The sequence below is a fragment of the Nomascus leucogenys genome, chromosome 2 (assembly GCF_006542625.1).
Source record: "Nomascus leucogenys isolate Asia chromosome 2, Asia_NLE_v1, whole genome shotgun sequence".
Lineage (NCBI taxonomy): Eukaryota > Metazoa > Chordata > Mammalia > Primates > Hylobatidae > Nomascus > Nomascus leucogenys.
Window position 1 is genome coordinate 134,478,978 of NC_044382.1, and position 144,179 is coordinate 134,623,156.

Here is a 144,179-nt window from a genome sequence, read left to right on the forward strand (position 1 = left end):
CTATCGCAAGGACAAAAAACCAAACACCGCATGTTCTCACTCATAGGTGGGAATTGAACAATGAGAACTCATGGATACAGGAAGGGGAACATCACACTCCGGGGACTGTTGTGGGGTGGGGGGAGGGGGGATGGACAGCATTAGGAGATATACCTAATGCTAAATGAGGAGTTAATGGGTGCAGCAAAACAACGTGGCACATGGATACATATGTAACAAACCTGCACATTGTGCACCTGTACCCTAAAACCTAAAGTATAATAAATAAAAAAAAAAAAGATATGGCAAGACAAAGGAAAAAAATGCTTGGGCTAGGGGTAGTGAATTGTGGAAAAGTGACTAGAAAATATGTAAAGAAACTAATGGAAGATATAAGTTATTTTGGTAAGATTTGTTTTTATGGATTCATCTCAGTATCAACTCTCCATCACCAATGATAAGAATGTTCTACTCTTCTTCCTGGTACAGGGAGGGTACTTTTCTTATGGGAAATTTATGCTCTGCTTTTAGGTAGAAAAGGGGAGGGCAGAGAGCCTTTCCTGCATACGCTGTTTCTCAACTGCCTTCATCTGAAAATAATGAATACGCCAAAGCAGCATATTTTGAGATGGTACATTCTAATCCTTTACACTGCCCTGACTGACCCTTGCCTGGACACTCAGCTCCTTGCATCACTCCTTCCATTCTCATCTCAGGTGAAACGTCACCTCCTCAACAAGGGCTTTGCTGACCTCCTTAAGTTAGGACATTCTCCCACACCTCCCTCACCCCATTATTCTATATTCTAAAAGCCTTTTCTCTTTTTAATATTTTGTTTTAAATATCTCAATTTGTGGTCAATATATTTGCTGATTTACTTGTTTATTGACTTTCCTCTTTTCTAGACTGAGGGCAAAAAATGATACCTTCTTATTCTCCAAATTTCTTGTCTTTTGCCTACCTATATTTTCTAGGTTTTTTTCAAATGCCCTGTTTCATAATAAGAAAATAAGATAAGATGGTTGTTAATGTTAACAACATGCTGAGGCTGGGCACAGTGGCTCACGCCTCTAATCCTAGCCCTTTGGGTGGCCAAGACAGGAGGCTCACTTGAGCCCAGGAGTCTGAGATCAGCCTGGGCAACATAGTGAGATCTCATCTCCACAAAAAATAAAAACACATTAGCTGGGTGTGTTGGCACAGGCCTGTAGTTGTCTCAGCTACTCTGGAGGCTGAGGCAGGAGAATCACTTGAGCCTGAGAGGTGGAGGCTGCAGTGAGCCATGATCACGTAACTGCACTCCAGCCTGGGTTTCAGGTTCAGCCAGATCCAGGTTCTCATTATGACCCTTCCAGCTCCCAGCTGTGTGCATGTGGGCAAACAGTCTAAACTCTCCAAGTGTTAGTGTTCTTATATATAAATTATTTTTAAAATATCAATTTTCAACTATTGCTCTATATTTAACATTTTGTTACTGGTAATATTCTTGCTTGCTATTTTAAGAAGTTAACTCTTTAAAAAATCATGAAAATTGAAAACTCATCTATACCTTGAACCAAATAAAACTGCCAATATTTGATTATTTTTAAACTTTCTTTAAAATGACAATTTGATATGGTACAACATAATTTATGGTTTTTTTGACTTGGAGTTTCAGTGGGAAGCATAAAAATTTGGACTCTGCAAATAGCTGATGGATAGCTAAACCTCCATTGACCAAGTCATTCCTAAACCAATGAGTAAGAAGATAAAAAGGGGAAATGCCCCACATTTGTAAGTGAATAGATATGAAATAAATTAACAAAGAATATAAGCTTAGTTAATTCTAAACACCTCTAAACTGGCATGGTTTTCTAAGGTCATCCTAGCTAGATCTAGATTTTTATTTTCATTTTATTTATTTTTATTTATGTTGATTGACTGATTGAGACAGGGTATCTATCTGTCGCTCAGGGTGGAGTACAGTTGACGTGACTATGGCTCACTGCAGCCTAGGCCATCTGAGCTCAAGCGATCCTCTTGCCTCCACCTCCCAAGTAGCTGGGACTACAGGCACACACCACCATGTCCAGCTAATTTTTTTTTTTCATTTTTCATAGAAACGGGATCTCACTATGTTACCCAGGCTGGTCTTGAACTCCTGGGCTCAAGCTATCCTCCCTCCTCGGCCTCCCAAAATGCTGTGATTACAGGCATGTACCATTGTATCCAGCCTTGGATTTAGATTTTTTTATCCCAATCTCTCCCTGGTCTTCACAGACACACATGTTAAACCAACATACCTGTTATGACTAGATTTGGCTGCAAGTGATTTAAAAAAAATGAACAAAATGGAAGGTTAAGAGCCTACAGGTAGGCAATTCAGAGCTGGTCTGGTGGTGCCTAGAAGTCCTCAGGGACCCTGTCTACTTTTTCACCTGGCCATACCTCCAGTCAGGAGGCAGAAGAGGCTGACTTTATTCCAAGCAGCTATGTGCCCACCCTAGAACAGAGGGGATGGAGGTGGGGTAGGAAATAGCTGTCTCTACCATCACCAAATTCTACCAAACACGTAAAAAGAAGCCAATACCTCCACGAATTCATCCATCTATTTGCTTATTCACAAATGTTAACTGATTTCACACTATATGCCAGGCATCTTGCTCAATGAACACAGGAAAGCAAGAAAGCGTGAACAAACTAGACAAGGTCCTGCCCTCACAGAGCGTCCACTGAGTGAGTGAAACAGACATGAAAAAATCAGGGTGCACTGCATCTGTTGGGGACAAAAAGAGGGAGAAGTTAATTTGACTTTGGGGTAAGGATGGTCATAAAAAGCTTTCTGTAACCTTCCTTACTGTTATTAAACGATACAGACAAGAAAAAAGAAATACATGTTATAACAAACCAGAAATAACCCTGAAGTGAATTTTCTGTAGTGACTATTTAACCATAAGCCACAGTACAGCTTGCGCTATGCTGCTTAATATGGTAAACAAAGTTCGGCCAAGGATCCTTTGCCGGAGGGAATAGCTTGTCCAGTTAGACAGCTCCTTTTGTTTCTGAAAGCTACTAAAAACTCAAGCCCTTCAAGTCATTTTAGCAACTCTGAGGGAACAATTATGCTTTTGTGCACAGACTTTAAAGAAAGCGTTTTACAGAGAAAAATCTTGTTGGTGGACAGAGAGGATGGCACATTGCCCAGGTTTTTTATAAAGATGCAGGACTGAGCGGATGTGACGACTCTAGCCATTTAGTCACAGAGGCACATAGGTTCTAAAACGTCAACAGTAGGTCAGGCTTCTTGTGTAGATTAGAAGTTCTGGGAGGCCACAGTGGAGAGAGCCCTGGGAAGGCTAAACTAGCCACAGCTGGGGTGGTTCTGTGCTTCCGGTGAGCAAGAATAAAATGAAATCCCTTGACGTGGAAAGAAGGCAATGTGTTCACCAGAAAAGTCATAGTTAAATGTAGAGATCAAAAAATAAAAGGAAGGGAATGAGGCCAGGGGTGCTGAGATTACCTGCATTCACAGAAAATACTACATGACTTGTGATTTACCTGGCAGCTGGGGTGGATGGCAGAGAAAGTCAAGGGCAAGCAAACCCCTTCTCTTGGTCTGCTCCTTGCACAGGGCAAACATGAGAATAAAAACTCATTGAGTTACTGCTGCAGATTCTATCGTCTAGAAGCTATAGAAAATTGTCTGATGCTTTTTATTTACCTTTTTTTTTTCTTTGAGACGGAGTCTCACTCTGTCTCCCAGGCTGGAGTGCAGTGTGTGATCTCAGCTCACTGCCATGTCCCAGGTTCAAGCGATTCTCGGGCCTCAGCCCTCCTGAGTAGCAGGGACTACAAATGTGCACCACCACACCAGCTAATTTTTGTTTTAGTATTTTTAGTAGAGACGGGGTTTCACTATGTTGGCCAGCTGGTCTAGAACTCCTAACCTCAGGTGATCCACCCACCTCGGCCTCTCAAAGTGCTGGGATTATAGGCGTGAGCCACTGTGCCCGGCCTCTTTTTTTTTTATTTTTTTATTTTTTTTCATTTCAGGTGGTTAAAATCACCTGATCTCTCTCTTTGGGGCACCTGAAATCTGGATTTAAAACACCAGGGAAACATTACAATGTTTTTGCATAATTTTTTAGCTTGGAACAAATTGTTTCTTCAAGGAAGGAAAAAAAATCTTCAATGAATCGTTAATTCCTTTTTTCTCCTTTTATTTTCTTTTTTGACATTTGGCCAAAGATGAACTTTATTCCTTTCTTATTTTTATCTATTTATTCACTTATTTTCAGAGATAGCATCTCACTCTGTCACCCAGGCTGGAGTGCAGTGGTACAATCATAGCTCACTGCAACCTCGAATTCCTGAGCTCAAGTTATCCTCCTGCCTCAGCCTCCCAAGTAGCTGGGACTACAGGCACGCACCACCATGTCTGGCTAATTTGTTTACTTTTTGTAGATTCAGGGTCTTGCTATGTTGCCCAAGCTAGTCTCCAACTCCTGACCTCAAGCGATCCTCCCACATCAGCCTCCCAAAGTGTTGGGATTACAAGCATGAGCCACTGTGCCCAGCTGTTATTTTTTCTTTTTTAAATTAAAGCTTTTAATACTGAGGGATGTAGTATAAAACTAGCATCTGATTCTTTAAGCTTCTCCAGTACAAAATAGGAGCAAGTTGATGTTCCTTTATACCATCCCCAGGAAAGATAAGTTATTGTGTCCTCTAGGCCCCAAGAAAGGGCACAGGGGACAGAACATGTAAATCTTCTCTCCCCGACCCTGTTTGAGATTGTGAGCACAACTCACCTTCCCAGCTCACAGCTGAATGTTTTCATGTTAGAAGCATGTTCAGTGACCCCCTAAATAGGGTCAAATATCTCATTTCATTCAGGAGATTTTCACAGGTGAAAGTCAAAGAATTTAAATATTCAGTGAACGATTTGAGTTCACCAGCTCAAAACAGAAGTTAAAACTCAACTAGAAGATATTTCCTTCTTCTACACTTCTATACAGTTGTTCAACTCACTGCAATCCAAGACCAATCCATTCTAGCCAAGGTTCTTGGGACTGTAGGCTGGCAGAATATGCCACCTCAAAATATGACACTTTGACATAAGGATTATTTTGAGCTGAAGGCAATTGAGAAGAAACAGATACAAGAAAAGCTCTCTGCACTCCCCATCTTAGACATAAATTTACGAATATTTTCTTCCTCCCCTCTCCATCAGGAAGAAAAAAAGTTAATCACTGGAGACAACTTTAGATCCTTAGCTGCCTAGAGATGGCACCAGAGGAACCCGTGAAGCAAACTTTACTAACAGGCCTTTATCTGCAATTGGTTTCCCATATATTTGTCTTCCCACAATTTGCTGCCCCTAGAGACTCAGGTCCTTTTCCTTTGTCCTGTCACTTCTCTAAAAAATGTATTGGGGCCAGGTGCGGTGGCTCACGTCCTTAATCCCAGCACTTTTGGTGGCCGAGGCAGGCAGATCACCTGAGGTCAGGAGTTCAAGACCAGCCTGGCCAACATGATGAAACCCCGTCTCTACCAACAATACAAAACTTAGCCGGATGAGGTGACACGCACCTGTAATCCCAGCTACTTGGAAGGCTGAAGCAGGAGAATGGCTTGAACCTGGGAGGCAGAGGTTGTGGTGAGCCGAGATTGTGCCATTGCCCTCCAGCCTGGACAACAAGAGTGAAACTCTGTCTCAAAAAAAAGAAAAAAAAACTATTGGTCCTTTGCTAAAATGCTATAAGCCCATGTTCCAACCAAACCTTTCAGTTTATTCATCTCTGAGTGTTCCCACATGTAATTGCAATGCACATGCTAATAAAATTCTGATTGTTTTCTTTTGTTAATCTGTCTATGTCAATCCAATATATAGGGGCTCAGCCAGAGAAGCTAGAAAGGTAATCAGAAAAAGAATTTGGTCCCTTTCATAAGTTTCTTGAAGAGACTCTGCTGTCATTAGAGGCAGCTCTAGAGATCCTACCATACCTCCAGTGACCCAGCCTATAGACTCAAGACACAGCCCCATCTCCTTTCTCTGCTCATCCAGGCAAGTGTCTTCTTGCTCAATCCCCGGACCTGCCAAACAGGGGCTTAGCCCCCAGACTATGTGGTTTCCTCTAGACCCTGTTTACTGAAGAAATTCTCTTTGAATCAGGGTGACCCATCAGTCCAGACCTCTGAGCCTCACTTAATTAAATGACTGCCCCAAGGATGGTCCAGGCCTAGACCAGCTCCACACAGAAAGCAGGGAGATCTAAGTGCTTCCATCAATAACACTGAGAGGTGAAGCCAGCTGGACTTCCTGGGTGGAGTGGGGACTTGGAGAACTTTTTTGTCTAGCTAGAGGATTGTAAATACACCAATCAGTGCTCTGTGTCTAGCTAAAGGATTGTAAATGGGCCAATCAGCACTCTGTAAAATGGACCAATCAGCACTCTGTAAAATGGGCCAATCAGCAGGATGTGGGCGGGGCCAAATAAGGGAATAAAACCCAGCCACCCGAGCCAGCAGCAGCAACCCACTCGGATGTGGCTTTCCCAGTGTTTCCTGGCTAAAAGTTGGGAATCAAATGCATGTCTCTTGACAGGCCTGGTGCCATAGATTAAGAATCTGCTGAGCCAGAGCATAGCAAATGGAGAAGAGGCCATGCTGAGCTAGAAGAGGCTTGAAATGTAACTTAGCCCAGAGAGGGAAATTTATAAAGTTGGGAAAGATGGTCTGAGCTGTCACCCACCTGGGGCTAATTGGAGTGCACAGCCTCCAACTAAAGAAACTTAAATTTGATTTTTTTGAAACTTGTCTCCTGGCCTGGTGCAGTGGCTAATGCCTATAATCCTGAAACGGGAGAGTTCCCTGACCCCCCTCAGAGACGTGTGACCGAGTGTGGCTCATCTGTTTGGCCACTGTGCACTCAAACCCCTTAGAGGAGGGGGAGCATGCAGGAGCTGGGGCAAGCGCTTTTGGGCTCTGACGCCACAGTAGCATCTAGGGGTGGGTGCCTGTAACTCCTGAAGCCCCAATGGACATATTACAGTACTTCTTTAGCTCTGCTGTCGCAGATGGCTTAAGTGTTAACTAGCTCAGTGCCCTCTTGGTACCCGGGTCCTTGTCCTGCATCCAGGAAGAATCAGGTCACATGGACAAATTGAAGGATGGTAAATGAGGGGGATTTTATTGCCAGATGGAGGTGGCTCTCAGCAGGATGGATGGGGACCTGGCGAGGGGATGGAGTGGGAAGATGATCTTCCCCTGGAGTTAGGCAGACCCACAGCCAATCTCCTGTCCGACCATCCCCAGGCAAACTCCTCTCAACATTCAGATGCTCCTTCCCTTCTCTCCTTCTCTGCTGCACTGCTCTTATGTTTCTCTGCTCTTCTGCTCAGGGTTTATATGGGTACAGGATAGGCGGCATGGTGGGCCTAAAGGCAACATTTGGGCACAAAAACAGGAATGCTTGTTCCCATTTAGGGCCGTGGGATTCCAAGCTTGAGGGTGGGGCCTTTGCCAGGGAACCATCCTCTTCTACTGCAGTATCTCCCTGCCTCCTATTTGTATCACTCCCAGCACGTTGGGAGGCTGAGGTGGGTGGATTGCTTGAGCTCAGGATTTTGAGACCAGCCTAGGAAACATGGCAAAACCCTATCTCTACAAGAAATAAAAAAATTCACCAGGTATGGTGACATGCGTCTGTGGTACCACCTACTTGAGAGGTTGAGGTGGGAGGATTGCTTGAGCCCAGGCAGTTAAGGCTGCAGTGAGCCATGACCACACCACTGCACTCCAGCCTGGGCAACAGTGGGAGACCCTGTCTCAAAAATAAATAAATAAATAAAAAAGAAAGGAAGTTGACTCCCAAACAAAATAAGCACTTAGGCCAATTTTGGCCATGGGGCACCAGTCTTTGATTTAGATTTGGTCCAATTCATTATTGGAAGAGCTGGGGCACAAGAGATCAAATTACTTCTCTAAGATCATTTGGCCGCTTAGAAACAGAGCTGTGCCTGGAAGGCAGGTGCTCTACCTCCGGGACCTGTGCCCACCCCGCCTATTCCACTCTTCCAGCTTAAGTCCAGATATCTCTCCTTCCTGCCCCAGAACAAGCACGCATGGGGCAGTCAAGTACTATTTTGATTCTGACTCAAAATTCTGCATTTAAGGAAAGATCAGTTCTTCTTTCTCTACCTCTTCCCTTCCCAAACAATTCAGTCCTGAAGCCATTAGATGGGTGAGAAGAGTGCCTCGATGGAGAGGAGCTGTACATGGGTGTCAGAGCCTGAACTAGGTGATGAGGGCACTCACGTAAGGACAAGTCCAGCACCATCAGAACCGGAGAGAGGTGAGGAGGGCGTCCTCTTGGGATGGGAGATAAGTGATACACAGGGAGTGATCTACAAAAAAATGCATCAAGGGTAGTGAGGCAGGTTTCTCATCAGACAAGAGTTGCAGATACTGAAAGGAAAAAACTAAAAAGGAACGCTGTGGTGTTGGATAGGATTCGGAAGTTTTATGTAAACTCACACTTGTCCATATAAACAGATTTATAAATAAATGTAGATGTACATGTCTGCCAGCTGCAAGGGCCTGGGAGCAGTGACATCCCCACATCAATAGGCATCCCTACACTAGACTCTGGCTGATAAACATGACGCTTTACCAAAAAAGACCTGGGCTCCTTGAAGAAACAGCTGATTCTAGGGCTGGGGCAGGAAAAGTACAAACTGAGCCTGGAACATCTTGTGCCAAAAAGAAAGGAAGTGCTCAGAGAAGGACAGGAACATGTTGAAAGGACAGTGAAGCCAGCTTGAAGGGAGTCCTGCTGGCCAAATCAGGGATATAAAAATTTATTTTGAGCATCAAAGTAATGTAATAAATGGATTATAACTCATTGGATAAAATAGAAAAATTTAAGTACATACAAATATAAATAAGGGAATCAATGGAAAGTTGGATGGAGAGCAGGACATGTACATAGTTTCAAAGTATCTCCCCTCACAAAGACCTATTAATTTACAAAGGGTAAAAGAGATGTTTCACAGGGGAGATCGCTGGCAGACACCACCTTAATCAAGAAATCAAAGTTAATATCATTGGTATGGGCAAACGGAAATAACATCACACACTGCCTGATAGGATGCAGGTGAGAATACGGTGTTTTTCTGTGAGTGTACGGCTTAAGATGCACAACCTGAATTTAATTATGAGGAAACGTCAAGTTGAGGGATGATCTATGAAATAAGTGGCGTGTAATTTCAAAAGCATGAAAGTCAAGAGAAGACTAAAAGAGACTAAAGAGATATGACAACATACAAGGGGCAAAAGTTGAACAGGATCTGAGGATTAGATATTAGTAACACGTTGGTATGATTCGGCTCTGTGTCTCCACCCGAATCTTACGTATTGTGATCCCGAGTGTTGGAGGTGCAGCCTGGTGGAAGGTGATTGGGTCATATGGGTGGTTTCTAATGGTTTAGCACCATCCCCATAGTGCCGTCTCGTGATAGAGTTCTCAAGAGATCTGGTTGTTTAAAAGTGTGTAGTGCGTCGGGGCCCGGTGGCTCACTCCTGTAATCCCAGCACTTTGGGAGGCCGAGGCAGGCGGATCACGAGGTCAGGAGATCGAGACCATCCTGGCTAACAGGGTGAAACCCCATCTCTACTAAAAATAGAAAAAAATTAGCCAGGCATGGTGGCACGCGCCTGTAGTCCCAGCTACTCGGGAGGCTGAGGCAGGACAATGGTGTGAACCCGGGAGGCGAGGCAGAGCTTGCAGTGAGCGGAGATCGTGCCACTGGACTCCATCCTGGGCGACAGAGCAAGACTCCGTTTAAAAAAAAACAAAAAAAGTGTGTAGCACTTCCCCCCTCACTCCCTTCCTCCTGCTCCGACCATGTGAAGACCATGCCTGCTTCCCTTCGCCTTCCGCCATGTGTTAGGTTTCCTGAGGCCTCCCCAGCCACACCTCGTGTACAGCCTGTGGAACTGTGAGTCAGTTAAACCTCTTTTCTCATAAATTGCCCAGTCTCAGGTAGTTCTTTATAGCACTGTGAGAACAGACTAATACACACATCAATCCTAATTTCCTGATTTTGATGGTTGTATTGTAGTTATGCAGGAAAATGTCCTTGTCTGTGGGAAATATACACTAAAGCATTTGGGAGTAACAGGGCATCAGATCAACAACATTCTCAAATAATTTAGGGGGAAAAGTTCTATGTACTTGCAACTTTTCTTTAAGTTTGTGATTATGTCACATTAAAAGACACTGCAAAAAAAAAAAGTCGACAATTAAGAGAGTCAAACAGGGAAGGCGAGGAAATAAGAACTCTGCTATTTCAGGGACACTATTCACATTCATAAGAATACTAACTCTGAGGCCAGGCTACTTGGATTCAAATCTCAGCCCCATCATTTATCAGCTGTGTGACCTGGGGAAAGTTACTCAACCTCTCTGTGCCTCACTTTCCAAATCAATAAAGTGAAGATCATAATAATATCTATTTCCTAGGGTTATGAGAATTCCATGGGTTTATATTTGCTAAGTGCTTTGAAAAGTGCCTGGAACACAGTAAGCATCATTTAAGTGTAAATAAAACGAATGACCCATGGAGTTCTTCAAAATGGAATAGCATCACACATATGCTCACTGCAGGGAAAGAAGAATGGATGGAAAATTTTTTTAAAAAATGTTCTGTTTCGTTTTGTTTTGTTTTGTTAGGACAGGGTCTCACTATGTTGCCTAGGCTGGTCTCAAATTTCTGGGCTCAAGCAACCCTCCCTCCTCGACCTCCCCAAATGTTGGGATTACAGGGATAAGCCATTACATCCAGCCACATTTTTAACTTAAAAGATACAAACCTGCAATTATAGGCAGTAGGAGAGGCAAGTTACCAATGGTGCTGGAAAGTAAAGCAGCTCATAAATGTGGGGCATTGTCTGTTGACTGCAAAAACTTTTCCATGGTGACCTCCTGGATACAAAGTCAACACAACTCACTTCACTGCTAAACAGACGTTTGCTTTGACCAACAGTGACACCTACAGGTCAACACTGTAAAGACAAATTGATTATATCTGAATGGGGGCCAGATTTCTATAACCCTGGAATTGCCAGGCTGTAAGGATTCTCAACAAGCAAATAGCAAATAGTGAGTAGTTGTTGGATCTATGTTTCTATTTTCAAACCTAATCTACCTTGGGAAGTAAATGGTCTCTGCAATAATTTATGCGTAAGATGGGGAATCTCATTCACCATAACAACTGAACTGGGCGCGGTGGCTCACACCTGTAATCCCAGCACTTTGGGAGGTCAAGGCAGGTGGATCACTTGTGGCCAGAAGTTCGAAACCAGCCTGGCCAACATGGCAAAACACTGTCTCTACTAAAAATACAAGAATTAGCCAGGCATGGTGGTGCGCACCTGTAATCCCAGCTACTCGAGAAGCTGAGGCATGAGAATCACTTGAACCCAGGAGGCAGAGGTTGCAGTCTGCTGAGACAGCACCACTGCACTCCAGCCTGGGCAACACAGACTTAAAAAAAAAAATCCAAAATCATAAAATATATAGGAATAAACTTAAAAGTTGTTAAGACATTGCATGAAATAAACGACAGAATTTTGCTAGGAACCATAAAAATTTGATCAAAATACGTATCACTGATGTTTTTAAGATCTGAGTATTACATATTAGTTCTTCCTAACTTATAAATTTGAGTCCAATAAAAATCCCAAAGAAATTTCTTTTTTAAAAACCTGGAAAATGTTTCTAAATTTTATTTAGGAAAATAATTAAAATATTAAAAGCTGAAAACGAATGTGGAAAACATCTTAATAACAGTACCCAACATTTATTGAGCCCTTACCATGAACCTACCAGGCACTGTTAACTTTTATAATTTTACTCTTTAATCCTAATAATTGCATGGGACAGATATTATTAGCATCCTCATACAGTGGAAATAGATTGTTTAAGCTTAGCAGCATCTGTGTTTCTTACCTAGGATAACAACTCTAATTTCTTTTAGGGGAACTACCTGTCCTTCATTTCAGCATTAGGACTATTAATCCAGGTGTTTTGCTCTCCCCTTGCCAAGGGGCAGGTAAATTACCTTAAAGGTAAATGATCTATGCTAGGTGAATTGCTTGGTCCTTTCCTGCAGTTTTGAGAAACAAAAAGCCTAAAAACAGTTGAAGTTCACTCATTCTAGCAGTGGCGTTTCTACGAGACAGTTGATTTTTACCTGCTACCTAGCTAGGTCCCTAGAGGTAAAGGAGACAAACTCAGGAAATAGCAACAGAATTCCATCTCCACTTGCAGACTAAAGGATAAAAAAAAAAGGAGTCATGTTAGCAGAATCTACAGAGCCACAGCAGAGCGGCCATCTAACAGGAGATGTAGACACAGAGAAAGGAATAAACTTTCCGGCGACATGTCTCTAGAGGATCTCCTTCATGCCTCTCCAGAAGAGAAAACATGAGAAGCTCCTGGTGACGAACCAATTCCTTCTTCACGGATGTGAAATGACCAGGATGCTATAAAGTCACCATGCTCTTTCGCCATGCCCAAAGTTGTGTGTGTTGGCTGTTCCACTCTCCTATCAGCCTACAGAAGGACAAGCAAAGCTTACAGAAGAATGTTCCTTAGGAGGAAGCAGCAACCGTGAATCAGGATGAATGAGAAATCATCCCAATAAACACGCTTTGTGTACATTTTCCTTAAAAAATAAAATACTCTTGACATTTTTTTTTCTGCTCTGATTTTCTACCACTGGCCAAACACAATCAGAAGCCAGAGGATAAAGCAAGCCCAGATGAAGCGCACCGTAGAGATCAGCCCCTAAGGACACACTGCAGGAGAATGTTAAGAGAGTGGATCTGGAGAGGCAAATTGGATCTGGGCTTTCCAAAACAGACCATGTTTGCTAAAGACATAATTGGTTTCCGCAGCTTGCCACAAAGAAACCAAACTGATACAACCCACGTTACAGACAAGAAAATGAAGTTCAAAGAGATCAGGTTACTTTTTGCAGGTCACATAGATAATATATGTAGAACTCTAAAACAATTTAAATAGAAGAAATTTAAAAGATCACAGAATTAAATGTGATTTTCCCTGTAGTAACTGCCCTTTTTATTGCTTAATTTGCTTTGTATGTTTCTCTTATTGTAAAATACAACATAAAACTCACCATTTTAACCCATTTTAAAGTGAGCAATTGAGTAGCATTTAGTATATCTGTAGAGTTGTGCAATGACCACCACTATCTAACAGAATCCTATAGAGCCACGGCAGAGGGGACACCTGACAGGAGATGTAGTCATAGAAAAAGGAGTAAGCTTGCCCTTCAGTCTGCATGTGGAAATGGCATTCTATTTATCTATATACACACACACATATACCAATTACTGAATCAGGATACACAGCTAAAAACAGATCCTGTTATACGTAAGAATGCAGTATACTATAAAAGAGGTATCAGTGTGAAAAGGACAACCCAATTGTCTAATTGGAGTTGAGGAATTATTTTTATTTTTAAAAGGGAAATAACGTAGACAAATCACAACATGTAACCCAAATCCAGATGGATTAAAGACAAAAATGTCAATAAAATATTTGTGGACCTTTCCAATAGAAGAAAAAATAACAGCAAACTCTAACTGCCTATAACATTTTAAATCTAGAATCCTATATTCAATCAATATGGAGATAAAGTTCTTCCCCTTGGATAGGAGAGCTTTGGTTTGGTTTTCAATTTCCTCCAAAACAATCATTGGCGGGAAGCTTCTGCAGGATAGGCTCCAGCAAAAGAAGAGCATAAAGCAATAAAGAGAAAAACAGGATGCAGTGAACAAGAGGCTGTAACATAGAAGAGCAGCAAAGGGGAGTTCAAGGATGACACCTTTGCAGCTGCCCTAGAGAGCAGCCACATGGGAGCAGGGGGACAAAAGGCCCTTGGGGAGTCAATACCAGGAAAAAAAAAGCAAGCAAAACAAAAACTGAAACTGACACCAAGTAACTGGAAAACATTAATGATAGGCATGTGACACAGATCATCCAACTGTTTGGAAATTAGTAAGAGATTCTATTTATATGAAATATCCAGAATAGGCAAGTCCATAGAGACAGAAAGCAGATCAATGGTGGCTGGGGCCTGGGGGAGGGTGGGAGTGGGGAATGACTGCTTAATAGGTACAAGATTTTGGGGGAGATGGCAATGTTTTGGATGGAACTAGACAGTGGTGATGGTTGCACAACTAGAAATATGTAGGTAAGTAAGAGAAAATTAGAAAAGTCAAAAGTAGAAAAGGTGGTTGTTGTCGAATGGAATCAGGAGTTGGGTAGAGTGAGAATGTGAGCTGCTAGTTTTTATTATAAGCATTCTAGGCCCATTTGAATTTTTTTTTTTAAACAGGGTCTTACTCTGTTGCCCAGGCTGAAGTATAATGGCATGATAACAGCTTACTGCAGCCTTGACCTCCTGGGCTCCAGCAATCCTCCCACCTCAGCCTTGCGAATAGTTGGGACTACAGGTGATCACCACTGCACTGGGCTAACTTTTGTATTTTTTGTAGAGACAGGGTTTCACCATGTTGCCCAGCCTGGCCTCGAACTCCTGGGCTCAAGTGATCTGCCCGTCTCAGCCTCCCAAAGTGCTGGGATTACAGGCATGAGCCACTGTACCTAGCCCCTTTTGAATTTTTAGCTGTATGCAAGTATTACTTTGATCTTTAAAAATACACCTCACAATAAAGAAAAATCAAAAAGATATAGTTGTAACCTAACTTTCAAAACTTAAATTGGAAAAACTATAAAAGATCAATATATTTTATTATATGAAAAACCTAAAACTCTGGTACATCAACATGTACTGTTTATGGGACTGAAGATTAATGGCAGCCACTTGTATCTAATCTCTTCACACCTCCTCTTTTAAAACTGTAAGACCAACAAATAGCACAAATAAAATGAAACGTGAGTGGTTATGGGGAAGGGGAGGTAAGTGCTAATAGGGTAGAAATTGCAGAAATGGTCACCATTGCATATGTCTCCAGAGACCTAAATAAGGGAATCAGGGTAAGCAAGTGAATCAAGCCAGGTGTAAAAAATAAATAAATAAATAAATAAATAAATAAAAATAAAAATAAAAACTGTGTTGGAGACCATAGGAATTTCATAAAAATACTGAAACCGAAAACACTTAACATTCCAAATCAGCTTTCCAATCTGCAACCTTTGTTAGAATGACGGCAACAGGAAAATGGTCTGAAAGTGCCAGGGAACAGAAGAGGAAGGACACTGGGCCCTCTTGGTCCCTTCGGCATTTTCAGGAGACAGAATGCCACAGAGAATTTTCCACAGAGCTGGGCATGGTGGCGCACTCCTGTAATCCCAACAACTCAAGAGGCTGAGGCGGCAGGATTGCTTGAGGCCACAAGTTCAAGACGAGCATGAGCAATGTAGTACGACCCAATCTTTACAAAAAAAAAATAAATAATTAGGTGGGCACAGTGGCATGCACCTGTAGTCCCAGCTACTGGGGAGCATGAGGTGGAAGGACAGATTGAGCCCAGAAGTTGGAGGCTGCAGTGAGCCACTATTGCACCACTGCACTCCAGTGTAGGTAAAACTGAGACACCAAAAAAAAAGAAGTGTTCTGTGGTTGCAGAGCAGGAGAGAGAGGAGGCTTAACAGATTCCCAACCTGAAAGAGAAAGTGGGAAGCAGAATACAAAATAGCACTCAATTTCCTTTGAGAAAACTGCCTCCCCTCCATTGTGAGAAGTCTTCATCTGAAGGGTCTGCCTCCCCACAGCTGCAGCCAGGAGCTAGGTCTTCACCCACTTCCCAGGGAGTCACAAGAGCCTGGCTGCTAGGCTCAGTGAATGGATGCTCTCTCCAAGTACAGCAAGATCCTAAGCAAGTTAGGCTTTAGTGCCGTGGCAGAAGCAAGCATGCTAAACACAATTCCCCACATCCACAATGGAGGCTTGGCATTGTCAGCAATAGCGGTTGGAACACAGGATTTAGGAGTTATGAAATGCTCAATATAACCAGTAATGAGCAGCACAAGACCTCTCGCACCTTCAAATATAAGACCAGTAATAACACTTACAAATGTACATTTTAACTTGGGTAGTTAAAAATACTAACAAGTGATTTATATCTGCTAAATCAGCAAAAAAGAACAAAGAGGAACAAATTGAAGGCATATGTTTTAATGAACATTATAACCAAAAAAATTGAGTCCTTGTGCTAGAAACATGTAGAAGAAAAATTATAAATTTGTTTCAAAGAAAGCTTTCAGAATCAGTTTTACCTAAAATCTATAGCTAAGCACTCCCCCCTACCCTCACCCATGATTTCTTCCTGCCAACCTTCTCTCAATAGCTATATCAGTATTTGGCTTGATTCATGTTCAATATTGACAACAGCATGTCTAGTTAAATACTGCTCGCAGCTGGCCATGGGACATATTATGAATACCTTTGCTTCCCAGATACATTTATAATTGTTTAGTTTTTCATTTGCTTACTTCTCTGGGCCATAATTCAACCCCAAATTATTTGCCATTTGTCCAAATCTCTCCACATCCTGATGGATCAGGTTGTCTACAAATGTCATCTTGTTCAAAGGCCTCTGCTCCAGTCCAACCTGGCAGGAGTAGAGGGGTGCCATGCAGAAGGGGAGCAGAGAGTGCCAGGAAGGCAGGAGAACAGGGGCCTCTGGGCTGAACCAGCCCAAAGGCTCCTGCGCAGCTTCCCAATGAGAAAAGGTGAGACTGTCAGCAAAGAGAAAGTGAACTTTGCCCAGCTCTGTGACCACATGCTGCCACATACACTGAGGATTGAGAACAGATCTAAGGGCAACTGCAGACGCCTAAAGCTAAAGAAAATGGTCTAAGGTTGTATAAAAAAAATCCAGATGCACTTTTTATTTTTTTTTTTGGAGACAGGATCTCACTGTTGCCCAGGCAGTGGCACAATCTAGGCTCACTGCAACCTCTGCCTCCTGGGTTCACACAATTCTCCTGCCTCAGCCTCCCTAATAGCTGGGATTACAGGCGCCTGCCACCACACTGGGCTAATTTTTGTATTTTTTGGTAAAGACAGGGTTTCACCATATCGACCAGGCTGGTCTCAAACTCCTAGCCTCTACTGATCCACCCGCCTCGGCCTCTCAAAGTGCTGGGATTATAGGTGTAAGCCACCTCACCCAGCCTCCAGATGCACTTTCTATACAATTCTGCACAGGCAATTTTGGCCTCAGAGTCCTCCAGCAGGTGGCCGACACCAGCACAGGAACAAAATCCGTCTACCCCACAAATCTCTTCCAAGTTGACAAAGCCTTCATAAGCAAGAGCCACGACTGTGATGAATGCCTGTTGTCATTTTAAGCACTGCAAGTTATTCCACATGAATACTGAACTATGGTCCAAGCATATAGGGGAATGCATCTCCCTTTCAAACACACGCCATCCAACACACGCCATAGGTGGGTAATGTCAAGCAATATTCACCCTCCACCGCCGAATCCTTCGCTTGGTCAGGAGACACCCCGTATCTACTGCAAAGACTTCTCTTTTCTCCTCGGTTCTGTATTTTCCCAAATTCCTACCCTGGTATGTACTATTTTTTTTCTAATTACAAAATAACCATTAACTTTTAAAAAGCCATGTACAACTAGTTGACATAATAAAAATCCATCTAACCCATCTTCTAGTAAATATGGCTATGTTGTAACAATTTTATTTTGATTTTTAAAAAAGGAGTCTCTTGATTTAATCAGGGCTTTGGGGTCATAGGGGGATTAGTCACTGTCACAGTCATAATAATGCATTTATTCAGGGAAAACTTTAATTTTGTCTTCTTCAAAAACAGCTGCCGGAACACCTCAAATTAAGGGATGTTCATCTAAAACACCTTTACTGAAACTTGATTCCTTGGGCCAGAGGAAGGTCTTTACTGTAGTTGATAGTACTAGTGGGAAAAAATGAACAGAATTAATGATAGTACATACATAACAGAAGATTTTCATGCCCACTTTTAAAATGTAGCCGATCTATATTAACAAGGTGAGATCTCCAAGTTATAACTTTTTAAGACAAACCTTTAAGATAAAAGACAATGTTAGTATGGATCCCGTTTTATTTAAAAGAAAAAAGACAGAAACATAAAAATCTGGAAAGACATATCATACATGGGTTTTTTTTTGGTTGGTTTTTGTTTGTTTTGTTTTGTTTTGTTTTGTTCTGTTTTGAGACAGGGTCTCACTCTGTTGCCCAGACTGGAGTGCAATGGCACGATCTCGACTCACTGCAACCTCCGCCTCCCAGGCTCAAGCGATTCTCCTGCCTCAGCCTCCCGATTAGCTGCGATTATAAGCACCCGCCACCACGCCCAGCTAATTTTTGTATTTTTAGTAGAGACAGGGTTTCACCATGTTGGCCAGGCTGGTCTTGAACTCCTGACCTCAAATGATCCACCTGCCTCGGCCTCCCGAACTGCTTGGATTACAGGCATGAGCCACTGCAGGCATGAATCACCTGAAGTCAGGAGTTCAAGACCAGCCTGGCCACCATGGGGAAACCTGGTCTCTACTAAAAATGCAAAAATTAGCTGGGCGTGGTGGTGCACGCCTGTAATCACAGCTACCTTGGGGGCTGAGGCAGGAGAATCGCTGGAATCTGGGAGGCGGAGGCTGAGGCTGCAGTGAGCTGAGATCAGGCCACTGCACTCCAGCCTGGGTGACAGAGCAAGACTCCATCTCAAAAAAAAAAAAAAAAGTGTGCCCTCAAAAGTGCAATAAACAGCCCAGCATGGTGGTTCATACCTATAATCCCAGGACTTTGAGAGGCCGAGGCAGGCAGCTCACCTGAGGTCAGGAGTTCAACAACAGTCTGGCCAACACAGTGAAACCCCATCTCTACTAAAAATACAAAAATTAGCCGGGTGCCGTGGCTCACGCCTGTAATCTCAACACTTTGGGAGGCCGAGACGGGTGGATCACCTGAGGTCGGGAGCTCGGGACCAGCCTGACCAACATGGAGAAACCCCAACTCTATTAAAAATACAGAAACCACGCATGAGACCATTTCATTGTTGGGTGCTGGGCACTAGATGAAGCTAGACAAGAAGGCTAGAAAAATAGTACCAAACAGATACTCAGAGGAGACAGCTGTGGAATGCTGGAAAAATCAAATCAAATGACACTGCACAAAGACAGCACAGAGAGTAGGAGAGTGTAAAAGCCCATTCCCAAAGGCTTTAAGCCCAAACCTATCTTCCCAAAACCTTTTCTTACCAAGTAGACCTCCTCATGTACTGTTTCCAGGCATCACTGCCAGACTCCCTGCCACCACCAGTGTGCTTTTCTCCTCCTAGAGAAATAAAAAATAATATCATATCTTTTGAGCAGTTTCCATGTGGGCTCATAGTTGGTATTAACGAAAAGAAGATACCAAAAGCATACCAGAACAACCTGATTATTTACTTTACATTTAGCCCACAATATCTCCCCTGCAAACAAATAAATCAAAGACAGAGACTAAGAGACCAAAACAAACAGAAAAAAGGAATTAAGAGGGAAAATAAAATATGAGGAATTAAGAGGAAATGGAAACAGAAAGAAACTGTAAAAAAAAAAAAAAAAAAAATCCCATTAGCTGGGCGTGGTGGCACATGCCTGTAATCCCACTGTGCCCAGCCCATACATGTTATTCATAGTTTTTCTTTTGAGCAGGGCACAAGAATATGGGAGCTGTAACTGTCTTCTTTATCTCTCTCAATAACTTGTATTAAATTATCACAGAAAACACAGATACTCCCATTTGATAGAAATACATTAAGAAAATATAATAATTTTGAAATAAAAGCTTCTCTATTAACTAGTCACCTGGTCTTTCTCATGAGAGGGAAAGAATCTCCATTAAATGGGTTCCAGAAAAATCACAGCTGAATGTTTGCCTTTCTAGCTCTCAAATGCACAAGCAAAGTAAAAAGAGATATAACTGACTTCAAAGAATGGGAAGCCAGTAAAAAGCCTGCACATGTTTGAAATAAAACAAGCCACAGCTAACAGCACCTCTGAAATTCCTGGCAGGAACAGAATCGCAGAGGCTCTAAGGAACCAAGGCTAAGCACCTGCCTGAGGTTCCAGAGCTAGGGACGGCAGTAAATGGGACTGGGATGGTGTCTCTTGCTTCCTCACCCAGTGCTCCTTCTACAAGATGACACCCCATGAGTCTTCCCCAACAAACTCTTTTATTGCACTTGAATAAAAGCTATTTCTACCCAAGGTGGGCAGGGAGGGAGTAGGGGGAGAGCGAATAAAAGTAGAAGAAACAAGTCCTAGTCAAAATCTCCCAAGAGACTCCCTATCCAGCTACGCACATGCTGAGTGAATGAACTAATCCACTTTCAAGGACCATGTTCACTATTCTGAGAACTGGCACCCCACTGCCCTCCGCTTGCTAGCCAGGCCTGCAGGGCCCTCCCTGCCTCTGTTTTCTACTGCTTCTTCAGTCTGCAAGGGTACTGAGTGCATCCAAGAAGAAAATGAAAAGAACAGCTTCTTCTCTTTCTCCTACTAGTTGATTCCCATGTGTCCTGCTCCTGGACAGAAGCCTCTATCATAATAGAGGGTCAATACGTAATGTCTAAAGCTTTCAAGGAGACAGCAGTGAAAGCACACTAGTTAGAAAAACTGACATCAATTCAAAGGTAAATTTGCTTTTTTCTTTTAGTAAAAAGAATCTCGGCCAGGTACAGTGGCTCACACCTGTATTCCCAGCACTTTGGGAGGCCGAGGCAGGTGGATCACAAGGTCAGCAGTTCAAGACCAGCCTGGCCAACATGGTGAAACCCCGTCTCTACTAAAAAAAATACAAAAATTAGCCGGGCATGGTGGCGTGTGCCTGTAATCCCAGCTACTCAGGAGGCTGAGGCGGGAGAATTGCTTGAACTGGGGAGGTGGAGGTTACGGTGAGCCGAGATTGCACCACTGCACTCCAGCATGGGCAACAGAGCAAGACTCCATCTCACAAAAAAAAAAAAAAAAAAAAAGGATCTCAATGTAGCCTCTGGGAAAGGAGGAGGAGAAGAAAAGCATGAGCAAAACTACTTTTTCCATTATAAGACTTTTTTAAAACTTTTATTTATTTAGAGACAGGGTCACACTCACTCTGTCACCCAGTCTGAAGTGCAGTGGTGGGATCATGGCTTACTGCAGCCTCAAACTCTTGGGCTTAGGCAAGCCTTGCACCTCAGACTCACGAGTAGCTTGGAATACAGGTATGTGCCACCACACCTGGCTAGTTTTATTTTTTTGTAGAGACAGGGTCCTACTAACGTTGCCCAGGTTCATCTCAAACTCCTGGGCTTAAGCAATTACAGGCATAAGCCACCACGCCCAGCCCAAAACTTTTTTTTGGGAAGACAGAGTCTCGCTCTGTCACCCAGGTTTGAGTGCAGTGGAACAATCTTGGCTCACTGCAACCTCCGTCTCCCAGACTCAAGAGATCCTCCCACCTCAGCCTCCCAAGTAGCTGGGACTACAGGCACACACCACCATTCCTAGCTAATTTTTGTATTTTTTGTAGAGACGAGTTTTTGCCATGTTGCCCAGGCTGGTCTTGAACTCCTGAGCTCAAACGATCGGCCCACCTCTGCCTCCCAAAGTGCCGGGATTCCAGGCATAAGCCACTGTGCCTGGCCACCAAAACTTTAAAAATTAACTATAAAAGCTTAAATGAAGAATAGTCAATTGACTGGGTGCAGTGGCTCATGCCTGTAATCCCAACACTCTAGGAAGCCAAGGCAGGTGGATGGCTTGAGCCCAGGAATTTGAGACCAGCCTGGGCAACATAGTGAAGGCCTGTTTCTAAAAAAAAAAAAAAAAAAAAATTTAATTAGCTGAGTTGTGGAGGCACATGCCTGTAATCTCAGCTATTCATGAGGCTGAGGCAAAAGGAATGCTTGAGCCTAGGAGGTGGTGGCTGCAGTGAGCTGTGATCGCACCACTGCACTCCAGCCTGGGCAACAGAGCAAGCCCCCCAACTCAAAAAAAAAAAAAGGAATAATCAATTGGAGAAAGCAGGCATGGGTTGGAAACAGGGATTAAATTAGTACAAAAGGAGAAGATAGACACTCATGCATTCAGGCAACTGCACAGTGGAGTGCAGGGGTAAGGGGTGAACTGAAAACAGCAAAGTCCATGCATCAAATAGTAATTGTAGTATTTGGTCTAAAAATATAAAAGAATGCTACTAATGATATAAACTTTTACAAGTATTAATGCATGTTTGTTTTGCTTCTATATTTTAAAAAAACAACAAGCAATCTGTTTTATTTTACTTCGGATCATTTTTAATAAATAATACTTAATACACAATGGTTAGGCAGAGCTTTTTAGGAAAAACTACTACCAAGTTTCAGCATTAATAATGCATGGCTTACTAAGAGGAAACAGGAGCAGGGCCCAGTGAAAAGAAACAACTTTGTATTCCATCTAGTGAAAAAGAGTATGTTTAACATTTATATGCCTACTTTGCAAATAAAAACCAGAATATTTCATGTAAAATTTTCTGGCTTTGAAGCAGGGATTCTTAATCTTTTTTGGGTCTGGAAACTTCTCCCCAGAAAACAAATGCCACCATTTCAGGGGTTCACACATTGCAGGTTAAGGGCCTCTGCTCTAACCTGATGCTGCCTCTGAGGAGATGACGCATGACTCTATGCGATAACTTTGAATACAGAATGTAAGTTTTTTCCGGCATGTTAGATCACATAAGGTTATTTCAAAATATAAGGAGTGTTTCAGTCTCATGGTCAATCTTTTCTAAAAGCTACTACTGGTTTTTCTTTGCTGCCCAACATGGAAAAGGAGAAATGATTCTCTACATACCAAAGGCACCTCCAATCTCAGCCCCACTCGTTGGAATGTTGACATTTACAATGCCACAGTCTGATCCCTTAGGTCTGTGTAAAAAGGGAAGCATGGTGAGAGCGATGAACAGGAAATTAAAAACAAACAAAAATAAATAAAAAATCTAAACCAAAGCTCAAAGGCTTTCAATACTGAAAAATTGATTTTCGACTACAACGGTTTTTTTAAGTCCACTCACCACATAAATCAGACTTATATAAATTTTCAAAATAGACAAAGTTGTACCCAAGCCAGCGAAAGATTCTGCCCAGATCTTTGGTAAAGATGCTACTTGAAAGTCCCTGTTTTACTTCATTATTCCATGCAAAGACCTCTTCTTCATTCTAAAAGGAGAGACATTGGAAGCTGTTAGATGTTATAATGTTCAGGTTAAAGTTCACTAACATTAAACTCAGTTCCTGAGGTGTACCAGTATAATTTCAGTGTACAAAAGGAAACCAAAGAGTCAAGTTTACTCACTCTGTTTCTCTTATAATTCAGATCACTGATAATAAGCAAAACTTTTTGGGATTTTTCCCCTAATTATGAGAAACAAATATTAACACATTCTTCCTTTCATTCAAGCTACTACATATAATAGCTAATATCTATTGAGCTCTTATGTGTGTAACACACTGATCTAAGCACTTAACACGCATTTAGTTATTTAATCCTCATCCTATATCACAGGTTTCCTACTACCTCCCAATTTACACATTGGGCAACTGAGGCCTAGAGAAGCTAATCTGCTCAAGAGCTCACACAGCCTCATAATGTACACAAACACATTACAAAACACAAAATTATATTCTCTAGTCCCCCTAAGTGAAACAATGATAGGTAAAATTTAAAGCAAATAATAAAGAAATGCAACGATGTAACTGCAACAAGATGCAATTCTCACTATTCTTTTACTCTTAATAATGGTACATTCAAATATTGATTCAATCTCTGCAGTCTCAAAATTAATCCTAAATATTTACTGGCAAGGCTAAGGCCTGTCTCAACCTAGGGAATGAGATCTTCTAATTCATTCACCTGTGTCAGTTTTTTGGGTTTTGTTTATTTGTTTGTTTTAGAGACAGGATCTCATCCCACCTCAGCCTCCCAAGTAGTCAGGACTACAGGTACATATCAAACCTGGCTAATTTTTTAATTTTTTGTAGAGACAACGTCTCACTGTGTTGGCCAGGCTGGTCTTGAGCACCTGGCCTGAAGTGATCCTTCTAAAGCACTGAGATTACAAGCATGAGCCATTGTGCCCAGCTTCTTCACCTATTAAAACCTCCACAGTTTGAGATCAACATATAAGATCAGGGAAAACAAAACAAAACTCCGCAGCCTGTCCTCTGATGGAGTTTGTAACTATAGGTCTTTTTTTTTTTTGAGACAGAGTCTCGCTCTGTTGCCCAGGCTGGAGTGCAATGGTGCGATCTCGGCTCGCTGCAACTTCAGCCTCCCGGGTTCAAGTGATTCTCCTGCCTCAGCCTCTCAGGTAGCTGGCATTACAGATTACAGGTGCCTGCCACCACGCCTGGCTAATTTTTTTTTTTTAATAGAGATGGGGTTTCACCATGTTGGCCAGGCTGGTCTCGAACTCCTGACCTCAGGTGATCTGCCTGCCTCACCCTCCCAAAGTGCTTGGATTACAGGCGTGAGCCACCATGCCCGGCCAACTATAGGTCTTTAGATTACCCCCACATCTTCTCATTTTGTCTGCTCACATGTTCACAGCACTCAAGCTATCAAACTATCCAGTACCACGGTTCAGGAGAAGGTGACTCTAGGGCCTGCACAGCCCAGGATTAAGAAGTCACAGGAAATGATGACCACACACTCCATAAACTCCAACACTAGTCCACTACCCAGTCTGGTTTCCCTGGCAGCTAGCTTGGCGTGCTACAGAGTTTTTAAGTGTTTATCTCATATTTTATCCTGAACCTTCATATATCTACTATTCAGATTACTTTCTAAAACCCTCTTAAAGGCTCATCAAGTGAAATTTAATCCACCATCATTTTCCTCTTATCATTTATTTCAACGTTAGACTAGCGAACAGAATGCATTTTTACCTTGAATTTAAAGACATAGAGAATCGGAGCAAAAGTCTCTGTGTGTGCAATGGACGCATCATGGGCAAGACCTGTCACAATTGTCGGTTCTACGTAATTTCCAGGGCGATCCATAACCTAATGCAGAGAAATGAAATAAAAAGAATGAAAGCACTTTGTTTTCTAGGACTTGGGGTCAGAGGATGCAATCTTTGCCTACACTTATAAAAAAAAATTAGCATCATTTATAGGTGAATTATTTCTCCAAAATAATTTCCAATCATGAAAGAAAATTTTCTTTTCCTGATACCGGTTCTAACTTAGTTGGTCAGAGAAAAATGGAAATAAAGAGTCAGGCAGGGATGGAGAGCCATGCCATGTGACATAACCAAGTTATGTTGAACAAACACTGTTGCAAGAGGTTATTTTCACTCACCCTGTAGTGCAATGACTTGATCTCAGCTCACTGCAATCTCCATCTCCCGGGTTCAAGCCATCCTCCCACCTCAGCCTCCCAAGTAACTGGGACTACAGGCACGCACCACCATGCCCAGCTAAATTGATTTTGTATTTTTAGTAGGGACCAGGTTTCACCATTTTGGCCAGGCTGGTCTTGAACTCCTTACCTCAAGTGATCCACCTGCCTCAGCCTCCCAGAGTGCTGGGATTACAGGTGTGAGTCAACATGCCCGGCCACAAACAAATCTTTCTATGTGGAGGTTTTTTTGTTTTTGATTTTTTTTTTTTTTTTATTATTTGGTTTTTTGTTTTTGATTTGGTCTTGCTTTGTTGCCCAAGCTGCAGTGCAGTGATGTCATCATGACTCATTGCAACCTCAAACTTGTGAGCTCAAGCAATCCTCCCACCTCAGCCTCCCAAGTAGCTAGCACTACATGCGCATGCCACCATATTCAGCTAAATTTTTTTTTAGAGACAGGGTCTCACTATGTTGTCCAGGTGGGTCTTGAATTCCTGGCCTCAAGCAATCCTCCCACCACAGCCTCCCAAAGTGCTAAGATTGCAGGTGTGAGCCACTGCACCTGGCAATATATGTTAATTTCTTTTTTAATGCTTACGATATGTATTTTTTATTCCTTGCCTTAACTGACTTGTAAAAATAACCAATAAATAGATTCTAATTGCTCTGAATACAAAGTTTCCTACTGTACTTGAAAAGGAATTCTCCTTTCCATACAAATATTAAGGACCCAATTCAAAAGCAACCACGACTCAGTTTCTTCTATGTCCTTCCAGAAATGTCCCATGCATTTTCTGTCTTTTTTTTAAATATGGAATGCTTTTTAAAATATGGATATGAATTTGCATATCATCCTTGTGCATAGGCCATGCTAATCTTCTCTGTGTCGTTCCAATTTTAGTATATGTGCTGCCAAAGCAAGCACTGTTGTCATTCTTTAAAACATGTATTTCTCGCCAGGCACGGTGGCTCACGCCTGTAATCCCAGCACTTTGGGAGTCCAAGGCGGGTGGATCACGAAGTCAGGAGTTCCAGACCAGCCTGGCCAACATGGTGAAAACTGCTTCTCTACTAAAAATACAAAAATTGGCTGGGCATGGTAACGGGCACCTGTAATCCCAGCCACTCAAGAGGCTGAGACAGGAGAATCGCTTGAACCTGGGAGGCAGAGGTTGCAGTGAGCTGAGATCATGCCACCGCACTCCAGCCTGGGCAACAGAGCAAGACTCAGGAGCCTGAGGTGGGAAGATTGCTTTAGCCCAGGAGGAAGAGGCTGCAGTGAGCTGAGATCATGCACCACTGCACTCCAGCCTAGGTGGCAGAGCAAGACCCTGTCACAAAAACAAACAGCCAAGCGTGGTGCCCGATGCCTGTAATCCCAGCACCTTGGGAGGCCAAGGTGGGTGGATCACTTGAGGCCAGGAGTTAGAGACCAGCCTGGCTAACATGGGAAACCCCATCTCTACCAAAAAATACAAAAATTAGCTGGGTGCGGTGACATGCGCCTGTAATCCCAGCTACTCGGGAGGCTGAAGCAGGAGAATGACTTGAACCCAGGAGGTAGAGGTTGCAGTGAGCCAAGATCGCGCCACTGCACTCCATCCTGGGCACAGAGTAAGACTCTGTCTCAAAAACAGACAAACAAATAAAAACATGTATTTCTTTGTTTTATAACAATATATATAAATAAAGATGGGAGAAGAAGGATGTCAAATGGGGTGGCTTTCCCAATATGCCCAGAGCCCTGCTTGTGTCTCAGGGAAAAGAAGTTTAAAAAGCTGTCACGACTGATCTCAGAGCATCCCTTACCTTGCCCCCAAAGACCACTGTGCCACCTTCTTTCTTTGCTTCTTCCACTGCTCCAAGAAACATGCTCACTGCCTGCTTGGTGTGGAGTGGCCCATAGAGAACATTAGCTGGAGAGAGAAAAGGAACGCTGGCTCATCATTTTGCCCTTTATGGCATCATTTTATTATTAGAACAGCTTTCTCAATGAACAGACCAATCCCTTCCTATATGCTCTCAGTTGAGAACATAAGTCAGCATCCTTTTTCCATAAAGAACCAGATGGTAAATATTTTATGCTTTGGAGGATATACGTGATCTCCATCCCAATGCTCAACTCCATAATTGTAGTGCAAAAGCAGCCACACATGACATGCAAATGAGTGGGTATGTGCCGAAAAACTTTTTTTTACAGAAAAGGCAGGGCCAAGTCTGTTTGCCAACTTCTAGTTTAAAGGAATGGCTATCAATTACTCAAAGCACTGCACTCAAAATATAGGGTCAGTTTACTCCTTACAGTGTGACCATTCTCTAAGGAAACATCACAGTCTCAGTAGTTGGGGAGTAACTCAAGGGGGAGAGAATGATGCTGTCCTATGTTATGGCTGCTGGGGACTAGAGCACTGACAGTGACCCAGCGACAAAGGAAGAAGGAAGATGTAGGTAGGCCTCTATGAGGAGAAGGCAAGTTAGCAGAGCCATCCCCACTCTGGGTGAAGAATGTTTCCAGCAGACAGCACAGCAGGATAGAGCCTGGCATGCCTGGAACACTGAAAGGACATTGGAGAAGGTGGAGCTCTGGGAGCAAGAGGGAAAACAGACACAGAAAGGCTGGTGAGAAGGCAAGCATGGCAGGAGGCAGACAGCAGACCAGGAAGGATTGGGAGCTTGTGAAAAAGAAGAAATCAAGAGGACTCTAGGTTTTAATCTAAAAGCAGGCCTGGCACAATGGCTCACACCTATAATCCTCGCACTCTGGGAGGCCGAGGCAGGCAGATTGCTTGAGGTCAGGAGTTCGAGACCAGCCTGGCCAAAATGGCAAAACCCTGTCTCTACTAAAAATACGAAAATCAGTCAGGCATGGTGGAATGCACCTGTAATCCCAGCTATTCGGGAGGCTGAGGCAGGAGAATTGCTTGAACCCAGGAGGCGGAGGTTGCAGTGAGCCGAGATCAAGCCACTGCACTCCAGCCTGGGCAACAGAGCGAAACTGTGTCTCAAAAAAAAAGAAGAAAGGAAAAAAAAATTGAAAAGCAATGAGAAGTTACTGCGGAGTGTTTTAAGCAGGAGAGTGAATTATCTGATTGCATTTTAAAAATCAATCTGTAGCAATGGATGCAGAAAGGTCAGGGGATTCTTGCAGCCTTCCATAAGAGGGATGGTGTTGGCTCGGACAAGGGTAATGGTAATGAGAGAGAAGCGCACTAAATCTCATTCCATCTAAACAACCTCTCCCAGTCTCACCCACTAGCACACATCAAGCACCCAGGGTCGAAACCTAGGAGCAGACACAATACCCCAGAGCCTAATAACCTGCTTCATGTGTCTTCAGGCCTCTCAGGAAAGGGAAAGAAACTCCAAAACTCAGATCAGAAAACACTTGCTAACAGCTCTCAAAAAGGGATAGCTTTGAAAACGGAAGGAGATACTCACGGTCCCATGGGTTCCCAACTCGGACCTGTGCATAGGCCTTTTTAAGTCTGTTTACAACCTCATCGTGGATGCTTTCATGTACAAACTAAACGAAAAAAGACATATTCAAGGGCATAGTACGATAAATGTACACGTTTTTAAACAATGAATAATTTCCTTGTTACTGAAATATTGTAATCTCTAAAAATATAAGCAAATCAAAGCATGTTTTTTAATTATATAATTTCTCATTTTAATATTAACTATATGAAATTAAAAATTTCCTTTTAGGTAGATATTAGAATAAAATCATAAGCCATTTTTTTTTTTTTTAAGACAGAGTCTCACTCTGTCACCCAGGCTGTAGTGCAGTGGCGTGATCTCAGCTCACTGCAACCTCCGCCTCCCGGGTTCAAGCAATTCTTATACCTCAACCTCCCAAGTAGCTGGAATTACAGGCACCCACCACCACACCTGGCTAATTTTTTGTATTTTTAGTAGAGACGGGCTTTTGCCATGGTGGCCAGGCTGGTCTTGAACTCCTGACCTCAGGTGATCCACCCACTTCAGTCTCCCAAAGCGCTGGGATTACAGGCGTGAGCCGCCGCACCCGGTCTGTAAGCCATGTCTTCATCACATTTCCAAGGATGTACTTGGCTAAGCTTCATAAATGCATTAAAGAAGGCCTCAAGTACATCTGTCCCATACTGTAACCCTAAGTCCCAGTGAACACAGAGCATAGTCATAACTGATCTCTGCTGGGTAGCTACAAACACTTAACCCCTGGTCACATAGGTCTCCAGAGGAGGCCTTAATTAGGTGAGGACAACCCTTGCATTCTCTGGGTAGTTGTGAGGTCCACGCTATGCTCCAAGTGGCAGAGCTGAACTTGCTAAACCATCTATGCTCTGGGTTAGTCTCCATGTGATGAATGAATTGACATTATTAGATAACTAGTCATGAAGCAGTCCATAGTATTGGAATTTTATATATATACTGCTAACTCTAAGGAAATCTATTTGGATAATGACTAATATTATCTATTAATATTTAAAATTAAAATTGGCTAAATAGAGAAATATTTGGCTTTCATGTCATTTCATATTTTACCATGTAATAAAGGGTATAGTCATTTGGAGTACATGGTTTTTTTTCTTAGCTTTAATGTAATCTTTAATGCAATTTAATGTTTATGGTGAAAAAATTTAATAAACTTTATTGTTACAAATATAGTATCAGATTATTTGAGAATGTCAGCTATGTAAAAATATTTACTTTCATTTGTGCAAAACACCTGAAAAAAGAAATACGAAAAAGTATGAGAGGCCGGGCATGGTGGCTCACACCTGTAATCCCAGCACTTTGGGAGGCCAAGGCAGGCAGATCAACTGGGGTCAGGAGTTTGAGACCACCCTGGCCAACATGGCAAAACCCCATCTCTACTACAAATACAAAAAAGCCAGGCACAGTGGTGGGTGCCTGTAGTCCCAGCTACTCAGGAGGCTGAGGTGGGAGAATCACTTGAACCTGGGAGGTGGAAGTTGCAGTGAGCCGAGATCGCACCATTGCACTCCAGCCTGGCCAACAGAGAGAGACTCCATCTCAAAAAAAATAAATAAAAAAAAAAGAAAAGAAAAGTGTGAGTAAGGTAAAGATAATTTTCATATATCTTATGGCCGGGCGCAGTGGCTCACGTCTGTAATCCCAGCACTTTGGGAGGCCGAGGTGGGCAGATCACGAGGTCAGGAGATCGAGACCATCCTGGCTAACACGGTGAAACCCCGTCTCTACTAAAAATACAAAAAAAATTAGCCGGGCATGGTGGGGGGCGCCTGTAGTCCCAGCTACTCGGGAGGCTGAGGCAGGAGAATGGCTTGAACCCGGGAGGCAGAGTTTGCAGTGAGCCGAGATTGCGCCACTGCACTCCAGCCTGGGCGACAGAGTGAGACTACATCTCAAAAAAAAAAAAAAAAAAAGAAATTTTCATATATCTTTTAGCTTATTCTAATTAATTTAGATTATGTCAGTCTCATTAAGAATTTGTTCACGCTCATCGTGAATGAGAGCAAAAACCCAAAGCCAATTCCTTAATAATTCAACTGAAGGCTTTTTTCATTACAAAAGGAAAACTTAACAATAATAAAAAAGGCTCAAGTCCAACAGAGCTTAAAAAGAATTTTTTTTAAATGGCAAATGCAGCCAAATTTTGTACCTAACTAACACTTCCTCAGGGCTGGGCATGATGGCTCCCACCTGTAATCCCAGCACTTTGGGAGGCCGAAGTGGGTGGATCACCTGAGGTCAGGAATTCAAGACCAGCTTGGCCAACATGGTAAAACCTCGTCTCTACTAAAAATACAAAAATCAGCCAAGCAGGGAGGCACGTACCTGTAAGTCCCAGCTACTCGGGAGGCTGAGGCAGGAGAATCGCCTGAAACCAGGAGGTGAAGGGTGCAGTGAGCAAGATCGCACCACTACACTCCAACCTGGGCAACAGAGCGAAACTCCAACTCAAAAAAAAAAACACTTGCTCAGTTATAGTATAGTCTTTTAGTACCATAAAGTCATGAAAATCAAAGTTGTAACACATACTAAACTGAAGTCCAGCTCAATCTTAGAGATTAAACTTCCCAAATCCCACACTGAAGCTAAACCACATCTCCTTATGTATACTTAATATTAATCTGTCCTCTCGATATATATATGTATGCAGGCTATATATGTATATACAGAGGTCACACACTTACAGAGCCATTTGCTTTTCAGTGAATCATGTCATTTCAAGTCAAATCTAATTGTAGACCTGAGGCTAAAAATTAAAATGTTTATTGATTGGTTGAGATAGGGTCTTGCCCTGTCGCCCAGGCTGGAGTACAATGGTGCAATCATGGCTCATTGCAGCCTCATTGAGCCCATTCCTGGGCTCAATTAATCCTCCTGCCTCAGCCTCCCAAGTAGCTGGGACTACAAGCATGAGCCATCATGCCTTGCTAATTTTTTTTAACTTTTTATAAAGACAGGGAATCACTTTGTTGCCCAGGCTGGTCTCGAACTACTGGGCTCAAGCAATACTCCTGCCTCAGCCTCCCAAAGTGTTAGAATTGTATGTTTACGCCACCATGCCCAGCCTAAAATGTTTAAAATGTTTTACTACTTCAAATGTTTTTATAAAAGAGCAAGACTCTATTTTTAGCTATAGTTTAATAATTCTTTTTATTTTTATCTTGTTTTATTCTCTAAATGACACTGGACTTCGTCCATATTGTTCTAGGAGTAGGACTGAAAACCGGTCTCATCTCCTAGTCCAACTCCAATCAATTGGTAGTCGAACCCCTATTAGCTTGGGGTGGGAAAAAGGCAAAGTCCCTGATTGATTAACAACATCTGCCATGAGCACAGAGAACTGGACCACATATTTGCCAGCCATATCTAGAGAGCACGTTGTTCTAGCAGTATTGCTGACACCTCCCTAACAGCAGAACTCATTAAAAAGTAATGTTTTAAGAGCAAGACAATCTCACGGGCCTATGCAGATATACTCACCAGTCGCCTCGCAGTGGTACACCTCTGGCCAGCTGTTCCCACAGCAGCGAAGAGAGCTGATGGAACAACTAAGCTGAGGTCGGCATCTTCAAAGGCTTAGGAAAGCACAAAAACACTTCCATCAGTGAACCAAAACAGGTAGACAAGGTATTTGTTAGCTGGTATAAAACAATGTTGTTTTGGCCGGGCGTGGTGGCTCACGCTTGTAATCCCAGCATTTTGGGAGGCCGAGGCGGGCGGATCACAAGGTCAGGAGATCGAGACCACGGTGAAACCCTGTCTCTACTAAAAAATACAAAAAATTAGCCGGGCGTGGTGGCGGGTGCCTGTAGTCCCAGCTACTCGGAGAGGCTGAGGCAGGAGAATGGCGTGAACCAGGGAGGCGGAGCTTGCAGTGAGCCGAGATTGTGCCACTGCACTCCAGCCTGGGCGACAGAGCGAGACTCCGTCTCAAAAAAAAAAAAAAAAGTTGTTTTTTGGTTTTGGGTTTTTTTTTTGTTTTTTTTTTTGAGACAGAGTTTTGCTCTTGTCGCCCAGGCTGGAGTGCAATGGCGCAATCTCGGCTCACTGCAACCTTTGCCTCCTGGGTTCAAGAGATTCTGCCTCAGCCTCCCGAGTAGTTGGGATTACAAGCATGTGCCACCACACTTGGCTAATTTTTGTATTTTTAGTAGCAACAGGGTTTCACCATGTTGGTCAGGCCAGTTTCAAACTCCTGACCTCAAGTGATACACCCACCTTAGCCTCCCAAAGTGCTGGGATTACAGGCATAAGCCACCGTGCCCAGCAAACATTTTTATGAAGTGCAGTAAAAGAACATCAAAACTATTGTTGTAAAGTAAGCATATTAATGTTACAAAGACATATATACACATAAGGGGGAAAGGCACACTCTTCTTCCAAGGAAGATTATGAGCTCTACGATATTTACCCAGATATAGAAGGGTAAATTGAGGCTCTCACTCCTCTGGCCTCTTCATCTTTTATTTCTCAGGGGGTTTTTTGTTTGTTCTTTTTTTTTGAGACAGAGTCTTACTCTGTCACCCAGGCTGGAGTGTAGTGGCACTACAGCCTTGACCTCCTGGGCTCAAGCAATCCTCCCACCTCAGCCTCCCAGTGGCTAGGACTATAGGTGCATACCACCACACCCATGTAATTTTTGTATTTTTTGTAGAGATGGGGTTTCGCCATGTTGCCCAGGCTGGTCTCAAATTCCTGGATCAAGTAATCTACCCGCCTTGGCCTTCCAAAGTGCTGGGATTACAGATGTGAGCCACTGCACCCAGCCTATTTTAACTTTTCAAGCCTCAGTTTCCTCATCTGTAAAATGGGGCAATAATGCCAGGGGTAATAATGGATGGTAGTAAGTAGCTAAGGAAAAGCTGTGCTCTGAGGTCTGGCTACCAGGATACAAATACTAGAATTTGTCACTTGCTATCCTGTCACTTCAGGTACATAATCATTATAAGTCTCAGAAGATAACCTTTAAATTAGATTAATAGCAGTATTTACTTTATAGGATTGTTGTGGGGATTAAATGAAATAATGCATATAAAACTGCTGAACACAGTACCTGGCAGACACTAGTGCTCACTAAATGCGAACTATATTTTTTACTGAAGTCTCTCTTTAAAAGTTCATCCAGAGGCCAGGTGCGATGGCTCATGCCTGTAATCCCAGCACTTTGGGAGGCCAAGGCAGGCGGATCACTTGTGGTCAGGAGTTCAAGACCAGCCTGCCAACGTGGTGAAACCCCATCTGTACTAAAAGTACAAAAATTAGCTGGGCATGATGGCATGTGCCTGTAATTCCAGCTACTATGGAGGCTGAGGCAGGAGAACAGCTTGAACCTGGGAGGTGGAGGTTGCAGTGAGCTGAGATCGCACCATTGCACTCCAGCCTGGGAGACAGAGTGAGACTCTGTCTCAAAAAAAAAAAAAAAAGTTCATCCAGAACAAACACTTCACCATATACTTCTTATATCTTACACATACTTCTTATCTGTATCAACTACAAATATCTAAGCATTTTTGTGACAAACTCAAACAGTTAAAAAAGAGCATTAAGTAATCTCTAAGCTTATAGGTAAGTGATTTTTTTTAATGCCTTAAGGACATGTTCCTTCCCAATATAAAAGCACTCAATATTCCACTAAAGGCAAAATAATGTTTTTGAAATCTAAAGAAAGGATCAAGTCACATAAGAGTTACTTAGGTTATTCTAGAGAAATGTGGCCTGTTTTCAGCAAACAGAAGAAGAAAAAAACAAGAAATAATGCCACACTACAATGGCAATGGAAGTCTCATTCACAGGTTCCAGATGATCCCAGGTAACATGTTCTAAACATGAATACCTTTCCTTCCTAGTTACCTCTGCCTTCGAAACAAGCTTGTGTCCCGTCTCCCAAGTAAAATTCCGAAACAGAGAAACCGGGTCTCAGGCATACGCAACATGCAAGAAATGAGATCCCAAACAAGTTCCATATATTCAGAATGGCGATTGTGGAAACTGAACAGAAAACAAACAAAAACAAAGAGGCAGCCTTACCAATAATGGCATTGTTTCCTCCAAGTTCCAACAAACTTTTCCCTTTACAAAAAATTATATATAAAAATTAATGCCTAGTTCCACATTTACTGCACACTGCTACATAGCCGAATCCCAATTAAATTATAAAGCCTGTCCAATTATTTTTTATATAGCCTATCCCAATTACACCCTATCCCAATTATTTTTCAACTTATTTTCTAATTTATAAAGTAGCATTACTACTGTATCAATATCAAATGTCCTGATTTTAGTAACTACTTGGTTATACAAGAGAATGTTCACATTCTTAGGAAACACACCAAAATATTTAGTAATAAAGGGGACACATCTTTGACTTACTCCAAACAGTTCAACAATAATATGCACCCACAGAGTGTGTGTGTGTGTGTGTGTGTGTGTGTGTGTGTGCATGCACACGTGCATAGATTTTGTTGGAGAGAGAGAAAATGATAAATCAAACGGGGCAAAATGTAAGCAATCAGTGACTCTGATTAAAGGGTTTACAGGAATTCCTTATGTTGGTCGTATAATTTTGGTTTGAAATTATACATGAAAGTCTACAGCCAAACCAAACCAACCTGAACGTGCCCAGTCTTGTCTGACATTATTCAAGAAAAATAAAGTAAAATGGGACAGCCACTGTAGTAAACAGTATGGCAATTGCCCCAAAAAATTAAACAACAGAGCCTGGACAACATGGCAAGACCCTGTCTCTACAAAAATTAAAACAAACTAGCTGGGCATGGTAGTGTCGGCCTGTAGTCCCAGCTACTCGTGAAGCCCAGGAATTTGAGACAATAGTGAGCCGTGATCGCACCACTGCACTTCCAGCCTGGCCAACAGAATGAGACTGTCTCAAGTAAGTAAGTAAATAAATAAATAAATAAATAAATAAATAAATAAATAAGAGAATTACCACATGACCGAGCAATTCCACTTCTGAGTATATAACCAAACATACTAAGGCAGGGACTCTGTAGATATTTGTATACCAATATTCATAGCAGCATAATTCACAATAGCCAAAAGGTGGCAGCAACCCAAATGTGCATCATCTGATGAATTAATAAATGTAGTATATCAATACAGTGAAATATTATGCAGCCTTTATTTTTATTTTTTTTTTTTTGAGACAGGGTCTGACTCTGTTGCCCAGGCTAGGGTGTACTAGCATGATCATGGCTTACTGCAGCCTCAACCTCCTGGGCTCAAGCAATTCCCCCACCTCAGCCTCCCAAGTAGCTGGGACAACAGGCATGCACCACCATGCCCAGCTCATTTTTGTACTTTTTTTTTGGCAGAGACAAGGGTCTTGGCATGTTGCCCAGGCTGGTCTCAGACTCCTGGGCTCAAGAGATCCTCCCGCCTTGGCCTCCCAAAGTGCTAGGATTACAGGGATGAGCCACCACACCTGGCTTATTATAGAGCCTTAAAAAGGAAATCCTACTACATGCTACACGATGGTTGTACGTTGGGCCGGGCGCGGTGGCTCATGCCTGTAATCCCAGCACTTTAGGAGGCCAAGGTGGGCAGATCAAAAGGTCAAGAGATCAAGACCATCCTGGCCAACATGGTGAAACCCCGTCTCTACTAAAAATACAAAAATTGGCTGGGCGTGGTGGCGGATGCCTGTAATCCCAGTTACTCAGGAGACTGAGGCAGGAGAACTGCTTGAACCCATGAGGCAGAGGTTACAGTGAGCTGAGATCGCACCACTGCACTCCAGTCTGGCAACAGAGCGAGACTCCATGGTTGTACCTTGTAGACATTACGTTAAGTGAAATAAGGTAGTCACTAAAGGACAAATACTTATAACCCCACTCAAATGAAAGTAGTCCAAATCAATGAAACAGAAAGAAGTAGAAAGGTGGCTACCAAGGGCTGGGTGTAGTGCAAAGGAGGGATTAGTGTTTATAGGGTATGGAGTTTCAGTTTTACAAAATGAAAAAGTTCTAAAGATAGGCTGTATGATCATGTGAATGTACTTGACACTACTCAACTGTGTACCATCTTAACCATTTATAAGTAAATTTTATGTTGTGTGGACTTTCCCCCACAATTAAAAAGAAAGAAAGAAAGAAACCTATGGTCCATAAGGCCACCACAAAAATCTCTCCTTACAACTTGATAGTGTCTTCCAATCTTTCCTCTGTGCATTTATATCTAGTTGAGATTATATTATTTCATTTTACTTTATTTTTTGATGTCTTACACCTTTCCCCTAAGTTATTAAAAGTCAAGAAAAGAAAAATCACTCCATAGCATTCCATCATGATTACATACCAAATTTTATTTAGCTGTTTCTCCAGTGTTGAATATATTTGTTGATTATCTACTTAGGTTAGGACTCTTGATAGACATTGCCAACCTATATTCTAGAAAAGTTATATAGCAGGCCATGAATGCCATTCTTTTTTTTCAGTCAGAGTCTTGCTCTGTTGCCCAGGCTGGAGTACAGTGGCATGATCTCGGCTCACTGCAAACCTCCGCCTCCTGGGTTCGAGTGATTCTCCTGTCTCAGCTTCCCAAGTAGCTGGGACTACGGGCATGCGCCATCACGCCCAGCTCATTTTTGTATTTTTAATGGAGACAGGGTTTCGCCATATTGGCCAGGCTGGTCTTGAATTCTTGACCTCTGGTGATAAGCCCGCCTCAGCCTCCCAAAGTGCTGGGATTACAGGCTTGAGCCATCACAACCGACCCACCATTTTTTTTTTTCTTTTTTCAAGAGTCACTCAGGCTGGAATACAGTGGTGCTATCATAGCTCACTGCAGCCTCAATTTCTGGGTTCAAGCAAACCTCCACCCTCAGCGTCCCAAGTAGCTCAGAAAACAGGCACGTGTCGCAACACCTGGCTTGTTTTGTTTTAAGAGACAAGTTTTCACAATGTTGCCCAGGCTCTGGTCTCATTCCTAGCTTCCAGCGATCCACCCACCTTGACCTCCCAAAGTGTTGGGATTACAGATATGAGCCACTACACCTGGCCTATAAATGCCATTCTTACCTTACTCCTCTCAGCATAAAGATCTGAGAAATCTGTTTGCCTCAATTTTAGACATATGTTTATTTATTTATTTTTGAGACAGAGTCTCACTCTGTAGCCAGGCTGGAGTGCAGTAGTGCAATCTCAGCTCACTGCAACCTCTGCCTCTGGGTTCAAGCAATTCTCTTGCCTCAGCCTCCCAAGTAGCTGGGCATGCCGCCACACCCAGCTAATTTTTTTGTATTTTAGTAGGGATGGGAATTTCACCATGTAACCCAGGCTGGTCTTGAACTCTTGAGCACAGGCAATTCACCCACCTCAGCCTCCCAAAGTGCTAGGATTACAGGCATGAGCCACTGTGCCCAGCCTTAGACATATATTTATTACTGATCTTTTGATCATCAATTTCCTTAAGTGCACTTTAAAATCAGCTTCCATGTGAATAACTTTTATTCATTTGTGATATCAGGAGCATATGTGACAACAGCAGAGTATCTTCTCATTTCCATTGCTCTGAAACAGGTAAGCATCAAGTGAATATTAATTATGAAGACATGGCTGTTATTACCAAAAGCCACCAAATGCTATACCAACTCTAATCTCTGCTGCAATCACTGAATGAATGACAGCTTGCTGGCTATAGCATAGCACTATGCTAGGTGTTAAGAAGAGAAGGAAGGAAATGGAAGCTTTTACGCCTGACATTAGCTTCTCCTGCCTGGCTGCAAGTGATGTTTGGCAGAATAGGAGGGATCTATACTTTCTACATCTTTCCAGTTCTCCATCAGGCGCTCTCTGACTATACTCCTAACCACCAACTCCTCCAAGAAAAGCACCTATAACTTAAGACAGGTAGATACATTTTAAAAATTATAATTCTACTACTATTACTACTACTACTACTTAGCCAAAAACAACCAACTACCATGTTGAGTAAGGAAAAGGGGAGAAAGCTGAGAAGATGAAATCTGCTAGTGGGACTAATGATGTTGAGAATCTTTTCATGTGCTAATTGGCCATTTAAGATGTCTATTCTAGGCCTGGTGCGGTGGCTTATGATTGTAATCCCAGCACTTTGGGAGGCCAAGGCGGGCGGATCACGAGGTCTGGAGTTTGAGACCAGCCTGGCCATTATGGTGAAACCCTATCTCTACTAAAAATACAAAAATTAGTAGGGCGTGGTGGCGCATGCCTGTAATCCCAGCTACTTGGGAGGCTGAGGCAGAAGAATCGCTTGAACCTGGGAGGCAGAGGTTGCAGTGAGCCGGGATCTCCCCACTGCACTCCAGCCTGGGCAACTGAGCATGAGATTCCATCTCAAAAAAAAAAAAAAAAATGTCTATTCAAATCCAATGCCCATTTTTAATTGGGTTGTCTTTTATATTCTTACATTTTAAGAGTTCTTTATATATTCTACATACAAGTTCCTTATCAAACGACTTCCAAACATTTTTTGCCATTCTGTAGGTTGTTCTTTTCACTTTTTCCTTTGTCCTTTGAAGCACAAAATGCTTTAATTTTGACAAAAACTAATTTGTCTTTTAATTGTTGTTGCTTTGTGCTTTAGTTGTCATTTCTAAGAAACCATCGCCTAATCCAAGGTCATGAAAACTTATTCCTATGTTTTCTTCTGAGAGTTTTATAGCTCTTTGATACATTTTGAGTTTGTCTTTGCGTAGTAGATGTAGTAGGGGCCTGACTTCACACTCATGTGTATAGATAGCTAGTTGTGTCAGTACCATTTGTTAAAAAGACCATCCTTTCCCCATTGAAATGTCCTGTCACCCTTGACACAACTGACCATAAATGCAAGGGTTTATTTCTGGACTTCCAATTCTATTCCATTGATTTTTATGTCTATCCTTATGCTGGTGCCACATAGTCTTGATTATCATAGTTTTGCCGTAAACTTTTTGACTGAGAAGTGAGAGTCCTTCAATTATCTTCTTTTTCAAGATTGTTTTGGCCTTTTAGGGTCCTTTGCGTTGTCATGTGAATTTTAGGATTAACTTGTCAATTGTTACAAAACAGAAAACTGGGATTTTTACAGGAATTGCACTGAATCTGTAGATCATGTGGACCATATTGAAACCTTAACAATGTTAAATCTTCCAAAAAATGAAAAGGGGATATCTACTCATTTATTTAGGTCATCTTTAATTTATTTTGATGATGATTTGTAGTGCTCCATGCAACAGACTTACACTTCTTTTGTTAAATGTTTTCCTAAGTATTTTATTCTTTTTGACGCTACTACAAATTAAATTGTTTTCTGGATTTCATTTTTGGATTGTTCATTGTTAATGTATAGAAATATAATTGATTTTTGTATCTCAATCTTGAGTCCTGCAACCTTGCTGACTTTTTTCATTAGCTGTTTTTTAATAAATTCCTTTTTAAAAGCAATGCCTACATAGTTAAACAGTTAACAGATTAGTCAAATGTTGTCTTATGCTGGGATTAAAGTCTAAAATTCAGCCTAACAGCCAAAAATTGATAGCCAATATTATCCTCAAAAACCTTGGAAGTCATCCATAAAGCACAGTACAGTATACAAAGCTATGTCTATACAACCCTTTTCAATCATGTATCCAGAATCCATATCCATGATCCATATGCATATGGATACATATGGATCCGTATCCATGACCCATATACATGAGAGAAGAGCAGATTTAAGCCGTCTATTCCACACTCACTGTAAGTTCTGTACTCAGTGTTCCTGTTCAGATGATGACATTTTTCTCACCACTATACTATAATGAGAAATGATGACATTTTTCTTCTTTAATTTGCCAGATAGGACTAGTACAATTTGATAAGTGTAAAAAGTAAAGTAGAGGTTCCTCTTCAAAGACTTTCCTCCCCATCTAATTAAAAATAAATAACAACTACTCTTAAAAGCAAAATTTATTCAAAGACTCGTGCTCCTAAATATTTGCCCTGGCATGCTTATACTGGTCCAAGCACACATTAGGTCATAGCCTGTTCCTCTTCCTTATTTAAAAATGTTTTTACCTTTCTTAGCATTCCACAAGTTACTTTCTCCTTCCTTTGTTTTCCTCTACCTTTGGGTCTTTTAAAAAGTTCTAAGTTGCTAGCCAATCAGGACAAATACAAAATGTGAGGTCCCATTCCAGCCAATGGAAACTGGACACAGCAGTAGAGTGGACGCGTCAGGTTATAAATGACCCTGTCTCCTTTGTTCAGTGTACTCTCTGGCAAAACTGCTGGCGACAGCACCCTTTCTACAGGAAGTAAAAATGGCCTTACTAAATAAATTTATGTTCAAGTACTATTTCTTTACAGCACCAAAAAACAAACATTTCAAACATAAATATTCTACGTGATTCAATTATATCCATTTAGAGAGAAAATGACTTCCTTTCATAATTTTTTTTTTAGACGGAGTCTCACTCTGTCACCCAGGCTGGAGTGCAGTGACGCGATCTCGGCTCACTGCAAGCTCCGCCTCCCGGGTTCACGCCATTCTCCTGCCTCAGCCTCCCGAGTAGCTGGGATTACAGGCATGTGCCACCACGCCCAGCTAATTTTTTGTATTTTTGGTAGAGACGGGGTTTCACCATCTTGCCCAGGCTGGTCTTGAGCTCCTGACCTCCTGATCCACCCGCTTTGGCCTCCCAAAGTGCTGGGATTTCAGGCGTGAGCCACCGTGCCTGGCTTGAATTTTTTTTTTTTTTTTTTTTTTTTTTGAGACGGAGTCTTGCCCTGCCGCCCAAGCTGGAGCGCAGTGGCGCAATCTCGACTCACTGCAAGCTCCGCTTCCTGGGTTCACGCCATTCTCCTGCCTCAGCCTCCAGAGTAGCTGGGACTACAGGCGCCCGCCACCACACCCGGCTAATTTTTTGTATTTTTAGTACAGATGGGATTTCACCCTGTTAGCCAGGATGGTCTGCATCTCCTGACCTTGTGCTCCGCCTGCCTCGGCCTCCCAAAGTGCTGGGATTTTCATAAATTTTGGTATTTAAATTTAGGACTTCCCTAATATTTAACTGCTAATAACTGTACCCTTTTCTTTTACTTAGACATTCAAATAAACATGACCACTGCCTCCATGGAAAAGGTTGGGGGGAAAACAAAAACTCAACTTTTAGATTTCACCTCCATATTTGAGAGAATTAAAATCCTCATTAGAAAGCCAACACTTACCAAACCTCTCCTGCACCATCAGGGCCACCTGTTTTCCCACCTGAGTGCTCCCGGTGAAGGACAGCAGGTTCACTCGTTCATCTTTGGCCATTGCTGTGCTGCAAGGGAACAGACACGGTCGGTCACCCAAGCAGAGAAACCCAGCAATGACAACATCTAATGGTACCCAGCACTGAAGTGCCCTTGAAAAAGCAGTCCCTCAAAGCTACAAGAAAGTCTGTCCCAGGGGAGCAAGGGAAGGCCTTCATGAGACCGAAAAAAGTTTTTCACAAGTAGAACTATTAGGCAGAAGAGGCTAACCTGCTGTGAGCATTTGAATAGAAATCACCTAGAGGAAGTTGTTAGGGAAGAAAGTCTTTCCTGTACTGAGTGAGTGACTGGACAATATGATCTTAGCATTTCCTTGCTGAGCATTCCAGTTTTACAGACTTTTAATTGCTGTGTAATTCCTTTAAGGATTAAAACATGGGCAGGACCAGCCTAGGCAACATGATGAAACCCCATCTCTATAAAAAATACTAAAATTAGCCAGGTATGGAGGCATGTGCCTGTAGTCCCAGCTACTTGGGAGGCTGAGGCGGGAGGATCGCTTGAACCTGGGAGGCGGAGGTTACAGTGAGCTGAGATCAATCCACGGCACTCCAGCCTAGGTGACAGAGTGAGACCCTGTCTCAAAAAGATAAAAATAAAAGAATTCAAACTTAAAACCCTGTAGGGAAATATCCGAAAGCAGGGGTCCCCAAGCCCCAGGATGCTGACCAGTACCAGTCTGTGGCCTATTAGGAGCCAGGCTGCACAGCAGGAGGTAGGCAGCAGGGGACCCAGCGAGCATTACTGCCTGAGTGCCACCTCCTGTCAGATCAGCAGCAGCATTAGATTTTCATAGGAGTGTGAACCCTATTGTGAGCTGTGCATGCAAGGGATCTAGACTGCATGCTCCTTATGATAATCTAAACTAATGCCTTATGATCTGAGGTGGAACAATTTCAGCCTAAAACCATCCCCCTGCCGTGGTCGATGGAAAAACTGTCTTCCACTAAACCAGGTCTAGTCCCTGGTGCCAGAAAGGTTGGGGACCGCTATCCTAAAGTATTCCTCATGGAAGCCAACTTACAAAGGCTATGCTAGGATTTCCAGTTGCTTCTAAGGAATGCAAATCAGACACTACTGATTTGAACCTCTTTGCTCCTAGTTCAGCTACAAAGGGTCCAGTGTGAGCCAAGCAGGGCAGCCACAGCATCGGTCTAACGTAGGGCTGGACGGCTTGGCTCAATTGCCTAGGTCAGTCTTCCGAGGTTCAACCCAGCAAGTATGAGCACTAATACTCAAAGTGGCTGCTGCTTAACATGCTCCTGTATATACTACCATAATTATCTGAGCTATTGCAAGGCCAGCACAAGGACTAAATACCTAGAATGCAAGAATACAGTCAAAGGCCAACTCATGTTTTAAATGACACTTAGATAATATTTCACTCTGCATTGTACATGTGGGAGTTGTATTTTCTAAAATTTTCTTATTAATATGAAAAACAAAGTAACTTATTGCTCCTTTTTGAGATTGCCCAGTAAGTACAATAGTATGTTAAAAGTGTTGGAAGGCGAGGAAACTAACGCTTTAGCCACACCAGTATGGGTTGTAAGACTTGACTCCTGGAAAACTCACCTAATCAAAGTCTAAGCTGGTAAGAACCTCAGCTTTCATTCCAGTTCAGCACAATTATAGTCCATGTCATCTTAATATTATGCCAAGTAAAAGCAGCAAGACACAAAAGGCCACATATTACATTATTACATTTATACAAAATGTCTCAAATAGGCAAATCCATAGAGACAGAAAATTCTTTAGTGGCTGTCAGGGCATGAGGGATGGAGGGATGGGAAGAGACTGCCAATGGGTATGGGATTATTTTCTGGGCTGATCAAAATGTTCTGCAATAAGATAGTGGTGATAGTTGTACAATACTCTGAATATTTTAAAAACCACTATATTGTACACTTTAAAAGAGCATTTTTATGGTACACGAATTGTGAATTATTTGGCAATTAAAAAAGAAAAAAACAATTTTACTAAAAAGAGGCTTTGTTCCCAGGGTTCCCTTTTTCAGTCAGCTGAGAAACTCAGACAATAGGCTAGGTTCTTGGCAGGCAGTGAGACCCCAGACTACAATTTCATAGCTTTCTTTGTAAGTAAACACCTTGATAAACCAAGTGTCAGGAAGTCATAGGCTGCCCCCGATTACAGCAGTTTGTTATTTCGGGATATAAACACCTTACAAATAGTACCTATGGGCAATTAAAAAGACAATTCTTATTCATCCTCCAATAGAGGTTAGGCATTAATAAAATAAGAACCCAACAAAGTCCATAATAATATGATTTCAAAAACCATTCTCAACTCCTTAGTTATAAGTGAGTTCATTATTCTAGTAACGATGATTCTAGTTGGTCAACCTGGGGTCCTTCAACAGAGGATGCTCTCAGCCTAGTAACCTACCCAATATCTGCTCCACCACAAGTCAAGGAACAAATTGCACCAGGCAGCTTGTTGTCCTCCAGAACCTTGGCTATTATCCTAGAAAGGAAAAAGCAACTACTGAGGCAATAATTTAATTTCTTAAGTCATTTTTTTAAAAACAAGGAATAAATTCCAACCACTTGACTCTCCTTTTTTCCACTTTCTCTCCCATCTCTCAAATATACTACTCTCTTGCTTTTTCAGCCCACTTTTCAATTTCTAAGTAACTGTTCCTAAATGGACTTCTAACATTAAGAACCCTCTTATACCAGACTCTGTCCTCAAACATTCAGACCTAGATTTCTCCTCGCATATTGAAAATGCCGTTTTCAAAAAACTATTAGCAGAATTTTTTTTTTGGTCCTAAAAGAATCTTGAGGCCAGGTGTGGTGGCTCATGCCTGTAATCCCAGCACTTTGGGAGGCCGACGCAGGTGGATCACTTGAGGTCAGGAGTTCAAGACCAGCCTGGCCAACATGGTGAAACCCCATCTCTACTAAAAATATTAGCCAAGAGTGATGGTGGGAGCCTGTAATCCCACCTACTCAGGAGGCTGAGGCAGGAGAATCGCTTGAACCTGGAAGACAGAGGTTGCAGTGAGCTGAGATCGTGCCACTCACTCCAGCCTGGGAGACAGGGAGACTCTATCTCAAAAAAAAAAGAATCTTGAGAAGAAGAAAAAAACATAGAACATAAACAGAAGACACAAAGCATTGTTCAGGTAGCTCAAACTGTCATTGTTTTCAAGTATTTTCTCCCAAACTATGAGGACACATCTGGTTCAAGACAGCAAACTGATCACTGGGCCTTTTATTTATTTATTTATTTATTTATTTATTTATTTATTTATTTATTTTTTGGTCTTACACAAATCTATTAAAATGATGATTAAAAAGGAATAAGACCTAGAACGATGAAGGAAATTAGAGGTAGTCACCACCAGCAAATAAGAGATTTAAACACATCTCTGCAAAGCAGAGTTAGAGAAGTTGTAAAGCACAAATTGGGGAAGGGGAAGGGATCCCCAAAACCTAAAGTAAATGCCACAGACACAAAAGAAGGAGCTGGGGCCACCCTGCAGAACCCTGAAAGAGCTTGGGGCTAGTTCCCACTAAATCATGTTGGTCAGAAAATATCAGTGCCCTGCAAGCTAAAGAATTGTGGACAAGCAGAGTTTTTTCTCTTGTTAAAATGAGAAATACATTTAAATACTACTTAAATCTGATTTTGAGTTATAAAAAAAATGGCTAAAATAATTCTGGTTTCTCTGAAAAAGGATTCCATTCATTTTGAGTTTCCAGAGGACCAAAGAGCAAAGGTTATTTTCATCAATCATCTCAACTTACTGGCTACTTTCCGATTTGTTTAAATTTCAAAAACTCCCAAATCCCATGCTCACTTTCATAGAAAAGGTATCATTATCACACCTAAGTTCCCCTAAAATACCCTTTATAGCTGTTTTCTTTCTTCCTTCCAATCCAGGATCCAATCAAGGATAATGAACTGCAACTCTCATGTCCAAGACCAGGTTTCAGGATGTACAATTCTTCCCAGGGACTCCAGGTGTCTATATTGTCTGCACAAGTAGACTGCACTCTCTTTAAGGGCAAGGCTTTTGTTTTGTGCCTATGGGTAAAGGTTAACAAACCCCTCCCCCTAAGGCATGAGAATCTAAGTTGAAGTTGAACTCTAGCACTGTTCTCCACGTTACCTGATAAGTGTCAAAAGAGTGTCGGCAGTGTTTCTTAGACAACCCGGCTTATGGTAAAAATGACCCCTGCCTGGTCACTTCCATCTGAACTGAATATCTATGAGCTATTAATGGGAATGCCATGCCTTTTGGCCTTTACTGAGTGCAGTGACACTTGTAACTGCATGTCCCTGTGGCCCCTGAAAGCTACAATTGTTACAAGAGATTTTGGTTTCTGTGGGGCATTAGGCTTTAAGCCAAGGTAACCCCACACCTCTACAATGTGGCTCTCACTTTCTTGTACCTGTATGATTGCAACAAGAACACTGATTAAAGAGGAATACCTGATGCCATCCTCCTGACAAGCTATGCTCCTGTCCTATATCCTTCTGAATACACAGAAGAACCATATGTGGCCTGTGGTCATCTTAGGAATCTGAAAATTTAGTTGAATTTACAAAGACCTCCTTGTAGCACTGCATCACCCACCCTTAGTTAATTCCAGCAAAATGTAGCATCATTTTACTTATTATCTTCTATTACAAAAGCAAGTAACATTTTCAATGCTTTGAAAACTATCAACCAGCATATAAACTCTTACATGAACATTTCAAATTCTTCAACCATTTAACGCAAACAAAAAAAAAAGGCTTAAAGCAAAACCAGTATCAAAATGAACAATATTTTAACCAGCTACTTCGTAACAATTAAGTCAGTTCACTACTTCCACATTAATTATTCTGCTGGATTTTGTTTTTTTTGTTGTTGTTTTTTTGGGTTTATTTTTAGGCCAGGGGCAGTGGCTCATGCCTGTAATCCTAACACTTTGGGAGGCCGAGGCAGGCAGATGACTTGAGGTCAGGAATTCAAGACCAGCCTGGACAACATAGTGAAACCCCATGTCTACTAAAAATATAAAAATTAGCTAGCTGGGCATGGTGGCTCACACCACTTTGGGAGGCTGAGGCGGGCAGATCACGAGGTCAGGAGATCGAGACCATCCTGGCCAATGTGATGAAACCCCATCTCTACTAAAATACAAAAAATTAGCCAGGTGTGGTGGCACATGTCTGTAATCCCAGTTACTCGGGAGGCTGAGGCAGGAGAATCACCTGAACCAGGGAGTCGGAGGTTGCTGTGAGCCAAGATTGCGCTACTGCACTCCAGCCTGGCGACAGAGCGAGACTCCATCTCAAAAATAATAGTAATAGCCGGGTGCGGTGGCTCACGCCTGTAATCCCAGCACTTTGGGAGGCTGAGGCGGGCGGATCACGAGGTCAGGAGATAGAGACCATCCTGGCTAACACAGTGAAACCCCATCTCTACTAAAAATACAAAAAAAATATCTGGCTACGGTGGCGCGCACCTGTAGTCCCAGCTACTTAGGAGGCTGAGGCAGGAGAATGGCGTGAACCCGGGAGGTGGAGCTGGCAGTAAGCCAAGATCACACCGCTGCACTCCAGCCTGAGTGACAGAGCAAGACTCCATCTCAAAAAAAAATAATAATAATAATATTCTAATATGAAGAACTCTCTTGCCCACAGACTCCACCCCAATTTCTCTACTAATAATTCTGAAATCAGAATGCAGACCACGTAAGCAATGGAACATCAAAGGTACATCCTAATCTTACATGGGAAGGCACCCTAACTCTATACATCCTCCAAATTCCAGAATGACAAATCAGTCACATTGCTTTTATGACTTAACCAGAGCTGCCAAATTCCCAAATATAAGTAAAGCACTAATAATTTTTTAACCAACTTAAAGTATAATTAAAAAAGAAAGAAATTTGCTGTAGGCAACTCTAAGTGTTGAGCTAAAATGAACCACAAAAAAAAAATAATAATAATTTTTTAACCAAAAGATGCGATACATTTTAGTGTTAGATGAATCAGCAGATTAGTATAATAATCAGTTTTGTTAACACTCTATTAAGCAAAAGCAATAAAAGTATTAGCTGGATAGAAATCTATTCCCAAAACCATTAACTTGTTGAATAGTGAGAAAATACAGCTCCTAAATTGCAAAAATTTCCTTTCCGCTGAAGATGCTTTTATTTTCCAAAGTGACAAAATAATGTCTGCAAGAGTTCAATCAATATGTCAATATCTGGCATGTTTCCAAAGAGTTAAATTAAATGACATGGCACTGAAAGCACTCTGTATATAAAAATAATATTACAAGCAAAGGAGAAAGAGGTTATCCAAATTCCATGCTATGTGACTCTCTGACATCAGATTAAAAAGTCAGGGCCTATCAATCACTCTTTCAATATTATTGCATACCCAGGAAAAAGAAAGCCATATGTACTTACTTTGTGACAGCCACACTAATGAGGGAAGTGGTTGGAGCTCCTTTCCTTAAGAAGGTTAAAACAAAAAAAGAAAAACTTATTTAACGGAAACCATAAATACCTTTTATTATCAAACAGAAGCAAAAGTGTGAGAAAAAGCTCTGTCCAATTAGACAACTAACAAGTGAGTCTAGTAACTGAAACAGAAATCTGACCTTCAGCTGGGTGTCTTTGAGACCTAAGGAACAACAAAACTTTCATGAACATAAAAATGGCACCAAGCAATTCTGAATCAGCTTGCTGCACTGATCACAGGAATCACTACATTAACCTCAGCCAATTATAGGAACAGAGTGAAGCAGAAATCTACCAACGTGCTGCATTAAGTAAACTTTCCTTGGAAAACTCAGAGCTGAGGAAAACTACACAATGGACCTTTTTAGATTAGAAAGTTGGAAAACATGAGTTCCTTTCACAACATGGGGCAGAACCCTGAAAGAGCTCGGGGCTAGTTCCCACCAAACCATGTCAGTCAGAAAATATCAGTGCCCTGCGGGCTAAAGAATTGTGGACAGGCATGGTGGCTCACGCCTGTAATCCCAGCACTTTGGGAGGCCGAGACGGGCGGATCACGAGGTCACGAGATTGAGACCATCCTGGCTAACACAGTGAAACCCCGTCTCTACTAAACATACAAAAAAAATTAGCCGGGTGTGGTTGCAGACACCTGTAGTCCCAGCTACTCGGGAGGCTGAGGCAAGAGAATGGGGTGAACCCGGGAGGCGGAGCTTGCAGTGAGCCGAGATCACGCCCCTGCACTCCAGCCTGGGCGACAGAGCGAGACTCTGTCTCAAAAAAAAAAAAAAAAAAGAACTGTAGACAAGCAGAGTTTTTTCTCTTGTTAAAATAAGAAATGCAGTTATTAGTCCTCCCAAATATGTCCTATTTTACAGTTAGTTTTTGAATACATTCAACTGAGTACCACACATTTAAAACAATTTAATAACTAGTGGAACAGATGCAAGCAAAATGAGCTAAAGACAATTGTCTTGATTTTCCTTATTTAATTTCTTCCACTGAACACAAAAGCAAAAAACAAGTAACTGTTTGCCATCTACAATATAACATTTTTACTATCAGATATTTTGTAGAGTTGAAAAATTTAAGACCTAAATGGGAACACTGACCAACTGCCTCAGAATTACTTGGGAGTTCACTATCAAAGTTTTATTGGCCAAGTGCAATGGCTAATACCTGTAATGTCAACACTTTGGGAGGCCGAGGCAGGTAGATCACCTGAGGTCAGGAGTTCAAAACCAGCCTGGCCAACATTGTGAAACCCCATCTCTACTAAAAATACAAAAAATTAGCCAGGCATGGTGGCACATGCCTGTAATCCCAGCCACTTGGGAGGCTGAGGCAGGAGAATTGCTTGAACCTGGGAGGCGGAGGTTGCAGTGAGCTGAATTCGCATCATTGCACTCCAGCCTGGGCAACAAGAGTGAAACTCCATCTCAAAAAAATAAAATAAAGTTTTATTGAAGAAGCCAGGTGTAGTGACGCACACTTATAATCCCAGTTACTCAACAGGCTGAGGTAGCAGTATCTAGAAACGGCTATTTTTATCACTCACTACTAAATAGGAAAGTGAGCAGGTCTTACCAGAGGCAGACATTTCCACAGATCATGGCAATGGCGTTGTTCCAGCCATACACTGCCACAGGGAAATTGAATGCCGTGATGATTCCAACCAGACCTACAGGATTCCACTGCTCAATCAGCGCATGGCCAGGTCCTGAGGACAGGAAAAGGATGGAACATGCAGAAGCATGTTAATTTAATGCCCATCAAGTTAATAGAAACAAACGTACAGCAGACCGGAGAAGATTCCAGATGCCTCATAGTGGGAAATTGCTACACAGCCATGGGATATCGGTACATTAACTAATGTACAACAAAAGTGGTTATTACTATACTACCTTGTGAATCATAATGATATTCATTATGCCTCTGATCTTCATAGCAACTCTGCATAGATCAGAGCAGTATCAGTGTACCTAGGAGACAAGGACACTTTCTAGAGATGATGGGTGCCCTAGGTGGTATGATCACAAAGGGCAGAACATGACCAGGGCACAGGGGCTTCGGCCCATGTTCTTTGTTTTGTTTGGTTTTGAGTCAGTCTCACTCTGTCACCCAGGCTGGAGTGGAGTGGGGCAATCTCAGCTCACGCAACTGCACCTCTCGAGTTCAAGCAATCCTCGAGCCCCGCCCTCCTGAGTAGCTGGGATTACAGGCATGTGCCACCATGCCCAGCTAATTTTTGTATTTTTAGTAGAGAAGGAGTTTCACCATGTTGCCCAGGCTGGTCTCAAACTGACCTCAAGTGATCCGTCCACCTTGGCCTCCCAAAGTGCTGGGATTACAGGAGTGAGCTACCACGCCTGGCCTCCCATATTCTTTATGTTACCTGATGAATCCCTGGGCCAACTTCTCTGAATTCAAGACAAGGTGGCTCATTTATTGGTGGAAGATGGGAAGGGGGAGTTCTAATAATTATATATAAGTTGAATAAATTACGCAGGCCGGGCGTGGTGGCTCACTCCTGTAATCCCCGCATTTTGGGAGGCTGAGGTAGGTGGACCACCTGAGGTTGGGAGTTCAAGATCAGCCTGGCCAACATGGTGAAACCCCGTCTCTACTGAAAAAACAAAAATTAGCTGGGGGTGGTGGCAGGTGCCTGTAATCCCAGCTACTTGGGAGGCTGAGGCAGGAGAATCGCTTGAACCCAGGAGGCAGAAGTTGCAGTGAGCCGAGATCCAGCCATTACACTCCAGCTTGGGCAACAGAGGGAGACTCTGTCTCAAAAAATAAATAAATAAATAAAATGAATTACACAAATCTTTACATTCACTGTAAACAAAACTAAAATTACAAATAAGCTAGGAGCAGTGGCTCATGCCTACCATCTCCAGCACTTTCGGATGCTAGGACGGGAGAATCACTTGAGCTCAGTTTGAAACTTGGATCAACAGGGCAAGACCCCTGTCTCTACAAAAAAAATTAAAAATTAGTTAGGTGTGATTGATTATATGCCTGTAGTCCCAGCTACTTGGGAGGCTGAGGCGGGAGAACTGCTTGAGCCCAGGAGGTTGAGGCTGGAGTGACCTGTGATTGCACCACTGCACTCCAGCCTGGACAACAGAGGAGTAAGACCCTGTCTCAAAAAAAAAAAAAAAAAAGAAAACAAAAGAAAAAGAAAACACAAACAAAAATATTGTATTTTAAATACAAACTTTAAAGTCACCCATAATCCCACAAGGTGTTTATTTTAATTAAAGGCAGCTGGACAGTATAGAACCATACCACAGGAATACCATGGTTCACAACTCCCAGTTAAAACCACAGACCAACTAGAAAGGTGGCTGTCCCAGCCATCAGTCTTTCTGGCCACACTCACACTGCTAGCTAGGATGGGGGGACCATACCAGATGCAGCACCTCACTCCTGGGCCCTCCTTAATCTAGGCACCTTAATCCCTAGAGATGAAGTGCTGGCACAGCCTCTTCCTGGCAGGGCCTGCCTCCTCCTCTCCTGCCCTCCCATCTCTGCCCTGATGTCACCCCCTTGCTTATAACCCTCTGGATTTTGGATACCTACTGTACCTATTCTCAGAATAAAGTCCAATCTCCTTGTCAGACAAAGTCTCTTCCCGAGGTTCTCTTTCCACTCTACTTGCCCTACCACTGCACCCTCCAGCTGTGCTGAAGCAATGCAATCCCCCCAAATAAGCCAGACCCTCTCAGCCTTAACACAGGCTTCTTCCTTCTTTAAAACAACTTCCAGCACTCCACCCCTTCTCCTTTTTGTCCCATTTGGGACCTTACCTTGGCTAACCTTCTCTTGGAGGCCTTCCCCAACTGCACTCATGAGGCTGGGTTAGGGGCTCCCATCTATGTGCCCACCATCCTACCGTCTACTCCCTCATATTACTTACCATGCTAGATTATGCTGGATATAATTACCTGTTTATTTATCTCCCACTCTAAGGTATAATTTATAATCTTATAAATCCCTTGAGGACAGGGACTATGCCTTATAGCTCGAGTATCACCTAGTAGATTACCCGGCACCTGATAGATGCTCCATAAGCATTTATTGAATTAATAAAGCCAAAGTCACCCCAAAGCCTCTACATAGATGAGAAAACTGCTTTAAAAAAAAAAAAGTGTAAGCTAGGTGTGGTGGCTCATGCCTACAATCCCAACACTTTGAGTGGCCAAGGCAGGAGGATTATTTGAGCCAAGGAGTTCTAGACCAGCCTAGGCCACATGGTGCGACCTCGTCTCTACAAGAAAAATTTTTAAATTAGCTGGGCTTGGTGGCATGTGCCTGTAATCCCAGCTACTCAGGAGGCTGAGGTGGAAAGATTGCTTGAGTCCAGGAGGTCCAGGCTGCAAGGGGCTATAATCACACCACTGCACTCCAGCCTGGGTGACAGAGATACTATCTCAAATAAACAAACAAACAAAAATGTGCAAGCAATTGAGAAAAATTTTAATTGTGAGGCAGGCATCATAGTAGGTATAAATCAAATAGTTACCTGCTTGCACATGTACATATCCCAGAATTGGAGGTTTATTAACTTTTTTGTTGTTATTGTTGTTGTTGTTGAGACGGAGTTTTGCTTCTGTTGCCCAGGTTGGAGAACAATGGCGTGATCTCGGCTCACTGCAACCTCCGCTTCCCAGGTTCAAGCGATTCTCCTGCCTCAGCCTCCCGAGTAGCTGGGATTACAGGAATGTGCCACCATGCCCAGCTAATCCGTATTTTTATTAGAGATGGGGTTTTTCCATGTTGGTCAGGCTGGTCTTAAACTCCCTACCTGAGTCAGGTGATCTGCCCACCTCTGCCTCCCAAAGTGCTGGGATTACAGGTGTGAGCCACCACGGTGGGCCTATTAACTTTTCTTAGCTAGAAACAAACTCTTGAAAGTGTTCAATGACATAAAGTTAATATTGGATAATGGGAATCATTGCTAGATATCTAATTAAGGACATTAATTGTCCTTAATTAGAACTAAAAAGACTCCCCACTTTCTACAAGTAGGGAATTTACTCAATATTCCAAGAAAAAAGAGAAAAATATGATTTTTTGAAAAATATTTATTTCCTGATTATAAATGTAACCTAATAACCATCATGGAAATTTAGAAAATACAGAAAAATAGAAGAAAATCCACTACTAATAATTCTGCCACAGAGATAACCACTGCTACCACTTTAGCATACACTTCTATCCCAGCATTGCCAATGCAGACATACAGTCACCTGTTTTGCTCTATCCACATTGCAAACATCACAAATCGCTTACACTCGTAACCTCATTTTTTTTTTTTTTGAGACGGAGTTTCGCTCTTGTTGTCCACGCTGGAGTGAATGGCACGATCTCGGCTCACTGCAACCTCCGCCTCCCAGGTTCAAGCAATTCTCCTGCCTCAGCCTCCTGAGTAGCTGGGATTACAGGCACGCACCATCATGCCTCGCTAATTTTGTATTTTTAGTAGAAATGAGGTTTATCCATGTTGGCCAGGATGGTCTCTAACTCCCGACCTCAGGTGATCTGCCCGCCTCGGCCTCCCAAAGTGCTGGGATTACAGGTGTGTGCCACCCTATCCAGCTTTTTTTTTTTTTCTTACTCTTGCTGTCATCTTATTATCTTCATTGTTTAAAACCTCAGAGTATAAGATTGGTTCTTACAGAACAGCTTGTAATAGCAAAACACTGAAAACAACCCTACATATACATCATTTGGGAGCTGCCTAAATAAATTATAGTCTCTTTATAACAAAATAGACAGCCGCAAACACAGATGAGGGAAGCCCCTTAATTGAATAATATGAAAACAATTTCAAGCCTGACACAGTGGCTCACACCTGCAATCCTAACACTTTGGGAGGTTGAGACCGGCAGATCACCTGAGCCCTGGAGTTTGAGACCAGCCTGGGCAACACTGCAAAATTCCATCTCTACAAAAAAAAAAAAAAAAAATAGCCAGGTATGGTGTCATGCACCTACAGTCCCAGCCACTGAGGAGGGTGAGATGGGAGGATCGCCTGATCCCAGGGATGTTGAGGCTGCAGTGAACTGTGATCATGCCACTACATTCTGGCCTGGGCAAGACAGTAAAATCCTGTCTCAAAAAAAGAAAACAAAAAACAATTTCCAAGATTTATTGTTGAATATAAAAGTATAAAACAGAACGTACAGTTTGCGGCCGGGCACAGTGGCTCACGCCTGTAATCCCAGCACTTTGGGAGGCTGAGGCGGATGGATCATGAGGTGAGGAGTTCAAGACCAGCCTGGCCAAGATGGTGAAACCCCATCTCTACCAAAAATACAAAAATTAGCCAGGTGTGGTGGCGCACACCTGTAATCCCAGCTACTCGGGAGTCTGAGGCAGAAGAATCGCTTGAACCCGGCAGGCGGAAGTTGCAGTGAGCCAAGATCGCGCCGCTGCACTCCGGCCTGGGCGACAGAGCGAGACTCCGTCTCAAAAAAAAAAAAAAAAAATGCATAGTTTGCTACATATTTGGCTGTATGTGCTCTAAAAAGATACACAAGGGCCTAGCAAGGTGGCTCATGCCTATAATCCCAGCTACTCGGGAGGCTGAAGGGGAGGATCACTTGAGGCCAGAAGTTTGAGACCAGCCTGAACAACACAGCAAGATCCTACAAAATGTAAAAAAGATACACAAGAAATTGAAAGCATTCACTACTTCCATGGGGTACCATGGCTTAGTTACGGGGGTAGGAGGGAAACTTTTAATCCTTCACCCTTTTATTGCTTTCTTATTTTCTGATATGAATCTATCGCTTCTTCAAAAAAATTAACGTTAGTATAATTTAAAAATAAGTAAATAAAACCTTCCCATAAAAGTGTGGGTTAGGGGAAGACAACCTTCAGAAACATTATTTTTAGTACATGCTAATAGTCTACCAAAATTGGCTTAGATTTTTTCCCCTTATTGATTTGACATTTAGGTCATTTCTAATGTTTTTTATTGATGCCACAATGAACTTCTTTAAACATAACTTCTGTCTTATTTCAGATTATTTACTTAGATTCTTAAAACTGGGCTCTTTAAAGTTAGAGCTCTCTGGGTATATTTCCAAATCACTTTACAGATGAGTTAAAAGTGTCTTACCCATGGACTTGCCAACATTAAGTTTTATCTTTAAAACAAAAAGATTCCTGATCTAACATTTTCATCTGTTTTAATTTGCATTTCTTTGAAAGATTGAGGATATTTTCACATATTTATGCCACTTGAAATTTCTCTTTTGCAGTCTATAGCCAGGGTATTTTATTTTTTTTGGAGCTCTGTATATCAGAGTACAAAACTCAGCTTAACTAATTTCACTGCTTACTTTCAGAAGGCAGGATAGGTCCTCCAAGCATCCTTGATAAACCAACAGCATAGTCACAGATATCCACATACTCCTGAACTTCACCCACACCTTCCACTAAGACTTTCCCCATCTCCAAAGACACCTAGAAATATAAAACGACAAGCAGAATTTTTCCAACAGAATTCACATTATAAACATTAAAGAAAGGGGGAATCGAAACATATTTTGTAAACGTAATAAACTGAAGACAGTCTGTTTTATTTTCCAAAGAATTTTAAAACACAAGAATTGCCTTCACTTTTTCCTGTCTACCTTGTTAATCTTTCCTCTAAGGAAAGAATTTTTAAAATATATAAAGTACAACCGGGCACAGTGGCTCATGCCTGTAATCCCAGCACTTTGGGAGGCCAAGGCAGGCAGATCACCTGAGGTCAGGAGTTCAAGACCAGCCTGGCCAACATGGTGAAACCCTGTCTCTACTAAAAATACAAAAATTAGCTGGGCATGGTGGCACACAGCTATAATCCCAGCTACTCGGGAGGCTGAGGCAGGAGAATTGCTTGAACCCAGGAGGGGGAGGTTGCAGTGAGCCAAGATCGCGCCGCTGCACTCCAGCCTGGGCAATAAGAGCAAGACTCCATCTCAAAAATAAATAAATAAAATATAATATAATATAAACTACTTTTCTTAAAAACTCTTCTAGCCAAGTGTGGTGGCCCATGCCTGTAATCCCAGCACTTTGAGAGGCCGAGGCAGGCAGGATCATCTGAGGTTAGGAGTTCAAGACCAGCCTGGCCAACATGATGAAACCCCATAACTACTTTAAAAATACAAAAAATTAGCCAGCTGTGGTGGCACAAGCCTGTAATCCCAGCTACTCAGGAGGCTCAGGCAGAGGAATTGCTGGAACATGGGAGGCGGAGGCTGCAGTGAGCCAAGATTTTACCACTGCACTCCAGCCTGGGTGACAGCGAGACTCCATCTCAAAAAAAAAAAAAAAAAAAAACCTCACAATCTTATATACAGAAAAGCATGACAGCCTTATTCTCCACTCAAAGAATTGTGTATACACTACAAAAATACTTTACCAAGCTTCCTAGTACTTGGATCTTCTCCCGCAAGGCATCGCCAATCTGTCTTACTATTTCTCCTCGTTTTGGAGCAGGAATCTAAGAAAAGAATGCAATTTTTGTGTCTGATTCAAAGCATAAATTCATGTCTATAACACAGTATTGGATGCGTGCTGTAAAAGAACAAAGTACAATCACATCAAAGAAGACTTTTGATCACATCGAGACTGTGATATGGCCAGACACTGGAGCTAAAATAAGAAGCAAGGCATTCATGGAGCAAATATCTATATCTACTGGAAGGCACAGAGGAGAAGAAAAGGCAACAAATAATTACAAATTGCCATCAGGGTTTTAAGGACAAAGAAAATAAAAAGGAAGCTGAGACAGAGAAAAACAGCAAGATTGGAAGGGAAATGGGTAAGTTACTTTATCTTAAAGGTTGGCAGGAGGCCGGGCGTGGTGGCTCACACCTGTAATCCCAACACTTTGGGAGGCTGAGGCGGACAGATCACGAGGTCAGGAGTTCCAGACCAGCCTGGCCAACATAGTGAAACCCCGTCTCTACTAAAAATACAAAAATTAGCTGGGCATGGTGGTGTGTGCCTGTAATCCCAGCTACTCAGGAGGCTGAGGCAGGAGAATCACTTGAACCCGGGAGGCGGAGGTTGCAGTGAGCTGGCATCGCGCCATTGCACTCCAGCCTGCGCAATGGAGTGACACTCCATCTCAAAAAAAAAAAAAAAAGGTTGGCAGGAAAAATCTCTAAGGAGGTAATATTGAAACTGAAACCTGAAGAATAGGAAAAGTAGGCCATAGGAATATTCTTCCCAGGGATAAGGAAAAAACATGTAAGAGGGATCCATGGAAAATAAAAGGGGCTGATTGGGAAGGCCAGTATGTCTAAAGCTAGAAGCTTGTAAAGTGTTGGAATCTTACTCCAGGTGCAGTGTGAAGTCTTGAATGTATTTTAAGGTGCAGAATAAGAGGATTTGCTTTATCTTTTAATATCGCTATCTGATAGGTAGAGGATACATTGAAGGGGGAAAGAGTAGAAGCAGGGAGATCAATTAAGAAATTATTATAGGCCAGGTGCAGTGGCACATGCCTGTAATCCCAGGACTGCGGGAGGCCGAGGTGGGTGCATCACCTGAGGTCAGTAGATCAAGACCAGCCTGGCCAACATGGGGAAACCTCATCTCTACTAAAAATACAAAAGTGGCAGGATGTGGTGGTGAGCACCTGTAATCTCGGCTACTTGGGAGGCTGAGGCAGGAGAATCACTGGAACCCGGGAGGCAGAGGTCGCAGTGAACTGAGATCATGCCACTGTACGCCAGCCTCGGCAACAAGAGCAAGACTCTGTCTCAAAAAAAAAAAAAAAAAGATATAGTGACTTAGTCTTAAGATTGCAGTGGTAGCCAGGCGCTGTGGCTCACGCCTGTAATCCAAGCACTTTGGGAGGCCGAGGCAGGTGGATCACAAGGTCAGGAGATCAAGACCATCCTGGCTAACACAGTGAAACCCCGTCTCTACTAAAAATACAAAAAATTAGCTGGGCGTGGTGGCGGGCGCCTGTAGTCCCAGCTACTCGGGAGGCTGAGGCAGGAGAATGGTGTGAACCCGGGAGGTGGAGTTTGCAATGAGCCGAGATTGCGCCACTGCACTCCAGCCTGGGCGACAGAGCAAGACCCCATCTCAAAAAAAAAAAAAGATTGCAGTGGTAACAAGGGGAACAACAAGTGGATTCAGGGTCTATTTTGGGAGTAGAATTGACAGGACACACAGATGCAGGAAATGAAGAGAATAAAAGAACTCAGGATGACTTCCAGCTCTCTGGCTTAAATAGGTAGGTAGATGAAGTATAATTACTGGGATGAAGAAGACTTGAAGGGAAACATCAGGTTTTGGCAGTAAAGAGCACAGCTTATGTCACATAAAGTTTGAGATGTGATTAATGAATGAGACACAATTTCTCCAACTATGACCATCACTCCCTCTCTCCCATCAAGTTCTTGCCAATTCTGCCTCTCCTTCAAAGTACAGCTAAGGCTGGGCACGGTGGCTCACATCTGTAATCCCAGCACTTTGAGAAGCTGAGGCAGGTGGATCACTTGGGGCCAGGAGTTCAAGATGGGCCTGGCCAACATGGTGAAACCCCATCTTTACTAAAAATACAAAAATTAGCCGGGCATGGTGGCAGGCGCCTGTAATCCCAGCTACTTGGGGGGCTGAAGCAGGAGAATCACTTGAACCCGGGAGGGGGAGGTTGCAGGGAGCTGAGATCCCACCATTGCACTCCAGCCTGGATGACAACAGTGAAATTCTGTCTCAAAAAAAATAAAAAAATAAAGTACAGGTAAAAGGAACATTCCCCTCCATGAAACCTTCCCCCAGGCAGAAGCCAATCACACCGTCCCCCTAACTCCCACTGCTCCTAATCACAGCACTGCCCACACTTGTCTCAGAGCTTGGCTGTGAGCTCAAGGCTCTTCCTTGCTCTCTCTTCCCCCCAAGTGTATCACCATGTCTTAGTACAGCTTTTCCGGATGGTCACTTTGCAATCTATTAACATTTACAACATTCCTACCCTTTGTTTTATCTATTTATTTTTTGAGACGGAGTCTTGCTCTGTCACGCCCAGGCTCGAGTGCAGTGGCGCGATCTCGGCTCACTGCAACCTCTGCCTCCCGGGTTCAAGTGATTCTCCTGCCTCATCCTCCCAAGTAGCTGGCATTACAGGCGCCTGCCACCATGCCCGGCTAATTTTTTGTATTTTTAGCAGAGATGGGGTTTCACTGTGTTGGTCAGGCTGGTCTTGAACTCCTGATCCCAGGTAATCCACCTGCCTCGGCCTCCCAAAGTGCTGGGATTAAAGGCATGACATTCCTACCCTTTAACTAAGCAGCTCTGCTTACAGAAACTGAGCTTATATACATAAGTATGCAAAAGTATAGGTACAATGATATTCATTGCAGTGCTGTTTCTAGTAAAGAAAAAAAGAAACCAACTGTCCATCAGCACATGATTGGTTAATTATGGAACAGTGATAAAATAAGGTGGATTTTTATGGGAAAACATTGAAAAGCTATAATAGAATAATAGAAAACAAGAAAACACTACGGTAAGTAAACTTTTGCTTAAATTTGGAGGAACATGTACCAAGCTGTTCACAATGGTTTTTTCTGGGGAGTGAAATTATAACAGATTTTCATCCACAATTTATATGTTTGCAATGTCTGTCATTTTCACAACATATGCACAGTTTTGCAAACAGGAAACAAAAACCTGTAGCATTATATCAATCAGCACATAACCTATACATTTCCTAGCACATGGTGTGGGTTTAATGATGTTTCAACTGAATTTAGTCAGCACATTTATAAGTTTAGTTAAGTTCGTTAATTTCAACTCAGAATGGCCAGTATACATGGCTTTTACCTCCCATTCTGGACACAATTTTATTCAGTAAGTCTTTCAACAAATAATTATTGCACATGTTCTATGTGCCAGATACTGTGCTAATCCCTGGATATTCTACTGCAAATGAGGCAGTTACAATTCTTGCCCTCTATAGAGCTGACAGTCCATGGGGGTGATAAAGGCAAGAAACAGGCAATTACAATCTAATTAGTGGCAACTGCCACGAAAGGGGAGCTAGATTTCACAACTGGAGCAACCTGAAATAGGCTTTTTACAAGTTTAGAGTTTAGGGCTAAGACCTAAAGCATGCCAGGTGTTGTGAAGAGGTAGGCAAAGTGGAGGAAAAGCATATGGTTAGAGGGGTACAGAGCATATGCAAAGGCTGAAAAGCGAGAGAAAGTGGTTTTGGAAAATTATGGCCGGGGCGGTGGTTCACGCCTCTATTCCCAGCACTTTGGGAGGCCGAGGCAGGTGGATTATTTGAGATCGAGTTCAAGACCAGCTTGGCCAACATGGTGAGAACCTGTCTGTACTAAAAATACAAAAATTAGCCACGCTTGGTACCTGTAATCCCGGCTACTCAGGAGATTGAGGCAGGAGAATCACTTGAACCCAGGAGGCAGAGGTTGCAGTGAGCCGAGATTGCACCACTGCACTCCAGCCTAGGTGACAGAGTAAGACTCTGTCTCAAAAAAAAAAAAAAAAAACCGGTTCCTTGTCTTCAAGAACAGAGAGACTTCTGCTCTTTCTCACCAGAGATGGGAGGGAAAATGAGGACACATGGGGATGCACAGGGCAGAAATAGGCTGCATTCTGTGCTGAAACTGGCTCATGGAAGAAAGCAGCAAGTCTATTCCTTAGAAAGAAATCAGTTTCTATAAACTACCTTTCCATATGTTTCACTTTATTTCCATTTCCTTTGAAGAAAAACGTTCCTTTTGAAAAATTCTAGAATTGGCCGGTCGCAGTGGCTCATGCCTGTAATCCTAGCACTTTGGAAGGCCGAGGGGGGTGGATCGCTTGAGGTCAGGAATTCGAAACCAGCCTAGCCAACATGGTGAAACCCCGTCTCTACTAAAAATATTAAAAAAATGGGTGGCGGTCGCCTGTAACCCCAGCTACTTGCGAGGCTGAGGTAGAATCGCTTGAACCAGGAAGGCAGGGGTTGCAGTGAGCCGAGATAGCACCATTGCACTCCAGCCTCGGCAACAAGAGCAAAACTCTGTCTCAAGCCGGGCGCGGTGGCTCACGCTTGTAATCCCAGCACTTTGGGAGGCCGAGGGGGGCGGATCACGAGGTCAGGAGATCGAGAACACGGTGAAACCCCGTCTCTACTAAAAATACAAAAAAATTAGCCGGGCGTGGTGGCGGGCGCCTGTAGTCCCAGCTACTCAGAGAGGCTGAGGCAGGAGAATGGCGTGAACCCGGGAGGCGGAGCTTGCAGTGAGCCGAGATTGCGCCACTGCACTCCAGCCTGGGCGACAGAGCAAGACTCTGTCTCAAAAAAAAAAAAAAAAAAACAAAAAAAAAAAAAAAAACTCTGTCTCAAAAAAAAAAAAAAGAAAAAGAAAAATTCTAGAATTAACTCAAATGAACTACATGGAACAGTGGTTTGTCCTAACACAGTCAAGGCCAGCCAAATGGATCAGGGCCAAGCAGAGAAGCCTCACACGAGGGAGGATCGAGATGGGAAAGCTTCTGTGACGAGAAGGGGGTCAAGCTTTGGTCTGTTCTTACCAAGCCTCTTTAAGTCCCTGCCCTATTGGCAGGAGCCCCAGAGCACAGTTAGGAAAAACTCTGCCTCTTCCCTAAACCTTGAACTCAATTGCTTAACACAAAATCAAACAAGTAGGATCCCCAACTGACTCTACTATTATCCAGGAAAGCAACCTGTTCCCACTTAGCACCCCCACTCTATTTACTGGGAGGTCTAAAAAGCACCAGAAGTATGAGAAAGGATGTTAGGTGCAGAGGCTGGCATGGTGGGTAAGAGTTGACTGCCAAATGAGATCCTGAAAGTGAAAATAGCAACAAAAAAAGTACAGCCCAATATTTAAGAAAGATCATAATGTCAGCTGGCACTCCGTAGGGCAAAGATAGGTTTAAAAGCCAGTTCATTCCAGGTGTGGTGGCTCATGCCTGTAATCCCAGCACTTTGGGAGGCTGAGGTGGGTAAATTGCTTGAGCCCAGGAGTTTGAGACCAGCCTAGGCAACAGAGCAAAACCTCATCTCTACAAAAAATACAAAAATTAGCCAAGTGTGGAGGAACATGCCTGTAGTCCTAGTTACTAACGAGGCTGAGGTGGGAGGATTGCTTGAGCCCAGGAGGTCAAAGCTGTAGTAAGCCATGAGCTGTGAGCACGCCACCGTACACTAGCCTGGGCGACTCTGTGTTTTAAAAAAAAAAAAAGAAAGAAAAGGAAACTTGGGAAGAGGAATGAGGGACTAATGGGAATTCTGTACATTCTACTCGTTTTTCTGTAAACTTAAAACTGCTCTAAAAAATAAAAGTCTATTAATTTCTTTTCTTCTTTGAGACGGAGTTTTGCTCTTGTTGCCCAGGCTGTAGTGCAGTGGCTCGATCTCGGCTCACTGCAACGTCGGCCTCCCAGGTTCAAGTGATTCTCCTGCCTCAGCCGCCCAAGTAGCTGGGATTACAGGCGTGCACTACCACACCTGGCTAATTTTGTATTTTTAGTAGAGACGGGGTTTCTCCAGGTTGGTCAGGCAGGTCTCGAACTCCCAACCTCAGGTGATCCATCCACCTTGGCCTCCCAAAGTGTTGGGATTACAAGCGTGAGCCACCGTGCCTGGTCTATTTTTTATTTTTTATTTTTTTTAAGTATATATGTACAGGAAGGCCGGGTGAAGTGGCTAACGCCTGTTATCCAAACACTTTGGGAGGCCAAGGTGGGTGGATCACGAGGTCAGGAGTTCGAGACCAACCTGGCCAGCATGGTGAAACCCTGTCTCTACTAAAAATACAAAAATTAGCCAGGCCTGCCCCCCGTCTGGGAAGTGAGGAGCACCTCTGCCCGGCCACCACCCCGTCTGGGATGAGAGAAGTGCCACTGCCCGGCCGCCCCACCATCTGGGAAGTGAGGAATGCCTCTGCCCAGCTGCCCAACTGACTGCAAAGTGAGGAGCATCTCTGCCCAGCCGCCCCACCGTCTGGGAAGTGAGGAGCACCTCTGCCCAGCCGCCCCACCGTCTGGGAAGTGAGGAGCACCTCTGCCCAGCCGCCGCCCCATCTGGGAAGTGAGGAGCGCCTCTGCCCAGCCGCTGCCCCATCTGGGAAGTGAGGAGCGCCTCTGCCCAGCCGCCGCCCCATCTGGGAAGTGAGGAGCACCTCTGCCCTGCTGCCGCCCAGTCTGGAAAGTGAAGAGCGCCTCTGCCCGGCCGCCGCCCCGTCTGGGAATTGTGGAGCACCTCTGCCCAGCTGCCCACTGGGAAGTGAGGAGCACCTCTGCCCAGCTGCCGCCCTGTCTGGGAAGTGAGGAGTGCCTCTGCCCGGCCACCCCACCATCTGGGAAGTGAGAAGCACCTCTGCCCAGCTGCCGCCCAGTCTGGAAAGTGAAGAGCGCCTCTGCCCGGCCACCGCCCCGTCTGGGAAGTGAGGAGCGCCTCTGCCCAGCTGCCCACTGTCTGGGAAGTGAGGAGTGCCTCTGCCTGGCCGCCGCTCCGTCTGGGAAGTGAGGAGCGCCTCTGCCCAGCTGCCCACTGTCTGGGAAGTGAGGAGTGCCTCTGCCTGGCCGCCGCTCCGTCTGGGAAGTGAGGAGCGCCTCTGCCCAGCTGCCCACTGTCTGGGAAGTGAAGGGCGCCTCTGCCTGGCCGCTGCTCCGTCTGGGAAGTGAGGAGCGCCTCTGCCTGGCCACTGTGCAACTTTCCAAGTGTGAAGTGACAGCCTTGTGTGTGATCTTTTCTGTCTTCTCCAAGTTTGCATTTTTGATGTTAAAGTTTACTTTTTAATTGAAAGTTTTAAATTGTAGAATATATTAAAAAAAAAAAATTAGCCAGGCCTGGTGGCGCACACCTGTAGTCTCAGCTACTTGGGAGACTGAGGCAGGAGAATCACTTGAACCTGAAAGGCAGAGGTTGCAGTGAGCCGAGATCATACCACTGCAGAGTGACAGAGTGAGACTCCATCTCAAAAGAAAGAAGTATATATGTATAGGAAAACAACAATTTAAAAAAAATTATGCAGCGGGGCATGGTGCTTCATGCCTGTAATCCCAGCACTTCGGAAGGCCAAAGAGGGCAGATCGTTTGAACTTAGGAGTTTGAGACCGCCCTGGGCAATATGGTGAAACCCCATCTCTACAAAAAATACAAAAAAATTAGCCAGGCATGGTGGTGTGTGCGTGTAATCCCAACCACTTGGGAGGCTGAGATGGGAGGATCCCAAGCCCAGAAGGCAGAGGTTACAGTGAGCCGAGATTGAGCCAGTGCACTCTAGCCTGGGTGACAGAGCCAGACCCTGTCTTAAAAAAAAAAAAAAAAAAAGCAATAACTTTAGGATGGTATGCAATGCAATCATCACAGGTCACAAAATTTTATACACACCATGTATATATGGATGTACAATAATCACAACTATGAAATAAATACATGAAAGACTGGAAGGAAATGCACCAAAACCTAAACCTAATAATCATTTTGCATTGCAGAGGTTGGGGTAAGGGACTAAATTTGTTTATCTTATCTATGGCATCAATATTTTCTTAAAAAATATATATATATATATTACTCTTATGATCAGAAATAAATACAAGTAAGTTTTTAAACCAATGAAGGACACTGTTTTGGACAGTATTCTCTATCCAGGTAGGGTGAACTTTACCTAGCACACTGTTTACTTGTGGAAGTGGTATTTTTCTGCCCAAAGATACTTTTGATTGTGTATAATGGAACTCTAGGCCATACTTCTATCCATAATTAAAGTAGAGGAAAGATGTGCTTCACGCTTTACACAAAGACGTCTCTTGGCTGCTAAAAAAAAAAAAAAAGTGTCATCCAACCCAGGGCTCTCTTGGACAGGCTGCTACTCTGCAACCCACCCCAACCCCACCCAACCCCCCTTGCAATCACTGACTCAGAGAAAATACTGCAGCTCAGCAGTCCCTCAGCAGTCCCACATCCAGCAGCACAGGGTTTAACTCAAATATACTGAGGCTTTTCCTGTGCCAGGCTCTCCAGTAAGTCTTTTAAATGGAGATTAAATTTAACCCTCCCAGGAGGCAGGCACCCCCAGTCTTTTCTTTTTACAAGACAAAGCACACTGAGGATGGGGGTAGTGGGAAGGTTGGGAAATCAGGCTATCCCGGTTCGCCTTTACTCTCCCTTTTTCAGGAGCCTAGCTCCCACCTAGTGACAAGTCAGTGTGGCCAGCCCAGCACCAGTCACAGTTCCTACATTTGCTCATTTAACCAATGGTGGAGACTCAGAGACCAAGGAGGCTGACTCTGTCTCACAGCCTGATTAGACAGTCAAGGAACATGAGCCTCTGGCCCTGAGAAAGGGATGCTGCCACTGCTCTTTTTTTTTTTTTTTTTGGGACAGAGTCTCACTCTGTCACCCAGGCTGGATGCAGTGCAGTGGTGCTATCCTGGCTCACTACAGTCTCCGCCTCCCAAGCTCAAGCAATTCTCCTGCCTCAGCCTCCCAAGTAGGCTGGATTACATGCGCCACCACATTCAGCTAATTTTTGTATTTTTACTAGAGACAGAGTTTCACCATGTTGGCCAGGCTGGTCTCGAACTCCTGACCTCAGATGATACACCCACCTCAGCCTCCTAAAGTGGTGGGATCACAGGCATGAGCCACCAGGTCCGATCTGCTGTTGTTCTTTAAACCAGGAACGCTGACCTATTGCTGCGATACTCCCAGACAAATCTGGCAGGGGGAGAGAGGAGGAGCAAACGAATATTTCTAGCATAGATCTTCTATTCATTTTCTATTTAATTATAAATTCAAGTAATTTCAGTGAAGAATAGTGTTCACAGCTCAAGTTTATACTACACCAGCACAAAGTTTTAATTCATTTAAATTTATCCATTCAATGAATGGCAAGTACAAAAAAGGCACTACCCTAGAAATATGGCAGAGGTGTTTCCAAAACAGCAGGAGCCCTAGTACAGTATCACAGCCCCCAAGGAGCTCACATTTTAACAAGGCGGCACTGACCTGCTTATCGGATGTTTATGTATCTCATTGCTTACAACAGGCAAAGTGATCTCTTCTGAATTCTAGAAACAAAGACCATACTTACATCTGTCCAGATTTTCCATGCTTCTCTTGCTTTCTTTACAGTTTCTTCATAGTCTGCCACACTGGCCTAAATTAAGAATTAGGGGGACAGAGAGGGGGAAATAAAGATAAGTGATGATGATCTTCTAGAACACACAAATATTTTAAGAAAAGAATTTGAAAATCTCTAGGATTCCCTAACATTTATGGCTGAGAATGATTCCCACAGTCTACACTTCCAAAAACTAGCTAGAACCCGGTAAAACAGGTTGGTATCCAACTATGCTTTAAAACCTTGCTTTTCAAAGCAAAATCTGTCAGCTTCATCTGCGAACAACACGTGAGGCATATTAGAAATGCAGAACCTTGAGCTCCAACCCAGACTTCAGAAATCAGAAGTTTCATTCTAACAAAATCCTCAGGTACTTCAAAAGCACTGCCTTAAATGGCCCCCTGCCTAGTCTTTCTATGCTTCACCTTTTCTGTGGTTCTTTCCTTTTCACGCCCCCACCCAAGAGAGGACAGTCTCCCCCAGACAGTCCTAAATGACAAATGAAAAATAAACACATTATTCTCTGCCTTTGTGATTTTATATTATTCTTGACCTGCCTAACTGGCTTCTGCCTCTAAAGAAAGCCTGCACAAACTCCTTGTGTGTAATTCGAATTAAACACACACACACTTACCTGTCGGACTCTTGCTATTGGCTCGTTGTTAGCAGGGCAATAGGTCGTAATAACCTTAAAACAAAAGAATGATGATCATGTATAGAAAACGTAATCCCTTCTGAAGTAAGGGAATAGTCCAAACAGGGGGAAGAAGAACAAGAGAGGAAAAAATGATATAATATCCAAACTCAAAAAGCTGAGGTTAACTTCTGTTGCATATAAACTACCCTACAGAGAGGTTGTCTTTCATTTCTGACTTGAACATTAGAAACTACCTTTCTGCAAAACTCTCCCCTGACATATCAATATTGGCATATAAACAAAAGCCTTAACGTAACCAGTTATTTTGCCTCTTTTTCCATTAATAACAGACCAAACTGACTAGTTTTAGTTATTTCTTCTCTCCCTTACTCTGCCCACCCTCTGCTCAGAGATGAAATGGCCAAGGCAGGAAAACCATGGGAAAGGCCTGTGTCCACATCGACTGGAGAGGTCTCAGGTCAACAATGAAAGGGAAAATTAAGGCACAGCTAAAAAGGCCTTCAAGAGCCTAATGATGAGATACCACATGGAAATCAGGATGAAACACTGAGGTTTGAGGAGCAATTAAAATTATCTGTATCTCCTACAGCCACGGATTACCAAAAGACGTGTTCCCTCTACCAAGGCAGGTACATTATGTAATATACAACGTCCAGCAAAGTTTGTTAACTGTTACATAACATCTTCCTATAAAAAACTTTCTCTTAAAAAAAAATCTGGGCGATAATAACCTTACCTTTCCATTGTATTCTATAAAACATTGTATTGAGCAGTAATGGGCATCAGGCACGGTGTTAAGCCCTGGGCAATGGAGAAATGCTGAAAACCCAGTCCTCAAAGGAGTTCACAGCCCAACGTACGACATGGCAGGATTTCGGCAAGTCCGAGCTTGCAAACTCCCAGGGAATTCAGGAAGGAAGATAAAACTACACTGAAGAACGTTACCTGCGGTGCACGTCGCAGCTGAAGAGCCAGAGTTAAGCTCTAAATTAAGATCAGTTGCACCGCTCAGTGTGCCACATTTCTCACAAGACCATAGATCCCAAGACCATAAGGTTTTAAATATGGGAGGGAAGTTTAGCCCCTACGGCTCCAAAATGACGTCGATTCTGCATAGCACACAAGGACCTAAAATCTAAATTTTTGTTTTAAAGGCGCCCTACACGAGAAAACTTTTACTGTGGAGCTCCAAAATCTCCCATCCTGTACTACCGCCTCCAGCGCCAGCGGGGGAGTGGGTAGGTCAGTGCCCGCACGGCCTCCTCGAGCGAACCCCAGCGGCTGCAGAGATTTCTTGAGCGCCCGCGTACCTCTCCCCGGCCTCCCCAGCTTCCATTATACACGCCCTCGTTTTCCTCGCGGAGCCCCAGCTCTTTCAGCCACGCATACTGGGGCTGATTGATGAGGAGAGTGGACATGAAAGCGGCAGGCCTGCTCCAAGGTCCAGGGAGCTTGCAGGTCTTTGCAGCGTGCACACACAGCGCGCGGGGAAGGCGCCACATACTGAGCCCGGGACTCGGGATGAGCCTAAGGCCCTGCGAGCTGCTGAAATAGAACCCCGCCCCCCGCCCGGGAGAACCCATTGGGCAGACCCGACCCCTCCCACTCGGCACGACCCCGCCACCGCCCCGTCGACCCCTGGTCTTCCGGAGGAGCCTGCGGCTGAATCCTGCCTGGAACAATGGGAGTGCTACAGGGAGGAGTGGGCTGCTGCCATCTGGTGAAAGACTCCGGGAGCCACAGCTCCAGCTTGGGAATTCTTTTCAGCAAAATATGGGCGCTGAAGTACAGTAGGCTATAGCAGGGGTTCTGAAACTGTAAAATGCGTGTAATGACCTGGTCGTCGTGGTAAATGCACATTCTGATTAGTAAGTCTGGGCTAGGGTCGGAGAGCGGACATTCCTAACCAGCTCCTTAGCGATGGTGACACCTCTTGTCCCTGGAGTAGCCAACGGAGGGTTTGTATGGGGCGGGGGGGGGGGGGGGGGCGCGGAGGAAGGGTGGTTTGTTTGGTTACAAACTAAAGTTTTCTAATTAATGATAAATATTAGATTGCTGCATTTCCTCTATAAATATCCTGCCTGGGTATATTCTTACTTTTTTTTTTTTTTTTTGGAAACGGAGTTTCGCTCTTGTTGGTCAAGCTAGAGAGCAATGGCGCGATCTCGGCTCACTGCAACCTCCGCCTACTGGGTTCAAGCGGATTCTCCTGCCTCAGCCTCCCGAGTAGCTGGGATTACAGGTGTGCGCCACCACACCCGGCTAATTTTTTGTATTTTGAGTACAAACGGGTTTTCACCATGTTAGTCAGGCTGGTCTGGAACTCCTGACCTGAGATGATGTGCCCGCCTCAGCCTCCAAAAGTGCTGGGACTACAGGCATGAGCCACCGTGCCCGGCCTCTTACTTTTTTTTTTTTTCAGATGGAGTATTGCCCTACCGCCCAGGCTGGAGTGCAATGGCACGATCTCCACTCACTGCAACTTTCACCTCCCGGATTCAAGTGATTCTCCTGCCTTAGCCTCCCCAGTAGCTGGGATTACAGGTGCACACCACCACACCGGCTAATTTTTGTATTTTTAGTAGAGATGGGGTTTCTCCATGTTGGCCAGGCTGGTCTGGAACTCCTGACCTCGTGATCTGCCCACCTCTGCCTCCCAAAGTGCTGGGATTACAGGCTTGAGCCACTGTGTCCGGCTTATTCTTACTTTTTTTTTTTTTGAGACAGAGTCTCGCACTGTCACCAGGGCTGGAGTCCAATGGCCCAATCTCGGCTCACTGCAACCTCCGCCTCCTGGGTTCACGCGATTCTCCTGCCTCAGCCTCCTGCGTAGCTGGGATTACAGGCACCCACCACCACACTCAGCCAATTTTTTGTATTTTAAGTAGAGACGGGGTTTCACTATGTTGGCCAGACTGGTTTCGAATTCCTGACCTTGTGATCCACCCACCTCAGCCTCCCAAAGTGCTGGGATTACAAGTGTGAGCCACCAGGCCCAGCTCTTACTCTTAAAGAATAAAGACAGTTTTGATCAATTTCCTTCATTCTCCATTTCTGTCTTCCTACAATATCCTTTCCACTCATGCATGCCCCATCTCATTTCACAACGACTGGGCCTACCCTGTAAAACGGAAATACTAACATCTCAATCATCATTATTTGAACATGAGTTTAAAATATGCTTGCCCACGCTAGACTGCAGCGGCAGGATCATGGCTTACTGAAGCCTCAACCTCCGAGGCTCTAGTGAACCTCCTACCTCAACCTCCCAAGTAGCTGGGACTACAGGCATGCCATCACACCCAGCTAATTTTTGAGGGTTTTTTGTAGAGACAGGGTTCCCCCATGTTGCCCAGGCTGGTCTGCACCTCCTTGGCTCAAGGGATCTGCCTTGAGCCTCCCAAAGTGGTGGGATTACAGGTTTGAGCCACCACTCCTGGCCCCTTTCATCTCTGCATTCAAACATAAGCTTATCTTTTCCACACTTATAGTACAAATGATTTGAACAAACACTCTGCATGTATCAAGTAGCTACTAGAAACTGCAGTTAGTACTAGGCATACATGAATGATGCTTCCTTTTGTAAATGCTACAGTTTTTTCCTGTTAGGGCAAGAACCATCTCTGACTCATCTTTGCATTGCTCCACAGTTCCTAGCATTGTTCCAAGTTTATGCTCACTTACATGAGTGTATGAACAAATGAACCAATGAATAACACCGTCGAAGAAGTAGCAATGCCCTATTTGACATTGGTAATCTCTATCAACAACCCTGCTGCTGTCTTCCATCTACATGGAGGACCATGGTGCTAATTTTTCTAATTTTAATTCTCAGACTTTATTTATTTATTTATTTATTTATTTTATTTATTTATTTTTTGGAGACGGAGTCTCGCTCTGTCCCCAGGCTGGAGTGCAGTGGCGCAATCTTGGCTCACCACAACCTCCGCCTCCCGGGTTCAAGTGATTCTCCTGCCTCAGCCTCCTGAGTAGCTGGGACTACAGGCATGCACCACCACACCCGGCTAATTTTTGTATTTTTAGTAGAGACAGGGTTTCACCACGTTGGCCAGGATGGTCTCCATTTCCTGACCTCGTGATCCGTCTGCCTCAGCCTCCCAAAGTGCTGGGATTACAGGCATGAGCCACTGCGCCCGGCTAATTCTCAGACATTTTAACTGATTCTCATCACTTTCTATCAGCCAACAAGATTCTTTGTCCACATATCCCAAAACCACATTCTTCCTTCTCTTCTCTTCCATTCGCTTCAACGAAATTAAAATACATACACAGATGCACTAAGGATTAGGAGCAACACATAGTGTCAACAAGGAATGTTGGCTGCCCTCTCTTCAAGTCAAGAAGAGAAGTGTGCCCATCCTTCTAAACCAATTCTGGCTGGCTGGGCACAGTGGCTCATACCTGTAATCTCAGAACTTTGGGAGGCCAAGGTGGAAGGATCGCTTGAGTGATCAGAAGTTCGAGACCAGCCTGGCCAACATGGTGAAACCCCATCTCTACTAAAAATACAAAAATTAGCCGGATGTAGTGGTGCACGCCTATAGTCCCAGCTACTTGGGAGGCTGAACCTGGAGAATTGCTTAAACCCAGGAGATGGAGGTTGCAGAGCGCCAAGATCGTGCCATTGCACTCCAGCCTGGGGGACAGAGCAAGACCCTGTCTCAAAAAATAAATAAATAAGCCAATTCTGGTAATATAGGCACCAGCAACTGCTCACACTGAAAATAGGGATTGCATCCTTCTTCTACCTCCTTTTTTCAAAACTCCTGTTAGCCCTGCTTAACAGGAGTTCAGGAAAAATCAGAAATGAGGAATTGTAATGATGTTGAGCAGGAAGAGACAGAATTAAATGAATCATATATGAAAGCACTTGTTGAAAACTGCAAAGCCCTATAGAAATGAAAATGTAGTGGCTAAACTCAGGACACCTTAAAACAGTTCTGTATTAAAAGTGGCAGAGGAACCAGGTGCTATGGCTCACGCCTGTAGTTCCAGCACTTTGGGAGGCCCAGGAGGGCAGATCAGGAGTCAGGGTGGTCAGGAGTTCAAGAGTGGGAGACAGAGTTATTACTCAAATCCATCTCTTGGAGAATTCAGGGACTAGTGTTTTTCAAAGATAGTTTGGGGAAGGGATGGAGTGGCTAAGCAATGGGTTCTTGCTGCTTATTGATTGGGGATGGAGTCATAGGGGTGTGAGAAATTGTCCTCAAGCAGCTCAACAGCTTCTGTGTGGGAACCCAGAAGCGGTTAGATGTTCAGGTGGAACCATTGGTAGTCAGACATGCAAAATACCTGAAAAGGTATCTCAAAACGCCAATCTTAGGGTCTACAATAGTGATGTTATCTGGAAGAGTAATTGGAAAAGTTGCATACCTTGTGACCTCTGGGATAATGACTGGCAACGGCTTATGTCTACACCTTAGCAGAATTCAACCTCCTTTATCCTTCTACCCTGGTGGTCTCTTACTAGCTTTACAAAGGCGGTTGGCTTTTGGGGAAGGGTTACTATGATTTAAACTATAAACTAAATGTCTCCCAAAGTTACATTGACCGGCCCAAGCCCAGGAAAAATTAAGGGCAGCTTGAAGGCTAAAAGCAAGATAGAGATTGGCTAGATCAGATCTCTCCCACTGCCATAAGTTTCTCCCTGTTACAATTTTGGCAAAGGCGGTTCCAAGATAACCTTTAAAGAATGGGGTGGGTTGAGAGAAGGGCCTCTCAGGCCGAGTGAACAGCAAATGCAGAGGCCTGGCCTGAGGAACAACAGGTTCAGCGCGCCAGCGGTTAGGCAGGGGGACACACCAGGACCAGTGACCAGCTGCCCAGTCCACATGACCTTGTTTGCCATTGTAAAAAGTAAAATAGAGGTTCCTCTTCAAAGACTTTCCTCCCCGTCTAATTAGGAATAAATAGTAACTTCTCTTAAAAGCAAAATTTAGTCAAAAACATGTGCTAACATTCTTAAATATCTGCTAGCCATAATAAAAAAAATGTACTTTATGTTCTTAGCTCCCACAATTTAGCCTAAATATTTGCCCTGGCATGCTTATACTAGTCCAAGCAAGCATTAGGTCATAGCCTGTTCCTCTTCCTTATTTAAAAGTGTTTTTATCTTTCTCGGCATTCCACAAGTTACTTCCTCCTTCCTTTGTTCTCCTCTACCTTTGCCTCTTTTAAAAAGTTCTAAGTTGCTAGCCAATCGGGACAAATATAAAATGTGAGGTCCGGTCCAGCCAATAAAAACCAGCCACAGCAGTAAGGTAAACATGTCAGGTTATAAATGACCCTGTCTCCTTTGTTCAGTGTACTCTCCTGGCAAAACTGCTGGCGAGTGTACCCTTTCTGCAGAAAGTAAAAATGGCCTTACTCAATAAGTTAAATTTATGCCCAAGTGCTATTTCTTTACGACACCGGAAAACATTTCAAACACCATGCTGAGAACTCAGTCCTTGTTTTGGGGAGGAATGCACTTGGAAGATTCGAGCTAAGGTACCATCGTCCCTAGGTATCCGCGGGTCATTGTTTTCAGGACCCCCACAGATACCAACATCCGCCATGCTCAAGCCCCTTACATTATGTGGCGGTGCACGGTGGGTCCTTCCCATCCGCAGGTTCGGCATCCGTGGATAGGGAGTGGATACAGAGGGCGGACTATACTGCTTGAAAGGCTTCCCTGGAAGCAATAGGTAGAGTGGATTGTGGAGGAGCAAGAACGGAAGCGGGGAGGCTTGTCCAGAGCATACAGGCGAAGGATGTACGGCCAAGGAAGGAATCCCAGACGACCGCGATACGTGACATATTTATATTTGCACGAAAATAAAGTTTGGAAGAAAAGTGTTGGGCGAACAAGGGATTCATTTTCCCGGGGTAGTTGGAATGCAATGGGACACCTCATGCCGCTGGGACAGGCTGGCCTCCGCGCGGGGGCGCCCGAGCAGCCGCGCCGCCGGGCCTTCCGGCCGCCCTGCCGGAAGTGCTCTCCTGACCCGCCGCAGTGCAGCGCACCGCACCGCGGGAAGATGGCGTTGGAGGTCGGCGATATGGAAGATGGGCAGCTCTCCGACTCGGATTCCGACATGACGGTCGCACCCAGCGACAGGCCGCTGCAATTGCCGGTGAGTGTGAAAGGAGAGTGGGTGATCGTGGCTGGGCGCGCCGAGCCTGGGCCCCGGGGAGAGCACAGGCAGCGGTGAGGGTGAGGGGTGGGAGCTAGGTGCCCGGGCCAGAGGGAGGAGCCCGGGCTGTCGGGTCAGCGGCCGCAGAAGGGGCAAGTAGGCGTACCCCGGGCGGGCTCACGGAGCCCGGGCTGAGGGGGCCGGGGGACGAGGGGCGGCGGCGGCAGCGGCAGCGGCAGCGGCTGCGCATGCGAACCCCGACCCGGCGGCTCCCTGCGAGGCGGGGCGCGCGAGCCCTGGCGCCTCCTGGAGGCCGGCTTGTGGCGGCCTTTTGCCGTCTCACCTCCGCCTACTGCTCTTTCTTTTCTAAACTTAGGGCTTCCCCACTCCAGCGCCGCTAGGTGACCATAAAGGGGCAGATTTTGCCAAATATGTAGCATCTGGGGTGTGATGCTCATTTTCTCCCTGAGCCGAAGGGAGACTGAGGACCAGGAATGAAGTTTATCGCTCACTCAAAGACCTGGTTTTCCATGTTTCCACCGAACCTAGCTTTGTTATGCGGTACCATGACACTAGGTTTTTGCATTAGCTTCTCTGATTTTGTTTGTTATTTTGAGGCAGTCTTAACGCTGTTGCCCAGGCTGGAGTGCAGTGGCGCGATCTCGGCTCACTGCAACCTCCGCCTCCTGGGTTCAAGCGATTCTCTTGCCTCAGCCTCCCGAGTAGCTGGGATTACATGCGCCCGCTGCCACGCCCGGCTAATTTTTGTATTTTTGGTAGACATGGGGTTTCATCATGTTGGCCAGGCTGGTCTCGAACTCCTGACCTCAAGTGATCCACCTGCCTCGGGTTCCCAAAGTGCTGGGATTACATGCGTGAGCCACCGCGCCCGGCCTAATTTTTGTATTTTTAGTAGAGACGGGGGTTCTCTATTTTGGCCAGGCTGGACTTGAACTCCCGTCCTTAAGTGATCCACCCGCCTCGGCCTCCCAAAGTGCTGGGATTACAGGCGCGAGCCACCGCCCCCGGCCCAGCTTCCCTGCTTTCTAAACGGGAATTTGTCTTGACTGCCCTGGTAGGTAGCAACCTCTTTGAGAGGGCGTTGGTGCCAGGCTGCCTGTGTTCAGATCCTGGGGCCACCGATATGTGCCCTACAACAGGTTTATTTAGCCTCACTGCTTTTTGTCTCCATCTGTGGAACTAGCATGATTTACCACTGATAGGGTTATTACAAGGATTCTATGGAGCAGAAAGTTCGCAGTAATGCCTGATAAGTGTTATCTCTGATTATTATTTGAAGATAGGAAGATAGATCGTCCCAACTTCCATTTCTAGCGTAGTAGGAGTTTAACAAATACAAATACTTGCTTTTGCATATAAATGTTTAGGAAATTAGTACCAAGATATTTTGTTTTTCAATCTTAGGTTGTTTTTACATAAATTGACCCATGACTTGGTAAATAAATTTAATGCCGTGGACTCTGGGGTTTTAAAAATATGCCCAGGCTGGGCGCGGTGGCTCACGCCTGTAATCCCAGCACTTTGGGAGGCCGAGGCGGGTGGATCACGAGGTCAGGAGATCGAGACCATCCTGGCTAACACGGTGAAACCCCCTCTCTACTAAAAATACAAAAAAATTAGCCGGGCGTGGTGGCGGGCGCCTGTAGTCCCAGCTACTCAGGAGGCTGAGGCAGGAGAATGGTGTGAACCCGGGAGGCGGAGCTTGCAGTGAGCCGAGATCGCGCCACTGCACTCCAGCCTGGGTGACAGAGCGAGACTCCATCTAAAAAAAAATATATATATATATATATATCTTATGCCCAGACTGGGCATCTTGGCAAGACTCCGTCTCTACAAAAAATGCAAAAAAAATTAGCTGGGTATGGTGAAGGTTGCCTGTAGTCCCAGTCCCTCGACAGGCTGAGGTAGGAGGATCGCTTGCTCCACTGCACTCCAGCCTCGGCCACAGAACAAAACTTGGTCAAAAAAAAAAAAAAAAAAAAAAGAAGAAGTAGGCCTGGCGCGGTGGCTCATGCCTGTAATCCCAGCACTTTGGGAGGCCGAGGCGGGCAGATCACGAGGTCAGAAGATCGAGACCATCCTGGCTAACACGGTGAAACCCCCTCTCTACTAAAAATACAAAAAAATTAGCCGGGCGTGGTAGCAGGCGCCTGTAGTCTCAGCTACTTGGGAGGCTGAGACAGGAGAATGGCGTGAACCCGGGAGGTGGAGCTTGCAGTGAGCCGAGATCGCACCACTGCACTCCAGCCTGGGCAACAGAGCGAGACTCCGTCTCAAAAAAAAAAAAAAAAAAGTAACAATTATGTATGTCATTTTAAAACATTCTGACAGTAACTGAAAAGTTTGAAATCTTGTTGAGATCTTAGAACAAAGTGCTGCATTAGTTGTAAAGATAAGAATTTGTGGCTTTTAAATTGGCAAATTCCATGTGGAACTTAGAAAAGTAGGAACTTGATTGGTCTCAGACTTGTCTTTGAAGATCAGTTCCATTTTGGAATGGCACAGTTGAATCTCTAAATTTTTAAAAATTAGGTAGGTGGAGTTTATGTGTTTTGTGAAATTGATTGTGTTTCTTTTCACTTGCAGAAAGTGCTAGGTGGTGACAGTGCTATGAGGGCCTTCCAGAACACGGCAACTACATGTGCACCAGTATCACATTATCGAGCTGTTGAAAGTGTGGATTCAAGTGAAGAGAGTTTTTCTGATTCAGATGATGATAGCTGTCTTTGGAAACGCAAACGACAGAAATGTTTTAACCCTCCTCCCAAACCAGAGCCTTTTCAGTTTGGCCAGAGCAGTCAGAAACCACCTGTTGCTGGAGGAAAGAAGATTAACAACATATGGGGTGCTGTGCTGCAGGAACAGAATCAAGATGCAGTGGCCACTGAACTTGGTATCTTGGGAATGGAGGGCACTATTGACAGAAGCAGACAATCCGAGACCTACAATTATTTGCTTGCTAAGAAACTTCGGAGGGAATCTCAAGAGCATACAAAAGATCTAGACAAGGAACTAGATGAATATATGCACGGTGGCAAAAAAATAGGATCAAAGGAAGAGGAAAATGGGCAAGGTCATCTCAAAAGGAAACGACCTGTCAAAGACAGGCTAGGGAACAGACCAGAAATGAACTATAAAGGTCGATACGAGATCACAGCGGAAGATTCTCAAGAGAAAGTGGCTGATGAAATTTCATTCAGGTGAGCATTTGAATGACAAATAAGTACTTGACCAGATGGCTTCTATTTACAGGAAATAAAATAAATGCCAAATACTTAAATACTTTAATGATATGTTCCTCCCCCCCGCCTTTTTTTTGTTTTGTTTGTTGTTGTTGTTGTTTTTTTTGAGACAGGGTCTTGCTCTGTCACCCAGGCTGGAGTGCAGTTGCTCACTGCATCCTCCGCCTCCTGGCTCAAGGGATTCTCCTACCTCAGCCTCCTGAATAGCTGGGACCACAGGTACGCACCTCCACGCCCAGCTATTCTTTGTATTTTTAGTAGTCCAACTGTCCATGGCCAACGGGGTCTTGCCATGTTGTCTAAGCTACTCTCGAACTCCAGAGCTCAAGGGATCTACCCGCCTTTGCCTCAAAGTGCTGGGATTACAGGCATGAGCCATGGGCTGGCCTAATTTATTTATTTGTTTTTGAGAAAGGATCTCACTCTTGCCCAGGCTGGAGTGCAGTGCTGCAGTCACACCTCACTGCAGTGAGCCTAGAACTCTTGGGCTGAAGGGATCCTTCCACCTCAGGTTCCTGAGTAGCTGGGACTACAGGCTCAGGCCATCATGTCTGGCTAATTAAAAAAAAAAAAAAAAAAAATTATGGCCAGACACGGTGGCTCACGCTTGTAATCCCAGCACTTTGGAAGGCCGAGGTGAGTGGATCATGAGGTCAGGAGTTCAAGACCAGCCTCGCCAACAGTGAAACCCCATCTCTACTAAAAATACAAAAATTAGCTGGGCATGGTAGTGGGCACCTGTAATCCCAGCTACTCGGGAGGTTGAGGCAGGAGAATCGCTTGAACCCAGGAGGCAGAGGTTGCAGTGAGCCGAGATTGTGCCACTGCACTCCAGCCTGGGCGACAGAACTAGACTCCGTCTCAGAAAAAAAAAAAAAAATTAGGAGTTTCACTGTGTTTCCCAGGCTGGTGTCAAACTCCTGGGAGCAAGCAGTCCTCCCACATTGGCCTCCCAAAGCGCTGGGATTATATGCATCAACCACTGCGCTGTCCGCAGAATTTTTTTTTTTTTTAAGAGATGATCTTGCTCTGGTCACTCAGCTGGAGTGCAGTAGCGCAATCAGAGCTCACTGAAGCTGAACTCCTGGGCTTAAGCAATCCTCCTGCCTCAACTTCCCAGATTGCTGGGATTATAGGTGTGAGCCACTGTGCCTGACTCTTTGAAAATTTTTCTTTAAGAAACTGGGGTAATTTGGTTATATGAATACATTCGTAATGTATTTTTCTGTTTGTTTTTTGTCTGTTTGTTTTTTGAGACAGTCTTGCTCTGTCACCCAGGCTGGAGTGCAGTGGTGTTATCCTGGCTCACTGCAACGTCCCCTCATGAGAATTGCTTGAACATGAGAGAGCCACCTGAGTAGCTGGGACTATAGGCATTCGCCACCACACCCAAATAATTTTTTTTTTTTTTTTTTTATTTTTAGTAGTGATAGGGTTTCACTATGTTGGCCAGGCTGGTCTCGAACTCCTGGCCTCAAGTGATTTGCCTGCCTTGGCCTCCCAAAGTGCTGGGATTACAGGCGTGAGCTGCGCACCCGCTGTGTTTTCTTAAATTTGGACAAGCCTGATAGAATAATTTTGTAGACTTTTATGAACTGTTAAACAACTTGTTGCATTTAGTGCCATAGAGCTTTTTAAATAAAGCATATATTTTTAAATCATGGGTTGTTTTTGTTTGTTTAGTGTTTTCAAGAATTTTTGACTTTTTTCTTAACTTTGAGGTATATTTTACAGATAATATTCACCCATTTCTAGTGTTAATTTTTTTAGGAAACATACCAAGTTGTATAACCATCACCTCTGAAACATTTCTGTCACCCAGTAAGATCCCTTATGTCCACATGCCGGTTTATAGTTAATTCCTGTTCTCATCCCAGATAACTGCTAATCTACTTTCTGTCTCTATAAATTTGCCTTTTCTGGATATTTCATATAAATGGTGTCATATAGTATGTAATCTCGTGCCTTGCTTCTGTCAGCTAATGTTATGTTTTTGTTTGTGTTTTTTTGTTTGTGTGTGTGGTTTGTTTTTTTGATTGTTTGTTTGTTTGTTTTGAGACAGAGTGTCACTCTGTTGCCCAGACTGGAGTGCAGTGTCACGATCTCAGCTCACTGCAACCTCCGCCTCCCGGGTTCAAGCAATTCTCGTACCTCATCCTCTTGAGTAGCTGGAATTAACAGACATGTGCTACAACGCCCAGCTAATTTTTATATTTTTTAGTAGAGACAGGGTTTCGCCATGTTGGCCAGGCTGGTCTCGAACTCCAGACCACCTCGGCCTCCCAAAGTGGTGGGATTAGAGGCGTGAGCCACTGCGCCCAGCCAATATTATGTTTTTGAGATTGATCCATGGTGTAGCAGGAATCAAGACATTTTTATAGTGTGTGTATATATGCATATATTCATATTGAATATTCTACTTTTTGGCTATTATGAATAATGCTGTTACGAACCTTCACATCCAGATCTTTAAACATATATACATATATTTTCATATCTTTGATTTCTTTTTTTTTTTTTTTTTTTTTGAGACGGAGTCTTCGCTCTGTCTCCCAGGCTGGAGTGCAGTGGCACGATCTCGGCTCACTGCAACCTCCACCTCCTCGGTTTTATGCCATTCCCCTGCCTCAGCCTCCCGAGTAGCTGGGACTACAGGCATGCACCACCTACGCCCAGCTAATATTTTTTGTATTTTTAGTAGAGATGGGGTTTCACCATGTTAGCCAGGATGGTCTCGAACTCCTGACCTTGTGATCCCCCTGCCTTGGCCTCCCAAAGTGCTGGGATTACAGGCATGAGCCACCACGCCCGGCATCTTTGTTTTCTTTTGTTTTGTTTTAGACGGAGTCTCACTCTGTCGCCCAGGCTGGAGTGCAGTGGCACAATCTCAGCTCACTGCAACCTCCGCCTCCTGGGTTCAACCAAATCTCCTGCCTCAGCCTCCCTAGTAGCTGGGATTAGAGGCGTGCGCTACCACACCCGGCTAATTTTTTTTTGTATTTTTAGTAGAGACAGGGTTTCACCATGTTGACCAGGCTGGTATCAAACTTCTAACCTCAGATGATCGGCCTCCCAAAGTGTTGGGATTACAGGCGTGAGCCACCTCACCTGGCCATATTTTCATTTCTTTTGGGTAAATACCCAGAAGTAGAATTGCTTGGTGTATGGTAAATTTACAGTTCATGTATTTTTACCAAGTTCAGATTTTGAATTAACATTTTCATTAGCTCTAAATTACTAATGAACAGTGTCACAAATTTGAAAACATATATGGTTCAAGAGTAATACAGCTGGTAGGAAAACAAGTATTTACTTTCCAGGCAAGCCTATCTGAACACCAGTACTTGATTTTTAAGATACTGGGGAAGTTTGGAATTTGAGTGCTGGAAAGAAACTTAGAGATGTTGTAAACCAAAACCTTCATTTCACAGATTAATATTAGACCTGGAGTTAAACCCTGATCCTTGTGTTCCTAGTCTATTTCTCTTTCCACAAAAATGCACTGCCTCCTGTTGAGAAGAAACAAAGGGTGCCAGGTCTGAATTCTTTTTTGTTTTTTTTTTTTGAGACGGAGTTTCACTCTTGTTGCCCAGGCTGGAGTGCAATGGTGCCATCTTGGCTCACTGCAACCTCTGCCTCAGGGTTCAAGCAATTCTGCCTCAGCCTCCCAGGTAGCTGGGATTACAGGCATGCACCACCACACCCAGCTAATTTTGTATTTTTTGTAGAGAGAGGATTTCTCCACGTTAGTCAGGCTGGTCTCGAACTCCCAACCTCAGGTGATCCACCCACCTTGGCCTCCCAAAGTGCTGGGATTACAGGCGTGAACCACTGCGCCCAGCTGAATTCTTGATCTGTTGAGAGTGTGAGCTTTGACACTGGAAGAATTACTTAGGCTACCTACGTTTCTAACCTCTCAATGACAAAATGAAAACGATAGTACCTATCTTATACATTCTTTAGAGAATCAGCTGGCATAGTGCATGTAAGGTTCTTAGGATTGTGCTTATTATAATCATAATAAGCCATCAGTAAATATTAGCTATTTCTATTTTTTGTTCTGAGGCAAGGTACCATCAAGATACTATGAGGGAAAGGTACTATCCCATTTTAAAGCTCCAGACATCTCTGGAATTACGAGAGCCTTAGCTTTTAGGCGTAATAATTGAAAGTATATATGTCTGTTATTTATTTTGACAATAGTGGACTGCCTTTATCATCTTTTGCATTCAGGCCTGCATTCATCGTGCTGCGTGTGCATTTTGAAATCTGCTATAATCCAATAAGACAAGCCAATTATGAGAGTTTAGATGGAAACTTGAGGTTACCATCTCCTTCTGTGACCCAAGATTAGGAATATTTACATGTCAGTGATTCCAAGATTAAATATTGAAGATTTAGAAAACCAAGATTTACTAGAATCAGATTTTTATTCTAGCTGGAGACTAAGGTACATTTCTTCAACTTTGTACAACAAACAAAGAGGTTAATTTTACTTGTTTCTCATCAGGTTACAGGAACCAAAGAAAGACCTGATAGCCCGAGTAGTGAGGATTATTGGTAACAAAAAGGCAATTGAACTTCTGATGGAAACCGCTGAAGTTGAGCAAAATGGTGGTCTCTTTATAATGGTAAGACTGCTTAACTGTTTTTGTTTTTGTATTGTTTGTCCTGTGTTTTTGTTTTTGTTTTTGATTACAAATTTAACTTGGCCTTTGTTGCATCTCTGATATATCATGCATTCTTACAGTATGTTTGAGGTTTTTAAACTGTTATCAACAATGAAGACTGGGTTAAAAAAAAATTAGTTGCCAGGCGCAGTGGCTCACGCCGGTATTCCCAGCACTTTGGGAGGCTGAGGCGAGCCGATCACCTGAGATCGGGAGTTCAAGACCAGCCTGACCAACATGGAGAAACCCTGTCTCTACTAAAAATACAAAATTAGCCAAGCGTGGTGGCACATGCCTGTAATCCCAACTACTTGGGAGGCTGAGGCAGGACAATCGCTTGAACCTGTAAGGCCAGAGGTTGCGGTGAGCTGAGATCGCACCCTTGAACTCCATCCTGGGCAACAGGAGCGAAATAAAAAAAAAAAAAAAAGAAAAAGAAAAAAGATTAGTACAGTTGTTTTTGCAGTTAGTACTTTCCTGACCAAAAAAAAAACAAAAACATAAATTGTAGCCTGTTGCCGTATAGTCACCAAAACATTTCTTACATGATTTGTTAAAGGTAGGGGTTGAATTTTTTGTTGTTTTTTTTTTTTTTTTTGAGAAGGAGTCTCACTCTGTCACCCAGACTGGAGTGCAGTGGCGCCATCTCGGCTCACTGCAACCTCCGCCTCCCTAGTTCAAGCAATTCTCCTGCCTCAGCCTCCCAAGTAGTGAGATCACAGGCATGCACCACCACACCCGGCTAACATTTGTATTTTTAGTAGAGACAGGGTTTCACCATGTTGGTCAGGCTGGTCTTGAACTCCCGACCTCAGGTGATCTGCCCACCTCGGCCTCCCAAAGTGCTGGGATTACAGGCGTGAGCCACCGTGCCCAGCCTCCAAATTTACTTTCTTTGGATACATTCTTTCCTTGAATTCAGTGCTTTCTACATGCCAGGCACTGTTCTAGAGGAGGGAACTTATGTTGTGGTTGGGGGAAAGGAAGAAAGTCTATAAACAATAAATATAACTTCAAGTATGTTAAAAAGTGATACATTGACCAGACACACCTGTAATCCCAGCACTTTGGGAGGCCAAGGAGGGTAGATTGCTTGAGTACAGGAGTTCGAGACCAGCCTGGGCAACAACGTGAAATCCTGTTTCTACAAAAAATAGGTATATATTTATTAGCCAGGCTTGGTGGCACATGCGTTTAGTCCCAACTACCCAGGAGGCTGAGGTGGGAGGATTACTTGAACCTGGGAGGTCAAGGCTGCAGTGAACCGTAATCATGCCACTGCACTCCAGCTTGGGTGACAGAGCGAGACCCTGTCTCAAAAAAAAAAAAAAAAAAAAGTGATATATCCTATGGGAAAAGAAAGAAATCAGATGGAGCTATAGGGAATAGTAGCAGAGAGGAGGACATTGCAGTTAAACTAGAGTGGTCTGGGTAGATGTTATTAAGAAGGTGCCATTTGAATAAAGACTTGAGGTGAAGCAATGAATACTGCAGGAAGAATAGACCAAGGAGAAGTAACAGCCATTATAGAAGTGAAGGGTGCCCAGCAAGGCCAGAACTAGCGTGAAGTGAGCAGTTTACTTGCTTTAGGTTCAAAATTTGAGAGTCTTAAAAACTCAACAATCAAAATAAATAATATTTGAATGTACCAGTTTCAAAACTCAAAATTAATGCAAAAAATCCATAATGGACAAAATTTTAAAGACAGGCTCTTACCCTGTACTTGGCAAGACTGCTCTCTCCACCCTAATCTCTACCTATTTCCTGTCTCAACAAGGGGCCAATGTGGCAGGAGCAGAGTGCATGAGAGAGTGAGTAGGATATAAGGTCAGAGATAATTGGGCCAGGTCTAGTGGGAACTTGTTTGCCATCTTAAGGAATTTTCCTTTTACTTTAAATGAAATGGCCCATAGAGGGTTTTGAACAGATAAGAAATGCATTTCCTAGGCCGGGCGTGGTGGCTCACACCTGTAACCCCACCACATTGGGAGGCCGAGGCAGGCAGATCACCTGAGGTCAGGAGTTCGAGACCAGCCTGACTAATGTGGAGAAACCCCGTCTCTATTAAAAATACACAAAAATTAGCCGGGTATGGTGGTGTATGCCTGTAATCCCAGCTACTCAGGAGGCTGAGACAGGAGAATCGCTTGAACCCGGGAGGTGGAGGTTGCCATTGGACTCCAGCCTGGGCAACAAGAGTGAAACTTGGTCTCAAAAAAGAAAAAAGAAAAAGAAATGCATTTCCTTTCAGCTGCTGTTCTGAGAATAGACTGAATTGGGGATAAGAGTAGAAGCAGGAAAAGCCATTCCAGTGGGTCTGACCAGCATGGTAGCAGTGAGGTGAAGGTCAGATTCTGGGTGTATGTGGAAGATACGGCCAACAGAATTTCCTAGTGGATTAGATGGAGGATGTAAGAAAAGGAAGAGTCAAAGATGACTCCAAGGTGTTTAGCCAATTTAAAGAGCAATATCCAAAAATTCACATTGGCTCCAAAGTCTCAAAAGTCTATTTAACATGAACATGGAAGGGTATGTATAATGGATTGTTTAATGAAAAGACACAGATTACAAACCAATTGGCCAGGCACAGTGCCTCATGCCTGTAATCCCAGCACTTTGGGAGGCTGAGACAGGCATATCACCTGAGGTCAGGCGTTCGAGACCAGCCTGTCCAACATGGTGAAACCCCATCTCTGCTAAAGATACAAAAATTAGCCGGGTGTGGTGGCATGTGCCTGTAATCCCAGGTGCTTGGGAGTCTGAGGCAGGAGAATTGCTTGAACCAGGGAGGTGGAGGTTGCAGTGAGCAGAGATTGTGCCACTGCACTCCAGCCTGGGCAACAAGAACATGACTCTGTCTCAAAAATAAATAAACCAAGTTATATGACAGAATCCCATTTGGGGTTGGAGTTACAAATATATGTGGCATATGAAAATGTAAAAAGATGTCCAGGTGTGGTGGCTCACACCTGTAATCCTGAGACCAGCCTGGGTGACATGGTGAAACCTAATCTCTACAAAAAAAATACAAAAATTAGCTGGATGTTGTGGCACATGCTTGGAGTCCCAGCTACTTGGGAGGCTAAGGAGGTGGGAAGATCCCTCAAGCCCAGAAGGTAGAGCTGCAGTGAGGCATGGTCACACCACCTCACTTAGCCTGGGTGAAGAGCCAGACTGTGTCAAAAAAAAGTTAAAAGATTATATGTGTCAAAATGTTACAATGATTACCTATGGTTAGTGGGATTTTGGGTGGTTTTTTCTTTTCTTTTTCTTTTTTTTTTTTCCTTTTTGATACAGGGTCTCACTCTGTCATCCAGGCTGGAGTGCGGTGGCACAATCACAGGTCACTGCAGCCTCGACCTCCCTGGCTCAAGCAGTCCTTCCACTTCAGTCTCCCGAGCAGCTGGGACTATAGGCTTGAGCCACCATGCCCAGCTAATTTTTGTATTTTTTGTAGAGATGGGGTTTCACCATGTTGCCCAGGCTGGTCTCAAACTCCTGGGTGCTCAAGCAGTCCATCTGCCTCTAGGATTACAGGTGTGAGCCACTGTACCCTGCCTATTTTTTCTTTTAACTGCATGTTTTTGCTACTTTTTTCTACAATTTACATAATATTTGAGACAGAATCTTGCTCTGTCACCCAGGGTGGAGTGCAGTGTTGCCATCTCAGCTCACTGCAACCTCTACCTCCCAGATTCAAGCAATTCTCCTGCTTCAGCCTTCTGAGTAACTGGGATTACAGGCACATCCCACCATGTCCAGCTAATTTTCTATTTTTAGTAGAAACAGGGTTTCACCATGTTGGCCAGGCTGGTCTCAAACTCCCGACCTCAAGTGATCCACCCGTCTCGGCCTCCCAAAGTGTTGGGATTATACCCAACACCCAACCCGTGAGTCACCGCACCTGGCCACAAGTGTGTATACGTACTTATTTCCTTATTTTTAAAAATTCAGTTATTTGAATAGGCAACGAGTTCACATGGTAAAACAAGAAAGAGTATCAAGGGCTAAAGGGAGGAGGCTAAGGGAAATTCATGTGTACAGAGTTTCAGATTTGCAAGATGAAACAGTTTTGGAGATCTGTTTTATAACATTGTAAATATACTTTACTACTGAACTGTACACTTAAAAATTGTGAAGATAAATTTTTTTGTCATGTGTTTATTATCACAATAAAAAATCAGAGTAAGAGTGTGTAGTGAGAGGCTCCCCGACCACACCTATCCTCGAGCCACCCAGACTCCTCTCCAACACCATTATTATTATTATTACTATTTTTTTTTGAGATGGAGTCTTGCTCTGTTGCCCAGGCTGGAGTGCAGTGGTGCGATCTTGGCTCACTGCAACCTCTGCCTCCTGGGTTCAAGCGATTCTCCTGCCTCAGCCTTCGAAGTAGCTGGGATTACAGGCACACCCCACCACACCCAGCTAATTTTTATATTTTTAGTAGAAACGAGGTTTCATCATGTTAGGCTGGTTTCGAACTCCTGACCTCATGATCTGCCCACCTTGGCCTCCCAAAGTGCTGGGATTATAGGCGTGAGCCACCATGCCCAGCCCTAACACACTTTTTTTTTACACAAATGGTCATATACTATACACGCTATTCTATACCTTGCTTTTTTTTTTTTTTAACTTGATTTATCTTAGAAATCTTATCAAGTGGCCAGGCGCAGTGGCTCACGCCTGTAGTCCCAGCTACTCGAGAGGCTGAGGCAGGAGAATGGTGTGAACCCAGGAGGCGGAGCTAGCAGGGAGCCAAGATCGCGCCACTGGGCGACAGAGCAAGGATCCATCTCAAAAAAAAAATAAAAAAATAAATCTTACCAAGTGTATAAAGAGAGCCCCCTCATTCTTTTTTGCGGTTGCTAACATTCCAGTGAATGGTTATACATAATTTATATGACTATGTGTATATACACATACATGCGCAGTCGATCCTCATTATTTGTATATTTTATATTTTCAAATTTGCCTACTTGGTAAAAGTTATTCATAACCTCAAAATCAATACTAGTGATGGTTTCACAGTCATTCGCAGATGTGCAGTGTCTAAAAAAATTTGAGTTGTCCGACGTGCACATGCTTAGCTGAGGTCAAACAAGGCAACATTGCTTTGTTTCAGCTTCCATACTATAAACAGGTGTTCTTTTCAAGGTCTATTTTAGTTTATTTTAGCCATCTTTTTCACATTTCGTGCTTTTTTTTTTTTTTTTTTTTTGCCCCCCTGGGGATTTTGCTGTTTAAAATGGCCACTCCGAGGGTAGTGCTGTAGTGCCAACTAGTGTTTTAGTCTAAGTGCAAGAAGACTGTGACATGCCTTAGAGACAAAATATGGTTAGATAAGCATCGTTTAGGCATGAGTTATATAGGCTGTTGGCCACGAATTCAATGTTAATGAATCAACAATATGTTTTCAATAAGGTGTCTTTAAACCAAGATACATACAAGGTTATATACTGAGCTGTTGACAAAAGTGTTGTCTATCAGAGGCTTTCAGGAACCTAACCCGATATTTTTCAGAAAGAATGTTTCAGTATTTGCTAATTCAGTGTTTGCAGCAACTTTCTAAAACATAACTACTATGACTATTGAGAAGCCACTGTATGTGTGTATATATATCTGATTTATTATATATAATTAAATCTTTGATCCCTTTGGAATATATCTTGGTATAAGACATGAGGTGTGAATCCAACGTAATATTTTCCATGGTGGCTACCCAGTAGCTCAACCACCAACTTTTTTTTTTTTTTTTTTTTTTTTTGAAATAGAGGTTTGCAGGAGACTCTGCCTCAAAAAAAAAAAAAAAAAAATGAAATGGAGGTTTGCCCTTGTCATCCAGGCTGGGGTGCAATGGCACAGTCTCAGTTCACTGCAACCTCCACCTCCCGGATTCAAGTGATTCTCCTGCCTTAGCCTCCCAAGTAGCTGCGATAACAGATATGTGCTACCATGCCCAGCTAATTTTTGTATTTTTGATAGACACAGGGTTTCACCATATTGTTGACCAGGCTGGTCTCGAACTCCTGACCTCAGGTGATCCACCCGCCTCGGCCTCCAAAGCTCTGGGATTACAGGCTTGAGCCACTGCGCCCGCCCTCAAATGCCAGTTCTTGAATAATACATTTATCTTCTCCAATTTAAGATAGTATCTATATCATAGACTAAATACCTATATATATTTGGTTTTTTTTTCTGGGTTTTCTATTTTGCTTCACTGATCATTCTAGTTTTATTTTGGTACCATACTGTTTTAATTATTTAGAGTTTATGATGTGTTTTAACATCTAATAGAATATTCATGGTGGGCGCGGTGGCTCACACCTGTAATCCTAGCACTTTGTGAGGCCGAGCTGGGCAGATCACCTGAGGTCAGAAGTTTGAGACCAGGCTGGCCCACATGGCAAAACCCGTTTCTACTAAAAATATAAAAATCCGCCAGGTGTGGTGGCAAGTGCCTATAATCCCAGCTACTCGGGAGGCTGAGGCAGGAGAATCGCTTGAACCCCAGAGGGGCAGAGGCTGCAGTGAGCCGAGATCACGCCACTTCACTCCAGCCTGAGCGAAAGAATGAAACTCCGTCTCAAACACTAAATAAATAAATAAATAAAAACATAAAAAAATTTAAAAAATAAATAAATAAAAAGAGAAATAAAAACAATTTCATAGTATTCAATATCTAGACCTTATTCACTGACTTAGCCAGGTGGCAGATTAAAACAGAAAATCCAGTCATTTGTTAGGTCATTGAGCTGAGTGGCCTATTTCTCTTTGTTACCATATAGATTTTTTAAATCACGGAATTTCGGAATTAAAAAAGACCTATCTTTGGCCTTCATTTTATAGATGAAGAAACTGAAACTCATATTTTGGTAATTTACTCATGTTACCTATTTCGTAAGAGTCAGAATCAAGACTGGATTTCAGATCTGGTATTTCTTGTATCCCCTTAATTGTGTCTCTGTTAAAAGATGCCTTGACCATTTATGGGAAGAGTATATGCAGTTTAACTTTTCTGTTCCTTTTTGTAGAATGGTAGTCGAAGAAGAACACCAGGTGGAGTTTTTCTGAATCTCTTGAAAAACACTCCTAGTATCAGCGAGGAACAGATTAAGGTAATGATAATGTCCTCACCTCTTAAGCTGCATCATAATTTGACTTCTGCTCACCCTCTGGCTTCATTTTCTATGGATATCCATTACCTGCTCTGCCTTCAGCGGACTGATTTTGTTATTGTCTTATTCTAAGTAATATTTGTGCCTTTTATTTTATTTATTTATTTATTTTGAGGCAGAGTCTCACTCTGTCACCCAGGCTGAAGTGTAGTGGCATGATCTCAGCTCACTGCAACCTCCGCCTCACAGGTTCAAGTGATTCTCGTGCCTCAGCCTCCCAAGTAGCTGGGATTACAGGCACATGCCACCATGCGTGGCTGATTTTTGTATTTTTAGTAGAGACGGGGTTTCACCATGTTAACCAGGATGGTCTCGATCTCCTGACCTCGTGATCCACCTGCCTTGGCCTCCCAACGTGGTGGAATTACAGGCGTGAGCCACCACGCCCAGCTGGAGACAAAGTCTTACTCTGTTGCCCGCGCTGGAGTGCATCATCACGGCTCACTGCAGTCTTGACCTCCCTGGTCTTAGATGATCCTCAGCCTCCCAAGTAGCTGGCACAACAGGCAAGCACCACTATGGCCAGCTAATTTTTGTGTTTTTTGTAGAGACGGACCATGTTGGCCAGGCTGGTCGCCAACTCCTGGGCTCAAGCAGTCCTCCCACCTTGGCCTCCAAAAGTGCTGGAATTACAGGTGTTAGCCACCTTGCCTGGCCCTCCTTTATTCTTTTTAACCCCACATTTTCCTTCATGATTTAGACCTTTTGAAGAGTTAAAGATGGTTAGGTCAGGCGTGGTGGCTCATGTCTGTAATTCCAGCATTTTGGGAGGCCGAGGTGGGCAGATCAGTTGAGTTCAGGAGTTCAAAACCAGCCTGGCCAGCATGGTGAAACCCCGACTCTACTCAAAATACAAAAATTAACCAGGCATGGTGGCGGGCGCCTGTAATCCCTGCTACTTGGGAGGCTGACACAGGAGAATCGCTTGAACCTGGGAGGTGAACGTCGCAGTGAGCCGAGATCACGCCACTGTACTCATCCTGGGTGACAGAGCGAGACTCTTTCTTTAAAAAAAAAAACTTACAGGTGGGTTAGCTTACAGAATATTAGGTTACCTTATTATATTTTGGTGATTGTCTCCTCGTGGCTTTGTTTCATTCATTCTTCTGTCTCCAGTATTATAAACTAGAAGGTGTAGACTCTTTAGTATTTTAAATCATGTTTGTGTTACTGGGAATATCTTTTATGGACCTTCTTCTACAGAATGGGTTTTTTAAAACTTAAAATTTGTTATCTTTTAATTTGTTAATCAGAGAACATGATTTGCACTTAGCATTTATTCAAATACTAAATATTGAGAACTAAACTCTTGCATAGGAAAGAGGTGGTGCACATCTAACACAGCTGTTGTATTTGAGTAGCCCTGCATTTTCCTTATGATAACAATGGTGATAAAGGTAATAGGAATGTGTCTTTTAGCCATACTGACTGTAATGCTAATGATGACAGATAAAGCAACTTAACTTGAGCTGGTCCTGGTAATTGCATTTTGCATCTGCTCAGTGTTCTTTTTCCTTAAGTTTTCTGGCTGTTCACTTAACAGTCATTTTAATAGAGTCTGCTATATTGACATTCCTACAGGAAATATTACTGTAAATTTAAAATCTCTAGTAACTACTTTTTTCACTTCATTGTAACAACTGTTTCAGTAACATGATTTGTAACAATGTAAGTTTCCTTAGGAGCACAACTGTTGAGTGGTAGCAAAGATTGTACTCTAATGTTCTCTCCCCTCACCCAAAATAATTCTTGACAAAAAGTATGTACTTAAAAGATACCTTCTAAGTAACCAACCTTGGACAAACAATATTCTCAGGCAAGAGAGAAGAAATACTGTAACATTTATTGATTTCCTCCCACTGGACCAAAGGTTAATATTATGTAACTTAATCTTCACCACATTGTATCATCGTGGATGTTACTTTGTTATGCAAATGAAGAATAATCAAAATTATATGCCTGAGCTCACACAGACCACTCTGACTCCAAACCCATGTTGGAGTTACTTTCACTGTATTATGTCTTTCTAATTCAGTTATTCCAGCTCATTTAGGGAAAGGATTTTAATACTAGAAAGTTTTTCTGTTAAACTGCCAGAAACTTTGCATTATAATAACAAAAAATAGAAACATTTGGAATATCTAATAATAGGGAAATGTTGACTTACAAGGACATTCTTTTGTTTGTTTTTTTTTGAGATGGAGTCTCACTCTGTCCCCTAGGCTGAAGTGCAGTGGCACGATCTCAGCTCACTGCATCCTCCGCCTCCCAGGCTCAAGCAGTTCTCTCACCTCAGCCTCTCGAGTAGCTGGGATTACAGACATACCACCACACCCGGCTAATTTTTGTATTTTTAGTAGAGACGGGGTTTCACCATGTTGTCTGGGCTTGTCTCAAACTCCTGACTTCAGGTGATCCACCCTCCTTGGCCTCCCAAAGTGCTGGAATTACAGGAGTGAGCCACCGTGCCTGGCCAAAAAATTCTTTTTAAAAAGAGACGATTTCACTCTGTCACCCAGGTCTCACACTATGTTGCTCAGGCTGGTCTTGAACTCTGGGGCTCAAATGATGTTCATGCCTTGGCCTCTCAAAGTGCTGGGATTACAGGTGTGAGCCACTGTACCTGGCAGTTTTGTTTTGTTTTGAAGAGGTAGGTCTCCTGCTATCACTCAGGCAGGAGTCCAATGGCACTATCATAGTTCACTGTAGCCTCAAACTCCAGGGCTCAAGTGACCCTCTCGCCTCAGCCTCCCAAGTAGCTGGGACTACAGGCACACACCGTCACTCTCAGCTTATTTTTTAAATATTTTGTAGAGACAGGGTCTTCCTGTATTGCCCAGGCTAGTCTCAATCTCCTGGCCTTAAGCAATCCTCCTGCCTGGGGCTCCCAAAGTCCTGGGATTACAGGTGTGAGCCACCATGCCTGACCAGTAAAATTTTATTATAGATCATTTATTTCAGATGCCACCCAAATGATGATGTTATAATTATTCTTTTAATTGCTGTATTGCTAACAGTCAACATATGTAGAACTTAGAAGCCAGAACTTGACTAAGTTTGTTTTCCTGTTTTAAAATTCCATTTGGGTACATGACCTCACAATTAAGTTTTGTTTTAAAAAATACAAAGTTTTCTGAAGGAAAAAAGCAATAGTTAAAACTTTATTTGCTTTGTTCAAAAAGAAAAAAAAAAAAGCTCAGCTAAAACACTAGAGTTAGATCCTTAACTTGGAGAGTTAAATATATATAGATATGGATGGGAGGGGGGAAATTTTCCCTCAAATTACCTGCCTGCATTTGTGATAAAGATATTAACAACATGTTGCAACAACATTTTGGGGACCATTTCCCACTTTGTTCTATTAAATTCATAACACATGGGAATGAAGTTTGTTTTTATTTTGAGACGGAGTCTCACTCTGTCGCCCAGGCTGGAGTGCAGTGGCGCAATCTCGGCTCACTGCAAGCTCCGCCTCCCGGGTTCACGCCATTCTCCTGCCTCAGCCTCTCCGAGTAGCTGGGACTACAGGTGCCCGCCACCACGCCCAGCTAATTTTTTGTATTTTTAGTAGGGACGGGGTTTCCCTGTGGTCTCGATCTCCTGACCTCGTGATCCGCCCGCCTCGGCCTCCCAAAGTGCTGGGATTACAAGCGTGAGCCACCGCGCCCAGCCTTGTTTATTTTTTTAATTTTTGAGACAGAGTCTCCTAGCTCTGTCGCCCAAGCTGGAGTGCAGTGGCGAGATCTCGGCTCATCCGGGGTTCAAGCAATTTTGCTGCCTCACCCTCCCAAGTAGCTGGGATTACAGGTGTCCGCCACCATGCCTGGCTAATTTTTGTGTTTTGTTTGTTTGTTTCTTTTTTGAGACGGAGTCTTGCTCTATCACCAGGTTAGAGTGCAGTGGCGCAGTATCGGCTCACTGCAACCTCTGCCTCCTGGGTTCAGGCAATTCCCCTGCCTCAGCCTCCCGAGTAGCTGGGATTACAGACTTGCATCACCATGCCCAGCTAACTTTTTGTATTTTAGTAGAGATGGGGTTTCGCCATGTTGGCCAATATGGTCTCGATCTCCTGACCTCATGATCTGCCCGCCTCGGCCTCCCAAAGTGCTGGGATTACAGGCGTGAGCCAGCATGCCCAGCCTAACTTTTGTATTTTTTTTTTTTTTAGTAGAGATGGAGTTTTACCATATTGGCCAGGCTGGTCTCGAACTCCTGACCTCAAGTGATCTGACCACCTCGGCCTCCTGAAGTGCTAGGATTACAAGCATGTGCTACCGCACCTGGCCAAAGTTTCTTTTTAATAAGGCTTGCCATATTTGGAGAGAAAAGGGCAACTTCGTAAAATTTACTCAGTGTTACCAAGCATTATACTACTTAGAATTCTTAGCAAGATGCTTGGATACGCTTCCATATAAAATGAAAATGCTTCTGCTGTGGCTTCTTCATATTCTTTGAATTAAAGGTAAGTGAACTCTTGGAAAAAATTGCAAATCATCACACTTTTGTGAAGGCAGTATAATAGATTTTAAGAATATTTGGCCGGGTGCGGTGGCTCACCCCTGTAATCCCAGCAATTTGGGAGGCCGAGGCAGGTGGATCACTTGAGGCCAGGAGTTGGAGACCAGCCTGGGCAACATGGAGAAACCCCATCTCTACTAAAAATACAAAATATAGTTGGGTGTGGTAGCTCACGCCTGTAGTTCCAGCTACTCAGGAGGCCAAGGCATGAGAATTGCTTGAACCCTGGCAGCGGAGATTGCAGTGAGCTGAGATCAGACCACTATCCTCCAGCCTGGGCGACAGAGCCAGACTCTGTCTTAAAAAGAAGAAGAAGAAAAAAAAAAGAATGTAGGAGAAATCACTAGCTACTTGGGATGCTGAGGCAGGAGGATTGCTTTAGTCCAAGAATTCGAGGCTGCAGTGAGGTATAATTATACCACTGCACTCCAGCTTGGGTGACAGAATGAGGCCCCATCTCTATCAAAAACTTTTAAAAAGGAGAATATTAGAGAAATCATGTATGAGTTCAGACTTCATACCTTCACATGTTAGCCCTGTAATCTTGTGCCTCATTTTTCACATCGGAAAACAAGGATAGTATAACTACCTCATAAAGGCTTTTGTAAGGATGAAATGAGTTAATGTATGTGTAGAGTCCTTAGCAAAATGCCTAGCACGTAAAAGTACTCACTTGATAACTGGTAGCAAGCCTCATTATCTTCTGAATTTACCTTTGTCTTTTCTCATGTATGTACCCTTCTTCTCCATCCTCAGTTCCTGAGTATTTGCTTTTCTTATTTCTCTTCATCAAAACACTCATATTCTGAAGTTTTCCCTTACCCGTTCATTTCAAAGATCTTTACACCTTCCGCTGTTAATTCTGTGTGCTGCTTATAACTACTTAGCATAAATTTTAGGAGAGGCTCTCCTTTATCCCACCATCTTCCATAGTGCTTTTTATAAACAAGAAGGGATTGGGATTTGTATTCTTTAAGAATATAATAGGGACTGGCTTGGCTGAAGCTGTTAGGAATCCTTGCCCAGGAGATAATAGGGTCCCAGAAGTGTGTTCTGCCTACACCAGCTTCTTTTTGAAACCTTTGAACTGTCTCTGTTTTAGTACAGGTTGATGATCCCTAATCTGAAAATCCAAAATGCTCCAAAACTTTTAGTTTTGGTTTGGTTTTTTTTTTTTGTTTTTTTTGTTTATTTGTTTGTTTGTTTGTTTTGAGACACAGTCTCGCTCTGCCGCCTAGGCTGGAGTGCAGTGGTGCAATCTCGGCTTACTGCAACCTCTGTCTCCTGAGTTCAAATGATCCTCCTGCTTCAGCCTCCCTAGTAGCTGGGACTACAGGTGTGTGCCACCACGGCCGGCTACTTTTTGTATTTTTAGTAGAGACAGGGTTTCACCATGTTGGCCAGGCTGGTCTGCAACTCCTGACCTCAAGTGAACCACCCACCTCTGCCTCCCAAAGTGCTGGGATTACAGGCGTGAGTCACCATGCCCAGCCTTCATTTAGGAAATTTTTAACTGTAGAGATGATACGTTATGGTAGAATAAGCATGGGCCCTAAACCTAACACTAGGCTGGGTTTAAATCAGTTTCAATCTTTACTTGCAGTGAGTAATAACTTAATATCTTGAACTCCATCTTAATAATGAGCCTAATAATATTTGCTTACTTTTTGTAAGAAATGGAGATAATGATTTTAAAGGGACAGTCATGGAATAAACTTTTAATACATGGTAGTTCTTATTTACTAACGTTGTTCCTTTATTACAGGACATTTTCTACATTGAAAACCAAAAGGAATATGAAAATAAAAAAGCTGCTAGGAAGAGGAGAACACAGGTGTTGGGAAAAAAGATGAAACAAGCTATTAAAAGTCTAAATTTTCAAGAAGATGATGATACATCACGAGAAACTTTTGCAAGTGACACAAACGAGGCCTTGGCCTCTCTTGATGAGTCACAGGAAGGACATGCAGAAGCCAAGTTGGATGCAGAGGAAGCCATTGAAGTTGATCATTCTCATGATTTGGACATCTTTTAAGTACATATTCAACAGTTTGAGGAGTCAGCCTTTCTAAAATAACATTTTAGTAAACCATTTTTACTGAGATTGCAACGTTTTGCACTGATAAACATGAGAATCTGGAGGAAAGAATTGTTTTCTTGTTTAAAATATGTGCGGAAAGGAATGCAATTGATAGAACATTTAAAGATATCTCATGTCTGACAAAATACTTAAGAATATATAGCACAGGATTTAATTTCTCAATCTGTTGCATGTGCTAATTATGAGTATTACTAGTTGATAATCAGTTTTGTCTAGGTCATAACATACTATTCGAAAGTTTGTTTGCTTTTTCAAGTTTATCTTTGTAGTGAATTATGCTTTGGCTTTAAAACATTCCACTAAAATCATAATGGGACATATAAATTATTACGCTGTTAGAAATGCATTCAAATTTGTTTTTTTCTGTGTTCTAAGAACTCAGGCAATTTTAAGGATAAAAACTAACGTTGGCCAGGCACGGTGGCTCACGCCTGTAATCCCAACACTTTAGGAGGCCGAGGCGGGCAGATCACTTGAGGTCAGGAGTTCAGACTAGCCAGGCCAACATGTCGAAACTTCATCTCTACTAAAAATACAAAAACTAGCCAGGCGTGGTTCTGCATGCCTGTAATCCCAGCTACTCGGGAGGCTGAGGCAGGAGAATCACCTGAACCTGGGAGGCAAAGGTTGCAGTGAGCTGAGATCATACCACTGTACTCCAGCCTGGGTGACACAGCAAGACTCTGTCTCAAAAAAAAAAAAAAAAAAGAGATGTATACTGATGATTCTTCCCACTCATTTGTTTGTCCAGAAGTAAATAAATGACAGCAGTTTTTCAAGTAACTATTTGTTCTTTTGGGGGTTTTTTTAGTTAGTCTCGATCTGTCACCCAGGCTAGAGTGCAGTGGCAGGATCTCAGCTTACTGCAGCTTCCGTCTCCCAGGTTCAAGCGATCATGTGCCTCAGCCTCCTGAGTAGCTGGGATCACAGGTGTGCACCACCACACCTAGCTAATTTTTGTATTTTTAGTAAAGACTTTCGCCATGTTGTCCAGGCTGGTCTCGAACTCCTGGCCTCAAATGATCTGCCCACCTCTGCCTCCCAAAGTGCTGGGATTACAGGTGTGAGCCACCACACCCAACCTTATTCTTCTTAAATTTAACGTGTTTTTTGACTTCTTAACTAACTTGGTCATATACTAGATGTGATCTACTCCTGTGGATTACCACATACATTAAAAAAAATTTCAAGCTGGGCGTAGTGGTGCACACCTGCAATCTCAACACTTTGGAAGGCCAAGAGAGGAAGATTGCTTGAGCCCAGGGGTTCGAGACCCACCTGGGCAACATAGTGAGACCCTGTCTCTAATTTAAAAAAGAAAAAGAAAAAAACATTCCCAGTGGCAGCCTGCCTAAGACTGTCTTACCTTATGTTAAAGAAGTCAGGTATTTAAAATGTTACATATGCCGGCGCAGTGGCTCATGCCTGTAATCCCAGCACTTTGGGAGGCTGAGACGGGTAGATCATTTGAGGTCAGGAGTTCAAAACCAACCTGGCCGACATGGTGAAACCCCGTCTCAACTAAAAATACAAAAAATTAGCCGGGCATGGTTTTGCATGCCTGTAATCCCAGCTATTTGGGAGGCCAAGGCAGGAGAATCGCTTGAACCCAGGAGGCAGAGGTTGCAGTGAGTCGAGATCGTGCCACTATACTCCAGCCTGGGTGACAGAGCAAGACTATGTCTCAAAAATAATAATCATAAAATGTTACATGTGCATGAAGTTTTAAATTACTCATTTTTATTAATGAAGAAAATAAAGGTAGTTTAGACATTCCAAGAGTTAACTATAGTTTACAAAAATATATTAAGCAAAAATATGCTTGATATATTAAGCAGAAATTTTGTATATTAAGCAAAAATGTAAAATTCAGCAATTATAAACTATTCCTTACAGACAATGTACTTGAAGTCTCTTGGTAGTTCTGAGAATGTGGTCATTGAAGTTGGATCTAAGAAGAAAGTGGTTATCGGTTGCTTTTTATTTATAAAGAATGCAAAAATAAAATTAGATTTTTGGCAGTCCTTAATGAGCTTCAAGTGATTATATTTTTAAATCTTGAATGTTTTTTCATAAAATTGCTATAAGCAAGAAAAATATTTTTAAAAGGTAATTTGATACTGACCCTAAGACAATTTATGGGACGTGATTTTAGAAATAGTACATTAAGAAAGATAATTATTCTGAATACTTAAATGCCACATATTAATGTAAATATTGCCTATTTTTCTAGCAGAAGTTATGCCTATTAAAGGGCATTGATGCCTGAAGCTACTTTATCTTCATCAAGATTGTTTCTTCCCCCACACCTTCCTGGTTTTTTAGCAATAGTTTCTTTTTTATTTCTTTTTTTTTTTTTGAGATGGAGTTTTCACTTTTGTTGCCAAGGCTGGAGTGCAATGGTGCCATCTCAGCTCACTGCAACCTCTGCCTCCCGGGTTCAAGCGATTCTTCTGCCTCAGCCTTCCAAGTGGCTGGGATTACAAGCACACGCCACCACACCCAGCTAATTTTTTTGTATTTTTAGTAGAGAGGGTTTCACCATGCTAGCCAGTCTGGTCTCAAACTGCTGACCTCAGGTGATCCGCCTGCCTCAGCTTCCCAAAGTGTTGGGATTACAGGCATGAGCCACCACACGCAGCCAATAGTTGTTTCTTTAACATTTGGAAACCACTCAGATTTCTGGCTTGTGTTACATCCTACTGCCATACAGAAAGCAGTGCTTCAATTTTTAAGGTTATTTATTTCTTTTTTTCAAAGTTTAGGTTTTTATTGAATATGCTATAAAAGAGGTTTAGTCAGAAAGACCAAAGCCCATGTCCTCATCAGACTCCTCGGATTCTTTCTTTGCTTCCACTTTCTTCTCAAATGAAGCAGCAGCAGTGGAGGGGGTAGGATCTCCAGCTGCTGCAAGTCCGCCAGCCCTTATATTGCAGGTGGGGTTCCCAATGCTGACATTGGCTAGGGCCTTTGCAAACACACCAGGCCAGAAAGGTTCAACAATTACACCAGCTGCTTTAATGAGGGCATTGATTTTATCATTATGCAGAATGAGGGCCGAGTAGATGTAGGCGAGCTCGGAGAAGGAGGCCATGGCACGGGTGTGTGTGGGGCTGGCGCTGCTGGATGTGGTGCTAATCGCCAGATGAAGTGAGGCTCTCACCCCAATGTGGCCTTAGCTTCCTTGGAATGACCAAGCACCTTGGCAGCAGCTGAGGAAAGGGCAGTTTTTAAGGTTCTTTAAAAATTTATCGGCCGGGCATGGTGGCTCACACCTGTAATTCTAACACTGGGAGGCCGAGGCAGGCAGATTGCCTGAGCTCAGGAGTTCGAGACCAGTCTGGGCAACACGGTGAAACCCCGTCTATACTAAAATACAAAAAATCAACCGGGTATGGTAGCGTGTGCCTGTGGTCCCAGCTACTTGGGAGCCTGAGGCAGGAGAATTGCTTGAACCCAGGAGGCGGAGGTTGCAGTGAACGAAGATCATGCCACTGCACTCCAGACTGGGCACAGAGCAAGACTCTGTCTCCAAAAATAAAAAATTATCTAACATGACTTTGAACCTTTCTGGCTATCCAAATGTATGGATATGTATTCTTTCAGTTTATGCTCTCATCAAACCAGCATATCTTGCAGTAATTAATTTTCCTGCTTAGCCTAATATTAATATTTTTCCTATTTGCCAGTGGGTAGGACTTACACTAATAACCCTCCACCTCTGTTTTAGTAGTTTAAGCATTTATCCTCACTAGTAACCTTTCTTTATTAAAATCAGTTTTCATAATCTAAAATATTCTGCAATATGACAAATCTTAGGGGATAAAATAGGCTGGATTGGTTTGAGTTTAAACAAATTGGATTTACACTCTTGAGGTGCATGTAATAGATAGTGAAACATAAATGGGACACGCATCACTTGTGCGGTATATAGTCATGTTGAGCATTTTTTCATGTACTTGACCCTTGCATGCGTTCTTTTGAGAAATGTCTACTAAGATCTTTTACCTTTTGAGACAGAGTCTCGCCGTGTTGCCTGGGCTGGGAGTGCAGTGGCATAGTCATGGTTCACTGCAGCCTCGACCTTCCAGGCTCAAGCGATCTTCCTGCCTGAGGATCCATCATGCCTAGCACCACACTGGTCTCAAACTCCTGGGCTCAAGCAATCCTCCTGCCTCAGCCTCCCAAAGTGCTGGTATTATAGGCATGAGCCACCACACCCAGTCCTTTTACCCATTTTTAAATCAGATTGGCCATTTTTCACTGTTCTTTATATAGTATGGTTTTTAACCCCTTGTCAGATATATATTTTGCAGATGTTTTGTCCCATTCTGTAGGTTGTCTCTTCCCTCTTGTTTCGTTTGCTGTGCAAAAGCCTGTCAGTTTGATGTAATCCCATGTGTTTATTTTTGCTTTTGTTGGCCTGTTTTGCTGAGGTCTTATTTTAAAAATCCTTTGGCCAGGCAAAGTGGCTCACACCTGTAATCCCAGCACTTTGGGAGGCTTGGGTGGGTGAATCGCATAAGCATAGGAGTTCAAGACCAGCCTGGGCAACATGGCAAAACCCCATCTCTACAAAAAATTTAAAAATTAGGCTGGGCGCGGTGGCTCACACCTGTAATTCCAGCACTTTGGGAGGCCAAGGCGGACAGACCGTGAGGTCAGGAGATCAAGACCATCCTGGCCCACATGGTGAAACGCTGTATCTACTAAAAATACAAAAATTAGCTGGGCATTGTGGCACGTGCCTGTAATCTCAGCTACTCGGGAGGCTGAGGCAGGAGAATCGCTTGAACCAGGGAGTCAGAAGATGCAGTGAGCTGAGATCGCACCGCTGCACTCCAGCCTGGTGACAGAGCGAGACTCTGTCTCAAAAAAAAAAAAAAAATTTAAAAAAATTAGGCAGGCATGGTAGTGCACACCTGTGGTCCCAGCTACCCAGGAGGCTGGGGTGGGAAGATCACCTGGGCCCATGACTGATTGAGGTTGAGGCTGCAGTGAGCCGTGATTGCGCCACTGCACTCAACCTTGAGTGACAGAGAACCTCCCTGTCTCAAAAAAAAAAAAAAAACCTTGCCCAGACCAAGGATGTAGAGTATTTCCGTATGTTTTCTAGTAGTTTTGTAGTTTCAAGTTACATTTAATCCTAATCCATTCTGAGTTGATTTTTGCGTATGGTGAGAGGTAGGGGTCTAGTCTCATTCTTCTTCATGGGGATGTTCAATTTCCCCAGCACTGTTTATTGAAGAGACTGTCTTTTCCCTCGTGTGTGTTCTTGGCACCTTCGTTGAAAATCAGTTGACTGTCGGTGGCATGCACAATATATAAAGAGGAAAATCAGCCATGGACCAATAGAGAATGTTAATTTGAAGTGATTATTTTTTAATTACTGAATAATTGTTCAGTTCAACATATTTTCTAGTATGTGTCAATTTGTATTATGTCACAAACATCTTCATTTTTAATTGCTCATTATAAGAATGATGTTTTACTCAAAAAGGAATTTGTTTTATTTTGTTTTGTTTTGTCTTGTTTTTTGGAGACAAGGTATTGCTTTGTTGCCCCGACTGGAGTGCCGTGGTGCAATCACAGCTCACTGCAGCTTCGACCTCCTGGGTTCAAGCGATCCTCCTGCCTCAGCCTCTCAAATAGCTGGGACCACAAGTACACGTGACCACGCCCAGCTTATTTATTTATTTATTTATTTTTAATTTTTTTTTTTTTCAGATGGAGTCTTGCTCTGTCACCCAGGCTGGAGTGGAGTGGCATCATCTCTGTTCGCCGCAACCTCCACCCCCCGGATTCAAGCAATTCTCCTGCCTCAGCCTCCCAAGTAGCTGGGATTACAGGCGCACACCACCATGCCTGGCTAATTTTTGTGTTTTTAGTACAGAAGGTGTTTTACCATGTTGGCCAGGCTGGTCTTGAACTCCTGACCTCAAGTGATCCACCTGCCTCGGACTCCCAAAGTGCTGGGATTACAGGCATGAGCCACTACACTCGGCCAAATTTTTTTATTTTTTGTAGAGACCGGAATTTACTATGTTGCCCAGGCTGGTCTCAAATTCCTGGGCTCAAGTGATCCTCCTGCCTCATCCTCCCAAAGTGCTAGGATTACAGGCATGAGCCACTGTGCCAGGCCAGAAGGGGGATTTTTTTTAAAGCCCTGAAAATAGCTCTGAGCTGGACACTTTTTTTTTTTTTTTTGAGATAGAGTCTCACTCTGTCACCCAGGTTGGAGTGCAGTGGCGCAATCTCGGCTCACTGCAAACTCTGCCTCCTGGGTTCAAGTGATTCTCCTGCCTCAGCCTCCTGAGTAGCTGGGATTACAGGCACCCACCACCACACCTGTGAGCTGGACACTATAACTGCTACTGTAACTGCTGAGAGTTACTATGAAGTTAGAAAAACATTGTTACATCAGAGCAGCGATGTCATAATTAGACTAGTGAGTTAGTGAAGTTTTAGATGAGAATTCCATCCATTGCTGTCAGGAATGGCTTCAGGGAAAGATACTTGTCCTACTTTGCCTAAACTCACTAACAATTGCTCTGATGAGAGTCTCTACAAATCTGCTAATAAGTAAGGACTTATGGGGTTCTGGGGTTTTTTGTTTGCTTGTTTTGCAACCTGGGAGCTACATAGATAAGGTCAATAACTTTGTGTTCCCCTTTGGCATCTATATAGAAAGCTTTATGTTCCGGACAGAAATATGTGTGCAGGGAAAGCAAGTCTGACCTGAGTGTAGAGCATACATAAATTCAGAAGCCAGTATAGTTTCTGCTTTTTGTGGCTGGCCAGACATTTCCTTTAGGCAGTTGGTAGGCCTGAGGCAAATCTAGGTGCCTTGCCTTTTCCCTTGAAGTCAAGTTAAAATGGGCAGGGCGCAGTGGCTTATGGCTGTAATGTCAACAGTTTGAGAAGCCAAGGTGGGTGGATCACTTGAGGTCAGGAATTTGAGGCCAGCCTGACCAACATGGCAAAACCCCGGCTGGGCATGATAATGCACTCCATCTCATTAAAAAAAAAAAAAAAAAAAAAAAAAGTCAGATTAAAATGGACATTGTGGGCAAATTGTAAAGGACAGCATGTAGTTAGAGTTACAGATACTTGGCCCTGACTTGATCTTGGTGATACGTGGATACTTAAATGGTTATCTTTTAGCTGAGTTTCAGTGGCACAGCCGCCTGTCCTGCAGCAGCAGGGGACCAAACATGAATGCACAACTGCCTCCAGTCCCTGGAATGATGCTAAAATGATTGTATTTGGCTCACAAGAAACCTTTTCTTCTTGCTTTCCTAATCATCAGGTATGAAGAGATTCATTTGCCACGATTTTCATTAAAGCAAGGGATGATCCCAAGACGTTATGTTATGCCTTGGAAAGAAAACATGATATTCAGGAATGTGAATCTGAAGGTATTTCCCCATAAGCACACATAAGAAAAAAAAAAACATTAAGCCAGATGCGGTGACTCGTGCCAATAATCCTAGTACTTTGGGAGACCGAGGCAGGTGGATCACTTGAGGTCAGGAGTTCGAGACCAGGCTAGCCAACTGGCGAAACCCCGTCTCTACTAAAAATACGAAAATTAGCTGGGCATGGTGGCGGGCACTTGTAATCCCAGCTACTCTGGAGGCTGTGGCATGAGAATCTCTTGAACCCGGGAGGCAGAGGTTGCAGTGAGCCGAGATTGCGCCACTGCGATCTAGCCTGGGCAACAGAGCTAGACTCTGGCTCTAAATAAATAATATATATATATATATATATATAAAATTTAGCATATCTGTGATAGATGTGCATAACTATACGAAAACTATTTTGATGTACTGTCACATAAACTTGCAAACAAATGTCAAATAGTAATATCTGTTTAAATAACCTAATTATATACTGAAGAATTTCAGAAACTCCACGTCATGCTATCTTGTAGTTGTTAAACTCATCATCAGAAGATGTCATTAATATTAAAGGTACACTACAAAGCGTATATTTTTTAGGTTATACTGCATCTTCAGATAGAGAGGCATGGGAATGTTTTGGCTAGTTTACACATGATTTACCCATTCAATGCTCCTCTTCAGTCAGCAGTTTTATTTATTTATTCCTTTTTTTCCTTTTGGAGACAGGGTCTCGCTCTGTCATCCAGGCTGGAGTGCAGTGGCGTGATGACAGCTCACTGCAGCCTCAATCTGCTGAGCTCAATTGATCCTCCTGCCTCAGCCTCCCAAGTAGCTGGGATTACAGGTGCACATCACCACGCCTTGCTAGCTTTTTGATTTTTAGTAGAGATGAGGTCTCATTATGTCTTCCAGTTTGGTCTTGAACTCCTGAGCTCAAGCGATCCTACTGCCTCGGCCTTCCAAAATTCTAGGATTACAGGAGTTAGCCACCACACTGGGCCTACTTTATTTATTTATTTAGAAACAGGATCTCACTCTGTCACCCAGACAGGAGTGCAATGATGCAATCATGGCTCACTGCAGCTGCAGCAACCACCTGGACTCAGGTGATCCTCCCACCTCAGCCTCCTGAGCAGCTGGGACTACAGTCACCTGCCACCATGCCTGGAGAGTTTTGGAATTTTTTGTAGAGATGGGATCTCTACTATGTGGTCCAGGCTGGTCTCCTGGGCTCAAGCCATCCTCCTGGCTTAGCCTCCCAAAGTGCTAGGATTACAGGCATGAACCACTGTACCCGGCTCCATTCAGTAGTTTTATAACAGCAGGAAAACTACTATAGGTAAAATGCTGCAGCCACTGTAGAAGATAGTGAGACCATTCTTCAAAAAATTAAACATAGAATTACCATATGATTCAGCAATTCCATTTCTAGGTATATGCTCAAAATAATCAAAAGCAGGGATTCCAACAGGCTTGTTTTAAAACATTTTTTGACTGGTGTGGTGGCTCATGCCTGTGATCCTAGCACTTGGGAGGCTGAGGCAGGAGAATTGCTTGAATCCGGGAGACAGGTTGCAGCAAGCCAGATCACGCCATTGCACTCCAGCCTGGGCAACAGAGCAAGCCTCCATCTCAAAATAAATAAATAAATAAATAAATATGTTTACTCAGACTTACTACAGTCTTAATATTAGTCTGCATTTCATGTAATTTAGTAGTGTATCAAGGTCATTTTCAATGTCCTAAGTAGCTTCAGCATGGTGACAGTATTGACTTTTTTATTTATGAGAATTATAGGTTGTAAACTTTATAAGTTGAAATCAGTAAAGAAAAACTTTGTTTTGATTGCATCAAAACACTTATTCTTGACCTTACTTTTAAAGCTATAATTCAGCATCATTTTTCAGAGCTATTTTACTTTTGCAATTTAGTTGACAGTGTTCCTACCAATGAAACTTAAATAAGTGAATTAAGTAAAGTGAATGTGCCCACACTGAGTAACTGCTGGTAAATGCTAACTTATGCTTTCCTTCCTTTTATTTATCCTCACCATTTTTCCACTAGGAGTTAAAAAACTGCATCTAACAGCATTAAAAAATATAGCACAGAGGCTGGGTGCGGTGGCTTACACCTCTAATCCTAGCACTTTGGGAGGCTGAGACAGGGGGATGATTTGAGGCCAGGAGTTTGAGACCAGCCAGAGCAACATAGCGAGATCCTGTCTATCAAAAAAAAAAAATTATCCAGGCATTGGGGTGTGTGCCGTAGTACCAGCTACTTGGGAGGCTGAGGAAGGAGGATTGCTTGAGCCTAGGAGTTCCAGGCTGCAGTGAGCTATGACTGCACCACTGCACTCCAGCCTGGGTGACAGACTTAGGCCCCATCTGTGAAATATATATATATATGAAACACAGCATACCAGAGTTGGGGCTGCATCCCAAGAACAGACCAGAATGCTATTTGGCAATATTGAAGAATCAGAAGTAGATGTGTATTTAAGTTAATAACTTCAAACAGTTGTTATTTATTTATTCAACAGTCATAACAGCATCATCATACTTTAAACCTTTTTGCTACTTAGTAGTTGGCAAAGCTTTTTCATTCACATATATTTTATTTGCTACTCAATGAATCCTTTAATATTCCCATTTTATATTTGAAAAAACTGAGTCTTCTGGGAGTAAATGACTTGAAAAGGTCACGTTAAGTAGTGAAGCTAAAGTTCAACAATCTGCCTCCAAATGTATCACCTTTGTAGTCTGCATGACTCTGGTAGTCAGATCACACTGACCCGCAAAGCATTGCTTTTAGAAAAGGGATGTTCCTCTGTTCAGCAGAGCTTCCTTCTCAACAAGGATAGTTAGAAAAACTATTGGGTAACTTCCATCTTTTTTGGAGAGGGGATGGGGTCTCACTCTATTGCCCAGGCTAAAGTGCAGGGGTGTGATCATAGCTCACTGCAGCCTTGATTTCCCAGGATCAAGGGATTCTCTTGCCTCAACCTCACAGACACGTGCCACCACACCCACCTAATTTTTTATTTTTTGTATAGATGGGGTCTTGCTCTGTTGCCCAGGCTGGTCTCAAACTCCTGAGCTTAAGCAATCTTCCTGTCTTGGCCTCCCAAAGTGCCGGGATTACAGGCATGAGCCAGGGCTCCTGGTGAAACTTCCTTCTTAATCTAACAAGAAAATGATGTTTGATGTGATACACAGGAGATTTTCTTTTCTCTTAGCAAGCAGAAGTATGTGGGATCCATACTGGCCCTTTAGAAGACTCTCTGTTTTTGAATCACAGTGAAAGGCTTTGCCATGGGGAAGATCGGAAAGTTGTCTTGCAAAAAGCCCCACCAGAAATAAAAATTGCAGATATGCCTTTGCATTCGCCTCTCTCCAGATACCAAAGCACTGTGATTTCCCATGGCTTCAGGAGGCGACTAGTCTGATGAAAGGAGAATAAAATAATAAAGTGTTTCAATCTCTGTTCTCTTACTGTCTCTGATAAATGTTTAAGTTCGTTGTAAATTTATATTTCACCTGCAAGTTCAATTTGTTTAAAGGTCTTAAGTCAGTTGTATAATTTATAGATTATACAAGCTTTAGCAAGGAAACAGACTGAGATAATCTGAGATGAAGTGGAGGAAGAAGGAAAACTGCCTTGCTGACATTCATTTCACACTAACTACATAAGAATCAGCAGACCAGTCCAGTTCCACTGCCCAACCTTACCACATTCCTCTACCTTTCTCTCCTCCTCACTATATCTTTATTATTCATCCTCTTTGATCTTCAATGTCAGATGAACCAAACTGAAATAGAGTTGCAGTATAATTAATTAATTTATTTATTTTTGAGACAGAGTCTTGCTCTGTTGCCCAATGGCTCACTGCAACATCTGCATCCCAAGTGGCTGGGACTATAGGTGCACGCCAGCATGCCTGGCTAATTTTTTACTTTTTGTAGAGGTTGGGTTTCATCATGTTCCCCAGGCCAGTCTCAAACTCCTGAGCTCAAGTGATCCAACCACCTAAATCTCGCAAAGTGCTGGGATTACAGGTGTGAGCCACCACGCCTGGCAGGATTTGGAAATATTTTTGCTGCTTGCTGATTCCACCTAACCTCCTCTTTTCTGACCCACGCCTACAACACACATATATCTAAGATTCTGGATACTGGTAATTAATCACCATGGTAATTAGAAGTGTTTAGCAGACAACTCTTTGATGCATCAAACAATTTTAATGAGAGAGATGTACTTTCTGTATTGGTTTAGAGTATACAGGTGCCAATTTCCTACAGCAAATAATTCATTCACATAATTTGGCTACATAACAACTACTATATGTAAAGTGGTACAGCCACTGTAGAAGACAGCCTGGCAGTTCCTCAAAAAATTAAACATAGAATTACCATATGATTCAGCAATTCCACTTCTCAGAATATACTCAAAAGAATTGACACCAAGAACGTGAACAGATATTTGTACACCAGTGTTCATAGCAGCATTATTCACAATAGCAAAAATGTGGAAACAACCCAAATGTTCATCACCTGATGAATGGATAAACAAAATGTGATATACACATACAATGGAATATTATTTATCCACAAAAAGGAGTGATATTCTGATATATGCTACAACATGAAGGAACGTTGAAAACATCATACTATAGGCGTGGGCAAGGACTTCATGTCTAAAACACCAAAAGCAATGGCAACAAAAGCCAAAATTGACAAATGGGATCTAATTAAACTAAAGAGCTTCTGCACAGCAAAACAAACTACCATCAGAGTGAACAGGCAACCTACAGAATGGGAGAACATTTTTGCAACCTACTCATCTGACAAAGGGCTAATATCCAGAATCTACAATGAACTCAAACAAATTTACAAGAAAAAAACAAACAACCCCATCAAAAAGTGGGTGAAGGACATGAACAGACACTTCTCAAAAGAAGACATTTATGCAGCCAAAAAACACATGAAAAAATGCTCATCATCACTGGCCATCAGAGAAATGCAAATCAAAACCACAGTGAGATACCATCTCACACCAGTTAGAATGGCCATCATTAAAAAGTCAGGAAACAACAGGTGCTGGAGAGGATGTGGAGAAATAGGAACACTTTTACACTGTTGATGGGACTGTAAACTAGTTCAACCATTGTGGAAGTCAGTGTGGCGATTCCTCAGGGATCTAAAACTAGAAATACCATTTGACCCAGCCATCCCATTACTGGGTATATACCCAAAGGACTATAAATCATGCTGCTATAAAGACACATGCACACGTATGTTTATTGCGGCACTATTCACAATAACAAAGACTTGGAACCAACCCAAATGTCCAACAACGATAGACTGGATTAAGAAAATGTGGCACATACACACCATGGAATACTATGCAGCCATAAAAAATGATGAGTTCATGTCCTTTGTAGGGACATGGATGAAACTGGAAAACATCATTCTCTGTAAACTATTGCAAGGACAAAAAACCAAACACCACATGTTCTCACTCATAGGTGGGAACTGAACAATGAGAACTCATGGACACAGGAAGGGGAACATCACACTCCGGGGACTGTTGTGAGGTGGGGGGACGGGGGAGGGACAGCATTAGGAGATATACCTAATGCTAAATGACGAGTTAATGGGTGCAGCAAACCAACATGGCACATGGATACATATGTAACAAACCTGCACATTGTGCACATGTACCCTAAAACCTAAAGTATAATAATAAAATAAAAAATAAAAAAATTATTTTACCTTAAAAAAAAAATAAATAAATAAATAAAACAACCCAGACACAAAAGAGTAAATATTGTGTGGATTCCTCTTATGTGAGATCCTAAAATGGTCACCTTCATAAAGAAAGAAAGAATAGCTGGGCATGGTGGCTCACACCTATAATCCTAGCACTTTGGGAGGCCAAGGGGGGTGGATCACCTGAGGTCGGGAATTTGAGACCAGCCTGACCAACATGGAGAAATCCCGTCTCTACTAAAAATACAAAATTAGCCGGGCGTGGTGGCGCATGCCTGTAATCCCATCTACTCGGGATGCTGAGGCAGGAGAATCACTTGAACCTGGGAGGTGGAGGTTCTGGTGAGCCGAGATTGCACCATTGCACTCCAGCCTGGGCAACAAGAGCAAAACTCTATCAAAAAAAAAAAAAAAAGAAAGAAAGAAAGAAGGAAGGAAAGAAAGAAAGGAAAAATAGTGGTTACCAGGGTCTGGGGGGGAGGAGGGAATGGGAAATTATCATTTAATATGTACAGAATTTCAGATTGGAATGATGGAAAAATTCTAGAGATGGATGGTTGCCTAAGGTGAATGTACTTAATGCCACTAAATAGGATATTCAAAAAGGGCTAGCCAAGTGTGGTGGTGTGGGCCTGTAGTCCTAGCTACTGCAGATACTGATGTGGGAGGATTACTTGAGTCCATTAGTTAGGGACCAGCCTGAGCAACACAGCAAAACTTTTTTATTTTATTTTATTTGTTTTTGTTTGTTTTTTGAGATGGAGTCTCGCTCTGTCGCCCAGGCTGGTGTGCAGTGGCGTGATCTCGCCTCATTGCAGCCTCTTCCTACTGGGTTCAAGCAATTCTCCTGCCTCAGCCTCCCGAGTAGCTGGGACTACAGGCACGCACCAGGCCACCTGGCTAATTTTTTGTGTTTTTAGTAGAGACAGGGTTTCACCATGTTAGCCAGGATGGTCTCAATCTCCTGACCTCGTGATCCGCCTGCCTCAGCCTCCCAAAGTGCTGGGATTACAGGCGTGAGCCACCGTGGCCCAGCCAAGCACAGCTATTTTTAATGTAACAAATGCTCGGTATGCTGTCTTCATATCGCATGGCACATATAAATTCTGTTTAACTTATGCCAGGCACTTCGTAGCATAACAAAGATAACTGAGATGGCAGCCTTGGATAAGAGGTGGTTCAGACTTGAGGTTCTTGGCATATTCTCACCAAAAAAGCTATTTAGTAATATTTTTAGTAGAGACTGGGTTTCACCATGTTGCCCAGACTGGTCTTCAACTCTTGAGCTGAGGCAATCCACCCACCTCGGCCTCCCAAAGTGCTGGGATTACAGGCATGAGCCACTGCACCCGGCCAGTAATACATTATTTTTAAATATTAGGTTATTTGTTTTAGTTATTTGTTTATTTATTTATTTATTTTGAGACAGAGTCTCACTCTGTCACCCAGGCTGGAGTGCAGTGGCGCAATCTCAGCTCACTGCAACCTCCGCCTCCCAGGTTCAAGCAATGCTCCTGCCTCAGCCTCCCGAACTGGGTCTACAGGCGTGCACCACCATATGCCCGGCTAATTTTTGTATTTTTAGTAGAGACAGGGTTTCACCACGCTGTCCAGGCTGGTCTTGAACTCCTGACCTCAGCTGATCCACCCACCTCGGCCTCCCAAAGTGCTGGGGTTACAAGCGTGAGCTACCACGTTTATTTTCCTAGAGACAAATTATTGCTATGTTGCACAGGCTGGAGTGCAGTGGCTATTCACAGATGCAAACATAACATAGTGCAGCTTTTCTAAAAAACAATATCGCCTGGCGTGGTGGCTCATGCCTGTAATCCTAGCACTTTGGGAGGCCAAAGTGGGCGGATCACGAGGTCACGAGATCGAGACCATCCTGGCTAACACAGTGAAACCCCGTCTCCACTAAAAATACAAAAAATTAGCCGGGCATGGCAGCATGCGCCTGTAACCCTAGCTACTTGGGAGGCTGAGACAGGAGAACTGCTTGAACCCAGGAGGCGCAGGTTGCAGTGAGCCGAGATTCGGCCATTGCACTCCAGCCTGGGCGACAGAGCAAGACCCTGTCTCAAAACAAACAAACAAACAAAAACAATATTTTAAGATTTAAGTATGTACATTTTTTAGACAGAATGCTATTGCACACTTAGTATACTACAATATAGTGTAAATGTAACTTTTTTTTCTTTTGAGATGGAGTCTCGCTCTGTCACCCAGGCTGGAGCACAGTGGCGCGATCTCTGCTCACTGCAACCTCCGCCTCCCAGGTTCAAGTGATTCTCCTGCCTCAGCCTCCTGAGTAGGTGGGATTACAGGCACGTGCCACCAAACCCGGCTAATTTTTGTATTTTTAGTAGAGAGGAGGTTTCACCATGTTGGTCAGGCTGGTCTCGAACCTCTGACCTCGTGATCCACCCGCCTTGGCCTCCCAAAGCGCTGGGATTACAGGCGTGAGCCATCACTCCCAGCCGTAAATATAACTTTTATATGCATTGGGAAACCAAAAAAATATTTGTTATTCACTTTATTGCAATACCTGCTTTATTGCAATTCTTCCAGTGAAGGAAATTAAAAGTACTACTCAAGGGAATACATGAATGATAAGTGACACAGCCATATTGCTGATATGGGGAAAGTTTTAGTGGTCTACATAGAAGATCAAGCCAGCCACAAAATTCCCTTAAGCCAAAGCCTAATTCAGAGCACTTCCAGTGGTCTGCAACTGAACGTGCAACATCCCCCTCCCTGCACTTCCGGGTTAAATCACATTAATCAGGATGTATAAGGTATAAGTCACCTTTGACGAAATGTGATTTAACCCAGGAATGCAGGGTTAGATTAATATCCAAGAATCAATTAATGTAACACTCTATATCAAAAGAATAAAACACAAAAGCCACATGATGATCTCAGCAGACACTAAAAAAGTGTGTAACAAAATCTAACACTCCTTCATGGTAAAAACTAGGAATCAAAGGAAACTTCCTCAACCTGATAAAGCCCATCCATGAAAAACCCACAGCAAAAAATTTAAAAACAAACAAAACAAAACAAAAAACCCACAGCTAATATGATAACTAGCGGTGAAGAAAGACTGGATCATTTCCTCCTAAGATCAGGAACAAAACAGAGATGCCTGCTCTCACCAATTCTGTGTCATAGACTCAGCTTCTTAAACCTCATGAGCCAGCCTCTGCTAGCTTCAGACGATTCTTCTGCAGTTTCCTCACCTCTCAGCTTGCTCTGGATTAGGCTTTGGCTTAAGGGAATTTCGTGGCTGGTTTGACCTTCTATATGGATCACTTAAACTTTCCCCATGTCAGTGATATGACTGTTTCATTTATTAATATCATTCATGTATTCCCGGGAGTAGCACTTTGAATTTCCTTTAAGAACTTTTCCTTTGCATTCCAAACCTGGCTGTTTCATGCAAGAGGCTTTCTTTTGGCCTATCTTGGCTTTCAACATTTCTTCACTAAGCTTAACCATTTCTAGCTTTCAATTTTGGTAGAGTTTGAATGTATGTTCCTGTCCAAATCTCATGTTGAAATGTAATCCCCAGCCTAGGAGGTGGGACCTGGTGGGAGGTGTGTGGATCATGGGGGCAGATCCCCCATGGATGGCTTGGGCCATCCCCTTGGTGATAAGTGAGCTTTCACTCTGCGTTCACACGAGATGTGGTCCTTTAAGTGTGTAGCACTTCCCCCCACCCTGACTCTCTCTTGCTCCTGCTTTTGCCTTGTGATGTGCCTACTCCCACTTTGCCTTCCACCATGAGTAAAAGCTTCCTGAGGCCTCCCCAGAAGCCAAGCAATGGTGGTGCCATGCTTCTACAGCCTGCACAACCATTAGCCCATTTAACCTGTTTTCTTTATAAATTACCCAGTCTCAGGTATTCCTTTATAACAATGCAAGAACCTAATAATACAAATTTAAAGTGGGAGACATGTGTACTTCCTTTCTCTTGAACACTTAGAAGCCATCATAGGGTTATTAACTGGACTAATTTCAATATTGTTGTGTCTCAGGGAATAGGGAAGTCCAACAAGAGGGATAGGAATAGGGGAATGGCCAGTCACTGACGCAGTCAGAACACACACCACATTTATCCATTAAGTTTGCTGTCTTCTATGGGTGCAGCTCATGGTGCCCCAAAACATGGTGTTCCAATAGTAACATCAAAGATCACTGATCACAGATCCCTACAACACATATAATAATAATGAAAAAGCTTGAAAAATTGTTAAAATTTCCAAAATGTGACACAGAGACATGAAGCGAGTGCATGGTGTTAGAAAAATGGCATCAATGACTTACTTAACACAGGGCTGCCACAGATCTTCAATTTGTAAAAAACACAGTGTCTGCAAAACACAAGAAAATGAAGTATGCTTGTGATTCTTTTTATATGCTGCAGGATATGATTTGATACTATTTTGCTGAGGATTTTTACATCCATATTCAAAAGGGATATTGCTCTGTACTTTTCTTGTGATGTCATTGTTCAGCTTTGCTATCACATTAATACTGGCCTCATAGAATGAATTGGGAAATATCCTTCCTATTTTTTGAAAGGGTTTGAAAAGAATTGGTATAAACTCTTCTTTAAATATTTGGTAGAATTGACCAGTGAAGCAATGTGTAGCCTGGGCTTTTCTTTGCAGTTAGGTTTTGGGTTACTTATTCAATTTTTTACTTGTAATACGTCTATTCAGATTGTCCTTTTTTTTCCTTGAGTTTTTGTTATTATTATTATTATTATTATTTTTTTTTTTTGAGACGGAGTTTCACTCTATCTCCCAGGCTGGAGTGCAGTGGCGCAATCCTGGCTCACTGCAAGCTCCGCCTCCTGGGTTCACGCCGTTCTCCTGCATCAGCCTCCCAAGTAGCTGGGACTACAGGTGTCTGCCACCAGGCCCGGCTAATTTTTTGTATTTTTTTAGTAGAGACGGAGTTTCACCGTGTTAGCCAGGATGGTCTTGATCTCCTGACCTCGTGATCTGCCCACCTTGGCCTCCCAAAGTGCTGGGATTACAGGCATGAGCCACCATGCCCGGTCTGAGTTTTTGTTATTATTGATAATATTAAAAATAAATAATGTTGAATTAATATGAATGTAGTTGGATTTATATTTGCCATTTTACTGTGTTTTCTATATGCCTCATGTCCTTTTTGTTCCTCAATTTACATTTACTGCTTTCTTTTGAATTAAGTGAATATTTTCTTTTTTTTTTTTTGGTGAGACGGAGATTTACTCTTGTTGTCCAAGCTGGAGTGCAAAGGTGCAATCTCGGCTCACCACATTCTCTGCCTCCAGGTTCAAGCGATTCTCCTGCCTCAGCCTCCCTAGTAGCTGGGATTACAAGCATGTGCCACCACGCCCGGCTAGTTTTGTATTTTTAGTAGAGACAGGGTTTCACCATGTTGCCCAGGCTGATCTTGAACTCCTGATCTTAGGTGATCCACCCGCCTTGGCCTTCCAAAATGCTGGGATTATAGGCATGAGCCACTGCACCTGGCCTAAGTGAATATTTTCAGTGTAGCATTTTAATTTATTTAATAGTTATTTAATACATTTTTTGAATTATTTCTTTAGTGGTTGCTCTCAGGCTTACCATATGCAACTTAATTTATCAACCTCAGATTTCAGCTAATTTAATTTCAGTGAGATATAGACCTGTTACTCCGATATAGCCCTATTTCTTGCCCCCCATTTTTGTGTTATTACTGTTACACATATTACAGTTTTAAATGTTACAAATACCACAGTACATTGTTATAATCATTATTTAATTTTATGTCTTTTAAAGAAGCTGAAAGAAGGAAAGATAGCAAGTATATATTTATAGCTTTTGTTATATCAACCTTCTTACTTATCATTTCTGGCTTTCTTCATTTGTTCCTGTGGATTTCAGTTACCATCCGGAGTCATTTCCTTAGTCTGATACAGCTATGCTACCACCCTTCCTTTGGGCTGTTATTAGCAAATATATTTCTTGCTTTTTTAAATTGTTAATTTTTTTTTTTTTTTTGAGACAGAGTCTCACTCTGTCGCCCAGGCTGGAGTGCAGTGGTGTGATCTTGGCTTACTGCAACCTCTGCTTCCCAGGTTCAAGCAATTCTCATGCCTCAGCCTCCTGAGTAGCTTGGATTACAGGCATGTGCCATCACACCCTGCTAATTTTTGTATTTTTAGTAGAGACAGGGTTTCACCATGTTGGCCAGTCTAGTCATGAACTCCTGACCTCAGGTGATCCACCCTCTTTGGCCTCCCAAAGTGCTGGGGTTACATGCGTGAGCCACGGCACCCATCCAGGCAAATATATTTGTTTATGTTATAGGTCCCAAAATACAGTGTATACATATTATTTTATCCCATTGCTGTTTAAATCAGTTAAAAAAATAAAGCAGAAGAAATATGCATTTATACTATCTTGAATAATTACATAATTACACTTACTGGTTGTTAGGGACCAAATATTTTTGTCCCCTCAGATTCAAAGATTGAAACAGAAGAAATATGCATTTATACTATCTTGAATAATTACATAATTACACTTACTGGTTGTTAGGGACCAAATGTTTTTGTCCCCTCAGATTCAAAGATTGAAACCTAAACTCCCAATGTGATTGTATTGGGAAGTGAGTAGGTGTAGATGGAGTCATGAGGGTGTAGCCCCCATGATGGGATTAGTGTCCTTATAAGAAGAGGAAGAGACCAGAGCTCACTCACTCTCTCCACCATGTGATAACACAGCAAGAAAGTGGCCATCTGCAAGCCAGGAAGAAGGCTCTCACCAGGAACTCAATCTTCTGGGACCTTGGCCTTGGACTTCCCAGATTCCACAACTGTGAGACATGAATGAATGTTGTTTAAGCCACACAGTCTGCTGTATTTTGTTACAGCAGCCAGAGCCAAATAAGTCACTACTGCTCTTTGTGTAGATTCAGATTACCTTCTGAGATTCATTTCTTTTAGTCTGAAGAACTTCCTTTACTTTTTTTTTTTTTAAGGCCTGTCTACTAGCAATGAATTGTCTTAGTTTTTGTTAATCTGGGAAATCTTTATTTCACCATCATTTTTGAAAGAAGCTCTGGTGGATATAGGATTCTTGGTTGTCAGGTTTAGTTTTGCTTCTTTTTTTTTTTTTTTAGAGCACTTTGAATATGTTTGTTATTCTACTGCCTTCTGGCTGCCACTGTTTCAGCTGAAAAGTCAACTGTTAATGTTATTGGGGTTCCCTTATAAGTGACTCATTGTTTTCTTTGGCTATTCTTTGTTGCTGAGTCTCCGCATTTTTCCTATAATGTTTCTATTTGTGGGTCTATTTGTGTTTATCCTACTTAGAGTTCATTGAGCACTCTAGATGTGTCAGTTAACATTCAATAAATTTGGCAAGACTTCAGCCATTATATCTTCAATTTTCTTTTCTGCTTCATTCTTTTTCCCCTCTCCTTCATGCTTCCATTACTTCTGTGCTGATGAATTTAGTGGTGTCCCAAATTTCTCTAAGACTCTGTTAATTTTTCTTCATTCTATTTTCTTTTTGTTCTTCATGTTACACAAACCCTATTAATCTATCTTCAAATTCACTACTTTTTTATTCTGCCAGTTTGAAGATACTATTGAATCCCCTCCTCCCTATCCCCAACCCCTAGTGAATTAATATTTAATTTCTTGTTATACTTTCCACCTCCAGAATTTCCATTTGTCTCTTTATAGTTTCTATCTCTGTTACTGTTATTCTCTATTTAATGCAACATTTTTCTCATATCTTCCTTTACTACTTCTTTTTTTTTTATTATAAAAGGATACAGTTTAAGAACAGGCACGTGGAAGACATGCATAAGGCAAGGTATGGAGGAAGGAGCAGGGAGCACCTATGCTGTCTTCAGGTGCACCACCCTCTCAGCACCTGCATGTGTTCAGCAACCTGAAACTATTCATTTTATTTTTTTCATTCTTTTTTTTTTTTTAATGACAGGGTCTTGCTCTGTCACCAAAGCCGGAGTCCAGTAGTGTGATCATGGCTCACTGCAGCTTCCACCTCCCAGGCTCAAGCACTCCCCCTACCTCAGCTTCCAGAGTAGCTGGCACATGCCACCACACTTAATTTTTTTTTTTTTTTTGAGACAGAGTTTCACTCTTGTCACCCAGGCTGGAATGCAGTGGCACGATCTTGGCTCATTGCAACCTCCGCCTCCCAGATTCAAGTGATTCTCCTGCCTCAGCCTCCCGAAGTAGCTAGGATTACAGGCGCCTGCCAACACGCCCAGCTAATTTTTTTGTATTTTTAGTTGAGATGGGGTTTCACCACGTTGGCCAGGCTGGTCTTGAAGAACTCCTGACCTCAGGTGATCCACCTGCCTCAGCCTCCCAAAGTGCTTGGATTACAGGCGTGAGTCACCTGGCCTACTAATTTTTTAAAAAATTTCATTTATTGGCCGGGCGCGGTGGCACACGCCTGTAATCCCAGCACTTTGGGAGGCCGAGGCGGGCGGATCACGAGCTCAGGAGATCGAGACCATCCTGGCCTACATGGTGAAACCCCGTCTCTACTAAAAATACAAAAAAAAAATTAGCCGGGCGTGGTGGCGGGCGCCTGTAGTCCCAGCTACTCGGAGAGGCTGAGGCAGGAGAATGGCGTGAACCCGGGAGGTGGAGCTTGCAGTGAGCTGAGATCACGCCACTGCACTCCAGCCTGGGTGACAGAGCAAGACTCCATCTCAAAAAAAAAAAAAAAAAAAAAAAATTCATTTATTTATTTGTAGAGACAAAGTCTGGCCATGTTGCCCAGGCTGGTGGAACTACTTCTTTAATCATAGTTTTCTTTAGTTCTTTGAACATATTTATAATGTTTCCTTTGAAGGCTTTGTTAAAACTGACTGCTCGGCCAGGCACAATGGCTCACACCTGTAATCCAAGCACTTTGGGAGGCTGAGGGAGGATCGCTGGAGCTCAGGAGTTCAAGACCAGCCTGGGCAACATAGCAAGACCCCCATCTCAATAAACAAAAGAAAACTGACAGCTGGTCATTTCTGTTACTTGCTTTTTTTTTTTTTCCTGGTGAATGGATTATACTTCTCTCTTTTTTTGCATGTCTCAAAATTTTTTGTTGGAAAATGGATATTTTAGAAAATATATTGTAGCAACTTTGGGTACTAATTCCTTCCAGTTCCACCCAACTCTAGTGCATTTTGTTCTTATTTGCTTGTTTACTTGTTTAGTGACTGGCTGAATACTTTTAGAGAAGTTTAATCTCTCCCCACCCCCATTCCCACCCCCACATCCACCTGCAGTGTTAAACCTCTGATGTTGTTTCTCAGGATCTCAGCCTTGGCTATGCCCAGTTACCCTCTGATGACAGTGGTTTTGGCAGGACTCTCTTCAATATTTATTTCCCTGACTCCACCCAGCTGTTAAGCTCCACTAATTGCATGCTCTATTGTTTTCGACAGCACCCTAAGGAATGAATTGCTCCAAAGACTAATCCCATTACATTTGGGCTCTTTTTTTTCAGTCTCAACTCACTGTAGCCTCCACCTCCTGGGTTCCAACTATGTGCCTTAGCCTCCTGAGTAGCTGGAATTACAGTCACACACCACCACACCTGGCTAATTTTTGTATTTTTAGTAGAGATAGTTTCGCCATGTTGGCCAGGCTAGTCTCGAACTCCTGACTTCAGGTGATCTACCCACCTTGGCCTCCCAAAGTACTGGGATTACAGGCATGAGCCACTGCAACCAGCCTTGGGCTTTTTTGAAGGGATAGTTCTCAAGGTCAGTGAGATTTGTTCTTATTCCAGAAGGATCCTTCCAGCTATCTCTTTCCCTGGTTCTCTCAGTCAAACTAGCCAGCCTACAGTTTGTATCTCCAGCGAGTCTACCAATCTCCTTTCGATTGCCTTTCATGACAACCTCCTTTGTGTTGGAGAACCCCTTAGGCTTAAGCTTCTCCAAACACTTTTGCAAAAAAGTCATGTCCTCTGGGAAGAAAGTAGGAGCTATGTGTATTACGGCCTGCTTCTCCCCTCAGGCAAAATCTCCAAGCTGTGGCTGTGGAGTTTGGGATGATTTTAAAAAACGCACATAGGCCAGGCATGGTGGCTCATGCCTGTAATCCCAGCACTTTGGGAGGCTGAGGCGGGTGGATTACCTGAGGTTGGGAGTTTGAGACCAGCCTGACCAACATGGAGAAACCCCATCTCTACTAAAAATACAAATTTAGCCGGGCGTGGTGGTGCAAGCCTGTAATCCCAGCTACTCAGGAGGCTGAGGCAGGAGAATGGCGTGAACCCGGGAGGTGGAGCTTGCAGTAAGCCAAGATCGCGCCACTGCACTCCAGCCTGGGTGACAGAGCAAGACTCTGTCACACACACAAAAAAAAAAAAAAAATGTATTTTCTTCCCTCACACCTGACGCATATACTTTCTGTGCCACCTCCCACCATCCCCCGCCCCCCCCCCCTACCCCCTGCTCCTTCAGCTGTACTCACTCTTTGTTGAGTCTCCCACAATTACCATTGTTCCTGGCCCGGACTTCAATCCAGCCTCCCACATTATTCCTGATACCACACCTGACCCCCATGACTGTATCTCTGATCCACCTGGCATTCACCCCATTTCCCCATATTTCCTTCTTTCCTGTTCCTCACCCTCATCACACTTGGCTTATTGATGGCAATTCCACCAGGCCTAATCGCCACACACCAGCAAAGGCAGGCTATGCTATAGTATCCTCCACATCTATCGTTGAGGCTACCACTCTGCCCCTCCACTACCTCTCAGCAAGCCAAACTCATCGCCTTAACTCGAGCCCTCACCCTTGCAAAAGGACTGCGTGTCAATATTTATACTGATTTTCTTTTCAGACTCATCCCACTTACACACCCAAGTGAAATAGACAGCCTTGTTGTTCACACAAAGCCTGTTGGCGGACTCTCTTCACACAGACTCGCATAACATAGAAAACATCAGTACGGACTAAAGAATTAGAAGAAATACTAGACTAATTCTCTCTTCTTATTTGGCAAGTACTGAAACCTAAGTAAAGGTATATGAGAAAAGATAAACAGTGAGCTATAATTTACATAACTATGCCATTCTGTAACCCAATTCAGTCCAAGACTTGAGAAATAACTGGGAGTACCTCACAGAGGAGTTATTTTATACATCACATTTAAGGAGCAAAAAGCTGGTAGCCCTGAATTTCTAAAAGCTATTTAGGATAAGTAGATTTTTACTTCTTATAATCCCCTAACACTACCTTACCACTAAAATAGACCAGAGCCAATTAAGCCACTTCTCTTTAACAGGAAGCAGTATCAGCACTCTGTATCTATTAAGAATCTTTCCAGGGCCAGGCACGGTGGCTCACACCAGTAATCCCAGCGCTTTAGGAGGCTGAAGCAGATGGATCACCTGAGGTCAGGAGTTTGAGAACAGCCTGACCAGCATGGAGAAACCCTGTCTACTAAAAATACAAAATTAACCAGGTGTGGTGACACACGCCTATAATTGCAGCTACTCGGGAGGCTGAGGCAGGAGAATTGATTGGACCAGGGAGGCGGAGGTTGCAGTGAGCAGAGATGGCACCATTGCACTCCAACCTGGGCAACGAAGAAAACTCCGTCTCAAAAAAAAAAGAATATTTCCATTGTTTTCGCTTCCACTGAAAACAAAGGTAAATTTAGCTGGTAATGGAATAATTTCCAGCAAGGTCTTCGAGTAAAATTTTGAGGTATTTCTTATGTTTATACCACTCAACTAGAATTCAAAATCCAAGGTAATTACTGAGACCAAATAAATTTCCTAGGAATGAGGAATGGGAATGTTGCAGGGCATCCTGAAGGGGCTACACCCTCTATGAACAGATACCTTGCACTCCAGGAGCTCATTTGAGTAAAATTTTTGTACATTTCCAGAATTAAATGGGAAAAAAAGAAGGTGAACATAAGAGTTGAACTGAACAATGCACAGTGCTTGGTTCTGGCCTCATGAAAACATCTGAATATATTGTTTGCCTCTAATGGTGCTGTGAAAGTTATCAGGAATAAAAATAGAGTACCTAATGTTAAAAATAAAACCCTGACAAGTAGAGTCAGGGAAGGCTGTGAAGAGAGGATTCTCATGTTTGTATGCCTGATAACAAAAACTATCACAAAAGTCTCCACAAAAACCAACCTCACACAAAGTCCATTGCAAACTTACACAAAAAAAAAAGTTCTGCAAGGACATCTGCCTAGTAACTCTTTGTCCAATTTCAGACTGATGTCACCCTTGTTATTGATCTCTGTAGCCAAGAATAATTATTTCAAAACAGTTATGCAATCCTCTTCATTAAAAAGAAAACAAAACAAAAAAACCTTTGTCTTCCTTTACTTCTCTGAATACATACATACTATGGCATGTGTATTCTCATTGCAATGCTCTAGTCCCAAGTAAATATAATTTTCTTTCGGAGAGCCTTTCTCTATGTGTTATTTAAGTTGACATGGTGTCAGAAATGGGACCTGAAAAAGATCACTTTTGGAAGACATTGGCAATTCTTGGAATTGGAGTGCAGTAGTCAGTTGAGCCCTTTGAGCTCTCTGCTTCCATGGCTAGCCTTTTCTGCGCTGAGTCCACTCTCAGGCCAGGCCTCCCTCTTTTTGGTAGAACCGCTTGACTTAGTTTGGGATCTGATTTGAATAAGCCCATCTTAATGGCAAACCATCCATCCCTCCTGAGATGATAAAAGACTTTTTGTCTTTTATGGTAACTTATTTCTTGTATAAGAATGTATATCTTTCTAGACTGAGTACTCTGGAGTCTACAGAATTGACATTCTACCTGTGAGGCATGTCTTTTCTGGTTAATTTATTTTTGGTTTGGTTTGCACGCCTAGTTAAATATTTGACCTGCACTCCTGGGTTAAAATTTTTGTGAACATTCTTATCTTGGTTTCTTTTTATTTAGTTTAACTCTTTTCCCTTGATTATTGCTAAAAATCTTTCAGGAACAAAATTAATTGTTCTGGATGGTGGGCAAAGGATGGCTAATTAAAAGCCAGTGGGGCATTCATCACCATCTAAAAGACTGGTTTAAACTTCTACCATTTCCTGACAGGATTTATAGAATTTTCTTTGTTCTTGAGATATTAATAAGAAATGGAAAAGGATTTTCAAGCAATAAGGCACGCCAGGTTTTTTGGGACTCCAGAGAACTACAAATTATAGCCCATTTTTAAACTGATGCACATTTTTAAATTGATGAACAAAATTACATCAAGAAAGATTCAGGCCAGGCACGGTGGCTCACGCCTATAATCCCAGAACTTTGGGAGTACGAGGCAGGCGGATCACCAGAGGTCAGGAGTTTGAGACCAGCCTGGCCAATGTAGAGAAACCCCATCTCTACTAAAAATACAAAGAATTAGCGGGACGTGGTGGCACGTGACTGTAGTCCCAGCTACTTGGAGGCTGAGGCAGGAGAATCACTTGAACCTGGGCGGTGGAGGCTGCAGTGAGCCAAGATCATGCCACTGCACTCCTGGGGGGCAGAGCAAGATTCTGTCAAAAAAAAAAAGAAAAAGGAAAGAAGGAGGGAAGGAAGGAAGGAAGGAAAGAAGGAAGGAAGGAAGGAAGGTAGGTTGGTTCAGAGCTCAAATGGTGATTATTCAAACTATCAAAAAAAAAAAAATTTCACAACTATAGAGCCAGCATGTAGTCTTCTAAGTTCTCCATCTTTCTATTTTTTTTTTTTTTCTCCCTACTTTACTTTCAATCTGCTGACAAGTCTACTGGTCTTGAGATAAAACTCACTGCTTATGGCATTCCAGCCATGATTTTTTTTTTAAAAGTCTTAGAATTTCAAATTTCTTAATTTGAAAAGGGCCTTCAAATTAATGACTTTACAAATTACAACATCTTTATGGTAACCAACAACTTAGATAGCTTTAGGAAATATAAATTTAAGTTTTCCTAACAATTGATTACAATGATAGAACACTGAATTGAAAAATTAATAATTTAAAAGAAAAAGAACTAGGTAAGCATTTATAAAAGGCTGTCATATCAAACACGTCAACACTTTAAAGCTTAAAAAAATAATATCAGGAATCTCTGCTTGGCATAAAAATTTTACTTTTTCTGCCATACAGAGGCCAACAAGAAACAACTGGGAAAAAAGTGATAAAACCAATTGCTGAACAAAAATATAAGCTTGTTCTTGGCTTCCTAACCTTTACAGAAAGACTAAATATATTTGATTTATTAATAAACATTTTAAAAATTACAGCCTGGGCAACAAAGCATGACCTTGTCTCTACAAAAAATAAATCAGTAAATAACCAGTTATGGTGGCACGCACCTATAGTCTCAGCTGCTCATGAGGCATTACAGGCGTGAGCCACTGCACCCCGCCGTTTTTTGTTGTTGTTGTTGTTTGCTTTTTTTTTTTGTTTTGAGACAGAGTCTCGCTGTGTCGCACAGGCTGGAGTGCAGCGGCACGATACCGGCTTACTGCAACCTCCACCTCCCGGGTTCAAGCAATTCTCCTGCCTCAGCCTCCCAAGTAGCTGGGATTACAGACCCATGCCACCCTGCCCGGCAGCTTTTTGTTTGTTTGTTTGTTTGTTTTTGTATTTTTAGTAAAGATGGGGTTTCACCATGTTGGCCAGGCTGGTCTTGAACTCCTGACCTCAAGTGATTTGCTTGCCTCAGCCTCCCAAAGTGCTTGGATTACATACGTGAGCCACTATGCCTGACCCTCTTACCCTTTTTAATGCTACGTTTTTCATTTGGCAGGATAATGATACTATTGAAATCTCATAATCAGAAGCTTCTGCTGTCAATTTAGCAGATTCTAGCCTAAGAAATCCTTTCGTATTCATTGGTTAAATAAGAAAATTTCTGTGCTATTGTTAATACTACCTGCTGTAACTGGATAAATTCCTTGGGAAAGTTGAGACCCTGTATTAGTCTGTTCTCGAAGAAATACCTATGCTGGGCACAGTGGCTCATGCCTGTAATCCTAGGACTTTGGGAGACTGAGGTGGGAGGCTTGCTTGAGCCCAGGAGTTGGAGACCAGCCTGGGCAATATAGCAAGACCCTTGTCTCTAAAGAAAATAAAAATATATTCTTTAATTATTAAAAAAAAAAAAGAAGAAGAAATATCTGAGTCTGGGTAATTTAGAAAGAAAAGAGGTTTAATTGGCTGACAGTTCTGCAGGCTGTCCAGGAAGCATAGCAGCTTCTGCTTCTGGAGAGGCCTCAGGAAACATACAATCATGTCCGAAGGGGAAGGAGGAGCAGACACATCACATGGCCGGAGTAGGAGCAAGAATGAGAGCAGGGAGGTGCTACACACTTTTAAACAACCAGATCTCATGATAACTCACTGTCATGAGAACTGCACAGAAAAGATGGTCCTACCCATTCATGAGAACTCCTCCCCATGAGCTAATCACCTCCCACTAGACCCCACCTCCAACATTGGTGATTACAATTTAATGTGAGATTTGGGTGGGAACACAGATCCAAACCATATCAGACCCACATACGCAAAACAAGAAAACAGGCCACATGGTTACAACAGGTATTTGTACAACATGCAATTCCGTATGGTCATTTGATTTAATCAGTTAGTTGTTTTTAAGCCTAGGTTTATGGCTCAAAAACATATTATGCAAATTGGGATTGTCATATTATTATTAATTTTACTTTGTATTTTTCCTTTTTAAACTTTGTATCTGTTACTTGTTAAATTTTTACAGAAGTACAACTCTTAACAAAATGATACTGGCTCAACACTTTGAGATGATGGTAAAAGACTATGGAACAGACAAAATTGAACTTAAGGCCGGGAGCGGTGGCACAAGCCTGTAATCCCAGCACTTTGGGAGGCCGAGGTGGGCGGATCACGAGGTCAGGAGATCGAGACCATCCTGGCTAACACGGTGAAACCCCGTCTCTACTAAAAATTCAAAAAATTAGCCGGGCGTGTTGGCGGGCGCCTGTAGTCCCAGCTACTCGGGAGGCTGAGGCAGGAGAATGGTGTGAACCCGGGAGGCAGAGCTTGCAGTGAGCCGAGATCACACCACTGCACTCCAGCCTGGGCGACAGAGAAAGACTCCGTCTCAAAAAAAAAAAAAAAAAATGAACTTTAATAATGGACTTTAGGTATACTTAGCCTGAGAGCCCCTCCCTTCAGACCTCCCTTGTTGCTTAAATATTGCTAAAGGTCTTTTGACCCTGACTTCCAGTCACTAGTCACTACCCTCAACATGAGAAGAAACCAGCAACTGGGACAAATTCATCCCTGCACTGAGGGACATCAAAACCTAAATACAGGCTGGGCACGGTAGTTCACGCCTGTCATCCCAGCACCTTGGGAGGCCGAGGCAGCAGATCACTTGAGGCTGGGAGTTTGAGACCAGCCTTGCCAATATGGCAAAATCCCATCTCTGTAAAAAATATGAAAATTAGCTAAGTGTGGTGGCACGTGCCTGTGATCCCAGCTACTCTGGAGGCTGAGGCAGGAGAATTGCTTGAACTGGGAAGGCAGAGGTTGCAGTGAGCTGAAATCTTGCCACTGGACTCCAGCCAGGGTGACAGAGCAACACTTTGTCTCAAAAAACAAAAGAAACAAAACAAAATACCTAAGTACAGGGTGATTAATCAGTGATACTTTCAGAGAAAGACCTTGATCAACAGAGGAAAATGTGAAAGTTGTCAGAATGAAAATAAAATCGCTACTGTTAAAAAACACACACACACACAAAACCCTAACAAATAGAGCCAGGAAGGCTATGAAGAGAGAGTTCTCACACTCGTATGCCTGAAAACAAAAACATCACAAAAGGCTCTGCAAAAACCACAGCCTCACACAAAAGCTATCAAAACCTTAAACAAAAAATACTTCTGTAAGGACATCTGCCCTGCAACTGCCTGTCCACCTTTGGGTTGGTATCACCTTTGTTATTGATCTTCGTAGCCAAAGATAATTATTATAAAACAATTATGTAATCCTCCTTATTTATTTCCTTTAAAAATCCTTTGTCTTCTTTTACCTCCCTGAATACGCATATAGTTAATGATTGCAAAGCTTTATTCCCAAATATTATTTTCTCTTAGAGACCCTCTCTCTGTTACTTAGGTTGACCATGCTAATCCATTCACCATTCTGTGAGATCTGACTCGAAGACTATCTCATTATCCTAAAATATCCATTTTTCTGCTCTTCTGCTTAATTTTCCCTAAGTTTCTGTGACCCCTCCAAGTTATTTTCCAGTGAGCAATTCTATCATTCCTTATTTAATTTCACTCTCTTAAATGTAAACTAATTAACTTATACCTTTGGCCTACTCCTTTCAGAGCCCTCTTCTTCCACAATTTGTTAGTTTGAGATTGTAAACTTCCGCACAAGAGAGCAGAATATTATGCTGGGTGGGTTAGTCCCAGTGATTGCAAAAAATGCCAGTGAGTATAATTTTCATATGCTGAGAATACTGGTGATTACATTTCACAGTTACTCATTAGCTTCTTGTCAGGCTGAGCAACACCAAGAGCAGGTCTGTTGGTGGATCCCATACAGGGGAGTGTGGGAGAGGAGGTGAGCAGTGGCTGGAATCTAGCCAGCACCCCACTCACCAAGCTGTGTGAATCTCAGTGCATTCACTGAGGCCCTGGCAAATGGGGATCAATACAAAAATACTCAGTAAGACGTCTTCTCTGACTTTAACATGATTTACTGATAGAAGCCTGCCTTTCAGAAAACATCTTTTTCTTCTTTTTAGAATGTGGGAAGATGTGTGTGATAGAATACTGAATAAGTTGAGATTTACCTAGTTTTGTGGACAACAATAACGTATATGACCAGAAAACAAAGTCAGTGCATCCAAATGTTTCCAGTATTATTTCTGCATGGTGGAGTTATGGATGATTCTTATTTACATCCTTATGCCTTTAAAAATTATCAACAGCATGGCTGGGCTGGGCGATAGCTCACACCTGTAATCCCAACACTTTGGGAGGCTGAAGCAAGGGGATTGCTTGAACCCAGAAGTTCGAGATTAACCTGGATAATATAACAAAACTCCGTCTCTACAAAAAACACAAAAATTAGCTGGGCGTGGTGGTGCACTCCTGTCGTCCCAGCTACTCCAGAGGCTGCGGTGGGAGGATCACTTGAGCCTGAGAGGTTGAGGCTACAGTGAGCCGTGATTGCACCACCACACTCCAGCCTGGGTGACAGAGTAAGTCCTTGTCTCAACAAAAAAAAAAAAAAAGAAAGAAAAGAAAAATTATCTACAGCAGACATATTTTATCAGAAAAGAAGGAACAATTTTTGCTTTGCACACACTGCTCCTCGTGTGGAATGCACTCTCCCTCTGTTCTGTCTGTTAGAATTTCAAATCCAAGATAAATGTCAAGTCTTCTGTGAAACCTGTTTCCTAGTCTATTTTCTCCTTAACCTGACTTTTCCACCCTGATTTTTCCAAGTTCATTATTTGCCTAATATTTCTGCTTCCTGACCAGAAGAGGTCGGTGTTGCGTCGCTTAATAAAAAACAAACCCTTTCTAATAAATTGTTTTGGGGTTTTTGTTTGTTTTGTTTTGCTCTTTTTTACTAAGGGAAAACCTTTTCTTTAGAAATATGATATTATAGAAGTTAGACATAAACATCTATCAGTGCCTCTGTAACTAATAAGTTTTCAAGTGGAGTCTTTTATCAACAAATGGGAACTTAAACCCTTTGGACTATTCTCATTGGTACCTAGCACTTTACTGAGCCACAGAGAATTTTATCTGATATGTAAAAATTTGAAAGTAGAAAAAGAGAAAACAGAGAATACATTTAAACAGGAAAACCAAACTTTTCCGGGGACACACTAAAATGCTTTGAAGTACCATTAGTACAGTACTTCAAAGCATCAGCTTGGGAGTTAGACCAACTAGGATTTGAGGTTTTTTTGTGTTTTTTGTTTTTGTTTGTTTGTTTGTTTTTGAGACGGAGGCTTGCTCTGTCACTCAGGCTGGAGTATAGTGATGCGATCTTGGCTCACTGCAACCTCTGCCTCCTGCGTTCAAGTGATTCTCCTGCCTCAGCCTCCCAAGTAGCTGGGTTTACAGGTGTGCACCACCACGCCCGGCTAATTTATTTTGTATTTTCAGTAGAGATGGGGTTTCACCATGTTGACCAGGCTGGTCTCAAACTCCTGGACTCAGGTGATCTGCCTACCTTGGCCTCCCAAAGCGTTAGGATTACAGGCGTGAGCCACTGCGCTTGGCCGGTATTTGAGTTTTGACTCCATCACTTACTGTGCAACTTCAAGCATGCTCCATACACCACATGCCTCATACTCAGTTTCTCATCTTGAAAATGGGGATACTGATAGCTAATTCACAATATTGTTTTTATTTTGTGGTGGTGATGATGGGTTTTTTGCTTTGTTTTGTTTTGTTTATTTGATACAGGGTCTCACTCCGTCCCCCAGGCTGGAGTGCAGTGGTGCGATCTGAGCTCACTGCAACCTCCAAGCAGTGACTACAGGTGCATGCCACCACACCTAGCATAGCTGTCCCCTCTTAAATTTTCATTGTGGGAACTACTTTCCTGACACCAACTGTCTTACAATAACCTCTTAGTTCATCCCCTGCCTCTCTCTCACCTTTCCCATAAATAAATTGGGACAGCTCAGTTAATTCTGTATGCTGCTACTAGAATGATGTAGTAACCTGTGGTCCCTTCATCTTCCTGTTCAAAAGCCATTCATAGGCCGGGTACAGTAGCTCATGCCTATAATCCCAGCACTTTGGGAGGCCGAGGTGGGTGGATCACTTGAGGTCAGGAGTTTGAGACCAGCCTGGCCAGCATGGCAAAACCCCGTCTCTATTAAAAATAAAAAAAATTAGCTGGGCGTGGTGGCGCGGGCCAGTGTTCCCAGCTACTCAGGAGGCTGAGGTGTGAGAATTGCTTGAACTCAGGAGATAGAGGTTGTAGTGAGCCGAGATCACCACTGCACTCCAGCTTGGGTGACAGAACAACACTGTCTAAAAAAAAAAAAAGCCATTCATGAAATGTTCTGTGGACGGATGGTGATGGTGATTCTACACCACTGTGAATGTACTTAGTGCCACTGAACTGTACATTCAAAAATGGTTAAAATGATAAATATTATGTTATGCATATTTTATTACCAAAAAACCCATTAATGATTCTAACATCCACAACGCAATGTTCTATAGGGACCATCACCATCCAGCTCCAGTCAGTCTTCATTAGTACAGCTGCATCTTACTGTATGATGCTCATACCAACCCCAGCACCCCCACATATGCTTGCACTCACACTCCTTCCTCAGCAACAACTTCCTTCAAAGTCCTCATACCTAGCCTGTGCTTTGTCTTGGATTTAGCTCTTTTGTTTTTCAAACTTGCTGGTATAACCAACTGCTGAGCTTCCAGCCATTCAAAGTCCAGTTCAACTGCATTTCGTCCATGAAGTCTTCCCTTTCATATCTGTCATGTTGGAAATAATCTCTTTCGCTGGGCTTCGGTGTTTTCTATCACTATTCTGCCCGTATAAATCTTCTTAAGGACTGAGACCATGCCTTAATCCTCTTGGTATTTCCCCTCACTTTTACCACAGTGCTTCGCACAGAGCAGATCTGCAATGACCATTTATTGAATGGCTGACGTGAAAGACAAAGACGAGCCCAGAAGCTGATGCTGGGATCCTTGTGGAGCTTTGCACCACCCTGACTATTAAGGTCCAATCCCCAACCTGTCCACACAGGCATTTAAAGGGCTTTGCACGCTTCAGTGTAACATTTCATTTTGATGGTTTTTGGAAATGTTAGTTTTCCTCTTTCTTCATTTTATTAGTTAGTAAATTCTAAATTATGAAATTGTGGGACCAAAATATAATGGGTTAATAGTCAATATTCCTTAGGTTCCCATGAAAACCTGTAGGAAAGGAATATTCTTTTTTTTTTTTTTTTGAGACAGGGTCTCACTCTGTCAACCAGGCTGGAGTATAGTGGCACGATCTCAGCTCACTGCAATCTCCACCTCCCAGGCTCAACTGATCCTCCTGCCTCAGCCTCCTGAGTAGCTGGAATTACAGGCATGTGCCACTACCACCTGGCTAATTTTTTGTATTTTTTTAGTAAAGGTGGGGTTTCACCATGTTGGGCAGGCTGGTCTCGAACTCCTGACCTCGAGGCCACCCACCTTGGCCTCCCAAAGTGCTGGGATTACAGGCGTGAGCCACCATGCCCAGCCAGGAAAGGAATATTCTGTCTCTCTAACTCCATTTCTTTATTGGGTGTGCTAGCAGCATTTTGCTATTGGACGGCTTAAGGACATAATTTTAAAGATAATGAATTAATCCTGATAAAATTTTAAATGTTAAGCACCATTATCTTATTCCTTTCTTTTTTTTCTTTTTTTTTTTGAGACGGAATCTTGCTGTCGACAGACTGGAATGCTGTGGCTCGATCTCGGCTCACTACCACCTCCAACTCCCTGGTTCAAGCAATTCTCCTGCCTCAGCCTCCCAAGTAGCTGGGATTACAGGCATGCACCACCACCCCCAGCTAATTTTTGTATTTTCTGTACAGAGGGGGTTCCACCATGTTGACCAGAATGGTCTCGGTCTCCTGACCTCACGACCCGTCTGCCTCGGCCTCCCAAAGTGCTGGGATTACAGGCGTGAGCCACCACGCCTAGCCCCCCCTTTTTTTTTTTTGTCACCCAGGCTGGAGTACAATAGAGCAATCACAGCTCACTGCGGCTTTGACGTCCTGGACTCAAGCTGTCCTCCTACCTCAATTTCCCAAGTAGCTGGGACTGCAGACACGCACCACAACACCTGGCTAATTTTTGTATTTTTTGTAGAGGCATGTTTTTGCCATATTGCCCAGGCAGGTCTTGAATTCCTGGGCTCAAGCAATCCACATGCCTCAGTCTCTCAAAGTGCTCCGATTACAGCTGTGAGCCACTGTGCCCAACCATTATCTTCTTAATGAATGACTGCTGAGCAATACTTTATCTTCCAGGAAAATAACCATGGAAGAATGCATGGATGTCCCTTGTGTAACTTTGCCTCCATTGTTGCCAGGAGCTAACATTATGTTAACATCTCCATTATAAAGATGCATCTTCACCTATAATCCCAGCACTTTGGGAGGCTGAGGTGGGAGAGTCTCTTGAGCCCAGAGTTCGAGACCATCCTGGGCAACATGGCAAAACCCCATCTCTAACCAAAACCAAAACCGAAAAAAAAAAACCCACCCACATAAATTAGCCTGGTGTGGTGGCACACACCTGTAGCTTCAGCTACTTGGGAGGCTGAGGTAGGAAGACAGCTTGAGCCAAGGAGTTGGAGGCTGCAGTGAGCCATAATTGCACCACTGCACTCCAGCCTGGGTGACAGAGTGAGACACTGTCCCCCCAAACTCCTCCCAAAAAACAGATGAATCTTCATTGTAAATGATTTGTCAGTGTTAACAATGAATTCTGGACTTCCTAGCTATTTTTACTAGCTTAGCCATTTTACTTGGCCATTTTTACTAGGAGAAAAGTTTAACTCTTTTTTTCCTTTTTTTTTTTACCTTTTTTTTAAAAAAAAAAACTTTTTTTCTTTTTTCTCATTTTTGGAGAAAAGTCTCTTAAAAAACAAGAAAACAAAAACACAAAGAAAGAGTTTTGAACCTACTTGAGGACTGAGCTCCTGGTCTAATATAAATATACATTTTCTATTTCAAAAAATAGCATTTTTAGGCCAGGCGCGGTGACTCATGCCTGTAATCCCAGAACTTTGGGAGGCTGAGGTGGGTGGATCTCCTGAGGTCGGGAGTTTGAGACCAGCCTGGCCAACATGGTGAAACCCCATGTCAACTAAAAATACAAAAATTAGCCAAGCGTGGTGTCATGGGCCTGGAATCTCAGCTACTTGGGAGGCTGAGGCAGGAAAATCCCTTGAACCTGGGAGGCGGAGGTTGCAGTGAGCCAGGATGGCGCCATTGCACTCCAGCCTGGGCGACAAAAGCCAAACTCCGTCTCAAAAAAAAAAAAAAAAAAAAAAAATTAGCTAGGCACAATGGCAGGCCCCTGTAATTCCAGCTACTCGGGAGGCTGAGGCAGGAGAATCGCTTGAACCCAGGAGGCGTAGGTTGCAGTGAGCCGAGATCATACCACTACACTCTAGCCTGGATGATGGAGTGAGACCTTGTCTGAAAAAAAAAAAAAAAAAAGAAGTTGCTTTTCCTTTAGGTGGATGTGGTGGTACACACCTGTAATCCTCGATACTCAGGAGGCTGAGGCAGAAGAATCACTTGAACCCGGGAGGTGGAGGTTGCAATAAGCCAAGATCGCGCCACTGCATTCCAGCCTAGGTGACGGAGCAAGACCCTGTCTCAAAAAAAAAAAAAAAAAAGAAAGAAATTGCATTTCCTTTTGTTCCTAAGCAGATAGCTACCAATAAAAGGTTAAATCTCTCTGTAGGTAGCTACTCTGTGTTCACCTTCTTTTATGTAAAGTGCTAATTTATGATTTACTTAGAGCGAAACGAATACATAATTGACTATTACCCTCCCTGTTCCTTTTCTCCTGCAACATGTGGACTACCATACACTTCCTCTTTCCCCTCCAGCCCATTTTTCCCCTTTAAATATTGAAGCCCTCAAAATCATCTTTGGAGAAAGGCACAGACCACAGACTGTGTGACTGTGTGTTTATTTCTTCCAGGCATGTCCTTAAACTTGACAAAATAAACTTCTTAATTGATTGAGACCTGTCTCAGATCTTTTTTGTTTACAGTAGTCACAGCCACAGCCCACATAACTGAGGCAGATTTAAAGAAATTGGATCATGGGTAAATGACTTTCATTTCCTATAAGCAAGGTTGATGATGTTGCTGTTTCAGTAGTACAGGCTGCTTATGACCATGTTCATTCTGATTGATGAATACTAGTGCTGAACAGTGTGTCAATGATTTTGATTACTCCTCCTTTCTGAAAGCTTTAGGCCTAGCCTTTGAAAACAGAATGATCTAGAAACAGAGAGAAGAATCATTCTCCACCACCAAATACAGAGTGCTGAGTCCTCAGTACTGAACCCAAAGGCTGGTAGGTCATAGAGAGTATATCCTGAGTCAATAGAGGCAACTGCTTTTTGCTTTTGTTTTTGAAACAGAGTCTCGCTTTGTCGCCCAGGCTGGAGTGCAGGGGCATGATCTCGGCTCACTGCAGCCTCCGCCTCCCAGGTTCAAGTGATCCTCATGCCTCAGCCCCCTAAGTAGCTGGGATTACAGGCGTGCGCCACCACACCTGGTGAATTTTTGTATTTTTAGCAGAGATGGGGTTTCACTATGTTGGCCAGTCTGGTCTCGAATTCCTGGCATCAAGTGATGCACCTGCCTTGGCCTCCCAAAGTGCTGGGATTACAGACGTGAGCCACCATGCCCGGCCGAGGCAACTGTTATATAAATACTTTAAGGTTAGCGAAAAGATTGTTTAGACTCCATGCAAAAGCACTAACCATAAAGAAAAGAGTGAAAATTTGAAGTTCATTAAAATTAAAAACTTATCTTCATCATAAGATTCCATTAAGGGAGTGAAAGGAAGGCCATAGACTGATAGAAGACACGTGAAATACATAAATCCAAAGTCTTCCATTCAGAATATACAAAACACCCCTTTAAATCAATAAGAAAAAAAATAAGCAATTTTTTTTTTTTTGGAAATGGGGTCTTTGTTGCCCATGCTGGAGTGTGGTGGCACAATCTTGGCTCCCTGCACCCTCTACCTCCCAGTTTCAACCAATTCTCCCATTTCAGCCTCCTGAGTGGCTGGGACTACAGGCGTGTGCCACCATGCTCAGCTAATTTTCATTTTGTTTTGTTTTTGAAATGGAGTCTCACTCTGTCACCCAGGCTGGTGTGCAGTGGCACGATCTTGGCTCACTGCAACCCCCGCCTCTCAGGTTCAGGTGATTTTTCTGCCTCAGCCTCCAGAGTAGCTGGGATTACAAGTGTGCATCACCATGCGTGGCCTTTTTTTTTTTTTCGTAGTTTTAGTAGAAACAGGGTTTCACCATGTTGGCCAGGCTTGTCTTGAACTCCTGATCTCAAGTGATCCACCCGCTTCTGCCTCCCGAAGTGCTGGGATTACAGGCGCAAGCCACCACGCCTGGCCTAATTTTTGTGTTTTTTGATAGAGACAGGATTTTGCCATGTTGGCCAGGCTCCAATCTTTCAAATGGGAAACAGACAAACAGGCATTTAACAAAAGAGAGCATCCTCTTTGTTCTCTGGCAGTGTGAGGGAAAAGCATGCCCCTTTATTTTCTCTAGGGACTTCTTGTCTCCTGTGGATAGGCCTTGGGCAAATCACACACACACACACACACACACACACACACACACACACACACACCCCAAGCACAGATGAGCAATAATTCTCAGCGATGATGAAGTTCAAATCCAAACTAAGAACAACACACATTTTCCCAAACACAAAAATAATTTTCAAAGATGACTCCTGCACACAATGAAGAAAATAATTTGGGCTCTCCAGATCTTTGCACCAACAAGAAAATTCTTTGAGACGCTTTACTTAGCAAAACAAAACAGCCATTTATACCTAGTCTGTACAATCAGCAGCATGAAGAATTAGCAAAGGCTTTGAAATCAGTTTTCTTTTTTTTTTCCTGAAGATCACCAGGAGGACAAAAATGTACTGTCCTCTGTCTGGAGTCTTTGGAATTTAACTCTCTCTCTCTCCCTCAGACACCCAGCCACCCACCCACCACTTTTTTCCTTTAATACTTTTTTTTCTTTTTTCGAGACAGAGCCTCACTCTGTTGCCCAAGCCGGAGTGCAGTGGTGTGATCTTGGCTCACTGCAACCTCCGCCTCCCAGGTTCAAGCAATTCTTCTGCCTCAGCCTCCCGAGTAGCTGGGACTACAGGCACGTGCCACCACCCCTGGCTAATTTTTTGTCTTTTTGGTAGAGATGGGGTTTCACTGCGTTAGCAAGGATGGTCTTGAAGTCCCGACCTCAGGCAATCCACCCGCCTTGGCTTCCCAAAGTGCTGGGTTAACAAGCATGAGCCACTGCGCCCTGTCTGTCTTTTTTTTCTTTTTTTTTTGTGAGACACAGTCTCCCTCTGTTTCCCAGGCTGGAGTGCAGTGGCGCAACCTCGGCTCACTGCAACCTCCATCTCCCGAGCTCAAGCGATTTTCCTGCCTCAGCCTTCTGAGTAGCTGGGACTACAGGTGCACACCACCATGCCCAGCTAATTTTGTACTTTGAGTAGAGATGGGGTTTTGCCATGTTGGTCAGGCTGGTCTCAAATTCATGACCCCAGGTGATCTGCCCACCTCAGCCTCCCAAAGTGCTGAGATTACAGTCATGAGCCACCATGCCTGGCATCTCTGGCCACTTCTGATCTGTTTTTCGTTACTATAATTTTGCCACTTCAGAAATGTAACATTAATGGAATCATAAGGCATATAACCTTTGAGACTGGGTTTTCTCACTCGGCATAATGCACTTTTAACTAATTAATTAATTTATTTTTTGAGACAGAGTCTCACTCCATTGCCCAGACTGAAGTGCAGTGGCACGATTTCAGCTCACTGCAACCTCTGCATCCCGGGCTCAGGCAATTCTCCTCCCTCAGCCTCTCAAGTAGCAGGCACCACAGTATGTGCCAAAACACTCAGCTAATTTTTTGTATTTTTTTCAGCTGTTTCCTTTAATTAACATCTAAATAGATTATACATGTTCTATAATTACAATATGGAAATGTATATGAGCAAAATATGTAAATTTTTTGGTGAATGCTTAGGGAAGAATGATGTCAGTCAAGTTCATCCAAGGTCTTAAGCAGCAGCATCTATGCAGCCAGGACGCAGTCAGAGTTTGGGGACAGAGGTAAATATCTGCAAACCATGCATCTCTTTGATTTCTTCTTTTAGTGCCTGATTAACCATCTGGTGCTGCTGGACTGTTCTCTTCTCCTTAAATTCTTCTGATTCAATTTTAATTTCATACATCGTCCCACAACTCCAGAAATGTCAGTGACTTTGATAGCTGTAGCTCGTGGAAGCTTTTCTTTGAGAATTTGGGTCACTCTGAGCTCCCCCTCAGTCTGGATGGCAAACATCCCATGGTGAAGTGGTAGCCTGCGGATCCCGCGGAGCAGAGGCACTGGTGCAGCCAGGCTCCACGCTGCCGTGCCCCGCTGACGTGACCCGCCGCCCGAGGTCACGGTATGTCCCTAATTTTTTTGTATTTTTAGTAGAGATGGCGTTTGACCATGTTGGCCAGGCTGGTCTCGAACTCCCGGCCTCAGGTAATCCACCCACCTCAGCCTCCCAAAGTGCTGGGATTACAAATGTGAGCCACCGTGCCCAGCCAGACCAGCCCTTTGCAACATTGTAACCTCTGTGAGTTTGTTTTCATTAAATACACTTTCTCTTTTCTATATTTAGGAGCCATTTTCCTAAAGATTGGGGCCTCATATCTTCAAAATGATAACTCCTTTCTTTCTTCTTTTTTTTTTTTGAGAGGGAGTCTCACTCTTTTGCCCAGGCTGGAGTGCAATGGCACGACCTCGGCTCACTGCAACCTCTGCCTCCCGGGTTCAAGTGATTCTCCTGCCTGAGCTTCTCAAGTAGCTGGGATTACAGGCGTCTGCCACCACGCCCGGCTAATTTTTTATATTTTTAGTAGAGATGGAGTTTCACCATGCTGGCCAGGCTGGTCTTGAACTCCCAAACTCAGGCAATCCACCCTCCTCGGCCTCCCAAAGTGCTGGGATTACAGGCATGAGCCAACACACCTGGACTCTTCCTTCCTTCCTTCCTTCCTTCCTTCCTTCCTTCCTTCCTTCCTTCCTTCCTTCCTTCCTTCCTCACTCCGTCCCTCCCTCCCTCCCTCTCTTTCTTTTCAGAGTCTTGCTGCGTTGACCAGGCTAGAGTGCAGTGGCGCGATCTCGGCTCACTGCAACATCCGCCTCCCGGGTTCTAGCGATTCTCCTGCCTCAGCCTCTCGAGTAGCTGGGACTACCAGCACGCGCCACCATGCCCAGCTAATTTTTGTATTTTTAGTAGAGATGGAGTTTCACCGTGTTGGCCGGTGTGGTCTTGGTCTCTTGACCTTATTATCCGCCTGCCTGGGCCTCCCAAAGGGCTGGGATTACAGGCATGAGCCACCGCACCCAGCCTGCCTGCCTGCCTGCTTGCTTGCTTGCTTGCTTGCTTGCTTGCTTGCTTTCTTTCTTTCTTCTTTCTTTCTTTCTTTTTTTTTTTCTTTCTTTCTTTCTTCCTTTCTTTCTTTCTTCCTTTCTTTCTTTCTTTCTTTCTTTCTTCTTCCTTTCTTTTTTCTTTCTTTCCTTTCTGGTCAGTATTATAAAGGTGTTCATCCTTTGGTCTTTCTGGGGAATTGATTAATTATTTTCAAGTACAGGAAGGTTCATTGTCATTCTGGTATTGGAAGACAAAGATGATACTTGTGTCATTGTTTTTTCAAGCAATCGCCTGTGCATTTTATCCTAAGTGTTTACCAGGCAAGAAGTCTTTGACTGGTGCTACCTGTCAGAGGGGATAGAAGTTTTTGTGAGCCAAGCGTCAGAGTGGGTTCCAAGAGGGCACAGGATTTGAGGAGATGAGAGCTGGGCATGGTGGCATAGGCCTGTAGTTCCAGCTACTCAGAAGGCCAAAGCTGGAGGATCGCTTGAGTCCGGGTGTTCAAGGCCAACCTGAGCAACATAGTGAAAACCCATCTCTGTTAAAAAGAAAAGGATTTGAGGAAATTAAAACTGCAGTGGACTTTCTACATGAGGAAAAAGTACAAACAGAGGCAACGAGAAAGTAAAAAACACCCACTGTATTTATGGGAAGGTGAAAACCTCCTGGGTAAAACAGAAGGTTTCTGTTGGAGAATAAAAAAAGATACTGTTAGATAAGAAATGTGATCCACCCTGTAAAAAACTTTAAATCCCCAAACAAGTGATTGACACAGATTACTGTGAATTAGAGGGGATGTTCATGATCAGAACAGGATTTGACAAAAATTAATCTGGCAATACTTCAAAGGATGAATTGGAGACAAAGAGACAGCGACACTTGTTTGGAAACACATCCAGGTAAGAAGTGCCAGATTCACATCAAAGCTGCACGAATGGAGAAAAAGGGGCTGCTCGTGACATTTTATGTTGGAATGAATGACGTACACGATGGAGAACTGGGCACATGGACACAGGTTTGACCCACAGCGGAAGAGGTGAATTGTACTTGGGAGTGATGTTTATAAAGGAGGTCAGGAAGGCAGTATTAAAGAGAGCTATTTCAACCTCCAAAGAAAAAAAAAAAAAGGAATAAAGCATTTTTCTAGAAAGACAGATGGTGATACAGAGAGGAAAAAAATAATCGGCCAGGCACAGTGACTCACACCTGCAATCCCAGCACTTTGGGAGGCTGAGGCGGGTGGATTACCTGAGGTCAGGAGTTTGAGACCAGCTTGGCCAACATGGTGAAACCCCATCTCTACTAAAAATAAAAAAAGTAGCCGGGTGTGGTAGCACATGTCTGTAATCCCAGCTACTCTGGAGGCTGAGGTACGAGAATCACTTGATTCTGAGAGGCAGAGGTTGCAGTGAGCCAAGTTTGCACCATTGCACTCCAGCCTGGGCAACAAGACCAAAAGTCTGTCTCCAAAAAAAAAAAAAAAAAAAAAGAAAGAAAAAAAAGTAAGAAAGAAATCAAGGTGTGGTGTCAGAAGTAGTAAGATGTAGGGAGTTTTCTTTTCTTTTCTTTTTGAGACTGAGTTTCGCTCTTGTTGCCCAGGCTGGAGTGCAATGGTGCAGTCTTGGCTCACTGCAACCTCTGCCTCCCAGGTTCAATCAATTCTCCTACCTCAGCCTCCCTAGTAGCTGGGATTACAGGCATGCGCCACCACATCTGGCTAATTTTTGTATTTTTAGTAGAGACGGGGTTTCTCCATGTTGGTCAGGCTGGTTTTGAACTCCCGACCTCAGGTGATCCTCCTGCCCCAGTATCCCAAAATGCTTGGATTACGGGCATGAGCCACTGCTCCTGGTGGGAGCTTTCTTTTATGGTGAAATTTTTTAAGGAAGCATTTAGTGTGACTAATCTGTTTTCCCCTTCCGAAATAGTTCACTTAAGTACAGCCTAATAAGGAGGGAATAGACTATGTACCCAAGGTCAAGATTGGACTTGCTTTCTTACCTTCTAAAGACTCATGAGAGTGGCAATATTTAAGAATTGATACATTGAGAACAAGTCATGAACTGATGTGTGGGTGTGCATTTTTAATCAAAGCAGGAATGGCATATCTAATCATGTCACTAACTCGAATCTCTCGTGTCTTACTGCAAATCAAATTAACACTATGACTCTCATTTATCTTATTAAAAAAGCAATTCCCTACATGTATTACTTATTTATTTAGAAAATAAATAACTTTATCAACCTGCTTTGGAGATATAAAATGCCCTGAGGAAGCCGTAGTCAGAATAAAAGCCAGCTACTGCAATTATCTCATACCGCCCTCTTGGATTCAGAAACTCACAGCTGGGCATGCACCTGTCATCCCAGCTACTTGGGAGCCTGAGGTGGGAAGATTGCTTGAAACCAGGTGTTCGAGACCAGCTTGGACAATGTAGTGAGACTCCTATCTCAAAAAAAAGAAGGTTCACAAGCCTAGTTGCTCCGTTTCCTCTCCTTCACCACATTACACTGATGTTGGCCTTCCTCCTGTACTTCAAATATGGTGAGTTTGTCCCCATCTCAGAATGACCTGGAAAGTTCTTCCTGAGATTTTCACATGGCTGTCTCTTTCTTATCATTTATGTATTTATGTATTTATTTATTTATCTGAGACAGGGTCTCACTCTGTCACCCAGGCTGTCACTGCAGCCTCGACCGCCCAGGCTCAAGTGATCCTCCCACCTCAACCTTCCAAAGTTCTGGGATTACAAGTGTAAGCCACCATGCCTGGCATCATTCAGTTTTTTCTTTCCCTTTTTTTTTTTTTTTTTTTTTTGAGCAATAAAGCTTTTTAATCACCTGGGTGCAGGTGAGCTGAGTCCGAAAAGAGAGTCAGCAATGGGTGGTGGGATTGTCATTAGTTCTTATAGGTTTGGGATAGGTGGTGGAGCTAGGAGCAATTTTTTGTGGGCAGGGGGTAGATCTCACAAAGTACATTCTCAAGGTCAGGGAGAATATTACAAAGTACCTTCTTAAGGGTGGGGGAGAATATTATAAAGTACCTTCTTAAGGGTGAGGGAGGGTATTACAAAGTACCTTCTTAAGGGCTGGGGAATATCACAAAGTACATTATTGCAAGGGTGGGGAGGGTGTATTGTCATAAGGTCAGTTGATCAGTTAGGGTGGGGCAAGAACAGATCGCAATGGTGGAATGTCATCTTTCATAATTTTTCAGTTGCTTCAGGCCATCTGGATGTATACATGCAGGTCACAGGGGATATGATGGCTTAGCTTGGGCTCAGAGGCCTGACTTCTTATATTAATTATTAATTATTCCTGTCTTCATATATTAATAAGAAAAACAAAACAAAATGGTGATGAAGTGTGGTGGCGAAAATGTTTGCTGGTGGTATGGAGAGATAATGGGTAATGTTTCTCAGGGCTGCTTCAAGCGGGATTAGGGGTGGCACGGGAACCTAGAGTGGAAGAGATTAAACTGAAGAAAGATTTGGGGGTAAGGGGTGATGTTGTGGGGCTGTTAGGAGAATTTGTTGTTTAGAATGATTGGTGATGGCCTAGATGCGGTTTTGTATGAATTGAGAAACTAAACGGAAGACACGAGGTCCAAATAAAAGAAGGAGGAAAACAGGTATTAAAGGACTAAGAATTGGGAGTACCCAGGACATCCAATTGGAGAGTGTCCAAGGGGGACCAGTGTAATTATTTGCTTGGCTGGCAAGTTTTTGGGCTTTATCCTTGAGTTTTTTTTTTATGTTGTCATATACCAGGCCAGATTGATTTAGGTAAAAACAACACTCTTCATTTAAAAATACACAGAGTCCCCTTTTTATTTTTTTAGCAGTAAGCCGGGTCCTCGGCAATTTTGGAGGAAAGAGAAACGCAAAGCCAGCAATTCTTTGTTAAAGAAGGATTAGAAACGGCTAGGAGAGAGTAAGATTGATAGTGTGGTGGAGATAGCTGGGGAGAGGGAGAGGGTGGCATAGAATAAGAGTGAATATAAAAGTAAAGAATAGGACTTCATCAGGGTGAAAGTATTGGCATGTGCCCTATCAGCAAAGATCATCTATCCACTCCAAGAGGGAGTCAAGAGTGGCAGATTGGGGAAAGTACCAGCAGATATCTGCTATGATGGTTTGGAGGAAAAGTGTAAACTGGCAGTGTAAACAAGGGCAGGGCATATATGAGTAATTGAGAATGGTGAATAGGAGTATGACTAGAGAGAAGATAGAAAGGATGACAAGTTTTTGGGGTGCAGTCCAAGTAGTGGGGGTGACTGTGTAAAGCCCTGTTGTAAAGAGTAGGGTAAGGAAGAAGAGACCTAATAAAAATGAAAGGATGTATTAGGCTTATAAGGGTTACTATTATCCTTTAGGAATGCAGCTGAGTTTAAGGGAAGTAGGAGAGAGTACTTGTGACTTCCAGGCGGAAGAGGAGAAATCAGGCTGTCTGTCTGATGGGCACAGCTTTACTCTGGAATGATGAACCTAAAGGGAGGAGGGTCCTGCAGATGAACAGCCATTGGGGTACTATAGATGACTAAGTGGGGTCCAGTCCACCGAGGTTGTGGAGTTTGAGGAGTCAGATTCTTAACAAGAACTGATGTACCAGCTAGGGTGTCTTCATATGGCTGGGAATCTAGGGTAGGCAAAAGAAGATTAGCAGCTCAGCGAATTTCCTGTCTAGCTTGCTGGAGGACTGGAAGATAATCACCTAGAGGGCTGGTGTCTGGAATGAGAGTGGGGCCTAATAAAAAGGAGTGTCCAGACAGGAGCGCAAATGGGCTGTACCCTGTAGCATCCCAAGGACAGGCCCGAATTCTGAGAAGGGCAAGTGGTAAAAGTACTGTCCAGTCCTTTTTAAGCTGGAGGCTGAGCTTGGTGAGGTGTATCTTTAAAAGAGCATTAGTTCTTTCTACCTTTCCTGAGGATTGAGGGCGATAAGGAGCATGAAGTTTCCCTTGAATGCCTAGGGCCTGAGAGACTGCCTGAGTGACTTTAATAAAGTTTGGTCCGTTATCAGACCATATAGAGGTGGGAAGGCCAAACTGAGGAATTGTCTGACAGAAGGGAAGAAATGACTGCGGTGGCCTTCTCATACCCTGTGGAAAAGGCCTCTACCCATCCAGTGAAAGCGTCTACCCAGACCAAGAGGTATTTTAGTTTCCTGACTTGGGGCATGTGAGTAAAGTCAATTTGTCAGTCCTGGGCAGGGGCAAATCCCCGAGCTTGATGTGTAGGGAAGGGAGAGGGCCTGAACAATCCCTGAGGAGTAGTAGAATAGCAGATGGAACACTGAGAAGTGATTTCCTTGAGGATAGATTTCCATGATGGAAAGGAAATGAGAGGTTCTAAGAGGCAGGCTAACGGCTTGTAACCTACATGGAAGAGGTTATGAAATGACGACAGAATAGAATGGGCCTGTGAGGCTGGAAGGAGATATTCTCCTTGGTCCAAGAACCATTTGCCTTGTGTGGGAAGAGATTGATAGGTGGAAATTCGAATGGGAGAGTAGGTGGGAGTGACTGATGAGAAGGAGAAAAACTGGCCGTGAGGGACAGAAGTTGGAACGCTAGCTGCTTCTTTAGCTACCTTATTAGCATAAACATTGTCCTGAGCAATGAGATCTGATGCCTTTTGGTGGCCCTTGCAGTGAATGACTCCAGCTTCCTTTGGAAGTAAAGCATCCTTGAGAAGAGTTTTTATTAAAGAGGCATTAATGACGAAGGACCCTTGTGTAGTGAGGAAACCTCTTTTTGCCCATGTTAACAGCATACTGGTGCAGGATATGGAAGGCATATTTAGAGTCAGTATAAATATTGATGCGTAGTCCCTTTGCAAGAATGAGTGCCCAAGTTAAGGCAATGAGTTCAGCTTACTGAGAGGTAGTGGAGGGGCAGAGCGGTAGCCTCAATGATAGATGTGGAAGATACTATAGCATAGCCTGCCTTTGCTGGTGAGTGGCAATTAGGCATCGTGGAACTGCTATCGATAAACCAAGTGTGATCAGGGTGAGAAACAGGAAAGAGGGAAATATGGGGAAATGGGGTGAATGTCAGGTGGATCAGAGAGATACAGTCATGGGGGTCAGGTGTGGTATCAGGAATAATGCGGGAGGCCGGATTGAAGTCCAGGCCAGGAACAATGGTAATTGTGGGAGACTCAAGAAAGAGTGAGTACAGCTGAAGGAGCCAGAGGGCAGAAAATATATGTGTCAGGTGTGAGGAAGAAAATAGATTTTGGAAGTTATGAGAACCGTAGAGTGAGTTGAGCATAGTTTGTGATTTTGAGGGCCTCTAAAAGTATTAAAGCAGCAGCAGCTGCCACACGCAGACATGAGGGCTAGGCTAAAAGTGTAAGGTCAGGTTGTTTGGACAGAAAGGCTACAGGGCGTGGTAAGAATTCCGACCACACAGCCCTGCGCTTCGGCTGTGTGTAATG

The 144,179-nt window shown here is 43.2% G+C and overlaps 3 protein-coding genes and 2 pseudogenes across 3 annotated transcripts; 2 read left to right on the plus strand and 3 right to left on the minus strand.

Annotated features, from left to right (window-relative positions):
- Window positions 1–17,683: 17,683 nt before the first annotated feature.
- ALDH7A1 (aldehyde dehydrogenase 7 family member A1) lies at window positions 17,684–69,169 on the minus strand. The gene is made up of 18 exons (XM_003259902.4): window positions 68,764–69,169; window positions 67,430–67,483; window positions 66,766–66,831; window positions 57,093–57,173; window positions 56,023–56,146; window positions 50,255–50,387; window positions 48,614–48,658; window positions 44,586–44,663; window positions 42,090–42,187; window positions 34,933–34,974; window positions 32,386–32,480; window positions 28,864–28,948; window positions 27,235–27,341; window positions 24,969–25,085; window positions 23,143–23,240; window positions 22,876–22,949; window positions 19,276–19,351; window positions 17,684–17,951 (listed from the first exon to the last, which is right to left on the minus strand). The coding sequence occupies exons 1-18, from the start codon at window positions 69,034–69,036 to the stop codon at window positions 17,897–17,899; spliced, it is 1,701 nt and encodes a 566-aa protein (XP_003259950.3). The 5' UTR covers window positions 69,037–69,169; the 3' UTR covers window positions 17,684–17,896.
- Window positions 26,250–26,350, minus strand: LOC115831789 (annotated as a pseudogene).
- Window positions 69,170–74,451: 5,282 nt separating the features above from the next.
- PHAX (phosphorylated adaptor for RNA export) lies at window positions 74,452–96,665 on the plus strand. The gene is made up of 5 exons (XM_030818397.1): window positions 74,452–74,589; window positions 77,197–77,810; window positions 82,363–82,483; window positions 89,557–89,640; window positions 95,984–96,665. The coding sequence occupies exons 1-5, from the start codon at window positions 74,494–74,496 to the stop codon at window positions 96,251–96,253; spliced, it is 1,185 nt and encodes a 394-aa protein (XP_030674257.1). The 5' UTR covers window positions 74,452–74,493; the 3' UTR covers window positions 96,254–96,665.
- A 2,448-nt stretch (window positions 96,666–99,113) lies between these two features.
- On the minus strand, window positions 99,114–99,413 carry LOC105739396 (annotated as a pseudogene).
- Window positions 99,414–102,791: 3,378 nt separating this feature from the next.
- Window positions 102,792–107,210, plus strand: TEX43 (testis expressed 43). The gene is made up of 3 exons (XM_003259904.3): window positions 102,792–102,901; window positions 103,629–103,737; window positions 106,958–107,210. Exons 1-3 carry the CDS (start codon window positions 102,816–102,818, stop codon window positions 107,165–107,167), a joined length of 405 nt encoding a protein of 134 aa, XP_003259952.1. The 5' UTR covers window positions 102,792–102,815; the 3' UTR covers window positions 107,168–107,210.
- Window positions 107,211–144,179: the final 36,969 nt, after the last annotated feature.

Coding starts and splice junctions, on each gene's coding strand:
- ALDH7A1 (XM_003259902.4), bottom strand. CDS start 69,036: ATGGGTTCTCCCGGGCGGGGGGCGGGGTTCTATTTCAGCAGCTCGCAG. Junction 57,174..66,765: donor CATGGAAAATCTGGACAGAT/GTAAGTATGGTC, acceptor TTCTTTTCTTAG/ATTCCTGCTCCAAAACGAGG. Junction 44,664..48,613: donor ATTAGTGTGGCTGTCACAAA/GTAAGTACATAT, acceptor TTTCCTTTCTAG/GATAATAGCCAAGGTTCTGG.
- PHAX (XM_030818397.1), top strand. CDS start 74,494: ATGGCGTTGGAGGTCGGCGATATGGAAGATGGGCAGCTCTCCGACTCG. Junction 74,590..77,196: donor ACAGGCCGCTGCAATTGCCG/GTGAGTGTGAAA, acceptor TTTCACTTGCAG/AAAGTGCTAGGTGGTGACAG. Junction 77,811..82,362: donor GCTGATGAAATTTCATTCAG/GTGAGCATTTGA, acceptor GTTTCTCATCAG/GTTACAGGAACCAAAGAAAG.
- TEX43 (XM_003259904.3), top strand. CDS start 102,816: ATGGCTTCAGGGAAAGATACTTGTCCTACTTTGCCTAAACTCACTAAC. Junction 102,902..103,628: donor CTCTACAAATCTGCTAATAA/GTAAGGACTTAT, acceptor CCTAATCATCAG/GTATGAAGAGATTCATTTGC. Junction 103,738..106,957: donor TCAGGAATGTGAATCTGAAG/GTATTTCCCCAT, acceptor CTTTTCTCTTAG/CAAGCAGAAGTATGTGGGAT.